Raw genomic sequence first — 144,179 nt, 5'->3', positions numbered from 1 at the left:
CTGCCCAGCCTCAACCCTCACATGCTCTTGTGCATGCTTGGTCTGCCCATCATCAACCCTCACATGCTCTTGTGCATGCTTGGTCTGTCCATCCTCAACCCTCACAGTCTCTTGTGCATGCTTGGTATGTCCAGCCTTAACCCTCACATTCTCTTGTGCATGCGTGGTCTGTCCCAGCCTCAACCCTCACATTCTCTTATGCATGCTTGGTCTGCCCAGCCTCAACACTCAAATTCTCTTAAGCATGCTTGGTCTGCCCAGCCTCAACCCTCACATGCTCTTGTGCATGCTTGGTCTGCCCATCATCAACCCTCACATGCTCTTGTGCATGCTTGGTCTGCCCATCCTCAACCCTCACAGTCTCTTGTGCATGCTTGGTATGTCCAGCCTTAACCCTCACATTCTCTTGTGCATGCTTGGTCTGCCCAGCCTCAACCCTCATTCTCTTGTGCATGCGTGGTCTGTCCCAGCCTAAACCCTCAAATTTTCTTTTGCATCCTTGGTCTGCCCAGCATTAACCCTCACATTCTCTTGTGCATGCTTGGTCTGCCCAGCCTCAACCCTCACATTCTCTTATGCATGCTTGGTCTGCCCAGCCTCAACCCTCACATGCTCTTGTGCATGCTTGGTCTGCCCATCCTCAACCCTCGCATTCTCCTGTGCGTGTGTGGTCTGCCCAGCCTCAACCCTCACATTCTCTTATGCATGCTTGGTCTGCCCAGCCTCAACCCTCAAATTCTCTTAAGCATGCTTGCTCTGCCCATCCTCAACCCTCACATGCTCTTGCGCATGCTTGGTCTGCCCAGCCTCAACCATCACATGCTCTTGTGCATGCTTGGTCTGCCCAGCCTCAACCATCACATGCTCTTGTGCATGCTTGGTATGCCCAGCCTTAACCCTCAAATTATCTTATGCATGCTTGGTCTGCCCAGCCTCAACCTTCACATTCTCTTGTGCATGCTTGGTCTGCCCAACATCAACCCTCACATTTCCTTGTGCATGCTTGATCTGCCCATCCTCAACCCTCACATTCTCTTGTGCATGCTTGGTGTGCCCAGCCTAAACCCTCACATTCTCTTGTGCATGCTTGGTGTGCCCAGCCTAAACCCTCACATTCTCTTGTGCATGCTTGGTCTGCCAGCCTCAACCCTCACTTATTCCTGTGCATGCTTGGTCCGCCCAGCCTCCATCCTCACATTCTCAGGGAGCTGGTGGCAATTAAACTAAAAATAATCTCTTAAATGACCCAGGGGTGGGGGTGAGCTGTCCACTGGCTCTCCCTGATAACGTCAGTGTGATAAGTAGGCACCCCATTCACTTTGTATGTGTAGCACGGCTGAGAGTGCTTAGGAAAATGTAAGGTGGGCAGCAATGCTGAGTTTCCACCCCCTTTTCTCGGACTGGAAGCTGATCCTTGCATTACATCAAGGGTTCCCTTTTAACAGGAGTGTGCTCTGGAGACTACTGCAGAGAAATGCATGGGAGAGAGATAGGAATTGTGACTGTCTCCAGTTTGGTCCTTTAGTCGCAGCACTGTAGGCGAAACTCTTGCTGATGATGGAGAAACACCTGCGGATGGAGGAGAAACTCCTGCTGATGGAGGAGAAACTCCTGCTGATGAAGGAGAAACTCCTGCTGATGAAGGATAAACTCATGCGGATGAAGAAAAAACTCCTGCGGATGGAGGAAAAAACTCCTGCTGATTGAGGAAAAAATTCCTGCTGATGAAGGAGAAACTCCTGCTGATGAAGGAGAAACTCCTGCTGATGAAGGAGAAACTCCTGCTGATGGAGGAGAAACTCCTGCTGATGGAGGACACCTGCCCCCTGCACCCCCCGATGATGGTGTGAGATCAGTACACCTGCCTCCTGCACCCTCTGATGATGGTGAGAGGTCAGTACACCTGCAGGCTGCACCCCTTGATGATGGTGTGAGGTCAGTACACCTGCAGGCCACACCCCCTAATGATGGTGTGAGGTTAGTACACCTGCAGGCTGCACCACCTGATGAGGGTGTGAGGTCAGTACACCTGCACCCCCCCTGATGATGGTGGGAGGTCAGTACACCTGCCCCCTGCACCGCCCTGATGATGGTGTGAGGTCAGTACACATGCCCCCTGCACCCTCCCCGATGATGGTGTGAGGTCAGTACACCTGCCCCCTGCACCCCCCTCTGATGATTGTGTGAGGTCAGTACACACTCAGGCTGCACCGCCAATGATGGTGTGAGGTCAGTACACCTGCCCCCTGCTCCCCCCGATGATGGTGTGGGGTAAGTACACCTGCCCCCTGCCCCCCGATGATGGTGTGAGATCAGTGCACCTGCAGGCTGCACCCTCTGATGATGGTGTGAGGTCAGTACACCTGCCCCCTGCACCCCCCTGATGATGGTGTGAGGTCAGTACACCTGCCCCCTGCACCCTCTGATGATGGGGTGAGGTCAATACACCTGCCCCTGCACTCCTGATGATGGTGTGAGGTCAGTACACCTGCCCCTTGATGATGGTGTGAGGTCAGTACACCTGACCCCTGCACCTCCCCAGATGATGGTGTGAGGTCAGTACACTCCCAGACTGCACCCTCCGATGATGGTGTGAGGTCAGTACACCTGCCCCATGCACCCCCTGATGATGGTGTGAGGTCAGTACACCTGCCCCCTGCACCCCCCCTGATGATGGTGTGAGGTCAGTACACCTGCCCCCTGCACCCCCCCTGATGATGGTGTGAGGTCAGTACACCTGCAGGCTGCACCCAGAGGAGATCAGGGAGGGGGTCACTGTAGGAAAGTAGGCTTTTGTTGCGGTAACACCCACCACTACACACTTTTTGACAGACTACTGATGCACTTTTTCTTTGTGTGCCTTGGGTCCCTGCCAATCAGGTTCCCATGGCCTGTGTTCTTTCCCCAAAACTAACCCAATTGGCATCTCTAGCCACAGGTCTACCCCTGGTAAATGGTACCACAGGTACCCTGGGCACTGTGACCAGGGAAGACCTCTAAGGGCTGCAACACTTATTCCCTCCCCCCCCCCCCTAGAGGCCCTGTACCTTTACATGCATACACTGCCCTTGCAGGCAGGGTGTTTTGGTGCAAAACAAAGTAAAGAGTCGACATGGCACACATCCCTGTCGGCTATGCCTACCACCCACTGCCCTGACATAGATCAGTCACCCCTCTAGCTGGATGCCCTATACCAGTGGTGAGGGTACAGGTGCATGAGCCCTGTTGCTCTACAGTGTCTAAGTCCATTCTTAGACATTGTAAGTGCAGTGCTGCCATTAAGAGTACATGGTGCTGGAAGCGTGTCACAACAAACTCCACTGCACCATAATGGCTACACTGAAAACTGAGAAGTTTGGTATCAAATTTCTCAGCACATTAAACCCGCACTGATGCCAGTGTGGGATTTAATAAATAATGCACACAGAGGGCATCTCAGAAATGCCCTCTGATAAATAACCCACCACTAGTGTCCAGGCTGAGTGGCTGCTTGCAGCTGCCACCACCAGACATGTTTCTGGACCCCTGGGTCAAGGGCCTGCTGCTCTCTGGGGTCTGAAACAATGCATATCCTGGGACGAGGTGCCAAGTCTTCTCACCCAGGATGGGCAGGGTTCACGAAGGGGAAGCTTCAAAGGCATGCCACCTTTGTGAGCCTCCCCAGACCATTTGCTGCTTTCAGTACCTGGTATCCACTGGTTCTACCCCCCACTTTGGGTGGGAGAGCCGGCAGGAAAAACAAGTGAGGGAAAGAGGTGTCCCCTTAAGGATCTTAAGAATGGGGGGACCCACCAACCAGGGACAGGCTCCTGCCCCCCTCCCACTGGAGGGTGGCACGACAAGGGGTGTACTCACCCCAGGGAAGGGACCCATTGGTCCATGCCCTTTACCTACCTGTAACACCCCTAAATCTAGCACTTAGGGGGCATCCTGACCTTGCTTCCTTAGATCCAGCAACAACAACAAGAAAAGAAGAAGAAGGACCGAACAGCCGTGGATACAGCTAAAAAGAGGAAGACGTCCACTGATTTGGCCCCCAGCCCTACCAGCCTGTCCCCCCCTCGAACCTGCTCCTGCGAAATCCCGGTGTGTCCTGCAGCCAGCAACCTCAAAAACTCCGGAGGACCTGCCTGCCTTCATTTCAAAAGACTGCTTCTCCCGTCAACACCAGATTTGTTCAACTGCAACCTCTGGCAGCAGTCAGAGACCACAAATCCAGCCCACTCTGCACCCGCCAAACCCGGCCCGAGCTCGAGTAAAACACTACGAGGAGGTCAACCTGGAAATCCTGACCCGATATCCGGTGACCCCTGACCTCCCTCAAGCCTCCAGATGATGCCTGCAGCCTAAATCCAGAAGGCCCCCCTAACTGCGACCAGGAGCTGGTAAAAAGATTTGACCCCAAAAGGCACCCCTGCACCTTACGCCCCACGGCCTTGTGTGCCCAAAATGACTGTGCCTAACCAACCCTTAACTTCCCAACTTACCTCTCCAATTGGTGGTCGCACTAAGAAGTCCTTCGTCTCCCTGCATGCAGTGCTTTTGCAAACCGGAGGTTCTCCATAGAAAACAACAGGGCGCCCAACGTCGAAACAGCACTCTATACCCTGCCGTCCCAGTACCGCTGAGAGTGCACCTTTTGTGCTACTTTGCTTCCCATTTGCCCTGACCTAAACTCTAGGAGCTTTGCTCCCACAACCCAGTGGCCTGCTTGCCAACAGCCACCAACCGGAGCCCCCCTAACCCCCATTGGATAACATTGGGCCTCAACACTGTACACCCGGCCGCCCTAATGCCACTGAGGGTGCAACAACAGTGCATCACTAACCCTGGGGGACCCCTGAGTCTAACCCCAGAACCTTAACTCCCACAGTCGATTACTTACCTATCAACCGATAACCTGTTGTTCCTCCATAGGATAACATTGACAATTTTCTTCCAAAAAGTTTTTAAGTGTGGAGTTTTGAAATCTAAAAATATTCTTTAAAAATCGCAAAAATAACCAAAACGTATTTACTTACCTGTTTGCAGGAAATGTCCCAGTGCTGAATCTAGGTACCCAGCACTAAGTTAGAAAAGTAACGTAAAAAGTAACTTAACTGTAATTTACTGAAAAAGCCTATTCATTTCAATGTACTGTATTTGCTAAGTATTGCAACCTACTCCATACCCTGTAAATCAAACAAAGTACAATTCCTATTGCATTTTCAAACTATTCTATATTCAGCAACTTATTACTGAAAAGTTTTTAATGCTTACCTGTGCCAGGCTTGCTTGGTTCTAAAAATAAACAGTATTTTTTTATACGAAAACAATTGGCCCAGAGTTCAGTTCTTGAGTGTGTTAATTCCTTTTCTGACTGAGTGTGTACATCAAATGCTCAACAATGTACTCTGATACTGCCTTACTGCTCAACTACTCTACCACAAATAGAGAGAAAGGTTCTATCTAATTTTAACCTCTGCCTACCTCTGGGGTCACCTGGACTCTATACACACAATACCTCATTTTGGTGTAGTATATATAGAGCCAGTTTCCTACAGTCACTCTTCCTCCTGTCCCTCATCAGTGGCTATGAGAAAGCTCATGACAGCCCTGTTGTAGTAAGGCTTTCGGCAGTTTACATGAAGCACCCTGTGAGGAGTACCCAGGTCCACCAGATAGGTGATCACACCTTTCTTCTCCAGAATGGTATGGGGGCCACTCCACTTGTCTTGGAGTGCTCTTGGGGCCACATGCTCGAGGACCCATACTTTCTGTCCCTGCTGGTAAACAGTCAGAACAGCCTTTTGTTCATACCTCAACTTTTTAAGTTGTTGGCTGGCATCCAGGTTTTCGCTGGCCCTGTGGCAACGCAGACCTAGTACATAATCTACTATGTCCTGTTTAGGAGGTTTGAGAGGCTGCTCCCAGCCCCAGGGGCGGTGGATGACACTTGAAAGTGGTGAGGCGCAAACTGATTTGCATACAGCACCCTAGCGAGCGAGCGCAGCGAGCGAGCCCGAACCCCAAAAGGGGTGCTTGGCGGGATCCCCCCCCCCCATGAATTTTTTTTTAAAAAAGAAGAAAAATCGTGCATTTTCAAGCAAATTTGAGAAGGCAGGAAGGTTAATAAAGCAATTGTGAAAGTGCAGTTATTACATTAATAGATGGCATAACATAGGCAGCTGCTTATTTAGTATAACCACAGAGCTTCATACATTCCGTCCTATTATGCTCAGACTGAATCCTGTCACCAGGCAAACTGGCTCACTTTCAAGAACAGGACCGTATTCAAACCACTTACATGGACATACAAATCAGCAAATTACATGGCATTCAACCTTCTCTCTGACACCCTACCATGCTACACACCAACTCGGAACTTTAGATTCACCAATCACAACTTTCAAATCAGCAAATGACATGGCTCCCAGCACCCTCTCTGACACTCTACAATACTACACACCAGATCAGAACCTTAGATCCACCAATCACAACCTTCAAACAACACCAAAGCCACCATGTTTGCCTCCTAGTTCTGGGACTTTTACATCTCTGTCCTTTTACACTGAAACTCCACATCACCCAATATGTGGCCCATCCAATCTCTGCAGGAATTTCAGATTGGCATTGAAAAGACATGTGCTTCAAGGAAAAAGCACAGCGGCATGGCGGATGTCGACAATGGCATTTAAAGAACGTGCAATACAAAATAACGTTATATGGGCAAACATTTTTGTTGTTTTCCCCAAACATTTTTTATTAAGTAAATAGAACACTATGAGCGATCCGTACAGGTGAGCTGCATAATTGTGACCAATTGACTACAATCAACAATCAAGGGGAGAGGATGTAGCCTTACGGCTAGAGCGGTCAGCTTCGAAGCTGGGTAACCTGGTTAGAGTCTCAGCAACAACACTCTACATCCTGTGATTCAGGGCAAATCACTTAATCTCCCCATGCCTACCAATAAAAAAATGAAGGTGTTCATCTATAACGAAACTGGTGCTCATGTAAAGCGCTCTGATACCCGATGTCTCAGGTCTAGTTCACACTATATAAAACTCAAAAAAGAAAAAATCTGAACTTCAAGGTCTGCTTAGCCATACAATATGACTATTCAATGATCAAATTATACAGGTCCTACACACGGTCACTGCGAGGAACCTATGAAGCAATGACTGATGACTCATATGCCTTCCCCATAGGCCTATACACCCCAGAAGCAGCACGTGACTCTTGCTGTAGCTACTCTGCGAGTCACTCTTGTGGAATGCTCAAGAGGAACTGACCCTTTTCTAAGCGGAACAGCTTTGAAAAACCGGAGGGAGAATGAGCTTTACTCTGTAATGCTAGGAGTGTTGTCTTTATATCTTTGGCACCTCACCTGTTCTAGGGCCCTCCGGTACGCATGCTTGAGCCTGGAACTTCCCATTATCAGAATAAGTGAGTGGATGTGGTTGTCTGCTTGTTGGTCTCTGGTGTTTGCGGCTGTGTGCATGTGTGAGTATGGTTTAGTTCACATGTGCTGGTGTTTGTGGCTGTTTGCATGTGTGAGTATGTTTGCGTTTACATGTGCTGCTGTTTTTGGCTGTTTGCATGTGTGAGTATGTTTGAGTTTACATGTGTTTGGGAAAAGAATTACAATCAATGCAATGAACTCGCCACTGTATTTATGTCCTGAGTAATTTGCCACAGCCTCCTGTGCTCTGAGATATCTACACAACAATATTAACCTCCTCCCTGCAGCTAGGCAACATGCAGAAATGCAATTTCATAAAAACTCCTACTTACAAGCCTTGGGGATAGCATTTATACCAGATAAAAACCAGCCACTCTGTCTCTATTAATGTCAGATTTCTGCATCCGTTATCTCTCTAGAGGAACCATGACCAAGGCTGAGAGGTAAAGTGGGCGTAAAATTAGACTTTAAATTTGCTTTTAAGTGAGATGAAATCCAAATATTGGCAAAGCGAATGTGTTTGACTTTTATAGTAAATACAGATACACACCATCCAAGTACATGTTGACTCGACATAGATGATACATGCATGTAAACATCCATGCACTCTCAGACTAACACACCTACAGTACCACATGCATACATACCATCGGGCAGACCCCCATGCCGACAGAACAACAGACCCAAGGCAAACAGAACAAGACACCCCCCCACACACAGAACAACAGACCCCCATGCACACAGAACAACAGACCCCCCCCCAGGCACACAGAACAACAGACCCCCAGGCACACAGAACAACAGACCCCCAGGCACACAGAACAATAGACCGCCCCAGGCACACAGAACAACAGACCCCCAGGCACACAGAACAACAGACCTCCATGCACACAGAACAACAGACCCCCATGAACACAGAACAACAGACCCCCATGCACACAGAACAACAGACCACCCCAGGGACACAGAACAACCGGCCCCCTGGCACACAGAACAACCGGCCCCCTGGCACACAGAACAACAGACCACCCCAGGCACACAGAACAACCAGCCCCCAGGCACACAGAACAGACCGCCCCAGGCACACAGAACAACAGACCGCCCCAGGCACACAGAACAACAGACCGCCCCAGGCACACAGAACAACAGACCGCCCCAGGCACACAGAACAAGAGACCCCCAGGAACACAGAACAAGAGACCCCCAGGAACACAGAACAGACCCCCCACACACAGAACAACAGACCCCCCCCCCACACACACAGAACTCTAAGTGTTTGAAAGAAAAGTTAACCCATTCTGGGTTATCACGCAGTTTGCCCCTCACACTAAAAAACATTAATTACACCCAACCACCGCCACCTTCCCCTTAATGGCGCAAGTACCTTGATTGGCCTAACTGGGCAGATCACAAGGGGCTTGCGGTTTGGAGAAGCGTTGCGGCTAGAAGGGGAGATCATGGCGCATTAAACCTGCCGCTGTGCGTCCAGTACTCGGGTAATCCATCATTAGGCTCCCAGAATGGGGAAAACGAAAGCGCAACTCGCGTCTCCCACAGCAACATGCAGCACTATGACGTAATGGCACTGCTAGAGATGCAGTCAAGTTGTGACTTTGTCCAATGGTGTACCAGAAGTGCTTAATTCTAATCGGTGTGTGTCCCCGTGGTTTAAATAGCTTGATGCTGGGAAAACAATTTTATTTACTTTAGCCTTGGTTCTTTTCGGCCAAAACTGGAAGCATTCAAAAACAGAACGACCTCCAATACTGTGAGAAACAAAACGAGCCAACTAGAAGGATACTTAATAAACAAGCCCAATTATGAGACTAACAAGGACCAAACTATGCGACAGTTACCAAATGATGCAGCAAATAAAGGCAATTTACTCAGCACTACACACTCTGTAGTGCACTATGCGTGAGAAAAAAACTAGAAGGTTCCATTAAAAACAAGCTCAAGGAATTATTATTCGTCAATAAAGGACACAACCGAGTCCGAGATAGTTTTATAGAGCCTGGTGGCGGTGCTAAAGATATGACTGGTACTGCGGACATGTTATGTTTCAATGAGTTAATGGTTGTAACCTGAGATTAATCAATGTGCATGTTTGGACAAGTGCCCGAAGTGGGCTATTTTCAGGCACAAAGGGTTTGTGGTCCCGCCTAATGACACCATATGATACCAGGGGATAGCTGAGATGCCTGTCTGGGCGGGAGGACGCCGTCTGCACATATGCTCAGCTCAGTATCGTAATCCCCTTTCAACCCTTTCTCCACATTTGGTATGAGGCTGCGGTTTGGTATTTTAAGTCCTCATGAAACTATTGTATTCTAGGAGGACGTCTCATTTATTGATCGAGCAAAAAAGAAAAACATATCTTAATCTTCTTCACCGTTAGGGTAAGCTATTGACCCTTGTTCTTTCATTTGACTTGAACGACTTTATTTGGCAACAGCTGTCTTAGACAAAAATCTTTTGTCTTGCAGGGTCACCCATTGGTGTATGGTTGCCCGTTACAGTCCTGATGAAGACTCGCAAGGCCCACGTTTAAATCACCGGGAGGCCAGAAGCCGAGTCGAAACGTTGACGCCCATTTAATATTTACCTGGACCTATATACTGTTACTCCCCCGTGCACCACAATTACCAATATAGGTTTCAGAATTACCTTATAATTAACGTTTGACTTATGGAAGGCCAGGTCCTAGTGTAGGGATAACTATGGATCCTTGTGTATAATATAACAACTGTGTTGTTATGTCACTTATGTTTGCAATTCCTTTCTTTTCTTATCACAGAACTTTATCACTTCTTTCTATTTTTGCACGCTCCGCTTGGGGCAACCAACATGACCCGGATGTATTCTAATAATTATTTACATGATTCAAGAGTGGTAGAAAAATAAATAAATCACCACTGAATACTTGTTTTGCTGTTGCGTTGTCAGATTGTCCAATCTATTGATTAAGAGTAGATTATTATACTCTACCAATGAAGTATGAAATTGTTGACCAATTGTGACACCTTGGAATAATAGTCTTTGGACCATTGTTTTATAATATCAGCACAGAAGCATCACATGTTCTCTGTACATCAACTTATTAAAGGATTAGGTCCGGCGAACGGAAAGCAAAACATAGAGGCTCACAACTATTTTTTACCTATGCTCTATAAGCTTCTTTCAAAGAGGCGCTACAGAACCGCTTCGATCCCTCCCGCTTAGAGCCTTCAATAAACACTGTCGAAAGACGTAAACAGACCCAACCCTGCACCGACCAGACACAAACCTGGCCAGCGAGGAAACCCTGCACCTGCGACGCAGTCAGCACCTAGAGACGCAGTAATGTCTCTGTCTCCACTCCACACGAGTCGACTCCACACACAACCACGAGGCAAGTCGGAGTGAACCGTTACCGGATCCAACATTGGACGACAGCAGCGCCGCGCGCCAATGGCCAATCACTGCATGACTACAAGAAGTGAGATACAGTGATTGGCCATTGTTTGTGCACTGCGGCTGAGCCAGAGCCACCCACGCGCGGCATCCAATATGGATTGCCCCTGCTCTGCGGCGCGGTGACCAGCCAATCCTGGCGCTGCATGCAGCGCCAGGATTGGCTTGGAGGGCACACTAACTGCTCGCCCTGTTGCCCTTTTAACGCCAGGGCTGCCTGCCGCACGAATAAACCTGCACCCCCCCTAGTCACTATAATGGGGCAGCTTAATATGCGCATGCTCGGGCAAGTTTCTGCCCCAAGCTGTATTACGCGTTCTAAAGGAGAGGACTCGTCTCGTTTCGACTCTCGACTCGTCGGCGTCGCCTGTCAATCACACACACCAGACCAGCCCACCCCCTGCGCACTCCCGTTTCAGTCGGGTGCTGCCCGGCGGCGCTCGGAAACGGCGCTCGGAAAAATATCATGAGGAGTCAGGAATCCAGGAACATTTATTTAAATTATTTTACTTGGCAGCCGCGGGTCCATGGGCTGGAGGGGCTACGCCCCTACGCCCCAATGGACGCACCGCGGCTGCCCAGCCCTCCTTCACAAGAGCAAGTGACCCCTAACTGGATACCCAAACAGAAGTTCAAATGGGCTGTAGCCCACTCCCTTCTGTGAATCCTCCCTGTAGGCAAAAAGAAGGCAAGGTAATAGGACATCCCAACTCCTCCTGAGTTTGTCAGATAGTCCCATAATCATACCTTTGAGGGTTTTGTTGAATCTTTCTACCAACCCGTTACCCTATGGATGGTAGAGTGTAGGAACTTATAGTTGGCACCACACTCTTTCCACATGGCTGTCAGGTAGCCAGACATAAGGTTTGCATCTCGGTCTGACACCACCTCCTTAGGAAGTCCCACTCTGGAAAAGATTCCTAAGAGTACCTTGGCCACTGCAGGACGTGTAGTGTCACTAAGGGGAATAGCTTCTGGGTATCTGGTAGCATGGTCCACCATCACCAGGATATAACTGTTCTTGGATGCTGTTGGAGGGTCAAAGGACCAACAATGTTCATCCCTACCCTTTCAAAGGGAACCCCAACCGCTGGTAGTGGGATTAAGTGTTCATTTGTAGTGCCATCTGACTAGCCACTGACTTGGCAGGTGACACAGGAGCGACAAAACTCCTTAGTATCTTCAGACATATGGGGCCATCAACGATCTGTCCCACGCTTGTAGACAAGTGAAGGAAGGTCAGTGTCTGGCAGAATCACCAACAAGCCTTGGCAAATGTAAACACCGGTCCGTGAGAGAGGATGCTGTGTTGCAGACCAGCAAGGTCTGTGGGACTAACCCAGCAAGTGTAAGTCAGTGCTGGCCCTCAGATTGCAGGAGAGCCAGCAGGAATCAATGGAGCCCCCTCGAGGACCCTCTGGCAGCAAACGCAAGGAGTTCCAAGGAAGCCTCAGCAGCACACAGGAGATGAAGGCCCAGGATACAGAGGATGCAGGCTGGACATTGTTCTTGGAGCTGTGCGAGGCTAGGGCTTCTTTGAGCTTGAAGATCTTCCATGAAGGGAGCCATCAACAAGCCTTGGCAACGACAGACAGACAAATCACCACCTGTGTTGCAGAGCTGGGCGAAATCCGTGGGACCATAGGATCAGAAAACCGGTCGTTGTCAAAGAGGTGCCTGCAGATGCAGGGAAGTGACTCCTTCCCTTCAAGGGAGATTCCTTTTAGCTGGGATGCAGGCTAAATCCTTGGTGACTCGGAGGATGCACGGCCACAAAGTTACAGAACATGAAAAAGCGCAGGGGCAAAGATGCAGCAGTAATATTCCCACCGAAGTATTCTTGTCTTGGGTCCAGGCTCGGTAAACAGCAGCGTTCCAGTGTCCACCAACAAGGGAGTCTTTGGGCAGTCTTCAGACAACAGGCAGTTGGATCTAGAAGATGTTGTTGGGATGAATCTAAGGACCCACCTTCAGGGGAGCCTTTAAGTAACCATAAAAAGGGAAGGACCTCTTTCCTGTTGACCCATCTATCACAGGTGGTCAGGGATGCTACTCAGCTGTCCTAGCCAGTCAGAGGCTCCCAGGGGCCAAGATGCAACATGTCAGAATCAAGTGACCACCTGGAGGAGCTCTGGGCACCCAACCACCCAGCAACGGGAGAAGCAGGAGCTGGAGAACCCCTAACCGACCATCGAACCGAAGAGGGCGAAACCAAACTGAACCACAGAAAGCCACAAAACACAGCGAACCAGACACAGTAGCTGACAGGGTGAGAGGGAGAGCATCCAAATCACCAGAGAGCAACCAGGACCAAGGAAGCTCCCTCCCTGCAGAAAAAACATACTGCGACCCGCTTACGCGCCAGGACAGCCAAGGAGGAATTCACAGACACATCCAACAAAAACCGCAGACCCAACAGCCAGGAAGACCTCATGACGAGACATCCGCACATGGGAAACTGGCACACAAGCTCCACTGGCACAGCAAGGCAGACCAGGCAAAAAACCAGAGGCCAACAAAGGACTGATAGGCTGCCACTTACAGGCGAACCAACCGCAACAGAAGGCAATGAGCTCGAGGACAGATCAAGAAGCAGCCAACAGGCGGAACCATAATGGGTCATCCAGGCAGGAAGAACCAACAACAGCACCCCACCAACCAGCATGCAGTGGAAGCCAAAGAAAAAGAGCATTGCCATATCAAAGGGGGAGTAACCGCACAACAGAGAAGCCCCCAGAGCAAGACGCAACAGCCCAAACAAACACAGTTCTGCCAAGTTTCACGCAACTGACGTGACACTAACGCATTTCAGTGCGGTGTTCCGCAACACCGCACTGAAATGCATTGTAATGCATTTCCACTGACTGCACTCTGCTGACAGCGCCAGCACGTCAGGGTGCTAGTGAGTGCCCTGCTGCCTCTGACACCTGTGTGCAGACTTGCCAGCAGACTGGAGTTAACTTGGAAGACTGTGCGCTGTCCTGAGTGCGCAGTATTACCCGGCCGGCGTTGCCGTACCACCGAGGTGGGACTGGGCACTCAGTGCAGCATCGTCCTGCAGCACTGTCTGTCTTATCATAATGGCGGCGCGGCGTCCTGCAGCCCTGTCTGTCTCATCATCATGGCCGCGCGGCATCTGAGGCATCGGGCGCTGCGAGGAGACTGCTGCATTTAGTGCTGTGCGGCCGGTGGAAGCTGCAAGGCGGAGGACTGAATGTGTGCGGGAGCGGAGTCCTCTTTAATATTCACATTCCTGATTTATATGTCATACAACAGAAAGGGGGCTCTGAATGAATTATGAGTGAATAATGTATTGTCTCAATTAAAATCAATACGATTAATCGCAGTAAATCAGAGAAGAGAAAAGAACAGAATTACAACGTGTAACCTGCGAGGCCCCGAAATATTAAGTCTAAATGAAACTCGCCCAAGATAACATAAAAATATGTATTAAATAGCTGTCCAGCCACGATAATAATAATCAGAACGTTCATGTCCTTCTCTGCCTAATGGCTGTAAAATTATTTTGATGAGTTTCCCGAAGCGTGCAAAGTACTGTGGCCGCCGACGACCACGTGCGGCAGCCCCAGTGCTCAGAGAGACAGTAGTGCCTGCCAGTGCCACAGTCACTGCACTGTCCTATGCGCACACGTGCCGCGCATGCTGCCGACTCCTCCCCGGGCTTCACAGTGTCGGAGTGAAGAGCAGCGCGCAGAGCACATGGAACAATCCCCTTGGCTGAACTCAGACTATACTACAATGCAAAAGGTAAAACACACCAAATAATTAAAGACAGGTTGGAACAGTAATTAACTTCTTTTCCATGCTGCTGCCGAAGCCTGTGACCTGTTAAGCAGCAGGTGACCCGAACTTGCATGTCCTTTTATTAACTACTTTCAAAAGCCATGATTTGTCTAACAGTTCATATAATGCCACGACATGAAATGTTCACTATACATTATACTCTTATTTTTTCAATCACGCTGATTAGGCTTTCATTAATATGACTCTATTGGCTGAGATTTAAATACATACAATTTAGGCTTGGAACTTTAGTCACAGTCGTGTAAACATAGTGTCGGAGAAGAATAGTGTAAAAGTCTGTCCCTCTTCCATAGCTCTAGCTGTGGCAAATAGGAGTGTCACAGTTGGCTGTGTCATGTAAACTTTCAATTGATGGGCGCATCAGGCTGTGTATTTTATCTCATTGCATTAAACTGACGTACTCTGCAATGTGGAAAATAACCCACTCTTTAGAACTTATTTTTTATAGAGGAATTTGTAACGCTCACCTTCCATTTGTAAGCACTGCAGATTTCTTCTCAAACTGTCACTCCACACCTCAATTATTCCATCATAAAGTAAATACGTTTCACTGCTTATGAGGTCATTCAAACAAAAATGTTCAGTATGATAAACACTTTGGGTGTGTTGCAGCTGTTTTAAGACTGCTCAAAGACCTCAACAGTGCAAACAAAAAGTCATTTGTGAATTGAACTAGTTACATGGACATGACTGCTTTCTCCACTCATGAAAAAGTTTCACTCTGAGTCTCCGGTTACTGTCATTCCATTTCTGGTGCTTTGCAGCAGGTTTAAGATCTTCTTAGAGTTTCTCCTTGCTCTAATGAGTGTAATTTCTGATATTTATATGTTTCCCTTATCTTCATTCCTTGATTTTTGCTCGAGAGAAAGTGTCACTCATAGTTGTTGAAATGTCACTCATAATTACACCGAAATTATGAAAATGTCACACATAGTAATCTGAAACCTTGGCAGCTATGACACTGATGCACCAAACAGTGTCCCCAGCAGAAGCGCACCTGCCCCAAATGCACCTATCACCACAGCCCCAAGGAACCGAGAACAGGGGAAGCACAGAAACACACGAGAAGGGCAGACGCGAGACACCACCCGGCATTCATCACATGCACCTAGCAGCCCGGGGGACGCCCCCAGAAAATGTAGCACCAGGCCTGCAAGCACCGCACCGCAGACTGAGGCAGAACACAGGAAAACCTACAGTGAATGGGAAAAGGAGAGCTCACAGTTCAGGAAACAACCCAACAACAAAAGATATAGCACAGTTGTACATAAAACAAGCATTGGAAATGCAATAGGTCTCGCATTAGGAAAGTTTGAGCTATTGGTATTGTAAATGACACTTTTTTTATTTATGTGTTGGTTTTGAAAGTAGCAAAATTAATAGCTTTGTCAGTTACAATGTCAATAGTGTTAACTTTTGCAAATGTGACACCTATAGCATTTGTAATGCAATGTGTGTTGTATTTACGTAACTTAGATGTCTTGATATTACAAATAACAATGGCTTTTAATTTTGTAAATAATTAATACTTAAATAAAAGTTATTGTAATTTATAATGGCAATAGCTTAAACTTTTGTAAATAACTTGTGAAGATTATGTTCAGTGTATTTTATTGTGACGAAAATCCAAGAACATTGCATTTGCACCTACACATACACAGAGCCACACACACACACATATAGATGTGGTAGTGGTGGATCTGGGGGATATGGTGGTGGTGGATGTGGTGGTGGTGGTGCTGGTGGATGTGGTGGTGATGGTGGTGGATGTGGTGGTGGAGGTGGTGGTGGTGGTGGAGGTGGTGGATGTGGTGGTGATGTGGTGGATGTGGTGGTTGTGGATGTGGTGGTTGTGGATGTGGTGAAAGTGGTGGTGGATGTGGTGGTGTAAGTGATGGTGGTGGGTGTGGTGGATGTGGTGGTGGTGGATACGGTGGTGGATGTGGTGGTGGATGTGGTGGTGGTGGATGCGGTGGTGGATGTGGTGGTGGTGGTGGATGTGGTGGTGGTGGATGAGGTGGTGGTGGAAGTGGTGGATGTGGTGGTGGGTGCGGTGGTGGTGGAAGTGGTGGATGTGGTGGTGGATGTGGCGGTGGTGGATGTGGTGGTGGTGGTGGTGGTGGATGTGGTGGTGGTGGATGTGGTGGTGGTGGATGTGGTGGTGGATGTGGTGGTGGATGTGGAGGTCATGGTGGATGTGGTGGTGGATGTGGTGGTGATGGTGGATGTGGTGGTGATGGTGAATGTGGTGGTGGATGCGGTGGATATGGTGGATGTGGTGATGGTGGATGCCGTGGTGGTGGTGGTGGATGCGGTGGTGGTGGTAGTGGTGGATGGGGTGGTGGTTGTAGTGGATGTGGTGGTGGATGCGGAGGTGGTGGATGCGGTGGTGGTGGATGCGGTGGCGGTGGATGTGGAGGTGATGGTGGATGTGGTGGTGGTTGTGGTGGTAGTGGTGGTGGATGTATTGGATGTGGTGGTGGATGTGGTGGTGGATGTGGTGGTGGTGGATGTGGTGGTGGTGGATGCGGTGGATGTGGTGGATGTGGTGGTGGATGTGGCGGTGGATGTCATGGTGGATGTGGAGGTGATAGTGGATGTGATGGTGGATGTGGTGGTGGATGTGGTGGTGATGGTAGATGTGGTGGTGGATGCGGTGGATGTGGTGGATTTATTTATTTATTTATTTTCAAAGTTTTATATAGCGCGAACAAGATCTTCACAGATATCAGAGCGCTTTACATAGAGGGGTACATGAGGGAACATAGTCAAACAATAAGTCAAACAATACAGTACAGATGGGTGGCTGCAAAGCCCATCACGTGAGTAATAAGACAACTCATACAAATAAGTAAATGGGTCAAGCATGTAGTACAGATCGGTGCAGGGTGTTAACAGAGTTAGAGATAATAGATCAAGTGTATTTAGCCATGAGGATAGCTTTTACTTCTTTTTTAAAGAGTGTAGTGGAAGAGATAAGCCTGGTTTCGGGAGGGAGTGAGTTCCAAATCCTAGGCGCCAGTCCTGAGAAGGAGCGCTTGTATGTTTTTTCCTTCCTGAATCTTCGAGGTTTCAGCAGAAGATTGTTTGTGCCTCTCGTGTTTCTAATTCCCCCAGAGATTGTCAGTTTCTGAGCGAGGTAGCAGGGTGAGTTTAGGTGTACCGCCTTGTGTGTCATGCAGGCGATTTTCAGATGTATTCTGGCTTCAAAAGGCAGCCAATTCAGGGATTTCAGGTCAGGGGTAATATGGGAGTGCTTTTTTGACCCAGTGATGAGTCTCGCTGCAGCATTCAGAGAAGCTCTTAGTGGTGCGGTAGTAGTTAGGGGGAGTCCGCAGAGGGCGGTGCTGCCGTATTCAATACGTGGGATGACTAGCGCTTGTACTGCTGTTTGGAAGTCTTTGGCTGGGAGGTGGGGTTTAAGTTTCCTCAGAGTATTGATCTGGAAGTTCGCTCCCTTTGTTGCCTTGCTGATATGTTGCTGCATGTTGAGGTTGGTGTCAAGTGTTATGCCTAAGGATTTTGCTGAATCCACTATGGTCGGTTGGACATTGAGTGCTGTTAGGTGCTTAAGCCATGTTTGTGTGGTAGATATTTTCGTGGGAGGTGAGATCAGAAGGAACTCAGTCTTCATAGCGTTGAGTTTGAGGTGGTTGTCAGCCAGCCAAGATTGGGTGCTTCTGATCGTTGAGTTCAGACGCAAGATGTCTTTGGGAGATTGTAACTTGAGATATAGCTGAGTGTCATCGGCGTACATGTGAAAGTTTACGTTGGATGCATGTAGCAAGGAGGTGAGAGGTTCCATGACTTGGTTGAACAAAGTTGGGGATAGAGAGGATCCTTGGGGGACGCCTAGCGTTACAGGTATTGGCGAGGACATCAGGTTGTTGCTCTTGAATTTCTGCGACCTGTTGTGAAGAAAGGAAGTGAACCACTTGAGAACAGTTCCAGATAAACCCATTCTTGTGTTTAGTAGTTCTAGTAGATTCTCATGTTTAACGGTGTAGAATGCTGAAGAGAGATCCAGAAGGATGAGGAGGCAGGTGTCGTTTTGGTCTAGCATTTGAAGTGCGTCGTCAATTATGTGAGTCATAGCAGTTTCTGTGCTGTGTCCTGCTCGGAAGCCTGACTGGTGGGTGTTGAGGAGATCAAATTGCTCAATGTGTTTAGTCAATTGTAGTTGTGCGCATTTTTCCAACAGTTTGGCGAGAGTAGGAATATTGGTGATGGGACGGTAATTGTTGAGATCAGAGGGGTCAGCTGTAGGTTTCTTTAGTAGAGGTGTGACCTGACCAACTTTGAGGGAGTCAGGTATGCTTCCTTGTTGGAGAGAGCTGTTGATAATTTTAGTCCAGAGAGGGAGAAGCAAAGGGGTAAAGTCTTTTACTGCGGAGGCAGGGAGGGGGTCAGTGAGGTGATTGGATGGTTTCAGGGTGCTGAGCAGTTTGCCAATTTCTTCTTCCGAGTATGTGCCGAAGGTTGACCATGTAGCATTGTTTTTTGGTTCAGTGGGTGCTAGGCATTGGGGTTTGGAGTAGAGGCTTGCGTCAATGAGGAGATCGCTTTTTATTTTGTCAGTTTTTTGGATAAAGAAAGCAGCGAAGTCTTCACAGGAGGGTGCCTCATGCCTAGTGTTGAGCGGTTGGGGTTGTTCATTGGATTGTGTTCTGATTAGCTCAAACAGTTTTCTCGGGCCGTTTTTTGCTTGGTCGAGTTGGAGGCTGAAGAAGTCTGATTTTGAGCGTTTTATTTTCCTGAAGTAGGCGTTTCTCTTTTTCTTCAGCTCTAGGTGCATTGCAGAGGGAGCTGATCTCCAGGTACGCTCTGCCATTCGCATGTCTCGTCTATCCTCATTGAGACTCCCGTCGTACCATGGTTTGGAGATTTTAGTAGAGACTCTTTTCAGCTTCATAGGTGCAACCTCATTAATTATAGAGGACATAGCGTTGAGATAGTGGTCAGTCAGAGTTTGGACGTCTGTAGCGCCTGTCGGTGGCAGTAGGAGGTTGCAACTGTTAGGGGGCAAAGAGCCTGGGTTGAGCTTTTTCGAGTCTCTTTTCCAGACTTTGGGCTTGGCGAGTTGAGCCGGGTTAACTTTGACTTTTTCATTGATAAAAAATGTGACAATATGATGATCTGACCAGTCACAGGGTTGGATGGACTCGAGTTGGATAGAATCCTCTTTGGAGATGATCAGGTCGAGGGTAGAGCCTTTCTCGTGGGTCGGGCTGTTGCATATTTGGGTGAGGTTAAGGGCATCGAGGACATTTTTAAGACTATTTACCACTGCGTCGTTGCGATCGTTCCAGTGGAGGTTGAAGTCACCAAGGTATATTTGGGTGAGTTGCCGTCCGGAATTAGTTAAGATCAACTCCATTATTTCTTGGGAAAAGGTGAAGTTGTCCCTGGGTGGGTGGTAAATGCTGTGAAGCGAGCATATCGGTTTGCCCTCACTAATAATGTCAAGGCATATGTATTCCCAGGATGTTGGGGATGGTAGGGAGGTGGAATTGACTTTCTGAACAGAGAGGTTGTTCCTGTAGATGCATGCGATTCCACCACCTATTTTGCCTGTTCTGTCGAGCCTGATAATGTGGTAGTCGGGAGGAACCAAGATGTCCATTATAGGTGTCGAAGATTCAGTTAGCCAGGTTTCAGTCAAGATGATTAGGTCAAGGTCCCGCGATAAGAGGAGGTCAGCAATGGTGGCGGAATGTTTCTTGGCTGATCTGCAGTTGAGAAGAGTGCATTTGAGACGGGGTGTGTTGAGGGTGGTAGATGGTTTTAGAGAGAGAGGGACTTTTCTAAGGTTATTGGGGATGGAGAATCTGCTGTTTAGTGTGGGCGGTCTAAGGGGATTTGAGTGTATCGTGGGAATGTTGAGGTGTGGGGTGGTTGTGTTATTTTGGGGGACTGGGTCATAGGAGCGGAGAAGGGTGAGTGCGTCGAGGTCAGAAAAAGAGTTGTGGGTGCGACGAGGGCGGTTGTTGCGATTACGACCTGGGATTGAGGTCAGATTGGGGGATAGCTGAGTGAGAGAGTTAGTCGGAAGGGTGGGGGACAAGTTGGGCGGGGAGGTGTAGTTGCGTGAGACGTTGCAGGGGTGATGCGGGGGCCGAGGGCAGTTGCTGCGCCTATGAGCAGGGATTGACGCCCGGTGTGGGGCGTGTTGAGTGCGGGAGTCAGCCGGCGGAGTAGGGGACAAGTTGGGAGGGAGGGTTGAGGTGGGTGAGAGGTGTATAGGGTGTGTAGAGAGTAGTTCTTTGATGGTGTGTATGTCTTCTTTGATTTGAGTGAGGGTGGCCATGATGTATTCCATCGTGGGGGAGGTGGTGGGGGTGGAGGTGGCAGTCAGGGGTGATTGGCTGACAAGGGAATTCGTGTGCAGGTGGGAGAGAGGGCTGGTGTACGAGCAGGTCTGCGTTGTGTCGGTGTGCGGGATGGAGTTAGGGAGGCGAGAGGTTTTGGGCGGGAGGGTTGTGGATGAGGTAGGGAGGACGTTGGTGGTATGAATGAGGGCATTGGTGGTAGGCGGGGGGGTCAGGGTGTAGTCTGTGAGACTGATAGCCGCGGTGGGGGTGTAGGGAGGATAGTGGGGGCTGAGAGTAGGAGGGGAAGCGGCATTGGAGATGATCCTGTTGAGGGGAGGGGGAGTTAAATTAAGAGAGGAGGTATGTTCTGCGTAGTTGGTTGGAGGGTAATGGGGACTGAGAATGGGGGGGATAAAGGGGGGGATTTGTCGGGGTGCGTGTTATTCTGGTGCTGGACTAATTTTGGTGTGTTAAGGGTGGGAGCTGTGCTGTCAGCGGTGAGCGGGGTGTTAATGCTCGCTGTAGGTGTGATAGGAGTGTTGAAGGTATGTGTGGAGGTCCGCGAGTTGGTAGAAGGGGCGGTGGTGTGAGTGGTGTATGAGGGGGAGCGATCTGTGTCTGTGCTTGAGAGCTGAATTGGGATAGTGGGGTTGTAGGTGGGGGATGGGAGGTCAGGGGTGGTAGGTGGGCCCCTGATTGAGGAGTGTGAGGCTGTGAGGTCATGGTTGGTGGGACTGGAGGAGATATGAGTGTTGGTCCGTGAATTGGAGAGGTGTTCTTTGAAAGTGGGGAACAAGTTGTCTAGCAGTTCCAGGTTCCTGTCTGTAGCTTGTGCTAGGACAATCCCGTTATTGTAAATAGTGATGGTGGCTCTGCCTGGAAAGACTAGGGATGGTGTGATGGAGAGAGTAAGGCTATGAGAGGATTTTCTGGTGGAGGAGACGGTGAGTAGGATGAGGAACGCTTTTCTCCATTGAGCTCTGCGTGTGGTGTGGAAGATCATATCAGTGTTCAGGGATCCATTGACCGGTGAGAAGTGGGTGTCAACAAAGGGAGTTTCAGGGTGTGACCTAAGGAAGTTGTGTTTAAAGCGTTTGGCGGCTTTTTTGGTGAGTGATGGTGGGTAGTTGATTTTGTATGTGTGTTTGCCGATAGGATCCATGTTGCGGTGATGGATTAGGTGGGTATGGGGGGAATGCGCTAATGCACTATAGTGGTACACATGTGCAGAAAAACAAATGCATACAGTAGGTTACACAGTAGTAAGTTATAAATTACAAAAGTGGCACTAGTGATCAACCAGCATCACCAAGATATAAGAGTGTGCAATAGAGCAAATACATACGGTAAATTGCAAGGTACACGGTGTAAGTGTAGGTATAATACTGATAGTATATAAGGGCAGGATATAAATGCAAACAGCAGTTTACACGAGTCAACAATCACAAATCAATGTGTCATTAATTAGCAACCAAAGTACAAGGTGTAAGTGTAGGTATAATACTGATAGTATATAAGGGCAGGATACAAATGCAAACAGCAATATACATGAATCAAAAATCACAAATCAAAGTGACATTAATTAGCAACCAAGAAATATGAGGTAGCAATCTGTGCAATACCAATGTTCAAAATACAGGTAGGAGTCAAAGTGACATTAATTAGCAACCAAGAAATATGAGGTAGCAATCTGTGCAATACCAATGTTCAAAATACAGGTAGGAGTGACACTAGCGAGCAGTCAAAATATATGAGGTAGCAATCTGTGTGTTACAAATGTTCAAAATAGAGGTAGACGTGGCCCTAGAGAGCAGCCAGACATATATGAGGTAGCAATCGGTGCATTACAGGAGAGAAGAGTGAGAATGGATGCAGGTTGCAGAACTGCGTAGAATATTGCGGAATACAGAAGAAGTATGCGATATATGAGATGGCAATCGGTGCATAACAGGAGAGGAAAGCGGGGATGGGTGCAGGATGCGGAAATGTACAGAATAGGGACGACTAAAAGAGCAGGACACAGATGAAGACAGTAGTGTACATGAATCAAGAATCAAAAATCAGAAATGGCATTAGTTAGAAACCAAGGTATCTGAGGTAGTAGTCTGTGCATTACCAGTGTTTAAAATACAATATAATAAAATACAATATAATACTGCAATAATAGGCAGACATTCTTTCATATATGAGGTAGCAATCTGTGCATTACAAATGTTCAGACTACAGGTAGAAGTATAATATTGCAATAAGCGGCAGACATTATTTCACAAGAACGTGTAGATACATAACTGAGCAACGTACTCAGTAGCTGGGATAGGTGTAAAATGAAAGATTCTTAGTGCATGTTCAGGTAATGATGAAAATGAAAATGAAAAATGACTAGTCCAGGATGGCCCCCAAGAGAGAGCCTAGTCAAAAAAATGGCCGCCAGATAGGTGAGATAGAGACAGTAGTCCTCTGTTTGTTGCTTGGATAGCAGGGTGGAGTAGCTTCCCTTCCCACTCATGCAAGGGGATACAGAGATAATAGTCCTCTGTCTGCCGCTATTACTTTGAGCATAAGGGAAGGAATTTCACTTTCTATTTGAGCGAGCAGTGCTCAAAGCTAGCTGGGAGGAATTCTTATCTCTGTGTGGGGGAGTTAGACTGAGGAGCCTCGTGGACATCAGAGATACAGGAGGAGATTTATTGGTACAGTTTTATGGCCCCAGCCATTTTGAACAAAGGAGGCAGTTTAAAAAAGTTTAAACGGTTTAAAAAGTGAGCAGGCGGGTGGGAGAAATAAGTACCTTAAGAATCTGTGTGCCTGTTCATGCGGTGGTGATGGTGGATGCAGTGGTGGTGGATGGGGTGGTGGTGGTGGTGGTGGATGGGATGGTGGATGTAGTGGTGGTGGGTGTGGTGGATGTGGTGGTGGTGGGTGTGGTTAAAGTGTTGGTGGATGTGGTGGTGGATGTGGTGGTGTATGTGGTGGTGGTGGATGCGGTGGTGGATGTGGTGGTGGTGGTGGATGTGGTGTTGGTGGATGCAGTGGTGGATGTGGTGGTGGTGCATGCAGTGGATGTGGTGGTGGATGTCATGGTGGATGTGGAGGTGATGGTGGATGTGATGGTGGATGTGGTGGTGATGGTGGATGTGGTGGTGGATGCGGTGGATGTGGTGGTGGTGGATGCGGTGGATGTGGTGGTGGATGCAGTGGTGGTGGATGGGGTGGTGTTGGTGGTGGATGGGGTGGTGGATGTAGTGGTGGTGGGTGTGGTGGATGTGGTGGTGGTGGGTGTGGTTAAAGTGTTGGTGGATGTGGTGGTGGATGTGGTGGTGTATGTGGTGGTGGTGGATGCGGTGGTGGTGGATGTGGTGTTGGTGGATGCGGTGGATGTGGTGGTGGAAGTGGTGGTGGACGTGTTAGATGTGGTGGTGGATGTGGTGAAAGTGGTGGTGGATGTGGTGGTGGATGTGGTGGTGGTGGATGCGGTGGATGTGGATGTGGTGGATGTGGCGGTGGATGTCATGGTGGATGTGGAGGTGATGGTGGATGTGGTGGTGGATGTGGTAGTGGTGGTGGATGCAGTGGATGTGGTGGTGGTGGATGCGGTGGTGGTGGTGGATGCAGTGGTGGTGGTGGATGGGGTGTTGGTGGTGGTGGATGCAGTGGTGGTGGTGGATGGGGTGGTGGTGGTGGATGGGGTGGTGGATGTAGTGGTGGTGGGTGTGGTGGATGTGGTGGTGGTGGTGGGTGTGGTGAAAGTGGTGGTGGATGTGGTGGTGGAAGTGGTGGTGGATGTGGTGGTGGAAGTGGTGGTGTATGTGGTGGTGGTGGATGCGGTGGTGGATGTGGTGGTGGTGGTGGATGTGGTGTTGGTGGATGCGGTGGTGGATGCGGTGGTGGTGGTGGATGTGGTGGTGGATGTGGTGGTGGTGGGTGTGGTGATGGATGTGGTGGTGGATGTGGTGGTGGTGGTGGATGCGGTGGATGTGGATGTGGTGGATGTGGTGGATGTGGATGCGGTGGATGCGGATGTGGTGGATGCGGTGGATGTCATGGTGGATGTGGCGGTGGATGTCATGGTGGATGTGGAGGTGATAGTGGATGTGATGGTGGATGTGGTGGTGATGGTGGATGTGGATGCGGTGGATGCGGTGGTGGATGCAGTGGTGGTGGTGGATGCAGTGGTGGTGGTGGATGGGGTGGTGGTGGTGGATGGGGTGGTGGATGTAGTGGTGGTGGGTGTGGTGGATGTGGTGGTGGTGGGTGTGGTGGATGTGGTGGTGGATGTGGCTGTGGATGTGGCGGTGGATGTGGCGGTGGATGTGGCGGTGGATGTGATGGTGGATGTGATGGTGGATGTGGTGGTGGATGTGGAGTTGATGGTGGATGTGGTGATGGTGGATGCGGTGGTGGTGGTGGTGGATGCGGTGGTGGTGGTGGATGGGGTGGTGGTGGATGGGGTGGTGGATGTGGTGGATGTGGTGGTGGTGGGTGTGTTGGTGGATGTGGCGGTGGATGTGGATGTGGTGGTGGATGTGGATGTGGATGTGGTGGTGGATGTGGTGGTGGATGTGGATGTGGATGTGGATGTGGTGGTGGATGTGATGGTGGATGTGATGGTGGATGTGATGGTGGATGTGGTGTTGGATGTGGTGTTGGATTACATTGAACCCGCATGCATCAAGTGCGGATTATACAATATAAAATAATGATTTATTTTGCGCTGACTCGCAACCTTAACCAGCCATGATCATTTAGAAATAAATAAGACTCCACGTAGCTGTGTGAATACAGCACATTCTACAGCCGATTAATAAAAAGTCGCCAACACAACTAAATAAAGAGCATGAAAAGACAAATAAGAAAGCTGGTGAAAAAGAAATCACATTGCCCAAAAAATAGTGCTTCTGCAAACTGCATATATTGTGCAAAAAGAAACGGAGCATTACTGACAAAGACCAATAACTTACTTAACAATTCTTTTAAGCTAAAGAAATCCATTGCAGCGCACGTTCAGTGACTAAAAATTGAAATCAAAGCAACCACATTCATCCATCGAAAGAACAGCTCAAGAAGGCTGTATGGTGGGCATCGTAAATAAAAAGTGCACTTTACAAGGCCGGCCGGCCGGCCGTGAAACTGAAAGCACGGCCGGCCGGCCGTGAAAGCCTTTGATGACGCAGGGGGTGGAGCGGCACCAAGCTGGGCAACAGATGGCTGAAGTGGTCACATGTGTACGACCAAATTTAACAAAAATATTTGATGGTGACAATTGTGTGCTTTGTCGTGAAACAGATAATATTATGAAGATGGCCTAATTTCACACTGCTGCGTAGATCACGGGTGGAGTCGTAGGTGACGCCATCCCCAACCTCTGCGAATATCCGGAAGCCACGTGTGCTTGGCTCATGAACTTCGTGTGCGGCTCCACCGCAAATGCAAATATCTTGTTAGTGAATCGGGTCAAGTACATGTATGGGCATGTTGACGCAAAGGAGCTCAAACAGATGTTGATGTCAATAGCATCCTACTGGCAAAGAACTAGGTGTACCTTCTGCTTCAAGCAGGCAGTGAGGTTGTATCAAATAATCAGGCACAAAGTGTGCTATCCGTTTCCAAAATTACTTTTCAGCCAGGGATAGTTCATTGTAAGTCACTACTACAGAGACTCTTTGTGTGATGCACATTCACACAGTCTTGAGTATACTTAGGAGGGCATTGCTGTGGGGAGGGGGGAGGAGAAATGCGACATGGCGGGCAGGGGAGGGGGCGGAGCGGGGAGAGGGTGTTAAGCAGCAGGGGCCTTTGAAGTGAAGCTAAGCTTCACTTCAAAGGTGTGGGAGGAGTGCGGCTGAGGGAACAGACGGCGATTTGGTGATGTGCACGCGCGTTTTAGGTCAATGCGCAAGCGCATTGACCTAAAAGCCACGGGCACAGCACCAAATCGCCAAGTTGGGTAAAGTCTGTTTAAGCCCCTATAGAGCTTCGCCAGCTATGCGCATGCGCACAGCAGGCGAGCCCTAAAAAAGGGTTAACCCAGAGGGACTGAGTTACCAACGGGAAGGAGTACCGCATCCCCTTCCGACAGACCCCCACCACAGAGGTCGAGAGGCCCAGCACCCCCACAACAAGTGAAACAGAAGGGCCAAAAAGCCAGCAACACCCGCACTGAGGTGCCTATTTAGTCACAGTGACAGCCAGAGCACTGCTCCGAAGTGCAGCGACAAGCCCAGGGACAGCCATAAGCTAAGGAGGCCACAAAACACAGGAAACACTACACAGCCGAACTTTCACTTCAAACAGAGCATCGCCAGAAATGGGCAGACAGGACCACCAGGATGCAGGGAAGCCTCCGCAGCCTAGGCCAGGTGACAAACACCCACAAGAATGGAAGGCGCTGAAACCCTGAAGAAAGGGCCAGGCAGACACAGAAATGACACAAAGACGATCTGGCAAGACCCAAGGCCAAAAGCAGCAAAGCAAACGCATCCGGAGCCAGCGTTTTTATCGTACAGTACCAGGTACTCCTGGGGGTTTCCCATTTGGGTACTAACCACCCACCCCTCACCCCCCCACGTGGGCCACAGGAGGCACAAGACAGCACCCCAGGCCATAGGAAAATTGAGGACAGGCACAACCTCCACTGACAGGGAACCAGCAGGCTTGGGGACGCCAAATCCATATGTCCGACCCCCACAGCAGTGCCAAAAGTGAACAGAGAGGTGCCACAGATCAACAAGCGCACACTCGGTGCTCAAGAAAACTGCACCTTGGCCGTAGGCCCTGCAAAGACGCCACTGATGCATGTGCAGCGGCAGAGCACCCAAAGGCCCACCCTGCAGCCTTCACACAGTCAGATACACACCCCGGCCAGAGAAAGGCACAGCAACCCTCCGGCCGGTGGAAATCAGCCCAGACTACAGACCACACTCACCGGGACCGGAGGTGGGCACCACCGACCTCTGGTCAAGGCGAAAATATGCGGGCAACCAAAGCGTGGGAGAATGCCTCAAAGCACCAGCAACACCTCCCAGCAGAGAGGAGGAGACAAACTCCCCAGGACTGGTACTTGCCCACGGGCTGGCGGAGGCAAGCAGCCCAGGCCTCTGGCCCGGCAAGAAATGAAACAAGGGAAGATCCCCGATCCACTACCCTTAGGCAGACCCACTCCCCCCTTACCTGAAATGACATGGTCACCAGCAACCCAGAGGACAACGCGGAAGCCAGACCCAGGGGCGTAGGATACACTAAAATTCTGGGGGGGACAGGGACAACCTTGTGGAATTTCCAGTGACCCTATACAAATCACCACCCATTACCACCTACAGGTGGTCCAGAACACGGCTGCCCGTCTGGTCTTAAACGCACCCCCCCGTTCACCTTCCAAACCCCTTCTAGAAAAGCTTCATTGGCTGCCTATCAGACAAAGGGCTAAATTCAAGGTAGGCTGTACCATACACAAGAGTCTCAACGGTATGGGTCCGGCATACCTGGCCACCAAATTTGTTCCTTACAAACCCCCACGCCCACTTCGTTCTAGCGAACAAGGCCTTCTAGTAGTGCCCAGAGCAAGAAAGGCAAGGCAGGGCAGCAAAGCTCTCTCTATAGCTGGACCGTCTCTTTGGAATAGCCTTCCCATCACCCTAAGGCTGTGTACAGAATATCTTCCATTCAGGAAAATGCTAAAGACCTTTCTTTTCAGCCAATAGACAGCATACGTGCTCCCTTTCCAAATGTGGCGGATGTCAAAAGCGCGGAGATGCTCCCTAGGGAGTCGAGACCAGCGCTATACAAGCCAGTAAAATAAAATAAATAAAATAAATTAAACAAATACAATCGCATACTTTCGAAGTGAAATATTGAGAAAAGCATGCATGTTGTCACAGTTTGCATGTATGCTTTATTGTTATTTACATTCATATAGTAATCAGACCAAATGTTAAAAAATGTATATGAATCTTGCATCTTCATGCACTAAGCAAACAAAGGTCGCTGACTTAGGTTGGGACGTCATGTTTGCAAGTGCCTTATTTTTATTTATTTTTTGCAGAGTTTTATATAGCGCGAACTAGACCCGAACTGCATCAGGTATCAGAGCGCTTTACATAGTACCAGTTACTTTACATGAGGACACACATTAATTTCAGGCACGGGCGATTAAGTGATTTGCCCAGAATCACAGGAGGTTTTGGCGTCGTTACCGAGACTCGAACCCAGATCCCCAGGTCCGAGGTCGAGCACCCTAGCCGTTAGGCCAACTCCTCTCCACTTATGGTTTGAAAAGTACCTGCTTCTGTATTCTTGGACTCCAGCAATTTTAAGGCAACAATACAAATGTGAAGATACCTTTGGTGATTAATGTTCTTTATTGAAAGAGATCGGAGGTTTGTTTAGTGGTAGTTTTGACTCTTGGTGAGTTAGCCACAGTGGGGTAACATGCCTGCCGCAAAGAATGTGTACCACGCAGATCACAAAATGCATATCATATAAATAGGTCAGTGAGTTACTGCTTTTGTCTGAGAGATTCTTTTGGTATTTGCAGTTTATAATTTTAAATCCTAACATTGAACAGTGAGCTATTAAACATCATCAAAGAGCTGCATGAAAACTTCAAGGTATAGATTAAAACGTTATGATTTTCCCCCAGTATTTCATTATCCTAATGTTGGAAAATGGGTTCATTAGGATATAAATCAATTCTGATTATTAAAGAGAACCCCCCAACCATGGTGTTATGTTTTAAATTCTGAGTGTGTGCTTCTTTAGTGTTTGTAGGAGAGTAGGGTCTGCAATCCTATGATCACCCAGATTTTTGCTTTTTGCTGCACTGGTTTACGACTTTCCCTGGCTGTGGGCCTGCTAATCAGACCCACAGCCTAGCTGTTCTCTCTATCCAAATTGTACTCAGGTACTGAATTGGCACTGGGCCCTCTCCAAGTCCCTGTACCCAGGGCTGAGGTGCACCCAGAAGTCTCCCAGGGGCTGAAGCATGTATTATGCCACCCCTGGATTGACTAACTAAAACTGACACAACTGGCTGCACGACAGCTGGGGCAAGGTGGTGTACTCACCCTTTGCTTTAGATATAGTATCCCTATATCTAACCCTAAAATGGACACACAGATCTCCTATCAGTCACTCCTATGGCAGGCCTTAACAATCCTGAAGGCAGAGTGCTTGGAATCGTGTGAGATGGTGCTCTGGCATGAGCTGAGCCTGTCTGCGGATTTCGGGATCCATCCCTTAGCCGTTTCCATGATATCGCATACCATATACTCTTAAGTGCATTATAATCCTCGCGGTTATATGCCAACTCTGGTATCGCTTTATCAAAACATGTCGAGTAAGGTGTCATACGAATTGGAATACTAACCCCTCGCCAATTCTGGCGACGGGGTTAGCATTCCACCCTTCTAGAGGGACACGACATGCATGTAACCTATAACCCGGTTAAAAGTCAGACAGAGCCTTAGCATCCACAAAATGGATGCTGCCACCGAGACACAAGTCTGCCCTCCTGCTGCTGGGAGTCCTCCCAGAGCAGGAGATAAGGACAAAGGGTTTCCTGCCAGGGGCGGTGCCAGCACCGTCCCAGACAGGGTTTTGTGTATTGTAGGTAGGCAGGGCTTTAGAGGAAGGTGACTGCACGTGGCACCCCGGTGCTCACTGTGCATAGGCTGGCTGGAACCAGTCCCAGGGTCACTCCAGACCCTGTGCTGGGGAAAAGCCCGCCAAGGAAGTGGGTGTAACCACCCCCCTCCTAGTCCCACCCATAGGGCAGGACTTAGTCGCGTGCCAGCCCCTTTTTACAGGATAAAGGTAGGAACTGGCCCCCTTCCAAAACAGATCATCTTTGAATCCTGAAACTACTTTCCACGAAAGGAACTCAAGACTTCTTCCTAAGATTTCTCCCTTGTGACTAAGGAGTAGTCACCCTGCATCCGCAGGCACCATCTTAAGAACACTGCGGTCTGCTGCAAGTCTCTCCTCCGGATCAAGACTGCCCAGCTCGACGAGAACCGGCTTCCCTGGCACCTCTGACCTCTACCCACCTCTACAGCCCAGCTGAGAACCGTGGGTGCGACGAGACCTCAAGGGACCGGCCATCTGCAAGACTGCACGACTTCTTTCTAGCAAGCCCGCCGAGTGAATTCCTGGTGAGTGCTTTGGGGTCCGAGAAGCCCCGACCCTGAGCAGCTCCAGCACCGAAGTGCAGCCCCCCAGCATCTCCACGATCTGCGTGGGGCCCTTCTGCTTTTGGCTGCTCACCGCGTTGTTTGGCTACTAGCCCGCTGGCTTGTGGCCTTCCCGACGACGCCCGACGACATTTCTGCTGCTAGTCTGGTTGCTCCAGACTGGCCCTTGCTTCCCTCCATCGGAGAAGTACCCTGGACCCTCCTGGTCCGCCCAAGACGCCATTTTAGGTCCACCGCGTGGGCCTTGCATTTGCCAAGACTTGTTGCCCAATCCTGGGTCCAGCGACGTCGACAGCAAGAACCTTCGTGGGACAGCTCGCACCTCCATCCTGGTCGCCGACAACGCCTCCTGGTCCGAGAGACTGCAGAGCCCAGCAGCGCCCACTCACCTGACTGCGGTGACTTCGCCCGGTGCCATCCTGGTGCCCACTTAATCACTGGCTAGTGATTCAAGAACTTGGTCCCCTCTGCTTTCAGGTTTTCTTCTTCCTTGATCCAGGCTTGGATCCATCGAACTTTTCTTCACTGGTCGCCTGCCAGCAACTTCTTCCTTCCAGGCTCCTGGTCCGGCAACGAGATCCCCGACGTCTTTTCAGACCTATGCAGCTGCAGCCCCTGGGCTAGGTAACTTCGGCACTTCGGTGTCCCAGCATAGCCTCACTATCCTAGGGTCAGGATCCACTGTCGTTTTCTTCCTACCAGGTCGGGTTCGCCCGTGAACACTAACTTTGCCTTTACTAGCTTCCATAGACTTTGTCCCGCATCCCGCGTGAGAGTGCACACTCTGCACCCGAGTCCCCTAGGTCTCCTAGAAGTAATCTAACGATTCCCTAGTCAAGTCCTAGCGATTCCAAAGCCTATTAGTACTGTACTTACCTGCTAGTAATTTCGCATTCCACTTTTTAAGTATATGGTTTTTCGTGCCCCTCGGGCATTTGTGTATAACGTGCTAACTTAAGTATTTTCATAAGAGTTTTGTTGTGTGCTTAGCACCCTGTCCTCATAAAGAGTACAGGGTTGTTGTGATTCTAATAAATACATTGTTTATTTTCATAACACTTGTGTGGTGTCCTTTCACTGGGTGTTCAAGGGGTAATGTGATGGTAAAACAGCTGGCTTAACACGCCCTCTAGAGTCTTAGCCTTAGACTGCTCGTATCCATGCTACTAGGATAGCTGGTCTATAAGGTTGACTTACAACCAATCATCAATAAGGGTTGTTTGGACTGATATATAGTGATCACTAGAATAGTGAACACTGCACATCAGGCCAACTTCTCACATTGGTGAGCAGCGGTTGGGATTTGAGCTTGCTGTTGTTTTACCACACATGCCCTAAGAATATCTTGTGAAAGATCACATAAGTACTAAAGGTACATATAACTTAGCTTAGAATACTCTGAGTTCTACTGAACCAGCTGTTGTAGCTCCTAGGGCTTAGCACACCCTAAACTACAACTCTAGCAAGGGATCAGTAGGCAAACATATAGTGTAGGTAAGTGCACCACTTACACCTCACTAGAAAAGCATGTCTACCCAGGGAGATTCTACTGAGACTCCCCTGGTCAGTGTTGACCCTCCACAGGTCACTTCAAGATATGCAGCTCTCAGTTTCCAGGAGATGAGACAGATCTGTGTCTCCAGAAAACTGAAGCAGGGGTCTAACCCCACCATTCCCTTTCTGATAGGTCTCTTAGAGACATATGATGCCAGAAAGCTTTCTCAGTTACATGAGAACATGCCAGCCTTAGAGGGAACCTCTGGGGATCCAGATCTCCCCAACATTGCTACTGCAGTTGAGGAGGAGGATCAAGAGGAACTCTCTGGGGATGAGGTAGACAAAGGTCTTGAGGTAGTCAGAAGGCTAACCAGGGCCAACTTAGACTTACTTGGGCTAGGATCTGGGGGACCCCCAGTACTAACCCGAAGTGGGCCTAACCTTGGAGTTAGGAGAGATAGATCTCTTTCTAGGGACTCCAATAGATCTCTGCACTCTAATGCCTCTTCTCAGGGGAGAAGGAATCCTCCACAGAGGAGATTTACTTCCCCTCAGAGAAAAGAGCATGAAGCTAGAATGAGACAAGCTGAACTGAGGATTGAAAGGGAAGAACTTGCCCTGGCCAAAGAGAAGCTTGCCTTTGCTAGAGAGCAGCAGATGAGTGGGCTAGCTCCCACTGGTGGCAGCAATCTCCCAAGAGATAGAGAGAAGGGTTTAGATACTAAACACCTGACTAAAATAGTGCCCCCCTTTAAGCAAGGGGATGATATCCAGAAATGGATGGCTGCTCTGGAGAGGGCCTGCACTGTGCAGTGCATTCCCCAGAGTCAGTGGGCAGCTATACTGTGGCTCTCCTTTGATGGTAAAGGTAGAGATAAGCTCCTCACTACAAGAGTAGAGGATGCTAACAATTACCAGGTCCTGAAGAATACACTGGTTGATGGGTTTGGTTTAACCACTGAGCAGTACAGGTTGCTGTTCAGAGACACCCAGAAAACTCAGTCTCAGGACTGGTCTGACTTTGTGGATTGTGCCACTAAGGCTTTGGAGGGCTGGTTGCTGGGTAGCAAGGTTACAGATTACACAGGATTGTATAATCTAATGATGAGAGAACAAATTTTAAACAATTGTCAGAACCAGTTGCTGCACCAGCACCTTGTTGATTCAGATCTGACCTCTCCCCAAGAATTGGGAAAGAAGGCAGACAAATGGGTCAGGACAAGGATCAAGCAGAACCAGAACCAGAACCAGGGTGGTCAGAAGAAAGCAGACCAGAAGGGTAATGCAAAGAGTGAACAAAATGACCAGAAGTCTTCACCAGGTCCCCAACAAACCAAAGAGGGTGGGGGTCAGGCTTCCCAGAAGAAGAAGACTCAAGAAGGCCAGTCAAAAAGGTGGTGCCAGTACTGTAAAAGTAAATCTCACTGGTTTAGTGAGTGCACCAAAAGAGGAGGACAAACTCCTGCCACTACAGCCCCTAAGGCAACTGCACCCCCTAGTACAGTCAGTAGTGGTAGTGTACCTCCCAAGGCATTAGTTGGGTTAACCTTGGGTACTGAGGGGTCTGACAACTTAGTTGGCACACTCACTCAGGCTGTCCTTGTCTGTACAGGGGATATGGATATGTCCCCTGAGATAAGTCCCAATACTTTGGGCAAATACAGGCAGACACCTTTGATAAATGGCAAAATGGCTCAGGCCTATAGGGACACTTGTGCCAGTGTCACCATGGTGACACCTAACTTTGTGGACCCTGGACAGATCATGCCAGGTACTGATTTCCTGGTGACCAATGCCAGCAATGTCACTACTAGTCATAGTGTGGCAATTGTGGCTTTCTCCTGGGGTGGAGTGAAGGGACAAAAGAAAGTTGTAGTCAGTTCAGACCTCCCAGTTGATTGTTTGTTGGGCAATGATTTGGAGTCATCACAGTGGTCAGAAGTGGAGCAGAGGACTCACATGGAAATGTTAGGCTTGCCAGCACATGTGCTTGCTGTGACTAGGTCACAGGCCAGAAAATGCCCCACTGAACAGGTGCTGGATCCTGAAATTATGGACCAGACACCTTCCAAGAAGAAGAGCAGTAAGGGTAAGGCTTTGCCTTCCCCCTTGCCCCAGGTTGAGGATCAAGTCTCTGAGGAGGCTGATCTGGAAGAGCTGAGGGAAGCTGAGCCTAAAGAGCTTGAACTTGATCAAGTTGAGTTTCTGGGCTCAGGGGGACCCTCCAGAGCAGACCTGGGGAAGGAACAGTTGAGCTGCCCTTCCCTTGAACCCCTCAGACAGCAGGCTGCTGCTGAGGCTGCAGGGAATGCCATAGGTGCCCACAGGGTATACTGGGAAGATGGACTCCTGTACTCTGAGTCAAGAGACCCCAAGCCTGGTGCAACCAGGAGGCTGGTCATCCCCTTGTCTCTGAGAGGTTTCCTTCTCACCTTGGCCCATGAGATTCCCCTTGCAGGTCACTTAGGTCAGACAAAGACTTGGGACAGGCTTGTCTCACACTTTCACTGGCCCCATATGAATGAGAATACCAAGGAGTTTTGTCGCTCCTGTGTCACTTGCCAAGCCAGTGGTAAGTCAGGTGGCACAACAAAGGCCCCCCTCATACCACTACCTGTGGTGGGGGTCCCCTTTGAAAGAGTGGGGATTGACATTGTTGGTCCAATGGAACCCCAGACAGCATCAGGGCACAAGTTTATACTGGTGGTGGTGGACCATGCCACCAGGTATCCTGAAGCTATTCCCCTGAGGACCACCACAGCCCCTGTGGTGGCAAGAGCCCTAGTTGGAGTGTTCTCCAGAGTGGGTTTTCCAAAGGAGGTCGTTTCTGACAGAGGTACAAACTTCATGTCAGGATATCTGACTGCAATGTGGAAAGAGTGTGGTGTGAACTACAAGTTCACCACACCCTATCATCCACAATGCAATGGGCTTGTTGAGAGATTCAACAGGACCCTCAAAGGGATGATTCATGGACTACCTGAAACTCTTAGGAGAAGATGGGATGTCCTGATCCCCTGCCTCTTGTTTGCTTACAGAGAGGTCCCACAGAAGGGGGTTGGCTACAGCCCTTTTGAGCTTCTGTATGGGCATCCTGTAAGAGGACCCCTGTGTTTGGTGAAGGAAGGATGGGAGAGACCTCTCAAAAAGCCTGCAACCAACATAGTGGACTATGTACTGGGTCTCCGCTCCAGGATGGCTGAGTATATGGAAAAGGCATCTAAAAACCTTGAGGCCAGCCAAGAACTTCAAAAAGCTTGGCATGACCAAAAGGCTGTTCTGACTGTGTACCAGCCAGGACAGAAGGTGTGGGTGCTGGAGCCAGTGGCCCCAGCAGCTCTGAAAGACAAATGGTCTGGGCCCCACACCATCATTGAGCAAAAGGGAGAGGTTACCTACTTGGTGGACCTTGGAACTCCCAGGAGCCCTCTCAGAGTGCTCCATGTTAACAGGCTCAAGGCATATGTTGACAGGAAGGACATGAGCTTGCTCATGGCCACAGATGAGGGACAGGAGGAAGAGAGTGACCCTCTCCCAGACCTGCTCACTCAGAATCCTGATGATGGATCAGTTGATGGTGTTGTCTTTTGTGGCAGCCTCTCTGAACATCAGCAACAGGATTGCAGGCAAGTTCTGCAATCCTTCAGACATATGTTCTCTCTGACACCCAGCCAAACTGATTGGTGTACCCATGATGTTGACACTGGAGACAGTCTGCCTGTCAAGAGTAAAATCTACAGACAGCCTGATCATGTTAGAGACTGCATCAAAACTGAAGTGCAGAAAATGTTGGAGTTGGGAGTCATTGAGCCCTCAGATAGCCCTTGGGCTAGCCCAGTAGTTCTAGTGCCAAAGCCTCACACCCAGGGTGGTAAGAGAGAGATGAGGTTTTGCGTAGACTACAGAGGCCTCAATGCAGTCACTAAGACTGATGCCCACCCAATACCAAGAGCAGATGAACTTATAGATAAATTGGCTTCTGCCAACTTCTTAAGTACATTTGATTTGACAGCTGGGTATTGGCAAATCAGGTTAGCTGAGGAGGCCAAACCCAAGACAGCATTTTCTACCCCTGGAGGGCATTATCAATTTGTGGTAATGCCCTTTGGACTGAAAAATGCACCTGCCACCTTCAAACGGTTGGTGAATCAAGTCCTCACTGGGCTGGATGACTTCTGTGCAGCATATCTAGACGATATTGCTGTCTTTAGCTCCACCTGGGAGGATCACCTGGTCCACCTGAGGAAAGTGTTAGAGGCCCTGCAAAAGGCAGGCCTCACTATCAAGGCCACAAAGTGCCAGATAGGGCAGACACAGGTTGTATACCTGGGCCACCTTGTAGGTGGAGGCCAGGTTCAGCCACTGGAGAGTAAGATACAGGCCATCAAGGACTGGACTCCTCCAATCACTCAGACTCAGGTTCGAGCTTTCTTGGGCCTGACTGGGTACTATAGGAAGTTTGTCAGAAATTATGGGTCCATAGTGACCCCTCTTAATGACCTGACAAGCAAAAAGATGCCAAAGAAAGTTCAGTGGACAGCAAGCTGTCAGAAAGCATTCAATGACCTAAAGCAGGCCATGTGCACAGCACCTATCCTAAAGAGTCCAGATTACTCCAAGCCATTCATTGTCCAAACAGATGCTTCTGAGTTGGGTGTGGGGGCTGTTCTGTCTCAACTGAATTTTGATGGTAATGATCAGCCTATTGCTTTCATTAGTAGGAGGTTGACACCCAGAGAGAAAAATTGGTCAGCTATTGAGAGGGAGGCCTTTGCTGTGGTCTGGGCCCTGAAGAAGCTGAGGGCCTACTTGTTTGGCACTCACTTCACCATTCAGACAGACCATAAGCCCCTCTTGTGGCTAAATCAGATGAAGGGTGAAAACCCCAAACTGCTTAGGTGGTCCATTTCCCTACAGGGGATGGATTTTACAGTGGAGCATAGACCTGGTACTGATCACAGCAATGCTGATGGGCTCTCCAGGTATTTCCACTTAGAGCAAGAAGACTCACCTGGTCAAGGTTAGTTTATTGTCCCAAAGTTTGGGGGGGGGTCATGTAGGAGAGTAGGGTCTGCAATCCTATGATCACCCAGATTTTTGCTTTTTGCTGCACTGGTTTACGACTTTCCCTGGCTGTGGGCCTGCTAATCAGACCCACAGCCTAGCTGTTCTCTCTATCCAAATTGTACTCAGGTACTGAATTGGCACTGGGCCCTCTCCAAGTCCCTGTACCCAGGGCTGAGGTGCACCCAGAAGTCTCCCAGGGGCTGAAGCATGTATTATGCCACCCCTGGATTGACTAACTAAAACTGACACAACTGGCTGCACGACAGCTGGGGCAAGGTGGTGTACTCACCCTTTGCTTTAGATATAGTATCCCTATATCTAACCCTAAAATGGACACACAGATCTCCTATCAGTCACTCCTATGGCAGGCCTTAACAATCCTGAAGGCAGAGTGCTTGGAATCGTGTGAGATGGTGCTCTGGCATGAGCTGAGCCTGTCTGCGGATTTCGGGATCCATCCCTTAGCCGTTTCCATGATATCGCATACCATATACTCTTAAGTGCATTATAATCCTCGCGGTTATATGCCAACTCTGGTATCGCTTTATCAAAACATGTCGAGTAAGGTGTCATACGAATTGGAATACTAACCCCTCGCCAATTCTGGCGACGGGGTTAGCATTCCACCCTTCTAGAGGGACACGACATGAATGTAACCTATAACCCGGTTAAAAGTCAGACAGAGCCTTAGCATCCACAAAATGGATGCTGCCACCGAGACACAAGTCTGCCCTCCTGCTGCTGGGAGTCCTCCCAGAGCAGGAGATAAGGACAAAGGGTTTCCTGCCAGGGGCGGTGCCAGCACCGTCCCAGACAGGGTTTTGTGTATTGTAGGTAGGCAGGGCTTTAGAGGAAGGTGACTGCACGTGGCACCCCGGTGCTCACTGTGCATAGGCTGGCTGGAACCAGTTCCAGGGTCACTCCAGACCCTGTGCTGGGGAAAAGCCCGCCAAGGAAGTGGGTGTAACCACCCCCCTCCTAGTCCCACCCATAGGGCAGGACTTAGTCGCGTGCCAGCCCCTTTTTACAGGATAAAGGTAGGAACTGGCCCCCTTCCAAAACAGATCATCTTTGAATCCTGAAACTACTTTCCACGAAAGGAACTCAAGACTTCTTCCTAAGATTTCTCCCTTGTGACTAAGGAGTAGTCACCCTGCATCCGCAGGCACCATCTTAAGAACACTGCGGTCTGCTGCAAGTCTCTCCTCCGGATCAAGACTGCCCAGCTCGACGAGAACCGGCTTCCCTGGCACCTCTGACCTCTACCCACCTCTACAGCCCAGCTGAGAACCGTGGGTGCGACGAGACCTCAAGGGACCGGCCATCTGCAAGACTGCACGACTTCTTTCTAGCAAGCCCGCCGAGTGAATTCCTGGTGAGTGCTTTGGGGTCCGAGAAGCCCCGACCCTGAGCAGCTCCAGCACCGAAGTGCAGCCCCCCAGCATCTCCACGATCTGCGTGGGGCCCTTCTGCTTTTGGCTGCTCACCGCGTTGTTTGGCTACTAGCCCGCTGGCTTGTGGCCTTCCCGACGACGCCCGACGACATTTCTGCTGCTAGTCTGGTTGCTCCAGACTGGCCCTTGCTTCCCTCCATCGGAGAAGTATCCTGGACCCTCCTGGTCCGCCCAAGACACCATTTTAGGTCCACCGCGTGGGCCTTGCATTTGCCAAGACTTGTTGCCCAATCCTGGGTCCAGCGACGTCGACAGCAAGAACCTTCGTGGGACAGCTCGCACCTCCATCCTGGTCGCCGACAACGCCTCCTGGTCCGAGAGACTGCAGAGCCCAGCAGCGCCCACTCACCTGACTGCGGTGACTTCGCCCGGTGCCATCCTGGTGCCCACTTAATCACTGGCTAGTGATTCAAGAACTTGGTCCCCTCTGCTTTCAGGTTTTCTTCTTCCTTGATCCAGGCTTGGATCCATCGAACTTTTCTTCACTGGTCGCCTGCCAGCAACTTCTTCCTTCCAGGCTCCTGGTCCGGCAACGAGATCCCCGACGTCTTTTCAGACCTATGCAGCTGCAGCCCCTGGGCTAGGTAACTTCGGCACTTCGGTGTCCCAGCATAGCCTCACTATCCTAGGGTCAGGATCCACTGTCGTTTTCTTCCTACCAGGTCGGGTTCGCCCGTGAACACTAACTTTGCCTTTACTAGCTTCCATAGACTTTGTCCCGCATCCCGCGTGAGAGTGCACACTCTGCACCCGAGTCCCCTAGGTCTCCTAGAAGTAATCTAACGATTCCCTAGTCAAGTCCTAGCGATTCCAAAGCCTATTAGTACTGTACTTACCTGCTAGTAATTTCGCATTCAACTTTTTAAGTATATGGTTTTTCGTGCCCCTCGGGCATTTGTGTATAACGTGCTAACTTAAGTATTTTCATAAGAGTTTTGTTGTGTGCTTAGCACCCTGTCCTCATAAAGAGTACAGGGTTGTTGTGATTCTAATAAATACATTGTTTATTTTCATAACACTTGTGTGGTGTCCTTTCACTGGGTGTTCAAGGGGTAATGTGATGGTAAAACAGCTGGCTTAACACGCCCTCTAGAGTCTTAGCCTTAGACTGCTCGTATCCATGCTACTAGGATAGCTGGTCTATAAGGTTGACTTACAACCAATCATCAATAAGGGTTGTTTGGACTGATATATAGTGATCACTAGAATAGTGAACACTGCACATCAGGCCAACTTCTCACAGTGTTGCAAAGCCATCTGTGCCCTGGGCACTCCCCAACGTTTTGCTGACTGGTACTGGTGGTACCTGACTCTGACTGACCCTGGCCTCTGCCTGAACAGGCACATGGCCAGTGCTATTCTGAAAGAGACACTTAAAGATACTGTGAAAACACCCTACATACACTTGGGTGCACTATGGTCAGGGTACCCCTATGATTGACATGACCTCTCCTATAAGGCCCTAGTACATAATAGGGCAGGGGGATTAGAACTACCTTTAAGTCCCTAGAATATAATAGGGCATGGCAGTTTAGAGGCCAGCAGCCCTTTCTGCGTTTGCATGTGTGCACTGCTGAAGCCTGAGGTCAGTTTAAAAGTAGCCCTGTGTTGTAGGACTGCTTTTAAAATGCAGATGGTGCCCAAACTCGGCTTTTGGGTTTGGGGAACTTATAAATTGATCAACTACAATGCTGGGGCAAAATTAAGTTAAGTGGAAAAAAGTTTTCCACGTAACTATGGCTGTATCATATTTGCCACATAATACATCATCTGCTGCATAATCTAACGATTTGACCCAAAACAATTTTGTAGCTCAAACAGATCAAAAATGACTGAAAGAAATGTGATTTATGTTGCTGTGAAGTGTAGGGCCCTTTACAAAGGTTGCCTGGTCACCTTTCCCACTGCTACATTTGTATGTTACACATGTACTAATGAGGCAAAAGCTTTGCAGAGGCTGTTAGTATGTATAAGTATGTCAAAATAATAAAGTATCATAAAATGCACTGCATTACGCTGCAGCCTTTTTATTGTTGCATCATTTAGTTAACACTGCAACATAATTTTGGCCTCCATTGCTGCATAAGTCCAGTGGTCCGAAAGCAGGCTGCAAGTGTTTGTGCATGAAGCAGAGACCATGAAGTTGCAAACTTAGGGGCTGATTACGATGGCAGGTGGACTTCAGTCCGTCTGCTATCGAATCAGGGAATGGGACTGCTGGCCTCAAAGGTGGCGGCTCCACGATAGGCATTACAATGTGACAGCCACTATGACATGCGCAGTGCCTATCTTTTACACTGCAGCAGGTGTTGCTGGCTGCATCATATGCCGCAATGTAAAAACTGACATGTTACATATATCATTGCACTACGTGGCAGGCACAATGCGGTGCCTGCCACATGGTGCAGTGATAAGTAGAGGGGCTTCTTAGATGCCCCCCAGGTCCCATGTCTGGGGGCTGGGGGGAAAGGGGCCTGCTACAGCCTCCAATGTCCCTTTCTGCCAATTTTTCCATGGCGGGTGAACCGCCATGGATAGGCTGGGGGGTAAGGGGTATCGTAATCCCTACTGTAGTGCCTGGTAGGCACCACCAGCATTGTAGGAACCACAAGCCCCTCCGCCGCACTGGCGAGCTCAAGGAGCCATTCGAGTGCGTGGCGGTTGGTCTTTCCGACCGCCAGGGACCACCCGCCATTGTAATATGGTTGGTGGTGATGCAGTCACCGATGGAGGTAAGACCACCACTGACGGGGTGACGTGGCGGTCCCACCTCCATTATAATCACCCCCTAAGTTTGGTGTGCATGCAAATACTACATTGCCAACCCCTGGTAAGTTGCACCACTACTGCTGAAAAGGGCCAATGGAGGTACCAATGGGTGCGGTGGACTGGCCTCAAGGATCTTGTGACCTCAGTGTCACTGTCGATCTAGGGTGTGCTTCTTCGTATGCCTGCTCGCAAGACTGGAGGTGAACTGCAGTATGGATTGTGGTGGACAGGCCTTCAAGGTTAACTCACACTTGCCACCCTTAGGGTCCACCTGCCAGTGCTAAGACATGAGGGCTTCCAAGGTCTATCGGGCCTTCTAAGGTGTAGCATCGGAATGAGCTCTGTCAGGAGTGCGGTCTGGTGGACTAGTCATGAAGGCTGAAAATGGTGCTCCAGTTGCAAATTCAGAAGCTCTGGCCAGAGTGCCACATCCTCTCCCACACTGAACACCATACTGCCCCACTGAGAGAAACGTGCACTGCCTTCAGCTACAACTCAATTGTGCTGCGACTAAATTCAAATTATGCACTAGACAACAGTAAAATGCTGCCTGAAAAAAATTATTAACACCCTAGAAAAAGCAGACACTCATAAGGAATGCAAGAATAAGCAAATCATGTGAAATGTATTCAGGAGCAACATGGTTACCTTAACAGTTTAAAACTCATTATTCAGAAATCAGTAAGTGATTTTGCCTGAAAAATTCAGGACATGGCTACAGGACCAGGAAGGGGCCTGTTTCAATGTCCATTTGTTATATCCTTTGAAAATGTAAACAGTTTGGTTTAAAAAAGACCACATCCCCGGACACAGAGCCGCAGTACACATTTTATAAGCTAAAATAATTAAAACAGTTGAAAATGATCATATTAAACATTTCCACTTAATCCATCAACCAGGTATTTCAGTCCCTTTAGGAATGGTTCCCCACCCTGCGAAAACAATGTTGTTCAAAGAAAGAAGAAAGAAAGAAAGTAGCATTTTCACTGGCAAACTCTGTAAAGTACCGCTAATGTGTGTGGCTGTAAATAACAATCTGGCCTGTCTGCTGACCACTCTTTATTGCTTTATTTCGGTATTTCAAAAGGAGAGGCAAGAGAGAGTACGTAAGAGCTCTTAAAATCAGAACTTAAGGAGGCGCGAGACAGAAAGAGATGGAGGAATAAAGAGACAGAGGGGAGGGCAGCTGCCAGAGGCAGGACAGGAGAAGTTGACACTGTCCTGGCCTTCTCCCGGCTTATGAAGGAAAAGAGACAGAGTTTGTTTCCCCTTCTCTGCCCTTCCCAGAACGCTGAGCCTTCCTGCAGCATAACAAAGGGCAGAGGGCAGGTGGCCTCTTTGACTTGCAGGCAGGTCAAGTACAGGGCCATTAGGTAGCGCTTTTGCGAGCTAATGGCCCTGCGAATGACAGAAGGCAGAGGGGAAATTCTTTTGTTCCCTCGCCCCCCCACCCTTGTCCCCCGTGTCCCCCCCAATCCAAAATCTGGGGGGGGATATGTCCCCCGCGTCCCCCACACTTCCTACGCCCATGGCCAGACCCCATGACCGCCGGCACCGCGGGGTCCAGAAACAGAGTCATCACGAACACCGGAGCGCGTGTACAGTGGGCGCCCCGACCCAGAACACACACCACTGTCGGAACCAACACGCCGCACCGCGCAGCGAAAAGGCAGCCTATGACACCGCCAACCAAATCAAACAAGCATTGGCATTGCCAATAGGTCTCGCTTGGGGACCTTATAAGTATTTAGTTTTGCAGCACAATATCCGATTATGCAACAAGGATATTGTGCTGCAAAACTAAATACTTATAAGGTCCCACAAGCGAGACCTATTGGCAATGCCAATGCTTGTTTCTTCTTCTTTTGAAAGAGGTAACACACTGAGATGAAAGCTAAGCTGCGATGACACCTGGGCGCCGGTTTTCTTGGAAGAAGCGAGTCATAAATGTCAGTCACTCCCACCCCCGCCTACCAGCTCACCGTGTTTGGGAATTTTCTGTTTCCTCACTGGAGGGGCGGTGAGCCGGAAGCACACGCGTGTGAACCAATCATGACTTAGGAATGTGCAACTGTGCAAAAACACTCGTGTGCACGTCACGAGAGCCGAGCGGCCGGAGGTGGAACACAACGGACCGGTTTCACGCTCAAAGGAGTAACGGATCAAAGCGGTGACTCGGGCACGGAAACGCATCACTGATTAACTAAATATCAAGTTTAGTTAGGACATGGATTGCAGTCGTTCGTAAAATCATTTGTAGTTAGCAAAAGTGAATTGCGCAAAATGCCCTATTTCACCACATAAAATTGGCGGCAGCTGGAAAACATCCCTCGGCGCATAGGCGATAATGCCGTCAAACAAAATGACACCGCCAGTTAAAACGATGTACCTTTCCGAAATGCCACAGAATGAGAACACAAAGCCCACATACACTAACCTTGGCATAAAGTGCTTTGCTGCCTCGTCAGGGGTAGTAAGCACTACATCAGTGTTCAATTTGAGCAGGAGGTTATAGGTGGGGCTTACGGCGATCATTTCTGAGGGCTGGAACGTAACTATTTGTTATTTTATCGGACTGTGATAAAGTGCTTTGCTGCCTCGTCAGGGGTAGTAAGCACTACATCAGTGTTCAATTTGAGCAGGAGGTTATAGGTGGGGCTTACGGCGATCATTTCTGAGGGCTGGAACGTAACTATTTGTTATTTTATCGGACTGTGACCCAGAGCAAGAGAGAAGGCGGCAGAAAAGGGAGAAGAGAGAATGGAAGGAGGCGGACAGCAGTGCAGAGTGAATAAGGAGGGATGAAAAACAAACTGGAAGAGTGAGATAAAGCGTCAGAGAGAGTAGGGAGGGGATGACAGACGCACAAGGTGGAATAAAAAACTAACATGGTAACTAACTAGCAATCTCTGACACTCGGCAGCAGGTGGTAGACTTCTTAGGCCTGGCACGTATACTTTTAGAACTTAAGAACTGCCTAGATGAATGGAATTAAAATACAAGTAAATGAAAAAGCCTGTGGTTCACTTCCATCCAAGTGATTATCTCAAAAACACGGCAAGTTGCAAGGGATGAGGGAACACGGCCTGGGGGAAGCTGGCTGGGGAGAGAATGCAGAGCGCACGCTGGGCGAAGCCCTTTGATGTGCTGTGAGCGGCAGGGAATGAATGATTAGGGGAGGAGAAGCGGGAAACAAAGTACGGCCGGCCTGCGGCCGGCCATGAATAATAAGGGGAGGAGAAGCCCTGGCCGTGAATGCGCGTGCATGTTGCTCACGTGGTTCACATGAACTGCATGAAAACGCCATGAAAACGCCAGCAAAAAGCTGGTGGTTTCATGATGTTTTCGCCGCTTGAATTCTCGCTCCGCTCGATGCGCATGCGCGCATCGATTGGTCGCGAGACCTAAAAACCTACCCTGAAGCGAGCGTGCTGCACCAAACCACTGTGTCTACAGATACAAAAGAACAGGTGTTGTCTTTTTATTTTGGTAGGGGGTGCGTCTACGAGGCACAGGGGCCTCATTGCGTAATGGAGATAAGCAAGAGGGCCTGGAGGTAATGTCCTCTAAGGCTGACTTTGAAAACTGACAGATTTATTAAGTGCGATGCAAAGTTCGATAATTTTCTCGGCACTTTGGCTCTCACTTCTAATATTTGTCTTTATATAGGGAAATGTCACTTTTTAGTTTCTCGTTTTTCCTGTAGTATACTCTCAATTGTTTAAACAGTTAATAAAAAGATCAATTTAATAAATGCATGTTTTTTTAATTTTTTAGATTTTTTAACAGTATTTATTGCATGAGGACATCCAAACACAGCCATGTTGGCTAGGATAAGATACACAGCTATATACCGACATCTCGGAGGTACGGCAGCGAATACTAATCAATAATAGCTACAACTTTATAAGCCGTTAGCCGAACCAGGAGAGGATAGATAATGCAAACAACGGCCAATGTCCGCGCTACATCATAGAACTCAGGAAAAGTTTCCACATACCCACCCCCCACCCTTTTTTTTTGTAATCTTTTTATTGACAGGATAATTTTAACAGTCATGACATGTTAGCGTTTTGTAAATTACTCTTTTCATACACACATATAATCGTCATGTCATTTAGGATGGAACCATTTTCATTTTATGGCATTTATAAACACCCCCCTCCCTTGCCCTCCCTTCCTCGGCACGTACATATTTCACATTGTGATCACTCATGGTTCCTAGCCCCCTCTACATATGTACATTACTTATTGTGGACCTGCTGTAACCTTACAAGGACTATACATAATACCTTCCATGTATTGTATTTATCTCGTGCACCCAGAGGTGTTTATAACGTTCGTGTCCTGGTTGGGCCAAGTCCAGTAAAGGCCCCTTTATTCCATATGAATACTATCACACCTGTTGTCCCAGGTCTACAGCATGGTCATACTCTACATCCTCACCTGCCTCAAATGACCCCAGCAACGTGTTCCAATCCAATGATATGGGGGTTTTCCTGAGTCCCCTGCGCTCCTCGCGCTGCAATGTCGTGCTTTCAGCCTTACCCCAGCGTATCACCTCTGCCCTCCATGTCTCAGGATCTGGTGGCCTAGGCGATTTCCACTTCATGGTTATGGTGTGTTTCGCGAGGATCAGGGCTAGATCAGTGAAGCGTGTGCCTACGCTCTTTTTTCGTTCTGTAGGGCCCAGCCCTAGTATGGTGTACTCCAGTGTGGTATATGGTTTGGCGGGGACTAGTCTGGCCAAGTCCTCTTGTACCGTGGTCCAGAAGTGCCCTAATTTTGGGCACGTCCATAATATGTGTACTAGACGTGCATCCTCCACACCGCATTGGGGACATGTATCTGTCGTGTTGGGGAACATCGTGTCTAGGTGGTGGGGTGTCAGGTATGACCTATGTAGGATCATTAGCTGTATGAATTTGAATTTCGGGTTTCTTGACACTTTCTTAGGGTGTTTGAGAATCCGATCCCACTCCTTGTCCCTGATTGGCCTCCCAATATCATGTTCCCATTTGTCTCGTAAAGGTTGCAATGAGGTAGCCCTGCCCTCTCGTATACCATGTGTTATCCATCTAGTCAAGTGGCTTCCTGATCCCATCAGGTACTGCATCGTGTGTAGTGGGTTCGTGGGTGGCTCTACCCCATCCGGTGACCATACCTGAGTGACATAGCGTTTTACCCCTGCGTGCTGTAGGAATAATCTTCCCGACGTGTGGTGTGCATTTCGGAAGTCTTCGAACGCCATAATCCTGCCATCTGCAAACAGATCCCCAATCTGTAATACACCCGAATCGTGCCACTCCGTAAGCAGTGGGTGCGATAGTGTTCCCAATCCAACTGGGAGTCCTAATAGCGGTATCGTGGGGGCATAGGAGGACGTGCTGGACGTGTATCTCACCGCCCTTTTCCAGTAATCAATCGCTAGTCGGAGCAGGGGGGGTAACGATCTCGGGACTTCCGCTCTCGGAAGTAGCAGGGTATGTACACTTCCCCTGTTCCACTCCGTCTCTGACATGCCAATTTCGTGCAGGTTGCGCCCCGCCAGCCAATAAGCCAACCATTGCAGTTGGCAGGCGAAGTTATATGCCCGGAGATCCGGAACTCCCATGCCTCCTGCCTCTGTGGGGAGCTGCAATTTATTTAAGCGAATACATCGCCTCCTAGAGCCCCAAATCAGCTCTGTCAGCAGTGTGTTTAGCGTTTTGAACGTGGATGCAGGTACCAACAGTGGCAAGCCTGTGAAGTAGTATAAAAGGCGGGGCAGAACCACCATCTTAGTAATGGTCACCCTGCCCGCCACAGAAAGCGGCAGTGCGGTCCAAAATTGCACTTGTGACCTCAGCGCCGTTATTGCCCTCCCCAGATTGCCATCTAATAGATTCCTTGCCTCTCTATATATCTGTATTCCGAGGTAGCGGAAGGTGGTCTCCGCCACTTGGAAAGTGTGTGGTGCATAGGGCAAATGGGCATCCGCTCCAGTAGCCGAGAAGAAAAACCCGTACGACTTGGGTTCACTGATAGTGAGTCCCGATAGTGTGCGGAAGTTGTTAAATATGGCAGGGACAGGGTCCAACCCCCCCCAGGTCTCCGAAGTATAGGATGATGTCATCTGCATACGCCGACACCACATGGGTCACCCCATCTCTCCGAATGCCCCTGTGTTGCGCAGACCCGCGAAGTTTGCTTAACAACGGCTCCAGTGCCAATATAAATAATAGCGGGGATAATGGGCACCCCTGCCTTGTACCTTTCTCTATGTCCAAGTGCGTAGAGATGCATCTATTCGTGCGGACCCGTGCCGTTGGGCGGGTGTAAAGCGGTCGGACCCAGTTGATATACTCTGGTGGTATTCCAAAGTATTCCACCCACCCCACCCCCCCACTCCTTTCCCAAACTACACACATCTGCCTGAATTAACCAGAATTGTACATTATCACATCGACCGTTACACCCGCCGTGCATATATCGCATACTAATACCCATGTCAAGAAGGTGGTTGTGCAGAACAGTAATGACACCCCAATTAACAGATTACTCTTCCCCACCCCACATCCCATTCCCATTCATCCAGAGAATATATGTTTCAATCATTCATGTCTGTTCCTTGGTCCACGCCCCCCGCGGCCATCCAGGTCACATAGGGCTCCCATATATCCACCGGTCTGGACCGACTTGGTTGAAGTTCCCAATAAATGCATGTTTTAGAGGGGCAAAGAAGTGAAGGAGAGGCAAGCTATGAAAAGTGGGGCCAAAGAAATAGGAACAGGGGTTAAAACTTATAAATTTGCACTAGGATTATTCAGTCTATTTTTACAAACAGCAGAAGGTGCGAACAGTCTCCTGCCCGTGAAGACATTTCCAGTCTTTCTCCCTCGCATTACTACTGCTGGGATGCCTATGGGTCGCCATGGGCTCTACAAATCCCATCGCATACGTAGCAATACACCCGATTCAGGCAGGAGAATCCAGATTTTTAAAGCCAAAAGTGGCTTTTTTTTTAGCTGTCTCACACCTGAAATTGCCTCTGCTTCAATAAACGTCAAGAGAGGTTAATACATTCTCCTGATTTCTTTTTTAAATCTGGAACTTAAATTCCTGTTCTGAAATGTTGGCATTTATGCTCTCCTCCTGGGCCTGACTGGGGAGAGCAGTATCTGAGGTAAGTGAGGGTCTAAAAATGAAGATAAGTGCACAGACCCTCAGGGGTCCCTCCCCCCTGCAGGGGGCACAGACCCTCAGGAGCCCCTCTCCTCTGCAGGAGGCACAGATCCTCAGGGGCCCCTCTCCCCACTGCAGGAGGCACAGACCCTCAGGGGGCCCTCTCTCCCCTGCAGGAGGCTGGGACTGGACAGGACTCACTGTTGGTGCTGACTCTGCTGGAACTGACCCAGACACTATTCCACTTACAGGAGGAGAGGAGTAGATTGGGGTAGTTTTGGTCAGGCAAAGGCATGCTTTTGCAAGGTACAGGAGACTTTGTGTGTTTGTGCTTGCTGCAGGCAATGTTTGTGGTCATGCGAGCAGTCCCCATTAGGGTAAAAGAGCTTCAAACCCCCCGTGAGGGCTATTTTAGCCAGGACAGCTGCAGCTTCCAAAGTCAATGTCTCTGGCCCTAATGCCACATCCTCTCCCATCAGTTAAGAGAGTGGCACCACAACTTAACTTACTGACTGGCCTTCTTACTGTAACATAACCAGTGAAGGGTGGACCCACAGCCACACCGCTCATGTGAAATGCCCTGCCTGAAGCCATACACGCCAATAGACCCGATGCAGGCGGGAGACTACCGATTTTTCAAGCCAAAAATGGCTGTATTTCAGCTGTCTCCCACCGAAATTGCATTTTCTACAATAGAAGTCAATGGGGTATTTTCACTCTCCCGATTTTTTTATTTTAAATCTCCCACGTCCCTGTCCTAAAATGTTGGCATGAATGCTGAAGCAGCAGCAGAACAATGTAATGTAATGTAAAATGTAATGTAATGTAATTGGGCACTTATAAAGCGCAACTGCCACTCCAAAGGAGCATCATGGCTCTAAGCGGCAACATAGAGAACCTGGCTGATGAACCCATACCTGATGCATAGGGGATGTGAAAGAGTAGGTATTAGATTAGAGTTCTACATACGGCGTCGGAGGTTGTGAAGATCCAAGTTTTCAGTGCTTTCCTAAAGAGTGTCTCGGATTGAATTTGACGGAGCTTGAATGGAAGTATGTTCCAGGCCTTCGACCCTATTACTGCAAGTGATTTCCCTCCTTTTGAAATGAGTCTAAATGCTGGAACCTTCAGCAAATTGGCATTGGATGACCTAAGGTTATGAGTGGGTACAAAATGCCTTAATTTGGTTCGGAGATTGAGGGGACCTGTGGCATGAACTGTCCTGAAAGTGATTAATAGGACCTTGAAAAGGACTCGTTTATGAATTGGCAGCCAATGGAGTTTTTCTAGGGCTGCTGATGCAGAAGTCTTCAGAGTCCATTTCAACACTAGACGTGCGGCTGCATGTTGGACCATCTGAAGCCTGAGGAAAACTGACTTATTTGTGCCTGCATACAGGCTGTTGCAGTAATCAAGTCTTGATGTTATTAGGGCCAAAGCAACTATCTGTTGGGCAGCAGTGGGAAGCAAGTCAAAGAAATTTTTTAAGCGTTTTTATAATGTGAAAACATTTCCAGCAACTGCCAGTGATTGTTGTTTAAAGGAGAGAGTGGCATCAAATGTAATTCCTAACTTTCTAATCGAATTCACAGTGTTGGGTTGTGGGGGGTGGCATCAGCTGGCCACCAGGTCTTGGGAAAGAAAACATTCCCTTTTCCTAACGGTAGTATTTCTGTTTTTTCAGAATTACATTTCAGATGGTTAGCCTTCATCCAGTTGAAGGTAGCCATAAGACATTGACGTAGATTTTCTTCTGCCCGAGCGTTTTTATTCTCTAAGACCAGAATTAGCTGCAATCACGATTCCTCCCGCCTCTCCAATATTCCTGCCTGCACCTAAATTCAAAACGAAATTGAAAAATGGAAACAACAAAGAATGAATGAATGAATGATTACGCATTTATATAGCGCATCCCAGCGCATTAAGTACCTAGTCAATTACTCCAGATCAAGGAAACAGATAGGTTTTAAGCTGTTTCCTAAAACTAAGATGGTTAGGTTCCAGTCGAATAACATCAGGCAGCTGGTTCCAGAATTTTGCAGCCTGTAGGGAGAAGCGTCGGCCACCCAGCTTTCACCTAGTTTAAATACAGAAAGGCAGACCCTTGATCCCAAGATGGTAAGTGGAAGAAGCCACTTGTACAACAGCGTAGGAAAAAAGAAATACCAGTAACATTAAATACAGAAGCTCTTTACCTCAAGAACATATACAAGCACCTAAAAGTGATTGAATTTGGCAAATTCCTCATTTACTCAAGCATGTCCCTAAATTGCAGATTTGTAAAGTATGATTTATCACCCCTAAGGGTATCCAGGTGCTGGGGCAGTTGGGAAATTATGTGAGCTGTTGCCCAGGGTCACATGATGCTGAACTGCGGCCAATGCTGGGGTTCGAGCAGTGAGTCCTGTGCTCCAGAGTCAGCTACTCTGGCCGCTGTGCCACACCTGCCCCTAAAGAAGAAAACTACCAACCTGATACTGCAATACTAAGGCTGACTTGGGAAATTGACAGATTTATTAAGTGTGATGGAAAGTTGGATACCTTTCTTACAACTTTGGCTGTCACTCCATATATTTACATTTATAAATGCTGCCAAGGTTTCAGATTGCTTATGTGTGACATTTTCTTAATATCAGTGTAATTATGAGTGACAATTTAACGACTATGAGTGACACATTATCGCAAGTGAAATCAAGCAATGAAGATGAGGGAAACATATCAATATCAGAAATGACACCCATTTGAGCAAAAATAAACTCTAAGAAGATCTTAAAACTGCTGCATAGCACCTGAAATGGAAGACCGCTAACCGAAGACAGACTGCGTGACTGCATTTCGTAGTAACACAGGGCAGGAAGGCACTACAGTGTTCACCAGATAATCTCGTTGATCTGATCATTCATGACCACATGCTAGCCTAAAAAGCTGATTTTATAGCATAGCTGCCAAATTTTCAGATTGCTTATGTGTGATATTTCCATGGTTTTAGTGTACTTGTGAGTGACATTCTACTGCCCAATGTGAGGCAAAATAATTGGCTCTTTCTCACCAGTAGAAAAAAGCAATGAAGTCCATATTGAGAGTTAAATATCGCAAATTACTTCCTTTTGGGCAATGAGGAGCACTAGCCAGACAGTGTTGTCCATTTTAACACTATTAGCAGCCAATCAGAAGTAGCCTGGCCCACTCAGTGCATCCTAACTCCATTGATCGGATTGGAAACAGCCAGGGCCAGCCCAGTGTGTTGGAACCCTGAACCCTGCACACTTTCAGCAAATCTACCCCTGCACTCTTACCCCCTTACCTCCATCAGTGCCAACTCAGCCAGCTGAATTTCATTCTAGCTCCATTCGTATCCACCAGAACTAGTGTGACCCTGCCCAGTCCCTTCTAAACCGTTTAACCCTCAACAGAACCATCCTGGCCCTGCCCAGTCCCATCTAGTAGCCTTTTCCCAGTATGATTCAGTCAGCCCTGCCTGGTGCATTCAAACAACATATCTATGCACGCAGTCAGTCCAAGCCAATCTGGTCCCAGATACAACAACCAGGACAAGCCTTTAGAGTTGCAACCTGGCTGTTTTTTATTCTGGCTGATTACTATTTTAATGTCTCAGCACAAAAATCGCAGAAAGCTGGCATTTTTTCCCTTATCAGTGTACATTTAAAACAGCAAACATACAAAAAAAAGCACTTTAAAAAAGTGTGAAGGTGCTACTTTCATGGTCCGTGACCAATAACGTAATAAAAGTCCTGTTTATCATGTCTAGACTTTTAGAGAATCTTCAAACATTAGAAAGTGTTTGTATTATTCCCAGGGAAAGGTGGCAGCCGTACAGGCCTATCCCTCACCACCTTATCCCATTCACAGCACAACTCACCTGTGACAGGTGCCTCAGTGCCTACCAGCCAGGATGAGTGCCAGCGTGTCTTCATTGAGCTAGGAGCGACCGGACGGTGCTCTTCTGTGCTGAATATTGCACAGAGAGTAAGTCCAGGCTTCGTGCTTTAGAGTCTACAGGGATCAGACCGTTGCTGCTAAAACAAGGCTGCCACCCACCACGTTAGACCTCACACTGTGTGTGAGACCTGGGACCAATCACCAACCGCCTCGTCCCAGAATGTGACTGCCGGTGTTCTAACTAGCTGATCTTCCCCATCGGTTTGATCTTCCCCCTACGTCAGAGGGGAGATTAGAAATACAGCACGGAGCTACCTAGCTGATCTTCCCCATCGGTTTGATCTCCCCCTACGTCAGAGGGGAGATTAGAAATACAGCACGGAGCTAACTAGCTGAAGCTTCCCCGTCGGTTTGATCTTCCCTTGCTATAATGTGCTTTGCTGTATTTGCGCTCCTCCTACGGGGCTTATTAATTCAGTTAAAACCTGGTTTATTTGTTGCCAGGCTTTTGTCTATGCCTCCCGTAAAGCGCTGCTGCTATTTGTACGAGTGCCTTATTTATTTATTTATTTTATTTTATTTATGGTATTTTATATAGCGCGAACTTTACCCGAGGGTGTCAGAGCGCTTTACATAAGAACCAGTTGAAAAACATAAGGACTTAGTATTACATGCGTTACATAAAGGATACAAACATAAAAAAATTGCAAATATACAAGATGTAAAGACACACAAGGAGGAGATACAAATGGATATACTCTAAGAGTCACATAGGAATGTTAAATAGCACAAATGTCTTCTGCATATACTAGTGATTAGAGTTATCTCTATATACATAGGGAAGGGATACGAATGGATATACTCTAAGAGTCACATAGGAATGGTAGAGAGTACAAAGGTTTACTGCATATACTAGTGATTAGAGTTATTTCTATATACATAGGGAAGGGATACACATGGATATACTCTAAGAGTCACATAGGAATGGTAGAGAGTACAAAGGTCTACTGCACATAGTAGTGGATAGTTATCTCTATATACATAGGGAAGGGATACACATGGATATACTCTAAGAGTCACATAGGAATGGTAGAGAGCACAGTGGACTACTGCATATACTAGTGATTAGAATTATCTCTAAATACATAGGGAAGGGATACGAATGGATATACTCTAAGAGTCACGTAGGAATGGTAGAGAGTACAAAGGTCTACTGCATATACTAGTGATTAGAGTTATCTCTATATATATAGGGAAGGGATATGACTGGATATACTCTAAGAGTCACATAGGAAAGGTAGAGAGCACAACGGTCTACTGCATATACTAGTGATTAGAGTTATCTCTATATACAGAAAAGCAGAGTTTCATTAAGTGTGGTTGGAGGGGGAATGCAGTCGGAGGGGGGATGCAGTCACAGCACCAGGGGAGGGACAGTGAAGTGCAGGAAAGTGAGACAAACGAGAGAGGGAAGCAGTTAGTAACGATTAAGACAGCGAGGAGTGTGTCAGAGGCAACAGGATAGACAATAGAAAGGTCTCTAGGGCAGAGAGGGGAGAAGTCAGAGAACGCTAAAATGGCGGAGGAGAGAGGTAGCAGAAGAAGCGAGTCATGAAAAGAAAGGAAAATGGCGGGGAGTGCAAAGGTCCAAGTCCGAAAGTCCAGGAAGAGGGCTGCCATAGCCAGGAAGTCCGGAGGTAGAAAGGCAGTCCGCAGCAAAGTCACAGCCTCATCGTCCATGAGGAGCTGGGGCTGAGGATTTCGATTTGGAGACCAGGGATCAGGGAAGGAAGACCTCAGGCGCCAAGGCAGCTGATCGCAGAACGGGAGGCAACAAAGTCAGAAAAAGAAAGTTAAACAAGGGGGACGACCCCGTGCTCACTCTTGTTTTTCGGCACCTTTCTTCCCTTGTTTTGTAACATCAGACGGGCCTGGTGATCACCGGGGTAGAATGGCATTTTTCTACAGCGCTCTCTACAGCGCAGCCAGGGCTCACCTTTCTCTGCAGGGGCTGCATGGTGACCCCCTTTAATGTTGCCTCCATACTGAGCACGGTAGGAGCCGTCACCTCTGCACCCGTCTCTGATGTGCTCACTGTCCACGAGCGCATCCGTGGGGGGGGGGGGGCACTGCCTCTCCTGCCGCTGGCTGTTCATGGTGCTCTGTCTCCGAAGCGCTTGCCGCGCGGGATCGCAGTGCAGCCCGCACCAGCACCCGCTCTGCCCCTCCGGTGTGATTGCTGGGGGGGGGTTCTCTGGGCTTATTTCAGGGCTTGCGGTTGGCAAAGGAAGCGGGGACACCCACCGCTTTGATCTGTCCCGGCTCCGTCCCGGCCATCATCCCAGCCGTGTTGCTCCACCCTGGGTGCCGCCATCTTTGCTCACCTCGCGGCTGTGATCGGCTCCCCGAACTTTGCCGATTTCAGCCTCTCATCCGGGATTTCTAAGTCTGCGTGGTACAGCACTACCTTGTGCAGTTGCGAGGGTGCACTGTAGAATCCCCGGATTTGCTCAGGGCGTCCGGATGACCTCGGGTGGCGGCCGACCGACCGGAGCTCGTGAGCTTGCTGCTGTAATTCATGCGAGTAGGGCGAGCCGGGGCCGCGTCCATCATCCCCCACTCCTCCCCGAGTCTTCCTAATTCTGCGTTAAACCAGCAGCCGTGCTCGGCGTCTCTGTCCCGAGTGGATCCCGCCGGATCGATGCGCTCCGCCATGGAGGGCACGTCAAGGTTTGACCGAGCGAGGAGCTCGGCCTCGACTGACAGAAACTCTTCTGGCCTGTGTAAACTTTGCAAATATTTACAGTTTTAATCATTAATTGTTAATCTATTTTCGTATATAAGCATATGGATACAGTAAAGGGAAAAAAAATGTCACCAAGTTTTTTGTTTCTAAATCATTTTTTTATTTTTACAAAAGAAGTATTTTTTGTTGTAATAATGCCACAATATTTTATATAAACGATTAATATATTTATACCTGCAAATATATTTCTAAATATTGATCCATATTACTTTACTTATAACAATGCGAAAGATGAATCCAGCAAATTATAATCAATATGGTTTTTGTTCTTTAATCGAGTACTTCTAGGTTTGTGCCGACTGCCTTAAACCTATGCGCTCCAACAACTAAGGAGGCGCTTTAAAAATGTGCAACTGGATGTCTTAATCATGGTAGCATCTTCTGTTTTTTTTACTTTAACGCTCCCTTACATTTTCTCCAGAAGCCATTATATTTAAAAAGGTGCTTCAGTCCATCTTGTGAGGCATATGGTCTCTGTTTTAATTTTTTACTTTTTTACTTCCCCATGTATTCAAGTGCTTGCTTGTTCTGTTAAATATGTGAGATTCCTTGACAGTCTGCTTTTAACCTCTCTTGTCCGCACCCTATCAGCCCACCACCCAAATGAACTCATCACCAACTTTATTTGCACTTTTCCATAGCGTCTCTGTATTAAATTATTTTATTTTGGGTTTGTTTACCAGTCTCAAGATTACAAAAGTAACTACAATACTGCCTTGTTACTAATATGTTTATGAATTAAAATATTGTTTTTTTCCTCTGTATATGCTTTTTAACAGTGTAACAGCGCTATGATTGCATGTTATTGCACTAGTTTTAATTAACTGCGCTAATGTAATAAATTGGAGTGCCATTAATTTGATTAATTGATTTTTTTTAAAGCACTTTATAAGTCTATTGGGAAGCACTATGTAAATATTGTAGCAGTTGTATTTAACCCCTTTTTCTGCTAGGGCTATCCCCCTCCCCCCCCACTATTTCCACCCCCTTTTCTCATCCTTATTTTGTTTATTTGTGGTAGTTTGTATTTTGGCCATTGTAAGTTTTTGTCCACCTATGTTTTAATGTAAACTTTCTGCCCTTATTCCCAACACACGGATGATTTTAAAGGTACCCAGTGGTATTGTTTTCACCTTCAAAATACCCATAAATATTTAAAAATACTTTTATAAAAATTCCTTTTTCTACAAATATTTGCTCTAAATTGCTTCAGTGGCGTCTTGTTTATTCTTGTAAACTGCATCAGTATTTGTGGTGATTAAATTACCATCATCTCACAGTTCTTGTGCAACTTGACTTTTGACAGTAAAACAAATATTTCTTTCAAATTTTTATTTTTCACTGTGACATAGTATTATGTTTCTGTTTTTTTTATTTCAACCTCCTTCCATGTTTTGGTAGTAATTGGTTTGATAACAAAATTCGATTCCAGTAAACTATACATTTCTGAAAACTAGACAAACATTTTAAGTCATTAATGTGTGCAAATTTCTAAATCCGCGAATGTATATTTGACAATAGTAAATATTTCACTAAATTATTTAAAAAATAGCCATTTGTGTTAATGTTTCAACTGGAATTTTTGTAATTTTTCCAAATAATGTAAGATTGAATCGTCATTATCCTTCTCTTTTTGGGATATATAGGACTTATAGGTTCTCCAATAACCCAAGCAATCCAGATTGAAAAACTGTCCAGCGTCTTGCACTTGTTTATCATTGTTTACTGTGTTTCTTGCAATTCATTTGGTAAATATAAACAGAGTAAAAGAGGAGGATATAGAAATGTATCAATTGAAATCGTGCATTTCTCGTGCTCTTCCTTGCTCGCTTTAGTAGTTGCGCCCAAGTAGTGTCAGGAATCTAAAAAAAAAAAATAATATCCACATTTGTAAAGCGCACAATCAACCGTTAGGGTCTCTAGGCGCTGGGGGCCGTCGGGAAGATTAAGCAAGCTATTGCCCAGAGTCACATGGTGCTGGGCTAATCTGCCGCCGGTGCCGGGGATCGAACCGCGATCCCCAGATTCCGGAGTCAGTCGCCCTGGCCGCGGCACCACACCTCTTCCCCACTTGGCCTTCAGTGTTATTAGTGGTTTTAACGTTTCTCGTAGCATTCGAGAGTAAAGGCAGGTCACTGCCTTATAGGTGCCAGCTGCCATCATCGTGTACTGGCAGGCCATGGATGTAGCGGGTTCCTGCAACCCATCCCCCCAGTGCGCCTGCATGGCTCTAGTCACAGCAGCATGCATCAGATAGTCTCCTCTCGGCACATCGAAGCGTTCCTGCAGGGTCTGGTATGGGAGTAATACCCCGTCCTCGTATAGATCACCTAGCATTTGTAGCCCCGCATCTTCCCACCCCTGTAGTCGCGACCAGTCGCCACCGTGGGGGAGTGCTGTCACCATTCCCAACGGTATCTCCGGTGCGTACATCCGGCGTACCCCTGCTCTCCGCCGCGCTCGATTCCAACATAGTCGAAATGTCTGCTCCTCCAGGGAGAGGTCTCCGATGAGGAGCCTCTGCTGCAGGGTGATGTAAGCAAGCACATGCCGGGGAGTGCCCCCGTCTCTTTCTAGTTACGGGCCTCGATACACCCTCGCTACCTCCTGTGTGAAGATCTGCAACTGAGCCGCCAGGTAGTAGTACTCAAAATCTGGCACTGCCATGCCCCCCTCATCTTTGGGTCAAAGCAACGTGTCGAACGCTATTCTGCGTCTGCCTGTTCCCCATAGAAAGGATATCAGCATTGATCTCAGCTGTCGAAAAATAGAGCTCGGTATCCACACCGGCAATGTGCGGAAGTAGTAAAGGAGACGCGGTAGTGCTATCATTTTCAGTAAGGAGATACGGCCTGTCACCGAGAGCGGAAGAGTGGCCCAGAAGGTCATGCTTCCCTTCAATGCACTGATACAACGGCCCACATTGCCCTCTAACATATCTGCCGCCGAATGGTATACATGTACTCCCAGGTATTATAAACAACTAGGCTCCCATTTGAGTATCTGGAGATTAGCAGGTCGCTCCTCCCCCCGTCGTAGCGGAAATAAACAGGATTTGGCCCAGTTAACCTTTAAGCCTGATAGCTTTCCAAAAAGTTCGAGAAGTCTTTTTGCTCCCTCCAGTTCCTCATCCGCTTTTTCCAAAAATAGCAAAAGGTCATCCGCATACAGTGAGAAAGCCTGCGGTATCCCCCTGTAAACTAAGCCCTTGTAATAACGCCCCGTCCGTGCTTCCGCCGCAAAAGGCTCCATCGCCAATGCAAACAGCAGAGGAGACAGCGAGCCCCCCTGCCTAGTTCCACGGCCCACGTGATATTGGCTCGAAATCAGGGAGCCTATCCGGACCCGTGCCTTCGCCGCCGTGTACAACACTTTGGTCCAACCGATATAATTATCTCCCAGGCCGAAACGCTCCATTACCCTATAAAGATATTCCCACTCCAAGCAATCAAACGCCTTCTCGATGTCAATTGATAATACCAAAGGCATGCTCGTCTCTGACATCGGGTCTCCAAGTAGCCGTATCAGTCGGCGTATATTGTTGGTGGTGTTCCGCGCGGGAATGAATCCTGATTGGTCCCTGTGGATCAGCTCCGTCATATGGCCCAACAGTCTATTGGCCAGTATTTTGCTCAGGATTTTATAGTCTGTCGTCAACATGGTCAGCGGACGATGGGAGGAGAGTTTACTACTCTCCCTCCCCGGCTTCAGCAACGGGATCATTAGAGCTTCGCACATGGACTGAGGCAGCCTCCCTCTCGACTTAGCTTCGTTGTATACCGCTTGTTGTTGCGGAGCTAGGAACACCAGGTATCTACTGTAAAACTCTACGGGCAAGCCATCCAGTCCCGGTGTTTTGTTTCGAGCCATCTGCTTCACTGCACTCCCTATTTCCCCCAGTGTAATGGCCCTACCCAGATCGTCTGACTGTTCTTGTTCTAGCCGCGGCAATTGCAGTCCCTCCAAAAAGGTGTCAATCTCAGACTCTTGGCCATCTGTATCCGCTCTCGTATAGCCTTGCATAATATGCTCGGAACCTGTCCAAAATCTCTGCTTGGGTATTGTAGGTGTTTCCTCCGTCTTCCTCAATGGCCAGGATCGGATGGCTGCGCCTAGTTGGGTAAGCCAGCCAGGCAAGCATCGTTCCCGCCTTGTCTCCCTCAGCGTGTGCCCTCGTCAGGTAGACCTTATGATCAAAGCTTCGTAACCGTTCCATTTCCACCGCCACTGCCTCCTTGGCCTTGCTAACTGCTTCCTGGAGCTCAGGGTGATTAGGGCGCTCCAACTCGACTTTCCGCAGCTCTCTCTCAGCCCTATCAAAGTCGTCCAAGAGTGTCTTACGGGCTCCCGCATATGCCCCTATACAATTACCTCGGATGATAACCTTGAAGGCATCCCACTCCATCGCCCTGGAGGTCGTGGTGCCACTATTTTCCTCAAAATATCGAGTGAGTCTCTCGCCTAGTGCTTCCCTGAACAGCAAGTCGTCTAGAGTATCTGGTCGCAGTTGCCAGGTCGGGACTCGCGAGATCTCGGTCATCCAGTTTAGTGTCAGCAATAGGGGATTGTGGTCAGATAACGTGCGGGTCAAGTACTCTGCGTTTGCCACAGTAGAAATTACGAGCGAGGAGCACAGAAACACATCCAGCCGGACGTGAAGATCGTGTAGACTAGAGTGATATGAATAATCTCTCACGGTAGGGTGCAGTGGCCTCCAAGCGTCTATCAGTTCCCATCTCTCCTGCCATTCTAGCCTGTGCTTCGCTAGCCTATGCACTGGTGATGCTCTTAATGGTGGGTGAGATCTGTCTAATGTAGTGTCTGCCACAGAATTAAAATCCCCTCCCTCTCGCCGCTCGCAGTGAGGTTTCCTGTCAGTCACTCTGTTTTCCACATCGCTACAGGAGTAGCTTGTTGCTTGACCATCGTTCCAGCCCTTGAAGGAGAGGAGGAATAACATCTGCGTGGCCGCAGAGGAGGCGCGAGGCGCGGCTCCGGGACTGCGAGGCTCAGCCTTCAGCTACATCAGCTGTTGCCTCTTCCCGTGCGAGCCGCGCCCCCTCCCAGTGCCCGCCCCCACCAGACTGCCCTTAACCTTTTGCGGCCCCCGCTACGCGGGTGCCGCTCGCAGTGAGGTTTCCTGTCAGTCACTCTGTTTTCCACGTCGCTACAGGAGTAGCTTGTTGCTTGACCATCGTTCCAGCCCTTGAAGGAGAGGAGGAATAACATCTGCGTGGCCGCAGAGGAGGCGCGAGGCGCGGCTCCGGGACTGCGAGGCTCAGCCTTCAGCTACATCAGCTGTTGCCTCTTCCCGTGCGAGCCGCGCCCCCTCCCAGTGCCCGCCCCCACCAGACTGCCCTTAACCTCTCGCGGCCCCCGCTACGCGGGTGCCGCTCGCAGTGAGGTTTCCTGTCAGTCACTCTGTTTTCCACGTCGCTACAGGAGTAGCTTGTTGCTTGACCATCGTTCCAGCCCTTGAAGGAGAGGAGGAATAACATCTGCGTGGCCGCAGAGGAGGCGCGAGGCGTGGCTCCGGGACTGCGAGGCTCAGCCTTCAGCTACATCAGCTGTTGCCTCTTCCCGTGCGAGCCGCGCCCCCTCCCAGTGCCCCGCCCCCTCTCATCGGATATCCTTTTAACTCAGAACACAAACGCGCATCGCGGGACGCGCGCGGGTCGGAGCACGGGGCGAAGCCCGGGCCAAGGGCGGGCCCGTTGTTGCCCGATAGAGTCCGGTCCGGGCCACCCCTCTTTTATTAACGACACAGGAGTTAAGCCAATATGCCAGCGAAAACAAGAAGTACCTCAAAACCAAAATCCAAACACGCTCAGGAGGTAGCACAGGTGACAGGCCCCATCGACCTTTTCATAACGCGGGTAAACGAGACTATAAATCAAAGCATAGCTCTCATGGAGAAGAGAGTATCCTTGGACCTTATGAGTGCAAACGCTAAGCGATCCTCACTAGGTGCCATAGCTAATGCAGCCTCCCCAATCAATCTTAACACCCAGAATATATCCCTTCCAGCGACTCTAATAGTTCCAGATCTAAATACCGTACCATCAGTAGTTGACCTATCGGTTACGCATTCTGAGACGGATCTTTCCATAACATCGGACGACCTGGAAGCAACTCCCGACTTAGCTGGCTGTCAAACCCAGGGAGAGTCCGAAACCATCGACAACCTGCCCCAGCTAGGTGAGAGAGAAGGAGCTGTACCGAAAACCCGATTTACAAACAGTGGAGATACACACAGCTTAGTCTGTCAAGACCATCCAACGTCCCATTCAAACTCTTCAACACTTAATAGCATTTTATATATCCCTGAAACAACCCTCCCACACAAGGCAATTTTAAGTGATAACTTCCCTAATCAATGTAAGACCTGCAGTATCACTTCACAAGTACTTACCACAACTAAAGACTTACTGTATCAATATTTAAAACCAATTCAGTTAAGTATCAGAAACCTTGAAGCCCAGCTAACAGTAATTTCGGCCACTCTTTTAGATTCAAATACCCGGATAGACATAAAAGGGCAGCGTAACATCTCACACCCACCAAAAAAGCAAAATCAACTACAGATGCAGACAAAAGTTCTCCACTCAAACCAAGCATCATTAGCGCAAAAGAACTCAAAGCAATCTGCCACAATACCTGCACCCAACGTGAATACTTCCCACCCTCAGAAGGAGATACCACCTAATAAAACAGCACAGCAAACAGTGCCAACAGACACAACCATAGCAAGCACTCCATGCCCAGCAGCAATTATAGACTCTAGCAGAACTTGCCCAGAGAAATCTGAAGCCCACACATCAAAGCCCCTGCCTCCCCAAAATATACCCAAAAACACACCAAAAAAATCCTTTACAGCTAGACGTCCTGCCCACCTGCCCCCGGAAGCCACTCCACATACAATAGTACTAACAGGAGTACCCGAGTTAGCAGACGATATATCGGAAACTGCATGGTCACTTAAAAATAAAACCATGCAGTGGCTTAGCATTAACAGACCCCTCGAATCTCATCTCTCGGGAGGGATCACCGCAGCCCGAAGGGTAGCCTGGGTAGGCAAAACGAAAAAACAATACGCGGTGATTGTATCATCGTGACCTGTAGAGACCCTGCTACTGTAGATTACATTTGCGCTTGGCCTCAACTTGACAAGAAAGGGGGAATAGATGCCCGTCATCTTTCCTACTTCTACCCCCCAGTGAAGCAACATCGCAACCCCCCTCCGTGGGTATGGCACCACCAACCCAAAGATCCTCGAAATCAGGATCCATGGTACCAAGAACCGTGGAACCAGGTGGAATACCCGTATGATTATCCAGTTAGGGGTGGACCTAGAGAAAGGTATGCAGAACGCCAAATTTCTTACCATCAAGATAGGCCATACCAACCATATGAAGGATGGCAGGGCTTCCCTACTCAAAACCGTTTCGATTGTCTCGAAACGGTCGACTGACCATTTTGGGACAGACTTAGTCACCATAAAGCTGACACCATACAATATTCCCTGCCAGACAAACAACACATAGTACAAACAGAGATGACCCCTATAACTGAGACTCCATTTTTCCATCCAATTGACCCTTGGATTGGTATTCCCACAGCAGAAGCTGATATCAGTCAAAGATCAAACACCGAGTTAGTTATAGCCAGGGAAGTCAATACTAACAATTCAATAACAGCCATCAATGTGAACGACAAAGATCTCATGAGCGTAGATATAGCCTACTGGAATATTGCGGGCCTAACCGCAAAAATAACATGCCCCATATGGCTGAACACCGCAAGGTCTTATCAAATCTTATGCCTTCAAGAGACCTGGCGTATTACCCCTCTTCATCTAGTAGGCTACAAGACCTTCTTTACTAAAGCAACGCCTAGCGCCATGGGAAGACCAAAAGGCGGTCTTATAATTTACGTCTCTAACACTGTCCCACTCACAGTGAAATTATTAAAGGAAACACTTTTCTTCCAAATCATTCAAATTACTCAACTGGTGGCAGAAGCGAAAGAAACGGAAAATTCATTCATACTTATAAACTATTATAACAATGCAGGCACATTAGAACGCTGCTCTCACTTAGACGGAATGATGGAATTTATAATATCATTTCAAAGCGCAAATCCCAACATAATGTTTAACCTCATATGGGGAGGTGACTTTAATCAAACACTATGTTCAAACTACGAAAGTGGGATCTGTGGACTACAGAACGAATTTGAAACACCCATTCCCCACTTTGCTCATACCCCTGGCGGAAGTAAGCTCAATGAAATTCTCTTCACGTTGGACCTAGACTTTGTTAATAAACTAGTCGACCCGGAACAAGAATTTCTACCCACCTTCCACGGGCGAGGCTGTATGACAACCATTGATTTTATCTTAACATCAAACACCTGTAAAGGCTCGCTAAAAAACTACAAAGTAGGATCCAGTCCAATTAGTGACCACTATCCCCTGAGTGTGGAACTCCTCATGGGAAAAGTGGGTTCATATTCAGTAAAAGCCTCTTCTCTTGACCAACAATCATTAGTCATAAAGAAGAAGAACGGTTACACCATTAAGTGGTCAAAGATCGATCCAGAAGAGACTACCCAAAAGATACTCGCAAAAACGCAGATATGGCTAACGGACTGCCTGTCCGCAGAAGCATCTCCTGAATCAATTATTACCTCTTTTAATAACATCCAAGGAGCAATAAGGGAAGAGCTACACAAAAACACATCAAACAAATTAAAACCCCCCAACGACGAGATGGTTTGATTCCAATTGCCGAAAGGCCCTTACATCTCTCAAAGCAGCTCTTCGCCAAAAACCCAAAGATGTCCAACTCATCTCACTCCGGCGGAAACAGTACAACAACGCTCGGAATACGCGTAGGCGACAGATAAAGCAAGACCTATGGCGCCAATTACACGAGAGCGCATTAAAAAAAGATAGCATTTCCTTCTGGCAGACAGTAAGATCACCTTTCCTGGATAACCTCACTGATCCTCACCACTTAGATGTGGCAATAACTGAGAACGACTGGGTCAGTCACTTTAAAAAAATCTTTGGCTCAATAACGGACTCGCCACAATCAGAATGCCAGGAACAAGTAACAAACAACGTCTATCCCATTAACCTACGTTTTACAGTTACTGAGATAAGTAAAGCCATAAAAGCCTCAAAAACCGGTAAGGCCCCGGGCCCAGATGGGGTACCTATGGATTTGTTTTTACATAAAAGCGACTATTGGTCATTAATAATAACCAGGGTAATGTCCGCAGTTACCGAAATTGGACTCCTTCCATCATGGTCAACATCTACCCTTTTGCCAATATTTAAGAAAGGGGACCGCAACGACCCTGCGTGCTACCGACCAATTTCCCTTCTGGATTCCACGGGCAAGATTGCAGGTCGACTACTCCTGGACCGACTACAATCTTGGGCCCAGGAAAACAGCATCATCACAGACCTGCAATATGGCTTCCAGAAGGGGTTGGGGACGGTGGAACAGGCCCTAAACTTAACCCTCTTGGCCGGGAAATACACACGCGCGAAGGGAGGTAACATCTACTTGGTCTACGTAGACCTGAGCGCGGCCTTCGACTGTGTTCAGCATGCAAAGTTGTGGCAGACCATGGCAGGCCTTGGAGTGGATCCACCGATACTAGCCTTCCTTAGGGAACTATACACCAATGCGGTGGGCCGAGTTCGTTATGGCACTGGTGGCGAACTATCACGCCCTTTCAAAATATCACAAGGAGTACGGCAAGGGTGTGTACTGGCTCCCTTCCTGTTCAATCTATACACCAACGGGATTGAACAGGCTATGTTGGAAGGGAGCCAGGACCTTCCACAGATTGCACACCGCCCGATACCCATTCTTTTGTACGCCGATGACTCGGTCATCCTGGCTCGGACACCCAACCAACTCCAACGACAGCTGAGCAAATACGTGGCTTACATGGACTCTTTGGGCCTAAAAGTGAATACCAAAAAAACCTTCACAATGACCATTGGTCCAAAACGGGGAGCATTTAAATCCATATTTATCAACAATAACAGACTGGATAAAACTTCGGTATACCCATATCTGGGTATACTTGTGGATGAGAAAATGGCCTGGCACAAAGCAATCGAAGCCAGGAACCTCAACTTCCGTCGAGCAGTATCAGCACTAAGTGCTTTTTCCAGGAAACTTGGTAAACCCGCACCAGCGGAACTGCTGACGATCTATTATGCAAAATGCCATAGTGTGGCCACGTACGGAGCAGGCATTTGGGGTCATAGCCACATTGATCACCTTCAGGTAACGGAGAACGCTTTTATTAAATATATCCTAGCCCTTCCTCAAAGCTCCCCGACTCTATCTATACATCGGGAGCTGGGCATGGAATATATAACAGACACCATACGATGCCAGCCACTCATACTATGGCACCGGATATGGTGTAACCCTGCAAGCCACATAACACGTTCCCTTATCACCGAATGCCTTGGCCTAGCACACTGGGAAAAAATACCATGGCTTAACTATATCCATAAATTTTTCCAAGATCTAGATCGAGAGCAATATTTCCTCGAACCACCCTCAATAGAAGACATCTCAAAGAAACAACTTAAAGAGCTCTGCATGGGCCATTTAAGAGAGCTTCGCAATCAAGCCGAGATTGTCAAAATACAAAATGAAAGAATCTGCATATTACAGCCAGAGAAATTGATGCAGCCCTATCTGAGGTTTTTTCTTTCAAACTATGAAAAATTCCTATTGACAAGATTACGGTTCGACCTTTTCTTTCGCATAGTTTCATTCCCCGAATTGAACAACTGGTCACGGAACATGACATGTTGTCCTTGTGACGGAGTCTCTAAACAATCAACGGTCCATGTCATTTTGTTCTGCAAATACTATAGCCCAGTAAGGAAAAAATGGATTTTGCCCCTTCTCCGACTAAGTGGACTCAGATACACATATCCTGCACTTGCTTATCTCCAGACACCGAAAACCCCTCACGAGGCAAAAATGATGGCGAACTTTTTAAAATCAGTAATAATAACTCGTCGTGAAATCGTTTCTTAATATATAAATGTCTATGTAAATGACCCTTCTTTTTAATTGTGCAAACCTGTGTTTTTTTATATATAAATGTACTTTTTATGATTATACAAATTTATAATCGAATAAAAGTTTATGAAACTGAAAAAAAAAATCCCCTCCCATGACTATAGGACCTGCTAAGTAGCTCGCCAGCGTGCCTGATAGCTTCGTCAAAAAGGCAGACTGATCAATATTGGGCGCGTACACACTGCATAGTATTATGTCCCGACCTCTAAGTTTCCCCTCTACGGCCACAAATCTGCCCTCTGGGTCAATCATTTCCTTAGTCACTTGCAAGGGAACCCCCGCCCGAATCCATATCAGTGCACCCCTTGCGAATGCAGAGTATGTAGTGTTGAACAGCTGCCCTCTCCATCGTCGCTGTAGCGCTATGCCCTCTTGTTTTGTCAGGTGTGTCTCCTGTAATAGTGCAATCTGAACTCCTCTACGGACTAGATAAGCATGCACCTTGTGCCTTCTCGCCATAGTATGCAGACCCCGCACGTTCCAGGTCACACATTTCAGTGCTCCAGAGCTAGCCATTGTCCCTTGCAAACCAGTTCACAGTATCAACAGTCAGCTCCCAGGCGCATATGGCGGCTTCCCCCGATCCCTCCTCCCCCACTGTGCAACGGTTCCCCAGATCCCACACCCCTCGCCTCGAGCCCCCCCCAACTACTCTTGGCACCCTCCCCCCCAGAACAGGACCCACCTTTACTAAAGCAGCTCCCATCCAAACTTTAACAAAAGGGTCAACTACCCCAATCGCTATCCCTGTATTCTGCAGTCTCCACTACGGTGACCTTAGGGGCCAGCAGGGCGTGACGCGGCTCCGAGGGTGGCTATCACACTCCCGTCCCCCCGCCCCAGAATACCCCCATAATCACTCACGAGTTTCCGTTCTTCTACACCACAGTCTTTTGCATCGAAGGGTCTCGGTCCCCCCAGGTTCATTGTATAAAACAGCACTTTATACTTTCCCTCTCAAGCTTCTATGATTTCTTCCGACGTTTGTGGCGTCACAACTGGCCCCTTGGCACCACCAAGATCGTAGAGTTCCGTTTCCGAGCCTGTGGCCTGGCCTTCAGAGTCCGAACCCATGCATGATTGTATGTGCACCGTTCCCGACAAGTCCACCACCGCTTGAAGTGCCGCCTTCCTCTCCTCTTCCGTTTGCGATGCCGTTGGCTTCTTAGTCCTTTGTCGGTGCTTCCGAAGTCGCTGTGATTTTCTGGTCGGTTGTCTCAGCTCTTCCTCCTCAGCTCTAACTCGAGCTCCGTCCTTTCCAACCTTATAAGTATCCCACCACGCCCAGGCATCCGCTGATGTGGGGAAGAAGAGTGTTTTGTCATCCACCACGACTCTGAGCTTTGCCTGGAAGAAGAGAGAATACTTTATGCCCTCTACACGCAGCTCCCGTTTGATCGACAAGAAGGAGGCCCGCAGTTTCTGTGTTTCAAATGTGAAGTCTGGGAACATTGTCACATTGTTATTGTCCACCTGAAAGGGGCCCGCTTCTCTGGCCCTTTACAACAGCCAGTCCCTGTCCTTATAATGCAGCAGTTTGATCACCACCGGACGGGCGGCTGGCCCGAGGCAGGCGGCCTGGCTGTGACCCTGTGCGCCCGCTCCAGCGTGAAGAAAGGTGAAAGCCCTTCTGGCGCCACTTCAGTCCGCAACCAGTTATCAAGAAATACCACCATGTCGTCCCCCTCATTTTTCTCTGGAAGTCCGACCAAGCGTACGTTATTGCACCTACTGCGATTTTCCGCGTCCTCCGCTTGCCGTTCCAATGCTAGTATTCGGTCTAGGGCATCCCTCAACCGTCCTTCCATAGATTTATGCTCCGGGACCATCTCTTGCAGGGTGACCTCCGTGCTCTTGACCCTGTCCTTTAATTTATCGTGGTCTGCGTGTAGGAGCCCCAATCCTGTTGCTACTTGAGCGATATCGGGTTGTAGAGCTTCTTTCATGGCCGTGATAGCTTCCAATATACGATCTTGCATTTGTTGTAGTTCCGTATGGCCCTGCTCCGTTCCTTCTGTCGTCTCAGAGCTAATAGCTCCGTCCCCTTTCTCTTTTGGTTTCCCCATCTCGATTTGTTCGCCCGACGGCGGTTTCTCTGCTTGGAATCCCAAAAATTAGGGGTGGGGGTCCTCTCACTGCTTCGGGGCGAAGGTTTGACCGCCCTTACGTGGACCTCCTGTGGCTCCACCGGCTCCAGGCAGCAAGTTTTCGGCCAGCTCTTGGTGTCTCCTCTTCCGGCCAGCTCCCTTTACGCCTGAGTAACGAGTTCAAGGGTGGTCTCTCGCTACAGCGCGCTGTCCGTCTCGGGCTAGTCAGCCAAGGTGTCTCAGGTCTCCCTTCAGCCGCTGCAAGGCCTATGCTCCACTAGGGAATAGGGGTCCCCCTATCTCTACCAGTGCGCTGCCCTGCTTCTCTCCAGCGCTCGTTGAAGCCTCGGATTAGATATGGCCGTTCCTGTCGTCGTCCGCTGCACAGCCCTCCTGGCCTGCCAACTCCACCGGCGCTGTCGCAGCCAAGCTCTAATGGTCGTCTCCAAGGAAGCTCCCCTTCTCAGGTCGGGGGTCCCCCACGTATCCCCAGCCGCCACCAAGTTCTCTCTCAGGGTGCGTGGGTCTGCTCGTAGGCTTAGTTCCACTCGTGCCTCCCCCGGGTCAAGCCCCCGCCGTCTGTGTCTTCCACTGTGCCGCGGGAGTACCGGTCTTTCTCCGATCTTCGCCCAAGGCTCCGTATGCCCCCAGCCCTATTAGAGCGTTTACCTTATTCAGGTCTCTGCAGTTAGACGCGCGTGGTGCCGCTTCCCCTGGGTCTGGGCTTCTCGCGATCGTCGTCACCCTTCCGGATCTGGGCTGCGTTCTGGCTGTAAGGCTCTGGGCAGGTCGCTCCTCTTTGTAATCAGGGGGAACCCTTCCCTCGCCAGCGGGCTCCGTACAGCGTGATCCCCGTTCCCCGTCTCCTCAGCCCCTTCACTTTGCAGGGTCTTCAGCCCTCGTCTCCTGGGACCGCCGCCATCTTGAGTGTGCCACGGGGGGAGTCCGATAGTCGCCGACCGCCGTCTCTTCGTGGGTGGTAGGAGATGTTATTTACGATTCTCACTGTTGCGGTCGCACAGTAGATTCTCCGGCGGCGCCCCTTATTTATCCGGTGTCTCTGGAGAGGAGATCGCTGACCTCCTTCGGCTTGCAGTTACCCCGGCTCAATCCTCAATCCGCCATCTTGGGTCGAAGCGTCTCGCTCCCCGAGCGGTTCGCCGAGTCGGGTTTCTGTGCCAATTAGCGGCAATTAGCTTCAGCCTTGGGGCTCCGTCGCCCCACCGATGCCTTCTGCCAACAGGACGGTCTTTATCTGCCGGATTTCGTGCAGTTTAACAGGATTTTAGCCGGGATCGGGCGCGGAGCTCCGGGCTCACGCTGCCTAACTCCTCGGCATTCAAGCCACGCCATGATATGATATGATGATAAAGACATTTGTACAGCGCACGTTCACCAACGGCTTCATGGCGCTTTGGACAGGCAAAGAGAAAAGACTACAGGCAGGGAAAGTCAATCAAACGGAGATCAGTCAAAAGCTTGGGTAAACAACCAGGTCTTCAAGGCCCTTCTGAATGAGTGATAAGAAGGGATAAGACGAAGATCGGGAGGCAGGGAATTCCAAAGGTGGGGAGCTTGGAAGGCGAATCTTAGTCCTCCAAGCCTTTTCCGTTTGAACGAACAAACGGACAGCAAATTGGAGCTGGAAGAACGGAGAGCTCGGACGGGAGTATAGCGATGAAGGCGAGAGGAAATGAAGGACGGACCTTGATGAGTCAAGGCCTGGTAAGTCAAGCAGCCCACCTTGAGGAGGCTGTGCTGGACCACAGGGAGCCAATGCAGGCTCCTCAGAAGAGGTTTGGCAGAACTGGTCCTGGGCTGACGAAAGACCAGTCTAGCCGCTTGATTTTGAATGAACTGAAGTTGATGAGACTGGTAGAGGGGAATTCCGATGTACAGTGAGTTCCCATAGTCAATACGGGAGATAACCAAACCCAGCATAACTTGAACTAGGGCCTCATGCGTGAGGAATCTGCTAATCTTTCTAATGCGGCGAAGATGAAAAAAGCATGTCGACATCACAGATTTAATTTGGGATTTCATGGTCAGATCCTCACTGATGGTAATTCCAAGGCTCTTGACCGAGCTCACCGGGCAGGGGGCACTTCTGAGGGAATGTGGCCAGAAGCTGGAAATCCAGGGGTTACCAGGAGGTCCAGTGAGTACGAGCTCGGTCTTTCCAGGATTGAGTTTGAGCTGGTTTGTACTCATCCAGTTGCTAATGAATGACATAGTTGACTGGAAATTCTCAACTGAGGCAGGGGAGGAATCGATGTTAAAAATAAGTTGGAGGACATCCTACTCGACCCCCACGTTATAGTTGACTGGTTACTGGTGTGCAGCTGTATTTGATGTGGATTAAAATATTTCTTATTAAATAATTATTATTTGTTGTTTATTAATATTAATTGGAGAATTACGTTTATTGTGTAATACTTAAAGTTATTTCTGCTGAGTTAGCGATTTCGATTTTAAAAACATGTCAATTGCTGTCTTTTTAAAACTTAAATAGAATGTTAATCTATAATACATAATGAAATATTAAACATTAAAGCTTGATATGTACTGCAGATAATGTGTGTTTGATATCATTAGCGTGACTTTTGTTATATATAAATATGAACACATGAAAGTAAGATAATTTTCCACATTGTAAGTTATATACTTTATTAATTTTACATATTTTTCAATTTACATATTTTAAAATATCACAGATTATTATTTTAATCATATATATATATTAATATTTGGTATCATTTCTTATTCTATTTCTTTTTTATATGTATTTCAATAATTACAAATAGAATGTTAAATTATTATTTTGGTATTCACTTCTTATTTATATTCATTTATAAAACATGTACTAATTATCTTATGTTAATACTTTAGTAAAGGTATTTGTACTCGAATATCTGTTACGAAAGCGTATTCATTTTTTGATGTAATAATACATTTATTAATAGTCTTTTTAACTTTTCCAAGTTTCTTATGTTATGGTAAAGACTTTTTTCCTTTTTTTTTTTTTTTTTAATGTAACTAACATTAGCACGGATAACATTATTTAGGATAATGATTGCATTTCGAAGACTGTTTTAACGCCATTGCTGCAAGAATGTGATCGACTCACAATTAGTCAGTACTCCCACCCACCTATTTTGTGAACCGACTGCCTTTGAGTCATGTGTAAACCTCTCTATTTTATAAACACTTGTGCTGCAGCCTGGAAAAGGTCTGCATCACAAGCTTTAATCTGAACAGGTTTGTTTTAAAACATCCCTACAGCCCATGCTAGTCACAGCATGGAAGTATGTCCATGTGGTACACCAATTGAGGATTCCACCATTGAGTATGTATATGTTTGTTAGAAACTCTGATCATGACCCGAACAAACAAAATTACTACCAGCTTTATAAATGTAGAAAAAGCTGTATGAAATGCATGGCTGAACGTTGCATCGTAATCCATTGTGGTTGAATGCAAAACGATCTGCAACCATGGTCCTTACGCATATTGAAATCTGTTGCTCGTTTGATGCTTTTTGCTATCCCATCTCACCAAATGCAGCCTGATGTGGATCTGTCTGACTGCTTCGACACATCTCTGTACTAAATACACCCACGGTACTATAGATATTTCTATTGGCCCCATTGTATTCAAAGTTAAAAAAAATGATGTCAATGCTGGTTTTTAAATTTTATTATTTCTGATATTATCACTTTCAATATTTTTTCTTCACACTATATTTTAATTATTTAGTCTCAATGTATGTATTTATAAACACATTTTTAGTGATATTTAGAATTTTTTAAGTGTTTTATTTTCTTTAAATTATAATCCAATGTTTGTAATGTTCCACTTAATGTAATATTAAGCAATAAACGTTAACCTTATGCAAAACAATTATTTCACTGTTCTTGCACTTATTACTGTTGCAACACTACATTTTACCTCTACATCAAATAACACTTTTTATAATGTTCACGCTGCTTGGAATTGGAAAACTTAATTTCACCCATCCACAATCCTACTTTCCCACTAACGTACTATTGTCTGTATGGTTTATCCTACAATTTACATGTTTCAGTTTTCAAATTTTGCTCTCAATAATATTGTATTCATCCCGATTATACCATGTAAAATTAAAAATGTTTATACTATATAATCGAAATCCTTTTAGGTATATGATTATGTTTCTTATTACAGACAACTTGCAAATATAGAAGTTTTTAAATATGTTTTTTTTTTATAAAAAAAATTCTTAGCATGTTTTGTAGGATTTAATAAAAAATTTTAATAACAAAAAAAACATCTTTCATTTTTATAATTTTTTAGAATATTGGAGATGTATGTGGGACAGTCGGAGCATGTCAATGGATAACATTTTCCCCATTGTATTTACCTAAATAACTATATTTCTGCTTTGCTTTCTCTAACTAAATAACTAAATATAAGTATATAAATATATATATAGACATTCATGTATATCTCTCTCTCTATATATATATGGATCCCCGTCCTCACCTATACATAAACCAAGCTGCTGTTCGCGTGCTACTCAAAGGTGGACACCTTCGAGCTTTGATTTATACGCGGCCGTCCAGCCGCGGAGTATGCACCACCCCGGTACCCTGGGGGTCACGAAAGTGAAGCAGCAGTCGTACTTGGAATCGAGGACGGGCCCACTTGTGGAGTCCATACAGGACTTGATTGTGTGCTTCCCGGACCACACTTCCCAGAATGCACAGTCTCATTTGAGCCTCCCATCAGTGGGTGTGTTGCATATAAAATGGAGAAGTGGATCGGTGGTTGCGCACACCGCTTCCGTTAAAGCCCCTGAAGAGAAGCATATGGAGCTTCGAAACGCGTCGGGCAGATCCCGTACGGAGCGGCGTCTACGAGTGGATCCCCGTCCTCACCTATACATAAACCAAGCTGCTGTTCGCGTGCTACTCAAAGGTGGACACCTTCGAGCTTTGATTTATACGCGGCCGTCCAGCCGCGGAGTATGCACCACCCCGGTACCCTGGGGGTCACGAAAGTGAAGCAGCAGTCGTACTTGGAATCGAGGACGGGCCCACTTGTGGAGTCCATACAGGACTTGATTGTGTGCTTCCCGGACCACACTTCCCAGAATGCACAGTCTCATTTGAGCCTCCCATCAGTGGGTGTGTTGCATATAAAATGGAGAAGTGGATCGGTGGTTGCGCACACCGCTTCCGTTAAAGCCCCTGAAGAGAAGCATATGGAGCTTCGAAACGCGTCGGGCAGATCCCGTACGGAGCGGCGTCTACGAGTGGATCCCCGTCCTCACCTATACATAAACCAAGCTGCTGTTCGCGTGCTACTCAAAGGTGGACACCTTCGAGCTTTGATATATATATATATATACATATATAGGTACATTTATATGAAGCCAAATTTGCTTTATTCGAGGTAAAAACTCATAAAAGCATAATACATTTAAAAACCATTTTGGTCCATAATAAAATGGATTTACAGAAAAAAGAAAGTCATTTACACAAAAAAGTTTTAAAAGAATAAAGCGTCATGGCTTCACAAATATTAAAATCAGTAATAAAAACATACAGTGTTATAATTATAAAACCAGTAAATACCTAGAGTAGGTGGTCAAAGCATTCCACTTGGCTAGGGGGGAAGATGCCTAGCTTGATCTCAGCAGACCTACATTTACAATAGGAATTTCTTTCTGATGGACCATGACCACCCCAAGAATTTGGCAACCGCCACAGAAATAACAGGCAAAGTGCTGGTGCAGATTATTCTTAAAGCCACCTTGCTCTCTCTCGTACCAAGCTGTTTGCACATCGCCCTTAGACAAACGCATCGAGGGATTGAATAGGCCCCACAAACAAAAAGAAGATGGGCAATAGACTCGATTTCACTATTACAAGCTGAGCAAACATTGGAATTAGCTTCTGCCCATCTTCCCGTCAGCTATCTAATTGGGAGCGACCCCACTCTAAGCTGGAAATAAAGTTTCCTGTCCTAAGGCTTAGTTATTATGTCCCAATAGGGCTCCAGGGACAGGGAAACTTTTAATTCCAAGAAACGGCCTTCCATGGAGGAGGGGTCTGCATCATTCCAATTCCGGTGGGCTACCATTTCCCAGTACTTTGCTTTTAGAATGTCTTTTGACGGGAACTGGGCTAGCTCTGGGTTCTCCCACAACCCCTTCATGTCCATTTTCTCCAGTGTTCTGGACAATTCCTTTAGCCAGCCTATCATATGGAATTTATCAGTTTTAACTACATCCAAAAAAACCCGCGCATAATGAGAAAGTTCAGGAGTGACCCAAATACGACGCCAATATAAAATTGGTCGTAGTCTAACCATGTCTGATATGGCTTTCCTACCTAGTTCATAGCGCAATGGCTTCATGGGTGTGCTTTTAGGGAGGCCAGTAAGATTACGCAGGAATTTGTTTTCAGCAAGTGTTAACGGGGCTAAATTGTCATAATCCCAAAGCTCGGCACCGTAAAGTGCCGAGCTGAGTGCTTTAGCCTCGTACACTTGAAGTGCTGGCAGGATCGGTTTAGTCAAAGATTTTTTATGCTCAGCACTTATAGCACCTGCATTTTGACGGAGTTTGAGGGCCGCCATTTCTGTGTGCTTCCCCCACTTTACGCCCTTTGCTATGTGGATACCCAGGTAGACGAAGTCTGAGACCATTTCCACCTTTTCGCCATCCATATAAAAATTCCCTTTGAAGCTGGCATGTGGGTTAAATACCATAAGCTTTGTTTTGGTTACGTTGACTTCTAGCCCACGATCAACACAAAAGCCCTCAAAAATCCTCAGGGCATGCTGTAGTCCACTAGGGGTTTTGGACATAATGAGCGTGTCGTCTGCAAATAATAGAATTGGCGTTTTCACTCCATCCAAAGTGGGAGCATCTACGGCTCCAGACAACATAAGCTCCACTACACCGTTAATATATAATGAGAAGAGCGTGGGGGCCATGGCACAGCCTTGGCGTACCACCCGCTGTACCGGAAACTCAGCGGTGACTTGCCCATGCCTCCCCCACTGAATTTTTGCAGTTTGACTCATGCAGTCTCATCGCAAATGACAGAATTTCCAGCGGCATACCCATCTCGGCTAACACTTTCCACAGCTGTGACCGAGGAACTATGTTGTAGGCTGCTCGAAGGTCGATAAAAGCAGCATAGAGGCTACCCTTCCCTAGCTGCACTGTCTTCCAGTGGAGTAGCGTGAACCTGAATATTTGTTATATGGTGCTAGTAAGCTTACGAAAGCCTGCTTGGTAGGATGACAAAACATTGTTTTCTTCTGCCCAAATCATAATTTTTGCTAGGGTCATTTTACCTATCACCTTTTGTACCGTATCTATTAGGATAATAGGCCTGTAATTCACAGGGAGTGTTTTGTCTCCTTTCTTATACACAGGGATTATTACAGCCCCTTGCCAAGACTTTGGTACTGGTGCCCCAAGCACCTCCGCATTGGCTAGCTCCAATATGTACCTGCCCCATCGCGTTTTATCATACAGAAAAACATCAGCAGGAACCCCATCAGGTCCGGGAGCCTTCCCCCTTGGGACTGAATCCAGAGCTACTGCTACATCTGTGTTATTGAAAGGAGGGACTAAAAATATAGCAGTGTCTACAATTTCCCTAGTCTTATCCTCAGGGCGGCATGAATATTGGGGTCCAAAGTATTCTAACCAACTGCTCTGCGAAACATGATTAGTCGGTGGTTTGGGGAGACCTCCTTTCCCCCATTTAACGATACTCCAAAATAATCTGGAGTCCTTGGCAATGCTGGCAGCTTTGAGGTCTTGCCAGCGCTGGTCGTCCCATTGCTTCTTGGCCATATGTATGCTGGCCTTGTACTTCTGTCTTGCTTCCCTAATGACCATTGGGTCTCTATTTTTAATTGCTGTTCCCAGAGAAGATCTTGCCATCCTACAAGCCTCGTTATACCACCCTGTTATTTTTGGGCGATTATTCTTGCCTTAAGAATGGGGGACTACCTTATAAAAATGTCCCTTTCTAGATAAAAAAAAAGTCACAGTGCAGATCAATATTTTTTCCAGTTCATTTCCACTCTCAGTTCCTATCCTCAATATGGTTTCCATAGCAGAAGTAGTTTTATCCAGGTCTTCACTAATGCTCTTTAGCACCTCGCTCTTCGTCATAATTTGGGGCCACTTAACCCGCCTCATGTCATTCGTTGGAACGATCTCTGCTAGAACCTCTTCGGCGATTCCTTGTCCCTCCAGGTACCCCCCCCCTTATGAGGTGAGTAATACACAAGGGGTTGTGATCACTCTCCTGTCTACTAACCACCTTCATGTCGCTCATCAGGTGCCAAATTGGCAGGTTGCAAATAGCATAATCAATCCTGCTTTGCGAGCGGCCGTTGTCGAAGGTGTTCTTACCCTGGCCGTTCTTCCATTCAGTGCTCTGAGCCCCCTTTCGCTACATATAGCGTTCATCTGGATTATGCTTTATGTCCATCTGCCTACCGGTTTTAAGTCCAGTTTGGGGATCCCCCACTCGGAATCCACATCTTCCCCAGAGTACCTGTCACCTACTGAGAGGAGTTCAAAGGTCATATTCAAGTCCCCTGCAATTAGTATGTTGCTCTCACTTGGTTGAGCGCCAATCAGATGGTCTAGGGCTGCCAAAACCTGGGATTTCCCACCACCCGACCCTCTTACGTACAAATTGTAGATGTCTAATGTATACCCCAAAGCCATGTTTAGCCTGATCAACTGGATGTCATTATTCACAGTAGGGAGCTCTATTACTCTATCAAAGAGTGCCTGTCGGGCCCAGATGGTTAAACCCCCTTTCGGCCGGCCCTTGGGGCCCTTTAGCGCTGGCACGAATAAGGTAAAAAAAAAAAAAAAAAAAGGAGCAAGGGCTCGCAGGCCCACGTGTCTTGAAAAATGCAAACATCGAAACCATTTATAAAGGAAACCCATTCGGGTGAATGCATTCTAGAGCCCAATACCGCTATATTCCAGGATACTATTTTGCCCCCAGCCCTACTAGATTCGCACCACAGCGCTGGGGGGGCTAGAGTCTGGACACTTGGGCCATGTACACTTAGGGAATTCTGACCTCCGGCTGCCCCTGGGCTAGAGACACCATGTCCCATCCCTCCAACATCACTGGGTACTTCAATCTTTGCTGCAGTAGATCCTGACAAACCCACATAATCAGTCTCTTTTACTATAATTCAATTTGCTTGGTGCTCCCTATCTCTGTGCCCCTGGTGTTCTTTGGTCATTTCGTCCGTCCCCCTTTTGGGTAGTCAATAATGGAATTGAGCCTAGATCTATTAGACCCATGCCTATTATCCTTGACTAAGGGAGGCAAGAATGGAAAAGGGAGCATCTTCTCAGCTGTATACTCGAATGTATAGGGGGGGCTTGATCCGAATTCTAGCATGAACAGATTCTCAGCTAGGTTATCGGAAGACAAGGCCCCAGGATGGCTGAATCTCCTAGCTTTGACTAGGTCGTCCCTAATAACCGATCGACACCCTCTGACATTCCGCAGCCAGTGAATGGCCTTGTTAGTCAGGGAGTCTACCCCTTCCCTTGGGCAATCAGGTCTCTCTTTGCCTTGCCCCCCATTGGAGCCCCTCTGTGTCCTCTGGACGCTGGCGCTAGGCTTATTTACTGCCTTGGTTTGGATCGTGGAGTGGTCTGCCCTATTGTTGGTAGGAATAGGGGTATTACATATACTTGTCACTTCCCCCTCTGCATAATCAGCCCTATGCATTTTGCTACTTGTGGGAACGCTTTTCCCTACTAATGGGAGGGAACCTTGAGAAAGTTTAGTTGGATAGGCAGTAGCTGTCTTATGAGAAACCCCGGGTTGAAACCTAGGGTCACCTAGATTGTTTTTTGTAGTTACAGCTAAATTAATTATTAATTTTTTCATGCCCTCAATCTCGTCCCTAAGTAGTGAGACTAGATTAACTAAATCACTAATAGTTCCTAGGCTGTCTCTTGGGGTTATGTGGCCACAAGCATCATTTATGACTACTATAGGGGAGGTGTTCTTTCCACTACTAGGGGTATCTTTTTCTATCTCCTGTTGAATCTCTGCCAGTACCGTGAACCTGTTTGAGCATTGAGTTGGAATAATATCGATCACAGGTAAAACCTGGAAATTTTCCTCGCTTTCACCAGTAGGGATAACCTTTACCCTTTCCCCCTTTGTGTAACCTTTTTACCCTTGTTGTTTCAGAGCAGTCATACTCGATTTAGCACTGGCTCTGAACATTTCAGGGATAGTAATAGTAGGGCCTTCAACCTCTGATGGATTAGGCTTTGGACACCCTGAATCCTTAGCCGGCTCTACGACCTCTAGGAATCCTAAATCAGAAGATAGGATTTCCTGGCAATCATCAATAATATTGTCCATAATGCAGTTCATTGCAGCATGCTTAGGTGTTCCTTTTACTTTCTTCTTTTTGCTCCGTTTCTGACGTTTGGCTGCCTCTATAGCACCCCCCCTCCTTCCATGGATTTCCCCTTAGCCATCCTCAGTCACAGTGGAGTATAAATCCCACACCCCTGGACGGATATAGGTTACAGTACGCTCTATACCTTTTGCGTACCTATGACTTGCCCAGTTACCTTGAGGAAGAAGGCTCGTAGAGGGCGTTAGAGGTGTGGCCCGGCCCGTCCTCTGTCGTCCCCGGACGGCCCGCCCTTTGTCCGGGCTTCGTCCTGCGCTGCGGAAAACGGATACTGATGTAAATGACGGTGGGCGTGCCTCCGCACAGGTGGGATCACACACGGGCTCCTGGACAATGGAGTCCCGTGCGGCGTGCAGGATGAGCCCTCCTCAGCAGTTTGGCAGGCACTGGATACTGGATGCAGAGCCCCTCCGGGGGCGGAGGCAGTTTAAGTGCTGCTGATACTTTCCACACGAAGCTACTAGATATTTAGAAGGATTTGTGTGTGTTTTAATTTTTGGAAGAAATGATAATTTTTTGAAATCTAAAAAAACATTTTGCAATTGGCTGTGTTACTACAATTGTGTTATCATTTGACTTATTTAAATGTTACTGTTGCTAATTTTCATTTTACAACATTTTTGAATACTTTTGGTAAAAACATAAAATTTGACTTCAAACATTCCTTAATGTATATCACTAGTATATCATTATTAAGTTTAACATATTCTTTCATAATATTGCAAAATGACGATATTTTGCGGTTTAACATTTCTTATGTAAACTCTACCTTACAAAGCTGTCTCGCTGACACCCAAAAGTAGTCAATGTGGAAATGTGTGCCATGGATCCATAAGGTCAAAGTGTACTCATTGGTCCCATTTAGGATGCCGGGCGGGCTTTGCCCGCCCCACACCCTTACGGAAGACGGGACAGCCCGCCTTAAGGGTGGGTGTCCCGAAGTCTGCATTAGGATGCGCCCACCACAGTGGCGGGCGCATCCCCCATTTTTAACATTGTGGTGAGCGGTGCTCACTTCACCGCCCGCCACAATGTTAAAACTGAGTGCACGCATTTGCATAAACAAAGTGGCATGCACCGCGCGGTGCCTGTAGCTTTGTTTAGGCAAATGCTGGGGGGTACCACAGGTACCCCGTGTGCACACCCCACCCCTCACTCACTCACTCTGGTGGCCTACAGGCGGCCCCCCCGAGTGAACACCACATGCCTTTCCGTGCCGGCAACGCCGCCACGGAAAGGCATCAATTTTTGCACATTGCAATAAGGCAAGGCGACCGGGGCAGAAAAGCGGCGGACGGTTTTTCCATCCGCCGCAGTCCCCCCCCAACCCCGCCATACTAATATGGCGAGGGTGGATTTGGGAATGGCTGTTGAAAGGATTACCTTCACCAGACCAGCGGCGGCTACCGCCAGCTTGGCGGAGGCAATACGCCCGACATCGTAATGGGCCCCAAAGTTTTTCGTATGCGATCCATACAGATCTGCAGATACATTTTACAACTCATCCATTCAGATTTTGTATTCTGACATCCTTACTTACTTGGTATGTCCCCCACCTAAAAATGTTTTTTGACACTTCATGGGCTCTGTTAAGTCCACTCTACATGTTGTCATTTTGTCAAAAGTGAGATTTACCCACTATAGGCATTTGTGGTGTTGTTGTTGCAAACACAGGCTCCCATCATACTGAATGACATTCCTCCTGAACATTTTTTGGAAGCATAGTATTCAGGCAGATTCAACTGTCGAACTCTAGTTTGTAAAATACCAAATAAAATATGTTTTGGGCCGCAATATTGCTGAATGATATTTTAATGATCTCATTGTTGTTTTGGCTAATAGGTCTTTAGAGAAAAAAAAATTAAAATACATTTTGATTTAAAGATGTCAAAATACTTAGGGTGGCGGGCGGACAAAGTCTGCCCGCCATTCTAATGAGGCCCTATCGGTATGCTGGACCGCCCGCCCTAAGGGCGGGGGGTTCTGTTGGGGGAATTAGGATATGCCCGCCACAGTGGCGGGCACATCCTTCATTGTTAGAATTGTGGCGGGCGGTGCACTCTGCACCGCCCGCCACAATGCTAAAAATGCTTTCTCACATTTGCATATACAAGCGGCAGGCACCGCGCGGTGCCTGCTGCTTTGTACATGCAAATAAAGGGGGGTACCTTAGGTACCCCCCTGTGCACCCCCACTTCTGCCTTCACCAGGGAGGCCCGCAGGGGCCCCCCAAAGCAAAGACCGCCTGCCTTTCCGTGGTGGCATCGCCGCCGCGGAAAGGCACCTATTCACACAAATCCAAATATGGCTGGCGGTGTCTGATAGACACCGCCACCATATGAACCCTTTTCCACCCCGGACGCAAGGCGACCGGGGCGGAAAAGTGGCGGGCGGTGTTTGCCTCCGCTGCGGTCCCCCCCACCATCGTAACGTGTCGGGGGGAAAAGGGGTGTCGGGCGGATCGCCACCATGGCGTTGGCGATCCGCCCGACATCGTAATGGACCCCTTAGTGTCCATTTTTTAAAATTTCTTTTATTATTTATGGAACATAGATATAAATAATACATTTTTGATATTCTAATTTAGACATTGCAAACAACTTAAATTGAACAATTAGTGTTTTTTTCAAATGTTTAACAAAACATGTTTAAAAAAACTCGCTTTCCATCAGGCTTACCATGTCAGAAAGACTATGGGAAACCAAGCATCCTAATCCTAAAGGTGGAAACACCTTCCTATGGGACTACAGGCCGGTCTCTGAATGGCTTATGGGCTCCTGGAGCCAGTCGCAATCCAGCTGTAATGACAGGCCAGTTCAATTCTGACCGGCTGTATGGTAATCAGCTGGTCAGAAATGAAATGGGCTACCTCAGTTGTAAAGCCTCTGACCTAAGGTCGGAGGGTTTACAATAGAGATTGTCATAGGCCCCTTGGTCTCTAAATACATTTTATTTTAGCATTAAATTTCAATAATGTTTAATAGCACTTCTAGATTCACCTTTAGTGACAGGATATAGGGGTAATGGGCGGGGTATTATATTAATACCCAGTTAATACTTAATTTTTACCTACTAACTGAAATGTATTTTAGAGGGAAAAATGAATACAACAGTGAAATTTCAAGACATTTAATTTTTAAAACCACAATAATTATGAATAAATATTAATTACAGCGATACACTTTATTTTAGAGTCAGTAACAGGAAACAAAAAAAACCACTTTTTAATTTTTTTATTTGCAATTACTTGACAAATTGGCAGTTTGCAAAAATAGATATTTGTACAAGCCTTTATTACAATAAATAATATATATATTGTTTTAAATGGTAGTAGTTTCCCATGCGTTTAAATGGTGATAATGGTCCTTTTTTCCGTTGGTACGCAAAGTCAGACTCTCGCTCAGTGACGACTGGGAAACTGACCTTGTTGTTGCATATACAGATTGATACACCCAAGACAGTATAACGGAAAACCACAAATCACTTTTCAAATGTTTACTGTAAACTTTCCACTTATGGAAACAAAGGGGGCTACAATTGGTAGATAAATATGAAATAAAACTTTTACTTATGAAACCAGAACAACGAGCAACGCAGATATTTATATTATTGTAAACACATTAAGATTCTACCTCCTACATATCACGATTTCGTATTCGGTACTCTGAGAGCATAATGGGGTTATACCTCTGCATTTAATACTCAAAAGATTATTAATAACTACATTGGAACCCTTACAGCTTTAGTAAGGTTGCCTCTTCTGTTTGACAGCATTGTAAAGGTATCCATCTGAAGAATTAAACACATAGTACCTATTGGAAAAGGAAACGCATCAAACAAAAATTAATAAGTTAGTCAGTTTGCATATTATTCAGACCAAAACTTTTAACTTTGCTAACTTAAGGGCATAATTACGAGTATGGAGGTGGGAGGGGTGAGGGGGTTCCGCTGTACTGCAGATTACAACTAACAAAGTTTTATCTGTGCCAGTGGAACACCAGCTGCACAAGGGAACAGTGGTACCCTGTCAGTGGTGCAGGAGCCCCACAACACAATATACTGAGCAGGGACTGGCAAAGTCCCGAGCAGCATACTTGGAGTTCTTCCACCACCAGCAATTTCATGGCAGAGACCCACCATGAATAAGCTGGCGCTGCAAGAACTACAGGGCCCCCATGCCCTGGGAATACATTCAGGGGGCACAACATGCCCCCCCCCCCGAATATATTTCCCCCAGTTAAAGCACAGCATGGAAGTCACAGTCCATGCCATGCTGGAACTTTTTGCCAGTTCCCACTGCAGTGCACCACCATGGGAATGGCCAAAGAACTGCCAACCATATTACAAGCTGCACATTTCCAACTCGTAATACAGTCGGCGGTGCTTGCGCAGCAAAGGCTGCATTGTGCCGTTGTTGCAGCGCTAAAGTCGTAATCAGGCCCTTAGTCATGTTTAGGAGGTTTTTATAAAATGCTTGTATGAAAGTGCCCCTTTTGTACATAGTTAGCCCCATGATTTGCCTGATAGCTGATGCAACTTTGAAGAGCACTGGGTTCCTGCTAACCAGGTTGCCAGTATTATTTCACAAAAATTATGTAAATGCCTAATTGTTCCACAATTGGCACCGCTGTAAGTCCCTAGTAAGGGGTACTTTTGGTATGTAGGGCATGGGTCCTGAGGAGGGCCCCTTAGAGATGCAGCATGTATTGTCCTGCTATAAGGTTACTAGGTCTCTGAATGTACGCATTAAATTACTTGCTAAACTCACGCATGTGCACAGCACAGCAGTCAGCATTCCAGTCCACTGTACAGAACGGCTCTCCATAGCGGCTGCTGGTACTGCATACTGAATTACATGCCTAGATGCGCTTGTGTACCGGATAGTAGTTAGCATTCTAGTCACTGGCTGCTTTCCAGGGTTTCTGGACTAGACTGTCAATACAAACCACTTCCAGGTTACTTGACCAGCACATCACACTCGAACTAAAGAGACACTTTGGCGGGAACTTATGCCCGACTGAGTTTCTCATCAAGTACGCTTTTCCTCCCTTCTCCGCCCCTGTCCCCGCAAAGCCCAGATATGTATTGCATGGATACCTTTTTTCAACATTTTTTTTTGCCATTTATTTTAATATACATCCATAATAATATAGTTCAGCAATTAGAGATAGATCACAATACAGCACTTCTTTGGCATATATAAAATTGTCCTGTACTAACTTTAGTTACAATTCGAAGAATACCATAGAGAAGGTTATCCATAAAAGTACTTACACATAAAATCAGTCTCATACGTTCAAGTCTTATTTCACCTGTAAGTTTTAGGAAAAGGTTATTTTGGTAAATGTATACAGTCACATATTATTTGTCAGTCTGTAAATATCAGACAGTTAATAAAAGAAAGCAATACAACTGGTGAATCATACTATGTAATTATCTAACAGCAGTGGAGCTAAGGGTTTTGAATTTGCTAATACGTTAAGCAGGCTGTGTGGGGCGTGTGCATGAGATACGTGGGGCCGGGTGGGCGCTAGACAACCAGTGGGTCATTATACACACATCTGGCCGTAGGTTCGCAGTGTCCCCAAGTTTTATGTTTGAGCTGGGCAGTTTGTGCATTCCCTATCTGGCCATTGTCGTGTGGTACATCAGGGTCTGTTTGCAGTAGCGTTTTTATGAAGGTCAACTCAGTGTTTTTATTTAGGCGTCATATCTTTTGTCATCTTCGCCGCTTGTTTTTGTTCCCCCTTCACTCGCCCCCTCGGTCGCTCCTGTCTCGGTCTGTGTTTTCACATGCCTCCAGTATATGTTACTGGAGGTCAGCAAGGGTGCATTGCCTCAATCCAAGCGCCAAGGAGGGGATTTGAGGTGTAGGGTTCAAAAGTGGGGAAAGGTGGAGGTTGATAGCGGGAGTTGGTGAGTCAGAGGCGAAGGGAGAGTTGTCTTTGTTGGAGTTGCAAGAAGGAAGGGAATTAAGGACAAATTTAGGGGGAGCTCGGTACAGATCAGGGCGGTATGGTAGAAGGAGAGGGGAGGATTGTGTGGAGTCCTGGGAATGTAGGAGGTTAGAGAGGAAAAGAGGGGTGGTGGTTGAGGAGGTCCTGTCGTCGAGAGGAGGTGGCTGTAGGGGAACGGGCATCTGGCAGAGTGAGGGGGGTTGGGAGAAAGAGAAATTGAAGAAAGGAAGTGGTTCTGCTGTGCCCGAGGGAGGGAAATGGAAGGGGTACCAAGGGGGTAGCACAGCATAGTTGGAGGAGAGGGTGGAAGGAGAGAGATGCAATGGGTTGGAGGACAAATCAGGGAGAAAAACGAGGGGAGGAGGGGGTAGAGGAGAGGGGTGATGGAGGAATAAGGGGGAGCGTAGTGAGGGTTAACCTCGGGAGAGGGTTGGAGGAGAGGTGGACTCAAAAGGGGGGTGGCATGTAGGAATATGGGTGAGGAAGATATTGGGGAACCGTGATGGTGCAGATTGGACGAGGAGCGTATTAGTTAGAGGTAAGGCTGAAGTGATGAATGGGAGGGCAAACTGTGAAGGGTGAGGAATAGGAGAGGAGGGCACAGGGGAGGGAAGAGGGCCTGCCTGTGCTTCTCGAGGGTGCACCCTAATGGTATGTAGGGGAGTCAGGGGAGGAGAAAGTGAGTAGGGGGTGGAGCTAGGTGAGGAGTTAGGGGATAACCCAGTCGCAGAGGAGGGGAGTAGGGAGGGGAAGAGGTGGTCAAACAGCGAGAGACAGGAGTCTTTGCCTTGGATCATGACAGTACCGTTATTATAGAGTGAGATAGTGAGGTAGCCATTGAAACGCGCAGAGTGGGACATTTTTAGTTGTCTGCCATGAGGGATAGAGGAGGAGGAGGTGACGTTAAGGAAATTATATAAGCTGGTGGACCAAGAGGGGGTGTCGTGAGTGAAGAAGAAGAAATCTTTTGAGCCTCCCAAGACGACCATTGTAAAATTGATTAACAAAAAGGGAATCAGGGAAACGTTCAATAGTATTATATTTCAATCGTTTTACTGAAGCTTTCTTCTGGTTGGGAGGATAAATGATTTTGTAGCAATTAATTCCAGTCTTAACTCGAGTGGTAGCCATGTTGGGAAAATTAGCCGGAGGGAGGTGGGGGGGGGGGGGGGGGGGGGGATATGAGAAAGGTGTTACTAGGAAGGCTGTGGTGATGAGAGGTAAGAGGCCAAAAAGGAGGCACATATTCCAGATGTTGGGTGAAGAAATCAGAACTAATGTGTCGTCCGGGAAGTGGGGTGGGTATTTGTGGGGCCCTTCATCTAAGTATGCATGGTGTCACTTGGCACTAGATAAACAAAGGAATAGTTTACATATGAAAGGACCAACTTGACCATTTTCAAAACCATCACAAAGCAAATTTGGTCAAAGTAGAACAGATTATCATGAACACCCAGTGACCACTGGTGATCACTGACTTTAGCATCAGCCTGTAACAGAGGCACATTCGGCACCAAACGTGTTGCATGCCGATAATCTCAACAGACTACTATTGAACCCTAATCTCCTGATTAACATTAACATTAGGGGGAAAGAGCATGGGGTGGAACAAGATCTGACTAACAAGGTTTAAGAATGCACAACAACATCGTCATCATAAAACCATCTCTAGAGGTACTCAGAACAGGGTGCGTAACTCGTACTAAATGGAAAACATTTCCTAGCACCACATGTCCGTATAAGGGCCTGGCGCCCTAAATACCTTGGAGACTCCCAGGCCAACTCGTCAGGGGGCACAGATGCCCTGAATCCATAATGTCAAGGCTGCTGCCAAGGCAGTGGGAGTCCTAACTCAAACAAAACTGTCTTCACTGATAAAGTTGTTTAAAAGATGCAGCTGGCACTACTTGCTGCACAGCTGTAGAAGCCCTAAACGGTGCAACTAGCACTACTTGCTGCGCAGCTATAAAAGGCCTAAACTGTGCAGCTGGCACTACTTGTTGCACAGCTGTAGAAGAGGCAACAGCATCCTCATGATGGTCATGTGGCCTCCTTCACGGCCAGCCTGACGGTCCGCGCTGTGCGGCAAGGTTGGAAAGTTGGACCCAGTTATACAGGGTTGCTTGAGCCACAGATTAAGAAAAGCGGCCACACGCTTGCCTCTGCCACCGGCCCAGCGGATTGCAATTATTTAATCCAGCGTTCAGGCCCCAGCTGTATTCAGCCCAGAAAACTATTTTCCCCAGACCGTCTGTGCAAATTCAACCCCTATCGGGCCAATAGTCCTCCTGCTACAGTGGTCCTCAACTCCTTCACACACACTTAAAATGTCTTTCACCCACAGGACCTCAGGGCAATACAGTCCGGCAATGATATTAAGTTTGTCCATTATTCCTACCCATCGCCGAGTCTTCAGCACACTCTCTGTCTCAGGGAATCGGATAGCACAGCTCCGGACTGGCGGGGGGGGGGGGGTTAGGCCTCACCACTCACAAGCTATTCACTTTATTCAGTGCCCTGGCTATCTGAGCATTGCTGGTACTGGGCATTGGCACTGATTAGTACTGGCACTGAGCCTCACTGGCACTGATCTCCAATGTTGATCACTGTGGGGCCTGGGTTACAGTCACAGAGCATGGCCGAGCATGGCCGAGCATGGTGGTGTGTATTACAATGTCCCAAATCCGCCATCTTAAGGTCAGGCGGCATGGGCTGGTCGTGTTCGCTCAGGCAGGCTGCAGGCAGCGTTTTAGCAGAACGCATATGAGAGTCCAGTTGAGAATGTGCTTAGAGAGTGGTAAACTCGCTGCAATGGAGCGCAGAGGGCAAAATCGGAACAAATAAGGCAGCGCTTCTTCGCCGCCACGCCATTTTGCGGTCAGGTGCCTCAAGATCGCAATCGGGACACCCCTCTCATCGCGCAAAAGTCAGGGAATCTAAGGTAGGTGCCGCTTCTCCTTGGATTGCAATGCGCTCACTTCGCTGGCTTCATGGGGTGTATCCGGATCAGAAGGGAGGGTTGTGGACCGTCTTGAGGTGGATCGGAGTATGGACATAAAACGGCGGTCGGCATTGCGTCTCCTGGTCCAGCAAAAAGACAGCGGGCAGCCCGTTCCCTCGGGTGAAAAGTGGCGCCGAGCGGCTCATTTGCTGTACCAAGTGTTGCGGTCACCGAATTCACAGGTTTGGCATGATTTCGCGCTCTGCCCCACATTATATTCAGCGCGATTCGGGCTCGGGCCCCTTGCAGAGAGCCAGTCCCAAACTGGTCCGCTTGTCTGGGGGGGGGCTCTGCCCGCCTGCTCGGAACCCCCCGACCCCCCCCCCCCCCCGCAGAAACTGCACGGGAGGCAGAGACCGCAGCGAGAAGTGTTGGAGGGGCCGGGCCCAAGCCCCAGAGCCACCCCCTCCACCCAGGGCTGTTTGTCTTTTCAGAGCAGGGGCAAGAAGGCGAGGGGTGACAGGATCACCTAAAGCACTCTATGGCACGATCCCCAGCTTCCGGGTGGATAAATTCAGAGCCTACTGTCCAAATCGCCATATTAGATCGGAAGGGTAAAGGCTGTTAGTAATTAGCCGGTTTAAGAAACTTAGAACAGGCGGCAAAACTGTTGTCCATCTGGCCTCAAAATTATGGAACACCCTACAGGTGGACTTGCGTAATTGCTCCAATCTTATCTTTAGGAAACTCTTGAAAACTGCACTAGGAGTATAATTTCTATCTGCACGTGTTCGCCTGACTTTCCTGTTAAGTTAGCACAGAGATACCCCTTCGGGGTTGATTTCTGCGCGTTATAAAACCTATACATACTGGGGGTACTTGGTCTTCCGGGATCTGCGCTTGCTGGCGCAGAACAAGAAAGAACTGAAGTCAGCGCACATGGGTGCATCTAAGCAGCTCCTGCGCAGTCATCTCAGTGACAAAGACGCCAACGACACCTACCGACACGCAGGGGTACTGCTGATGAAAACTTTCCGGATCCAGTCAGATGCCTGGGGTTAATTCTAAGGTAAGGAATCTATCAGTATGTGTTTCTTTCAGATTCTAATATTTAGGTGGCTCACCCAGACCCTGAAACTAGTTTCTGTAATCTAATGACAAGAAGGACAAAGAAGATGCTGTGCAGATAAGACTCAACGCCCACCAACTTGGCTCCAGCCCTACTGGCCTGTTTCCAGCCCTTGAAGAAATGACAACTGGCCTGCCGTCAGCGACCTCCACCAGCCAGGGAAAGACTGCCTGCCTTTGAAGGAGGCCAGAACTCCAGAGGACAGCCACTCAGTACATAAGAAAGAACTGCAAAGGACTCTGGTGCAGTCCGGATCCGCAATTAATGACCACTTTGCACCTGATGCCTGTGTCCAGGTGGCCAACCGATCCAGAAAAGGTCACCCAGCAATCCTGATTTCAAGTCCAGTGATGGCTCACCCCTCCTGGACTCCACGACGAGGCCTGCAGTGTGAATCCAAATGCTCACCTCGACGCCGACCAACTCTGGTAAGAGAAACTTGACGTCAATGGAAAAACCTATACCCAAAGCCCCTTGGCCTTGAGGAGCTCGTCCAACGGTTTATCTATGACCTACAACATCCCAACTTACCTATCCTGTCACTGGTTTTATCTGTGCAGACTCCAGTCGTCAACTGCAGCCTGCTTTCCAGTGTTTCCATTAAATTGCATTGTGCACACGACTGGGTGTTTTCTCCCTTCACCCGGCCAAGTCCGGGCCGCTGGTGGTGTAATATTTGTGCTGCCTTGGGTCCCCCATGCTTGCATAAAAACTCCAAAGCTTGAGCCCTGCTGACGCTTTACTTACCTGCAAGCAGTGTGTCTTCAAATACCCCACAGTCTCCATTGGTTAACATTGGGCCTGATCTTCAAATTTGACCCCTGCACCCGGCTGCCGCTGTGCAGCTGGTGGTGCAGTGTTTGTCCTTAGATGAACCTTGCCCTCTGCTCACCCAGCATCCCAAAGACTGGATTTGGTGACTGTTAGATTTGGGGGTCTCTGGTTGGCACAGGTAAGAACTTGTGACAAGCAGGAACCCTCTCCTCTAGTCAGGGCATGGGACTTACTCATTCAAATAACCCCTGCTCACCCTCTAGGTTGCGTGGCGCGAGCAGACAAGGCTAATCTCGGAGTGTTATTGGTTAAGCATTTGTAATCACACACAGTAGCTCCGTGACAACACCACACCAGGGTTTGTATGAAAAATAGGTGTTATATCAGCAAGACTTAGTACAAGACCCAGATAACGTTTCTAAATCAGCCCACAAGATTATTTAGGCAAAAAGAGTTTTTAGTAAGGCGTAATTTCAGAGTCTGTGCGCAGCGTACTTCTAAACTCGGCCCGACGGTGAAGCCAACAGAGTCTGGGGCGCACGGAGGACGTTTCGGTCCTGTGCGCTTTGAATACAGCGTACGATGCGGGCACAGTACCTTTTGCTTGGGGGGAGTTAGTCACGGACGATGCGTTGCTGCGCCAAGCGGCTCACGCAGCGGTGCCCTCCTTGTCGTGTTGAGAGTCACGGCTCGTAGGCTCTAGGTCGCGTTACTAGGAGGGGGGGATGCTTTGTGGATTCGGGGCACTTCGTTGAGGCGTCCGCGCCATACCTGGAGTGGGGGCGCTGGAGGCTCGGTGTGGAGCGGCAGTACGCTTCGTAGGTACGGGTCGTACCCAGCCGCTCAACGCGCAGTAGCCTATGGAAAGCAGCAGGAGGTGCATCGATCAGACCGATGCAAAGGGGGGAGAACAAAGCCCAAAAAGCGGAGTCCGGGCCGTACGTTGTGAGCTACGGCTGAAAGTGCGACAGTCTCGTTGCTCGGAGTGCGGCAGTCGCGTTGCTTGGGCCCAGCCGGTCCAGACGTTGCGAGCTACAGCTCAAAGTGATGCAGAAGTCTCGTTAGTCGGGCCGGGCAGGTCCATTCGTTGCGAGCTATGGCTCGAAAAGGGTGCAGAAGTCGCATTGCTCGGGCCGGACATGTGGGCACAGGGTTCTCAGAGTGTGCAGTAGTTTGGCATGAGGCGCGCACACAGTTCTCTCCTTTAGCGCTGCGGGATAAGGCAGCGCCCTCAGCAGTTCTTCTCCAGGTTGTTAGAGTCCACTGGTCCTGGGACTCTGTTCAGGGGGCAAGCTCACACACAAGCCCTTGGAGAGCTTTGAAACACAAGTCTTTAAAAGTAAATAGTCTTTGCAGGTTCTTCCTTTCCTTCAGCAGCAAGGCAACCACTGCAGGCCAATCTCCCAGAACAGAGACAGTAGTCCTCCTTCAACTTTCTTGGTTCCTTCTACTTAGGCAGAGGTTTCGTCTTGGTTCAAGCAGGATCGGATTTCTTAGGAGAAGAGGCTCCTATCTTTATACCCAAAATCCTTTGTTCTTTCAGGCCAGGGGGGCCTTTGCCTAATCCAGTCCGTACCTTGAGCACTTTGTTTTGCAGACTCTGGCTTCTTCTTTCAGTGTGCAGGGCAGGGAGATCAGAGACTCCCCAGGAGGGGGAGCCAGCATTGTGGATGACAAGTACAGTCCAGGAGTACTCTGTTGACAGTCTCCCCTCTCTCCTTACAAGGTGCAGGGCAGAGACATCAGACGCTACACAGGAGGTGGAGCCAGCATTGTGGTGGCAGAGCACAGCCCTATTCAGAGCCCAGGGACACTCCTCCCACCTATCCTGGTGTAATCTCTCTATTCACCACCTGGCAGCCCCAGCCGGTCTCTTGGAATCCCCCAGCCCTGTCACACACAGAAACCAGACAGCAGATACATATCAGAGCAGAGGCAGGCTGAAATGGTTAGGCAAGCAAATATCAGCTTTCTAAAAGTGATATTTGCAAACACAGGATATTAAAATAAACTTTACTAAAAGATGTATTTTATTATTCTGAGTTCAGTCATACTAAACTTTACTTTCTACCATGTTCCCTGAGTCGGTTAGGAATGTAGGATGTAACAATTCCAACAGCCCATTCTGGCCTATGAGAACAGGTAGCCTTGCAATAGTGAAAAACGAAAATGGCTGTAATTCACCATTAGGACATGCCACACACATCAGGGCTTGTTATACCTTATGCTTACAATGCACCGTGCCCTTGGGCCTACCATAGAGGTGACTAATATGAAGTTCAGGGAAGGTTTAGGGACTGGCAAGTGGGTGCACTTGTGCAGTCACCATGACAGTACCAGACTGCACACAGGTTCTGCAATGGCAGACCCTAGACACATTTTACAAGGCTGCTTCTGTGGGTGGCACAACCAGGAATGCAAGCCCACTAGCAGCATTTGGATTCACAAGCCCTGGCACTCCTGGTGCACTTTACTAGGGCCTGACAGTAAATCAAATAAGCCAATCATGGAAACCAATCAACATAGATACTTTCTATAGGGAGCACTTGCACTGTGATACTGATTGGCAGTGGCATAGTGCTCCGAGCAGCTAACACCAACAAAACACATGAGGCACAGTAACAAAAATGGAAGGGAGACACATGCCAATGGTGTCAGGTCTAACATTTACTTACCTGCGAAACCCAATTAATTTTCTTCCATAAGTTAACATAGCAAATACTGAAAATTGCAAGAGTGTCCATTTGAAACTGTACATAATTCCTATTTAAAAACACTTAACTTTTCGCAAAGATCTTTGTTTTACAATAAATCTTGAAAGAAGCTTATACAAAATTGGCTTTGGATTCCCTTTGAGTCGTGTTTTAATTTATTGGTCATTGTATGCACAACAAATATCTTATACTCTATGTTAGGCCTATGGTTGCTCGCCCACACTACCGCAAGAAAACAAGTTACTTACCTGTAACTTTAGTTATCCAGTTTTGGAAGCTTTCATAGATTCACATGCCTGAATCATTCCCAGTCGTCAACACGGGAGTCTCCGGTACAAAAAAATAGCAATGCTTAGTAGTATAGCAAACTGAAAAGAGACCTAGGCCCATTTCCCTTTTGCAACCCATAACCTTCGTTATGTAAAAGAGACCAAACTTGTCCCTGAACCAAACACTCCTGAGAACCTTTTGCCCCTCAGATTTTCATGCACTTGTGCCATTAACACCTTTTGTGCTTAATCCGAGGTGAGCCTCTCAAGGGGAGGAGGGTGGCATGTGAATCTATGAAAGCTTCCAATACTGGAGAACTACAGTTGCAGGTAAGCAACTTGTGTTCTTACTCCTGTATTGGAGCTTTCATAGATTCACATGCCTGGATCAGAATAGCGATCAGTAGAATAAGGGACTTTTCTTTTATTTTTAGACTCCATGCAGACCTGGTATAGCTATGCAAGACATCATTTATCTATACAAATTGATTATGGAATTCTGCATATTAGAAATGTAACCACTCACTAAACATAATAAAAACTGTGCATTTGTATCCAAGAAACCAGGACGGAGGGATGAAAAGAGGGCTCACCGTTACTGGATAAGGTTTCTCAGCACCGCTTCTCCCACCACCACATCTCTTCCTGTGGCTGCATCCAAGCAGTAATGCCTGGTGAAGTTGTGTGTACTCTTCAAGGTCGCTGACCTGCAGATATCCTGGATCGGTACTCCCGCAAACAAAGCAGTGGAGGTGGACACTGCTCTTGTCGAATGGGCACGAACTTGTGCATTTAAAGGCTTTCCAGCTGTCTGATGACAATACTCTATCGCACTGGAAATCCCTCTGACAATTCCTTTTTTTGATAAGGGAAGCCCTTCCTGGGTGTGCTGAAGGCAACAAACAGTTGTGAAGATTTGCGGAAGGGTTTTGTCTTTTGTAAATAGAATTTGAGAGAGCGTTGGACATCCAGCAAGTGGAGAGCTCTTTCCGCTGCGGTTGTTGGTTGAGGAAAGAACCGTTTGAGCATTAGTGGCTCATTTAAATGAAAGTCAATTGGAACTTTTGGAATACATTTTGGATTAGTCCCGAGTATCATTCTATCCTCTTGAAATTGTAAGAAAGGGTCTTGAATCGTGAGAGCCTGTAATTCCCCCACTCTCCTGGCTATAGTGAGCGCTATGAGAAGCAGAACTTTCCATGATAGAAATTTAGGATCTGCCCTGTGTATTGGCTTGAAGGGCTGTTTCATTACTTGAGAAAGAATAATGTTCAACTGCCAGAGAGGTGGTGGAGGCTTTACTGGAGGAAAAACCCGGAATAATCCTTTCATGAATTGTTGGATGACTCTTGCAGACCACATAGTTGGTCCTGAGGAAGTCCTCCTGTAGAGTGATATTGCAGCTAAATGTACCTTTATCGATGCATGAGCCAAAAGTAAAATGTATGGAATAATCTCATGCGCTGCCAAATTCAGAGGATGAATGTTACATCTTTGGCACCACAGACGGAATCTTTCCCATTTCATTCTGTGGGTCTTGTCCGTACTCTCCGCTCTGGCTTTTGATAGGATGTCTTTGCATTCCTCTGAGATCTTTAGATGGTGAAACTTACAGTGCTCAGGAGCCAGGCCGCTAAGTGCAATAATTTCAGATCTGGATGTAGCACTTGTCCCTGGGACAAAGTCAGAAGCCCCTGTATTGGCCAGAGGCGAATCGGATGGACCTCCGACAGTAGAGGAAGCTCTGTGAACCAGTGCTGCCTGGGCCACCATGGGGATATCAGGATCACCCGGCACGGCTCCTTCTTGAGCTTCATAAGAACTCGTGGCAGGAGGGGAATTGTAAGAAAGGCGTAAGCAAAGACGCCTGACCATGCCATCAAAAACGCATTCCCGCAGGATCCCCGTTGGGGAAGCCAGCTTGCGAAGAACCAGCATTTCCCGTTCTCTGCTGTTGCGAAGAGGTCTACTGTTGGTTCTCCCCCATCTTTGGACGATGTTGTCTAGAACCCCTTGGTCAATCTCACATTCGTGGCAGGTAGATTTGAGCCTGCGGAGTGTATCTGCTTGGAAGTTCTGGTACCCTGGGAGATGTTCCGCTGTTCTGGATATCTTGTGTTGCAGTGCCCATTCCCATATTCTATGGGCCTTTTGCGGCAGGGAGAGTGATCTTGTTCCTCCTTGTTTGTTAAAGTAATGCATAGCTGTTGTGTCGTCCGTTCTTACTAACACAGTTGATATTATTTTTGGTAGGAACGCCAGCAATGCCAAGCGGACGGCTCTGAGTTCCAATAAGTTTATATGCATCTTCTGCTCGTGCAACTTCCAGCGGCTGCTGACTTTAAGGTCCTGAAGGAAGGCTCCCCATCCTTCTAGGGACGCATGTGTAGTAATTATCAGTGGGGCTGGCTCTGTGAGGAATGAAAGGCCCCGCGAGATGTTCCGCTCTTGGGGCCACCATTTCACCGCTTGAACCATGTTCGGCGTTACCTTGACTATGTCTTTGAAGGATCCCTATGCTCGAAGCCATTGTATATCTAGCTGCTCTCGCAACAGACGCATCCTTAACCTGCAGCAAGGTACGAGGGGAATGCAAGATGACATCGTTCCCAGCAATGACTTGTACTTGCATACTGAAAGGCACTTTCTTTTTGTGAAGTCTTTGAAAAGAGATGTAATTCTCATTTGCCTTCCTTTGGAGGGGAAATGCCTTGTGTCCAGTATCGCTCCCAAGAAGGTGATGTTTCTTGTCGGTTGAAGGGATGATTTTTCCTCGTTTAAAGTCAGACCTAACCTGGCAAACAAATCCACGCAAGCCGCTGTTGGCGATCGGGCGGATGCTGCTGATGGTGCCTTAACCAACAAGTCAGCGTGGTAAGGAAATACTTAGTGTCGGTTTCCTTAGAACAACCGCCATTGGAGCCAGGCATTTCATGAATATTCTTGGGGCTGATTTCAGTCCGAACTGCAGTACCTTGAATTGGTAATGTTCTCCGGCAACCATGAACCAAAGGTACTGCCTGTGGGAAGGATGGATGGGGATGTGAAAGTACGCATCCTGTAGGTCTGTGGTTATATGATCTCCTGAGTCTAAAAGTAGAAAGATGTCCTGAAGAGAAACCATTGGGAAAGATTGCTTTTAGAGATAGGTGTTTAGGGATCGGAGGTCTCGAATAGGACGCCATTGGAGAGTGTTTTTCTTGACTAGGAAAAATCGTGAGTAAACCCCTCCCCCTCTGGGAGTTCGGCACCGGTTCTATTGCTCCCTTTCGGAGCATTGTCCGAATCTCCCGATGCATCTTAAGTAAGTGCCTGACCACCTTGGTGGTGTACAAGGGGGCGTTTGTGGAAGTTCTAGAGTGTGTCTTAATTGAATTATGTTGAGGACCCACTGGTCCGTAGTTCTTTGCTGCCAATTTTGGAGATAATAAGCAATCTTTCCACCCAAGGGAACATGTGACGTAAGAGAGATAGGTGTAGCCGGATCCTGAAGGCTGTCTTTATATATAAAAATCTTTATTTGGATAAAAGAAAAATATCCTTAAAAGCGTAACAAATTGAATCCACAAATAGGTACATTGTAATTAAAAAAGCTTCAAAACATTTTTTCACAGTTAAACAGTAAAAATCTATCGACACCTGTTACTCGATTTATATTACACCTTAAAAATTAAAACAATTAAGTATTAGACAGTGATAACACTTAGCAAAAGAGCAGGGGGATTTGATATACTGGCATATAGCAGCTAAGACTCATTTTTTTTTTTTTTGCTTAAAGCTAAAGGCTAAGATGCAGCTTGGATTGGGTCACTGGACGGGACAGCGCGGGGGAATGCTGCTCCTTCCGCCTTAGCTGTAAAGATGCGATAAGCTTCCCATATATATGTTGTAAAGGCGATATTCAGAGCTATGTTTTCTGGGCACAGAGAGGTGATAATTGCCTGTCTACAGGTCCGAACACCCAACCTGTTCCACTCTGCTCCGAGTTTACGTCTACGTTGGGACGTAAGTGCGGGGCATAAGCAAACCACGTGCTCTAGCGTTTCAGTTGTCATGCCGCACCCTTTGCAAGTTAGATCTTCCGTGGTACGCTGCCATATGGGCAGATCTTTTTAAAAACGCCAAACCCCCAATCTGATGGCCAGAAAACTCCGCTTTAAGTGCAATGAATAAGAACAGGAGAGGTAAGTAGCCGGGGATATGCGCCCATAAGAGTTCATGACTGACCATGCATGACTGCGTCTGCGGAGTAGCGCTTTGTCCATAATGAGCGAGCACATTCTGACGCTCTTTTTGATACATGTTTTAAATGCTGTCATGCTGGGATTGAGGGCCCATAGATCACCCGCAGCCATTTCGCGGATAGAGTCTGTAAACAGGCGGCCATACGAGCCCCCAGGGTTCTTCTGACTAATCTCCAACCAAACTAGAGACTCTAAAGTACCTATAGCTGCTTTTCTAAGTTTGTGACAAAGGTTTAGATATGTGCCGGTGTTGAAAGCCTCATGATTTAAAAGCCCAGTTCTCGCCTGATCTGGGCAGCAGAGGCAGATTTGGGCGAATGTAGCACTTTTTTCTAAATCTTGGTCACAAGTTGGTTCAGAGTTGTGTTTAGCTTACCCCTAAATATTTCATTACCATACGTACGGATGGGTGCGATTTTTGCTCTCAAAATTTCCAGTAGGAATGAGAGGGTTGGACCGGACAGCTCTTTAGCAAGCTTAGATAAATTAACCTGTAGGATTGTGGCTTTTACTGCAATTTCATCACGCTGTTTGAAGAAGTTACCCCTGGAATCAAAGTGGACCCCTAGGTATTTATATGAGCGTCCTGTTAGATTATTATTATTGTTATATGACCACACACCGCCACCTTTGCGTTTCCTTCCAAAGGACACAACTTGGGTTTTCTTTAAGTTTACCTCAAGTTGATTCTTAATTGTGTAACTGTGTAGCCTGTCCAAAAGCCTTTGAAGCCCGACCCGAGTAAGGCTAAAAAGAACCAGATCGTCGGCATAAAGAAGCTTGCTTATTGCTACGCCTCCAACCTCAGGGGGGTGACTGTTTATTTCATCAAGTGTGACCGGCAGGTCTGCAATGAACAGGTTAAAAAGGAGGGGGGCCAGCACGCACCCCCGTTTGACTCCTCTGGTTGTCATGATTTTCCGTGAGAGGTGCGTGCCGGACCCTAGCTTCACCTGAACCCAGGTGTGTGAGTGAAGTTGGATTATCACATCCAGAGGTTTTTCAGGGATCCCCATTTTTTCAGTTTACCCCATAGAGCTGCCCTTGGGACCCCATCAAACGCGGCTATGAAAATCAACAAAACAACAGTGCACAGATCTTGATGATAAAAGCGTTTGTCGATGATTATAGACAATGTAAGCAAGTTAGTCTCGGTCCCTGAATTGGCAGTAAAGCCTGTTTGGTTCATTGGTAACAAATCACGCTGTTCTGCCCATCCCTTCAGCTCCTTCTGAAGAATGCCTGCGTAATGCTTTGCCTCGATGTCAAGGACTGCAATTAATCTATAGTTGCTTGGAGTGGCACGGGAGCCTGATTTATGGATTGGGTGAATTATAGCCCCGCGCCAGGAATCTGGAACAGTTGAAGTCCTAAGCACAAAGTTAAACAAGGTGGTTAAGTGCCCCGACCAAAGAGCTTTGTTGGATTTGAACAGTCTCCGAGGCAAAGCGTTTGGGCCCGGAGCCCCGTCTGATCTTGCTTTTGACACAGCGTTGGCGACCATTTCTACGTTGATCTTAATGTCATCTGTACAATAGCCTGCACAGTTTGTGTTCTTGCGCCTGCAGATGCTTTAGGGTGCTTCTACCGCTTTAGGGGAGCTGCTTCCTGTTGTCACTGTGCTTTACGGGGACCTGAAGTGGTCGGTCAGGAAGGCAGCCCAGTCTGATTCCTGCATGTTTGCCGATCCATCTTTTGATGACCCCGAGTTGGAGCGGTTGATCAAGGCCCAAAATGTTCTCACATTGCGGTTTTTGCTTTCCCAAAGGAGCTTGGCCCATAGCTGGTTTTGATATAGACGTTTGTCTTTGTGTGGCCATCCTGAATAATTTTTGCGCTAATTTGTACACATGACTGAGATCATTATTTCCTGGGGATTTTGTAAGTGTCCGCAAGGCGTTGTTCCGGGCTTTCTTCAGCGTCCTCGACTGGGTTGTGAGTGAGAACTGCCGGATTGTGCTGGCATTGTGTTGGTGCGGTTTAACAGGAAAAAGCGTGACCAGTTGTACGCAGAGAGTCGTCCATACGGCAATCGGGGAAGCTGTCTGATCTGTGACCCCATTGATGAGAGCCAAACATGTCTTCATGATGTTAGGGCTTATATCATCGCTCCATTTTAAGCACCTCAGATTCTCGGTGTAGATCCCAGTACAAGTACTTTAGGCAGACGAATGGTACTCCGGCTTTATTAAGAATGATGACCTGTGGACGGTGATCACTTTCCCGTCGTGGTTGGATACTAAAGCTGGCCAGATGATGGAACAGGTCTGAGTTGCAAATAGAGAAGTCCAGGAAGGTTTTCTTGTGCCCGTTTGTCCAGGTCCAGTTTGGGGGGGGATGCGGAAGGGGGGGTCCAGTGTCCTTCCGTTCATTACCAGGTATCCAGCGCTGTAGAGTTGTAACACGAGGAGCTCCCCCAGGGCACAATGGGCTTGATTTGGAGCATTAGATTGGTCTGGCACCTCCAGTTGAGTAAATGGAGAAGGTCCGTCAAGATCTGTAGGTTTGCCCTGGAAGAGATTTGTGTTGGAAGTCCCCCGTCGCTATGCAGTCCGAATCGGGGTGGTCAGTGGCCAAATCGCTCATGATTGTGGATAAGCGTGCCAGATGTCCTTTTTTTGTCCGCGTGCTTGGGTTGATATACACATTGAGGAGAAGGAGTGAGCGTTGCTTGGACCATGATTTAATTTTAACCCCAATTAGCCAGTCTTCCTCAAAGTTTAGCGGAACAATCAGGCCTTTTAGGGTATTTGAAACATAGATTGACAGACCCCCTTTTGGGTGGCCATAGCGGCAGACTGATTCCTGGCTTCCATACTTCAATAAACCCTGTGACTGGTGAGCTTTGGGTGGCCCATGTTTCTTGCAGGGCAATTAGTGCATGCCCGTATATGAAGGAGTGTGTCTCTAGATTGGTTAATTTGTGCTGGAGGCCACTGATGTTCCATGAACACAATGTGAAAACGGAGTCGGTCTTTGTCACAGATTTTTGGAGGTATGGTAGTACCGGTGCTTTGTGTTTTTGATCCACTGAAAGCACATCCTGCGGTCAGACTGTTTTCCCGCATGACAGGACAGCCGGAAGCCATCCCCATCCCTGGATGTTGTCGGGGTCGTGTTCCCCAGTAGAGGGGGGGTGTCTGTGTCTGTGATCCCCAGCGCGTTTTTTAGGATTGAGTAAGGCTTAGTTTTGTTGCCAGCTGGGAGACTTTCTGCTTTTGTTCCTGCTCCTGGCCGATTTAAAAACACTGAGGGGTAGCCAGGGGTGGAGTAAGGGTAAATTCTGATGCCCCAATCCCGGAAAGTGGCTTTATGGTCTATAAACACTCCTGCCCAGTAAGGTGATCTAAAGAACACCAGGGTTGCCTCAGAAGGTTGGTAGCCCCTTGGGGGCAGGAATTCAATTGAGTCTATATCATCCGATAATAGTGCTTCAAACCCCGGGATGTCGTTTACTAGTTTTAATATATTTGACCTGTTAAGGGTATCATACCTCCCCCTTGATTTATATTCGGGGACTAATAGGATCGAAGTATGTTTTAGGTCACTTTTGATCCCTGTGTGGCCTTGGAATTTGGTTGAGCCGGGGACTTTTTCAGGGGGGACCCCTACATCTACTCTTTGATGGGTGTTAGAAGCGGCTGTCTCTAGTTGGCAGAGGTATACACTTCTGACAAATAGGGACACACCTTTTCTAGTCAGGGCAAGGGGATAACACACTTAGATATCCCCTGCTCACCCCCTTGGTAGCTTGGCAAAGCAGACAGGCTTATCTCAGAGGCAGTGCGTTAAGCATTTATGACCACATACAGTAATAAAGTGAATACACTACAAATGGACACAACACAGTAGTATTATAAAAAATAAGGATTTTTATATAAGGCTTAGCACAAGACCAAATAACGACAAAAATATACCACAGTCTTAATAAATACTCTTGGAAGGAAAAATAATAGTTCAAGCACGGTTTCTTCTTAGCACAAAGTCTTTAGTATCAAAAGCAACTCTTCTTCTTTAAAACACAGTTCTTGGCAACAATGTAACCCACACGGGAGTCACACGACGTCGAGGCAAAGTTAATCCAAAGGTTCGGCGTCGACAGCGAGGAGCGCTACGTCGAGCCCGGAGTCGCACAGCCCCCAACAACACAGTACCTTGGAAAAGTGAAGCACTCGATCAGCGGCGTCGAGATGTCCGGTGTCGCGTCTTCGACGTCGATCGGGCCTCGGAGTCGGGGCGATCTGCAGCGGCGTCGACCGAAGTCAGGCAGGAGCAGCGCTCACGAGGTGAAGCAGGATACGGCGTCGTCGATGTTGCAAGAGTGAGCAGCGCTCACGGCGTCGAGAGGGCTCGATGTTGATGCGATCAGCGACGGTGTTGACACAGGGTCACTTGGAGCTGGAGCCGAACTCGCTACTCACTGGCGTCGCTACTGGCGTCGATCGGGCCCGGCGGCCGGCGTCGAAGGTGCGGGACACTGGAGCCGTTACTCACGATGTCGAGCTGAATTCGGCGTCGTCGAGATTGCTGGATTCTTCAGAGGTGTTGGGTTTTCAGTTCCAGCAACAAGCACTTTCAGCAAATAAATGAAGTCCTTGGCCCAGGAGACTCAATCAATCAATCAGGTCATTTGTAGAGCGCACTACTCACCCGTAGGGTCTCAAGGCGCTGGGAGGGGGGGGGGGTGCCGCTACTGCTCGAACAGCCAGGTCTTGAGCTTCTTCCTGAAGGAGAGGTGGTCTTGGGTCAGGCGCAGATTGGTCGGAAGTGAGTTCCAGGTCTTGGCTGCCAGGTAGGAGAAGGATCTTCCTCCTGTTGTCGCTCTTCGGATGCGGGGGACGGCGGCGAGGGCGAGGTTGGTTGATCTGAGGAGGCGCTTGGGAGTGTAGAAGCTGATCCGGTTGTTGAGGTAGCTCGGGCCTTGGTCGTGTAGGGCTTTGTGCGCGTGGGTGAGGAGCCGGAAGGTGATTCTCTTGTTGACCGGGAGCCAGTGCAGATCTCTCAGGTGTCCGGTGATGTGGCTGCGTCGGGGGATGTCGAGGATGAGTCTCGCCGAGGCGTTCTGGATCCGCTGGAGTCTCTTCTGGAGTTTGGCCGTGGTTCCGGCGTAGAGGGCGTTGCCGTAGTCCAGTCGGCTGGTGACGAGGGCTTGGGTGACCGTCTTCCTCGTCTCGGTGGGGATCCACCGGAAGATCTTACGTAGCATGCGCAGGATGTTGAAGCATGACGAGGAGACGGCGTTGACTTGTCTGGTCATGGAGAGGGAGGAGTCCAGGATGAAGCCCAGGTTCCGTGCGTGGTCTGTCGGTTTGGGTGCGGTGCCCAGGGCGGGGGGCCACCAGGAGTCGTCCCAGGCGGAGGGCGTGGAGCCCAGGATGAGGACCTCCGTCTTGTCTGAGTTCAGTTTCAGGCGGCTGGTCGTCATCCATTCGGCTACGTCTCTCATCCCTTCGTGCAGGTTGGCTCTGGCGGTGGCGGGGTCGTTGGTCAGGGAGAGGATCAGCTGGGTGTCGTCGGCGTAGGAGATGATGTTCAGGTTGTGTTGGCGTGCGATGGCCGCGAGGGGGCTCATGTAGACGTTGAAGAGGGTTGGGCTCAGCGAGGATCCTTGGGGTACGCCGCAGATGACTTTGGTGGCCTCTGACTTGTACGGTGGTAGGCGGACTCTTTGTGTTCTTCCGTCGAGGAAGGAGGTGATCCATTCCAGTGCCTTCTCCTGGATTCCGATGTTGCTGAGGCGCTGTACTAGGGTGCGGTGGCAGACAGTGTCGAAAGCCGCGGAGAGGTCCAGGAGGATGAGGGCCGCTGTTTCTCCGTTGTCCATCAGAGTTCGAAGGTCGTCGGTGGCGGCGATGAGGGCGGTCTCCGTGCTGTGGTTCGCTCGGAAGCCGGACTGTGAGGGGTCGAGGGATCCATTCGTCTCGAGGAAGGCGGCCAGCTGTTTGTTGACGGTCTTCTCGATGACTTTGGCCGGGAACGGGAGGAGCGAGATGGGACGGTAGTTCTTGAGGTCGGTGGGGTCTGCTGTGGGTTTCTTGAGGAGAGCGCTGATTTCGGCGTGCTTCCAGCTCTCAGGGAAGGTGGCGGCGTCGAAGGAGGTGTTGATGATGTCCCGCAGGTGGGGTGCGAGGACAGCGTCGGCCTTGTTGAAGACGTGGTGAGGGCAGGGGTCAGTCGGAGATCCGGAATGGATGGAGTTCATGGTGCGGATGGTGTCTTCGGTGCTGATCGGGGTCCAGGTGCGGAGGGTGGTGGATGGTGGAGTCGTTGCGGTTGTGGCTTGCGTTGGTTGGTTGTTGAAGCTGTTGTGTATGTCCGTGATTTTGTTGTGGAAGTAGGACGCGAGGGAGTTGCAGAGGTCTTGCGACGGGGTGATGTCGTTGTTTCCGGCGTTGGGGTTGGAGAGCTCTTTCACGATGTTGAAGAGTTCCTTGCAGTTGTGTGCGTTGTTGTCCAGCCGGTCCTTGTATGCATTTTTCTTGGTGGCGCGGATCAGTTGGTGGTGTTTCCGGGTGGCGAGTTTGAGGGTGGCCATGTTGTCCGTCGTTGGTTCCCTTCTCCAGGCTTTCTCGAGGGCTCGACAGTTCTTCTTGGAGCACTTGAGTTCGTCGGTGAACCATGGTGTTTTTCTGCTGCAGGATCTGCTGGGCGGGGTCCTCAGAGGGGCGAGTTCGTCCGCGCAGTTGCTGATCCACTTCGTGAGGTTGTCGGCGGCCTGGCTGGGGTTCGCTGAGTTGTCGGGAGGGTGCTGGCTCAGGGAGGCGGTGAGCTGGTCGGCTGTGATCTTGTTCCAGCTTCTTCGAGCAACCTGTTGCTGGAGGTGGTGGATCGTCGTTCTTCTGAAGGTGAAGTGGACGCAGCTGTGGTCCGTCCAGTGGAGTCCTGTTGCGTGGCTGAAGGTGACGTCTTTGCTGGAAGAGAAGACGGCGTCGAGTGTGTGTCCGGCGAGGTGGGTGGGGGTGGTCACCAGTTGCTTGAGTCCGAGGTTGTCGAGGTTGTCGAGCAGGGTGGTGGTGTTGCGGTCGTTGTTGTTCTCAAGGTGGAAGTTGAGGTCCCCCAGGAGGATGTAGTCGGCGGAGGGGAGAGCGTGCGGGCTGACGAAGTCGGCGATGTCCTCGCTGAATCGTGTGCGTGGTCCCGGGGGTCGGTAGATCAGGGTGCCTCTGAGGGTGGTCTTCGGGTTGGTGTGGATCTGGAAGTGCAGGTGTTCAGCGGTGGTGAGGGTGTCGTCGGTGTTGGTCGTGATGCGGATGGTGTCTCTGTGGATGATGGCGATGCCTCCTCCGGTCTGGTTGTCGCGGTCCCTCCGGGTGATCTTGTAGCCCTCTGGGATGGCGATGGCGATGTCTGGGGCTGAGGAGGCGTTCATCCAGGTCTCGGTGATGAAGGCAACGTCGGGGGCGGTGGTGTCGAGCAGGTTCCAGAGTTCTACGGCGTGTCTGTGGACGGAGCGGGTGTTGAGCAGGATGCACTTGAGGTGGGTGCTGCTGGAGTTCGGCTTGGCGGGTGCAGGGAAGGTCCGGATGCAGGTGAACTTGCAGGCGAGGCAGCTGAAGGGTCCGTGGGTGTGCTTCGGGGCGGCTCGGTGACATCCTGGGATGTGGCCGGTGTTGAGTGCGACGAGGTCGGAGGCGCTGTAGGTTCGTCGGGTCGGCTTCCGTCGGTGGGGGCCAGGGGTCCTGGCGCTGGGCGCGGTCCAGGCGCGGACGGGCGCAGACGGGCTTACCTTTGGCGCGCCTTCGGCGCACAATCGGCGCGCCCGCTGCGCGTCAACGCTGCGCGTTCGCACGGTCGCCATTTAAGGCCAAGTGCGCGGGTGGGCGGAGCAGCTGGGAGGCGGGAGCGGGGAGGGAAACAGAAGAAAAAAGGGGCGGGGCTAAGGCGGTGGCGGGAAGCGGGAGCGGGGGGCGGCGAGATGGGCAGATGCACAGACAGGCACAAATGCAGGAAAATACGGGCAAAAAGTCAGACAAACACGAAGGAAACAAGCACAATTTTAGGCAAAATACGGGCAAAAAGTCAGGCAAACACGAAGGAAACAAGCACAATTTTAGGCAAAATACGGGCAAAAAGTCAGGCAAACACGAAGGAAACAAGCACAATTTTAGGCAAAATACGGGCAAAAAGTCAGACAAACACGAAGGAAACAAGCACAATTTTAGGCAAAAAGCGGGGAAAACCAAGGAGAGCGCTCAGGGCGGCAGCGAGGCCGGCGCTGAGACAGAGGCAGGCACTGGGGGCACACGCAGCAGCTGGTGGCCGTGCGGCGCGGGGGTGTCCCACAAGTGGGTCACACTCACCTGTGTCGCACGGTCGCCATTTAAGGCCAAGTGCGCGGGTGGGCGGAGCAGCTGGGAGGCGGGAGCGGGGAGGGAAACAGAAGAAAAAAGGGGCGGGGCTAAGGCGGTGGCACTTCTTCCAGCCCTTGGAGATTTTCTTTAGCAAAGCTTGAGAGTACACACTCAGTTCCTCTCTCCTGGTTCCTTGGCAAAAATAAAGAAGCAACTGCAGGATTCCCCCTACAAACAGCACTCTGGCAGAAGGGGTAGGCAGTCCTTGGCTCAGCAGGCTTCTTGTCCTTGGTTCAGGTTTCCTTGTCAGAAGTGATCTGAATTCTTGGTTCAGGGGTCCTTCTCTTATACCCCTTTTTGGCTTTGATCCCTTTGCCCATGCAGGGGAATTTCCCCCCATCTCGGGTTTGTTGTGGGTGTTGCCAGGCCGAGGCACCTGGCCTATTCACTGTGCAGGGCAGAGTCTTCAGCCGCCCAGCAGGAGCGGAGCCAGCATTGTCACTGGCAGGGGCAGGGCCATCAGTCGCCCGGTAGGAGGTGGGGCCAGGAAAGTCCCTGGCAGGCACAGAGTCATCAGTCGCCTGGCAGGGGGGCTGAGCCAGCATTGTATCAGGCAGGGCAGGCTATCAGGAGCTACTCTTCCCCTACTCTCAATGCAAATGCCCCACTCATCCCACACTGACTCATTCAGACCTCTGGAGCCACCCAGCTCCTGTCACACGCACACCAGAACCAGCAGAGACCGGTAGACAGTTAGACAAGAAAATAGCTACTTCCTAAAAGTGCTATTTTCAAACAGAGTCCAAAAACCATCCACCCAAACGGATGCGTTATCAAACCCTGAGTTCAGGGATACCAAACTCGACATTGCACCATGCTCCCCGAGCCCGCTAGGATTATAGCATTAATAATCCCGGCAGCCCATTCTAACTGATGGAGAGCAGGTAACCTTACAATAGTGAAAAACGAATATGGCTGAAATTCACTATTAGGACATGCCAACCTTGTCAGGCTTGTCCTACCTTATGCTTACAATGCACCCTGCCCTTGGGCCTACCATAGGGGTGACTAACATGAAGTTAAGGGAAGGTTTAGGGACTGGCAAGTAGGTGTACTTGCGCAGTCCTCGTGACAGTCAGACTGCACGTGGTCTAGGAATGGTAGACCTTCAGACATACTTTTACTAGGCCGCTCTTGTGGGTGGCACAACACGTGCTGCAAGCCCACGAGCAGCATTTGTATTTACAAGCCCTGGCACTCTTGGTGCACTCTACTAGGGACTAATAGTAAACCAAATAAGCCAAACATGGAATTCAATCAATACAGCAATTTCACATAGGGAGCACTTGCACTGTGGCACTGATCAGCAGTGGCACAGTGCCCAAAGCAGTATACCAGCAAAAACATCGTAAACAGAGGAGGCAAACAGAAAAAACTGGAGGAGAGACTCATGCCAATGATGCCAGTTCTAACAATGGGGAAGAGGCTGATGTTGAGATCCTGGCCACGTTACCTGCCTGGTTTGCAGATTTGTTGATTTGTGAATGAAGATTGTTTTTAAAGGAGTGGTATCAGTATTGAATTTTTCTTGCTCTGCCAAAGGAGGTTGAAGGGCTGGTTGGGGAGGTAAAATCGATGCCTATGTGCCTCAAGGTGGGAGAATCCTTGAGTGGTGCCCTTGGCTTTCCTGTATCGAGCTGTGGATCAGGTCCCTCTGTTTGTGCAGGAGCCCCCGAGGGACCCAATGGGGTACTTGGGGCACGACCGCATGAGGAGGGATTTTGACCGGGACTTGGGGATAGGCCCCCTAGTGGATCATTGCGCGCTGTATTTATAGGGGTTGGAGGTGTTGATGAAATGTTTACACCTGCCTTCTTAAAAGTCGTGAAGACGGGAAATAATTTCTGGGGGGCAGATGTTTCTTTGACTTTAAGTTTATTTCTATGTTTGCGTTGGTGTTTGCGCTCTCTCTTGGAAAGAGGAGGCATAGGAGCGGACTGTATTTCTAAGTTGAGGGATTCAGAGGTCACCAGGCTACCTTGGTGCTCTCCCCCGTTAGGGCAGGTGTAGTTTACTAGCCCGATTGGGACCGGAGCTGGGGTCCTTAAGGGCAATTGGTGTAGAGGTGGTGTTTGGTTATTGTATTAAACAAGTGGGAGGTTCCCCTGTAATTTTTAGCAGGGAGGGGGATCTTGACCGCAGAAAAAGTAAGGTGTCCCTGACTCTTTTAGATTGGCGGATTTGAGATAGTCAACTAAATATTTATGGACATGGTCTAGCTTTACAGAAATAAATCTCTATATCTTCATATGCATTGCGGCAATATAACACTAGGCGGAGTTGAATTGCTGGGCTACAACTCGATTCAATTAAACAACTGAATATAGCACTCAAACAATTTAGTCATGTTAAAAAAACATAGAATTTATTATTACCCTCCCAATTGGGTTACAATCTAAAAACATCCATAACATCCATATAGTTAAAAACACCACCTGACGTGGTCATACAATGCAAGTATTAAAAAACAGTCAAAGTTACAACAACAGTCGACGCAGCGTTTCGGTGCTTTGTTTTCTTTTTGACACCTTCTTCAGGACCTTAAAAACATTTGACTCCAGTATCTCTGTGTACTTTACGGTAGATTCGTTTCAGATGATTGCTACACGTACTATGAGTTGCTCAGGTCTTTCATATATCCTCGAGCTCTCATTAACGAGATATAGTCTTCTAGTTGCACGAAGGAGCCACCGTTGGTGGGGAAGGAACTTCTTATAGTCTTATTTTCTGTTTCTGAATCTGGCCAATTCGTGAATGGACACTGTTCATGTTAGTCTGGTTGCTTCTTACCATTTGTCCAGAAGCCGTTCTCCTTATTAGGATTTATCACTCTCGCATTTAGAATTCGGCCTCCCTGCTCCTCCGTGCTGTCGTCTTCCTGGAAATTCGAATGTTATATTGCCGCAATCCATATGAAGATATAGAGATTTATTTCTGTAAAGCTAGACCATGTCCAAAAATATTTAGTTGACTATCTCAAATCCGCCAATCTAAAAGAGTCAGGGACACCTTACTTTTTCTGTTTGGTTATTGCCATCGCCTATTTGAGGATCTTGATCCCCACTTGTCTGGGGAGCAGATACAAGGGATGACTGGATGTTATCAGTTTCTAAACACGAGTTTGTAGTGGTTTGCTGTTTCTTGTGTAGGTTTTTTTGCGAGCCGCCTTCTTTCAGCTGCTTAACCTAGTCTATAACGATGGAGAGGATGGCTGGCAAAGAGGAGAGTGAGTCAATAATTGGTGAGCAGCAGCAAACCGACTGTACTAGTTTTGAGGATGATTGTGCGTCGATGATTAAATTATTCAGTTTGTCTAGTTTATTGACGATCCCTGCTGTAAATACTGCTAGCGTGTTCAATAAGTCAACCTGCGTGTCCAGTTTATCTGAATGGTAGTTTAATGCAATAACTGTCGATTGGAATGTTTGAAGTAGTTGGGGCCAAAGACTGTGTAGTAAGTACTTCTTGCTGTTTGATTATTTTTGGGCTTGGAGTAGAAGGGGTTTGCGAATTTTTCAGAAAAAGGGACAAGTCCGCTAGGTTGTGATCGTTTATATCAGGTTTAAAGGGAGATTTAGGTGTAGTTATTTTTGCTGTTAGTGGTGAAAGCAGGCATTGTTGTTGATTGGGCAGGACCGGACTTTCCTTTGGAGGACTATTGGTGTCCAGCTGGGGGGGGGGGTTATCAATAACATTGTTAGATGCCTGGTTGGAGAACGTGTGAATTTGTGGAAAAAGTAATTGGCGGTGAGAAGCTGAAATAACCTCCTCTGGGATGTTAAAATGGTGAGATAACTGAGATGGTGAGGTCACTAGCTGGCTTGCTTGGGGGAGTGCGTCGGTGGTTGGCGGCCCAGCGGGCGGTGAGGTGCAACCTGCCTCTTGCTTGTTGGAGGCAAGTGGTGGATGGGGCTGTATCAATGGAGGCTGGTTGCCTGATGGCAAATCTTCCACCGTCCTCCCGCCACCCTCTAGGGCTAGTCTCAGGTCGTTAAATACAGACCCGAAGATGAATACTTCTTGGTCGGGCCGACGTTTTAGTAGTTGTTGAAAACAGCATTTGCGGTGAGAGCGTGTTTAACTTTACAGATTTTGCCAAATATCCTGTATGTCCGATGCTGCCGGAGTTCGTAGCCTCCCCCAGTTGAGGGGGAGAAGTAGCCATTGGTGAACCCGGCACTTTTTTAAAGCAGTCCAGTAGCGACCGGGGTTTTGGCCCGCTCAAGGCTTGTGCCTGGCCAAGGATCTTGTTGTTCTTGCTGAGGTGTTGCTTCCCAGATGCGGGCAAAGTTTGGAGCTTCGGTGAATTACGAGGGCTCGTAATAGTGGTTTCTAGGACCGCCTCCGGTTTAGCCTTCTTTTTTGGCGCTGTAGTGGTTGTTTTTCTAACTCTCCCCGATCTCATTGCTTCTGTTAGGAGGCCAGATCGCAAGGGAAGGGACCGCTGGTGGTGGAACCAATAAAATGGTGACTTCATCTAGAGTTTCCGGTCTTCCCTTGGGAGGTTCTACTAGCTGCTGGCTCCTAAATTGAACGTAAAGACGTGGGGAGCAATGGGAGGCAGGATCACCTTTTGCCTCTCTGGCAGGATTTCCAAGTTTTACTTGTCTATCTTGTGTCGGAGGGGTCAAACTGCCAAGGAGTCTGCTGTTACTGCTGTTGTTGCTGTTTGTTACAGGGGACGTTATAGGGGACGCACGCGAGGCTGCCCCCCCGACTACCCCTGCTCGCACCTCTCCCCCTCCGTGACTACCTCCCCTACCCTCTAGGTGTAGATTTTGTGTAGCCTCTTGACTGACGGTGCGTATACTACATACGGTAAGGCTGCGATGATGTAGAGTAGGATGAATACATTCCCTGCTGGTATCCTCCTCTGAAAGAGGATTGGCCTCTACCTTTAGAGCCTTGAAAAGGAACTTCCTATATTGTAGTGTTCCTAATGATTGCGCTGTATCAGTATCTTTTTTGATACCTTGCAGTACCTAGCCTATGTGATTTCCGAAAAAATCCTCTCCATTGAAAGGAAGGTCCAAGATCTTATTTTGGACTTCCGGCCTGAACGCTGTCACTCTCAGCCATCCTTGTCTGCACAGGACCGCCGCTCCTCCCAACGATCTGAAGGCTGTGGTTGCGATGTCCATGTCCATAGCACAATCTATGACTTCAGCCGAAGTCCTTTCTCCCTCTTGCAGAATCTTGGTCTGTCAGCCTCTGGAATGCAGGAGGCGAGAGGTCACACCACATCTGCCTATCGTACCTGCCTAGAATGGCCAGGGCATTCAAAGCTTTAACTAACAGGGCAGACAGAGGAAAACCTCTTTCCCGCATTGTCCAATCTCCTACGCTCTCTGTCCGGAGGTGTCGTAATAGGAGCGGACTGATTCCTGGTCTTCTGCTGAGCCGCCTGGGTTATGACGGAGTCCAGCTTGGGGTGGCCTAGAAGACAAGCTGGAGCATCCGAAGGTGCCTTATATTTTTTGTCCAGTCTGGGAAGTACTGGAGTCACCATTGCCGGTGTCTCCAGGACTTTCAGGCCCTCTTTCCATAGATGATCGACAATCGGTAGGGACCGAAATGTACTACGATAAGTTTCCTTGAAGTCGTAAAAGAAACATTCTGCTTTGTCTGTGGACATGGTGAGTGTGAATCTGTTTGTGGCTCTCTCCATTAAATTATGAAAACCACTGATGTACTCACGTGGTGAATCAACAGGTTTCGGTGAAGGGGAAGAAAGCGACTAAATGAGATAATCATCCCACTCCCTGCTAGGGTCCATTATCTCTCCCTCCTCCTCATCATCATCCGTGGTCACTGGCTCTAGTTGAGATCTTGCTGGTGGAGATCTAGGCAAGGGCTCTGGTAAAATTTATCACCTACGCACTGGCGTACCTGGTAGAGCGTGGTTGAGGCGTAGTCACCTGAAATTCTATAGAGGTATGAGGAACAGGATGTCTTATAATCCTCCAGCATGAACTGCAAATCCTTTAGCAATGAAGATAGAACACTCATCCTCTCCTCCTGGCGGTATTATTGCTGGGGACGACATTAAAACCCCTCATATTCGTCCTCTGAGTCACCCTCTTGGTACTTTATTTGCAACTGCGACGGGCTACTAGCATAGCCAAAAGGACCGCCATCATCCTCCACTTCTTCTGACTCCCCCCCAACAGGTGAGATGTTACCAAAGGGGTCACCTTACTTGGTGATGGGTTCTTCCTGGCAAGAACCCATTTTCTGGGGTTTTTCCCTCTCATCGACAAATTCGGCATCGCAACCACCGACGTTATCGTTGTCAACGCTACCATCGACTATGCCGTTACTGTTGTCATTGCAGTCAACGGCGCAATTGTTACCTGTAGTCATTGTAGTCGATGCAGTCGTCACCACAGATCTCGGCATCGACACTGCCGCCGACGGTGATAAAGTCTTAGACATAAGTTTTACCTCCGATTACATAGACGCCGCCATCTTCTTCGTCGACGCTCCCGTCGACAGTGTAGATTTCTCCAATATCCCCTCAGAAGGTGTGGAGGCCGGCTTCTTGACTGAATGTTTGACTTTAGTGGGTGATTGTGGACTGTGAGCTTTTCCTCTTGTTATGTTAAGTTATATTAAATGTATACAGCGCACAGCTACTGAAAGTGTCCCGGCGCTAACTCCAGAAAGAATTAAAAATTATCCATACTCCGATGTCAATCTAAAACAGCAGCGTTTTTAGTTTTTTTTTTTAAAAGCAATGGGTCATGGATACTCCTTAGAGCCATCGGTAGTAGGTTCCAAGCCAGGGCGGCTTTGCGAACAAATGAGTTGCCGCCAAGCCTCTGGCGGATGAACCGAGGATTTTTCATTAGTAGCTGATCCGATGATCGCAGGTGCCATGAAGGTTTATAAAATCGCTTCTGCAAATAGCTAGGGCCAAGACCATGCAGAGCACGGTGAGCCATGGAAACTCCACCGGGAGCCAATGCAGAGTATGTAAATTAATGCGGCCTCTCTGTCTACGAGGCAATCCCAGTAGCAGTCTGGCGGGCGCATTTTAGACTACTTGAAGTTTCCTGGTCAAGTAAGACAGACTGCCAGCCAGCAAGGCGTTAGTGTAATCTAGGTGAGACAGAATCATTGCTCTGACCACCGTCTCCTTAGCGCTCACTGGCAGCAAAGGAAGGAATATCATTATGATTTTAAGGGTCCCCAAACATGTCCCTGTCAGCTTTTTTATCTGAGAAGAAAAGTTCAAGTCTTCATCGAACCAAACCCCTAGGTTTTTGGCCAGGCCCTTGCTCACAGTAGGGCATGGAAAGTCAGGGGGCCAGAGCCTAGCCCTGAAGTCCTTGGTATGTTTTACCCCTGAAGCATGACCCATGCTCTCCTTTTCTTTGCTTGGGGGTAGGTTTAGAGGGACTGCAGCCAGAAGACCCTAGACAGAACTTCCTTCCTGGCTTTAAGCTTTTGAAGACAAAGTAATAGCCTTCCTTCACGAGCCCTCAAAGTTTTATTTGAAAAGGTACGACATACCTTACAATCCTTTGCTTGATGATCTGGATAAAGGTAGTAGATGCAATCCTTTAAGGGTCGTCTGCATAGTGCCTTTTCTTTGAACAGGTGGCACAGGCTCTAAATAAAACCTTTTTTCTCCTTGTCAGCCATTGTAACAGTTGGAGAAATAGTAGGTAGTAAGTAAATCTGAAGAAGAAAACTCAAATCCAATCGAGATGGAGTAGAAATTGAAGAGTTTGAACAGAGCTCAAAGGAGACGCCCTAGCAAAACGTGCGTTTGAAAATCTGAGGGGCAAAAGGTTCTCTCAGAAATGTGTTCTAGAGGGTGAGGAGTTGCTTATTGGTTCAGGGACAAGTTCGGTCTATTTTACATAACGAAGGTTATAGGTTGCAAAAGGGAAATGGGCCTGGGCCTCTTTTCAGTTTGCTATACTATTGGGCATTGTTTTTTTATGTAACGGAGACTCCAGTCTCGACGACGGAGAATGAATCAGGCATGTGAAACTATGAAAGCTCCAATAGTGGAGTAAATAGAGCACTTTGGGTTTCATTGAGCCCTGAACACTTCTGGGGGAATCTCTGGACTCTGTGCATGGTATAAACTCCAAGTGGTATACCATATACAGAGCCAGCTTCCTACAACATCCAACTATTTAAACAGGGCCACACTCTGCTCTGGATCCTTTCGAAATATACACTATCGAAAAGCGAAAAAGTTGCTGTTCAGTTTTATATTGTTATGGAATCCCTAGGTCGTTTGAACAGGTCGTATTCTTCCTCCTTAAACCTCTTTAGCTTCCAGCTCACTATGCAACAGTGAAAACATTCCGACATATAATTCCTGCCATTTTTTTTTCTCTGTGGTGTGCACCCAGTGGCTTTGTCACATGTATGACAACTTTTTTCAACTCCTTTCTTTGAAATGCCCTATTTTGACCGTGCATTTCTACCTCTCATCACAATCTGTTCCACAGCATCAGTTCTCATGTTCTAAGCCATGTCCCCTTGTTGTTCTCGTGCTTACTTACCGGTTTGTGTACAAGATGCTCCGTCCCTTTGTGCAGACACTTTTTGTGTACCCTTTTGTAGCGGACCCGTTTTCCTCCGTGCCCAACAGTGTCCTTAACTTAACAGTACATCTGCAGACATGTAGTTTACTCCTTTCCATTCCCAGCCTCCACCACAATTGAAAACATAACCGGGGCAGACAAAGTCACCCTTACATCCTTACCTGGCATTAAAGTCAGTGCCCGCTCCGTAGTCTGCTGGCTTGCTTCTGCTGCCTTAACAGTAGAAATCACCTGCCCGTCGACCTGGTGTCAGTGGATTTGTGTCTTAAGCCTGTAAAACACTAAGTGGACACTGATTAACAAACCCACCCACCACCACCCATGGACCCTCCGGCCCCTTTTTGCCACCTCCCCTGCTACGCCTTATCAATCACCTCACTGCCCAAAACCTAGTCCTTCCCTCTACTGGGAGCATGTGGAACATTCTAAGAACAAAACAAAAAAAAAGACACGTCTGAAGTACCACAAAAACCTGTCCTGGAGGGTGGGTACTAGGGTAAGAAGTGGGATTTCAAAAAGACTTTATGTTTCAATTGTAAGGCAAATGGACACCTAATTGGGGGCTTTCCTGGTTCCAAAAAGGCTTCTACTAGTACACCCGCAGTTACAACTGAAGTGGTGAGTTTACAGATGGGATTCTACCGTAATCTAAAAAGTGTGGGGTTGAAGCAACTGCTCTGGCTGTCTGGCTCCGTAACCTGGACAGCCACACATCAATGGGGTTAGAGTAGAAGCACAGAGATATAGGTGCAAGTGTAACCATGGCGACTAAAAAAAAGTGGTATCCCTAGAGCAGTATTGCGCTGGACAAACTTAACTAGTCACCAATGGTGAGAACTATACTAAAGTTCATCTCATGGCTACCGTGCCCTTAAAGTGGGGAGGGGTTACTGGACAAAATTAAAAAGGTGGTTGGGTGCTTTGCCATCCCATTACAGTGTCATCTAGGGAATGATCTGGAGCCCTTAGCACGGGCCGAGGTAGAGATAATAATTCCACGCAACCATGCTGGGAATACCCGATTAGGCTGGTGTAAAAACAAGGAACACAAAGCAAAGCCCAGGGCAGAAAAGAAAAGGGGTATTGGGGCTGGAATAATGCTCCAACACTGCAAGAGAAAAGGTAAGAAGTCTGGGAAAAAAACTTCAGAGCAGCCACAAGTTTAGGTCTCCTCTCCTCTGGGAGAACACTGGTCAGACCTGGAGGAAACTGAGCCCTGGGTATCTGGGCACTCCTTTGTGGAAGACCTGTGCAACAGACAAAGATCCCGAGACCGCAAGCTGCCTCACATGAAAATGGATATTATTTTATTTTATAGTTTCATAGAGTGCAAACCAGACCCGTGAGGGTATTCCAGAGCTTTACAGGATTACGGGTGGTATACAAAGCGTACAGTAGGGAGGGACCGCTTGGGTAAAATAGGTGGATACATTATAAAAGAAAAAGGGAAAAAAAAGAGAAAAAACACGCAGTCTGAGGCCACGGGTACTTCTGGGATAAAAATTAAAACAAGTAGATACATTATAAAAGAAGGAATGCAGTCTCAACTCTTGGGTGGGATGCCCAGGAGTGCAGGAATTGGTATCATCCGTAGGAGCAGTGGATAATGCAGAGCTGGAGGGTGGAACATGTCGCTGAGGTAATAGAAATGTTATCGTTAGATGATGTATTTGCCCATTAAGAAGGATTTGGTCTCCTTTTTAAAGTGCGCCAAGGACGGAAGTTCTTGGGTAGCCCTGTGAGAGTAGAGCATCCATATTCAAGTCTGGAAATGACTAGTGCCTGGATTGCAGTTTGAAAGTAGAAACATCGAGGAAGGGTTTTAGGTTTCTGAGGTAACTCAGGTGGAATCTGGCAGTTTTGGCCAAAGAGTTCATATGGCCACGCATGTTCAGGGTGCCGTCCAGGGTTAATCCAAGGGATTTCACAGAGTCAACAATGGTAGAAGGGCAGTTTAGTGCTGTGTTGGTCTGGATTCATTCCTGGATATCTGAATTGGTTGTGGGTGGGGAGATTAGAATAAATGCAGTTTTATTCGCGTTTAAGCTGGTTGACGGTGAGCCAATGGACTGTCGGCTTCAGGGCCTCATTCTGGGAGAAAATGTCCCCAGGGGAAGAGATTTTGATGTAGATCTGTGTATCGTCGGCGTACATAAGGTAGGCGATATTGGCAGCACCTCAGTGAGTGGTTCAAGGTAAAGGTTGACGAGGGTAGGGTAGAGGGTTGATCCTTGGGGGACTCTAACCGGAGAGGGAGCGAATAGATTACCGTTGATGAGGACTCTGAGCGATTTTGGAGGAAGGATCTAAACCATTCAAGGACTGTGCCATCCAAACCCATCCTGAGTTGGAGGCGTTCAAGGAGAAATTCGTGGTTAACCGTAACAAAGGCAGAAGATAGGTCTAGGGGGATTAGCAAACCGGTTTTGGCTTGGGGGGAGGGGGAAGTCATCCACAATGTGGGTAGGATGGTTTCCATGCTGTGTCCAGGGCTGAACCCGGATTAGAAGTAATCTAGAAGGTGGGAGTGGTTGATGTGCAGGCTCAGCTGCTGTTACACACATTTTTCCAGAACTTTGGCGGCAGCTAGGCACTTAGAAGGGGAGGATCATTTAAGTGATTGTTCAGGTTTAAAGAGGCAAGATTTCGAGAGGAGTGTTAGTCATCAAATAATCAATACAATTGTAAAGCGCACTAATTACCCATGAGGGTCTCAAGGCGCTGAAGTGTGTGTGGGGGGGGGGGGAATATGCTGCTACTACTCAAAAAGACAGGTCTTGAGGAGTCTTCCGAAGGTTAGGAGGTCCTGGATCTGCCAAAAGAGGGGGGGGGGGGGGGATGGGGAGGGTGTTCCATGGTCTTGGTCTTGAAGGCGAGGTGGGAGAAAGATCTGCCGCTGGAGGTTGCTCTTCGGATGTGGGGGACTGTGGCAAGGGCAAGGTCTGCGGAGCTGGCAATTGGGGGTGTAGAAGCCGAGTCATCTGTTGAGGTATGCTGGTCCAATGTGTAGTGCTTTGTGTGCATGGGTGAGGAGCTTGAAGGTGATCCTCTTGTTGATGGGGAGCCAGAGCAGGTCTCTCAGGTGGTCTGTGATGTGGCTGCGGCGAGGGATGTCTAGGATCAGGTGTGCGGTGGAGTTTTGAATGCGTTGGAGTCCTTTCTGGAGTTTGGCCGAGGCTCCTGCGTAGAGGGCGTTTCCGTAGTCCAACCTGCTGCTGACGAGGGCCTGTGTGACCGTTCTTCTAGTTTCTGTGGGGATCCACCTGTAGATCTTGGAGCATGCAGAGGGTGTTGAAGCAGGAGGATGAGACGGCGTTGACCTGTTTTGTCATGGGGAGACTAGAGTATGAACCATAGGTTGAGTGCATGGTCGGTGGGTGTTGGAGCTGTTCCCAGTGCGGTCAGCCACCAGGAGTCGTCCCAGGCCTAGGGGGTGGAGCAGAGGATGAGGATTTCCGTCTTGTCCGAGTTTAGCTTCAGTCTGCTGTTCTTCATCCACTTGGCAACGGCTTTCATTCCTTCGTAGAGGTTGATTTTGGCAGTGAGGGGGTCCTTGGTGAGGGAGAGGATCAGCAGGGTGTCGTCGGCATTGGAGATGATGTTGAGGTAGTGCAGTCTGGTGATGTGGGCAAGCGGCGCCATGTAGATGTTGAACAATGTTGGGCTGAGGGATGAGCCCTGGGGTACGCCACAGATATCGGTGGCTCTCGGTTCTGCCGGAAAGGAAAGATGTAGTCCAGTCCAGAGCCTTGCCTTGGATTCCAGCGTCATGAGGCGTGCGTAGGGTGCGGTGGCAGACTGTCGAAGGCGGCTGACAGGTCCAGGAGGATGAGGGCCGCGGTTTCTCCATAATCCAGCAGGGATCTGATGTCATTGGTGGCTGCGATGAGGGCAGTTTCGGTGCAGTGGTTGCTGCGGAACCCGGACTGGGACGGGTCCAGGATGCTGTTCTCCTCGAGGTAGCGGGTCAGTTGTCTGTTGACAGTCTTAATTGATGACCTTTGCTGGGAGCAGGGCGATGGGGCGGAAGTTCTTGGGGTCAGCCTTTGATTTTTGAGCAAGGCATTGATCTTGGCGTGCTTCCAGCTCTTCGGGAAGGTTGCTGTCTCGAAGGAGATGTTGATAGCCTTCCGGAGATGGGGTGCGATGGTGGTGCTGGCTTTGTGGAAGATGTGGTGTGGGCATGGGTCTGACGGAGATCCGGAGGGGATGGTGTTCATGATTTTGATGGTGTCATTGTAGTTTGTTGGTCCAGGAGCGCAGGGGGTCGGTGCGGATGGTGGACGTGCGGACGGAGGTCTCAGTGGTTGTCGTGGCGGTTAGACCTTGAAGCGGTCGTGGATGTCTGCGTTCTTGCGATGGAAGGTGGCAAGGGAGTTGCACAGGTTTATTGTTTTTATTGAGTTTTCTATAACACTGGCCAGACCCGATGGCATTGGAACGCTTCACAACCAGATTGGTTGGTCAATATAGCGAATACAATACACAGAAGGCTAAGCGATCAACAAGTCCAACACGTACAAGTCATATAATGATTCGAAAGCGCACAGAGTGAGCATACAGCAGGACCACAAATAGAATACGCATACCAATAAGAGATTCAACTGGCCCTGAGGCAGTGAGGACAAAGTCATATCCGTAGCGAGGCCGACCCCAGGAAAAGGGGAGGGAGAGGTTAGTTGCAGGAACGTGCGATCTGAAGGCAACAAAAGTTCGGATTAGAGGGTTATGTAATTGGATTCGGGAAGGCACGTTTGTGGTAGCGGTCTTTTTGTTGGGGTTTAAACTTTAGAAAGGAGGAAACAGTTCAGATGTCGACCAGGATGGCGCTCCAGATTTTCGGAGCATTCCCAGCAAAGGAGCGGTTAGCAATTTTCTGTTTCCGAATTCCTAGGGGGATGAGCAGGAGGAAGTTTGAGCTTCTGAGTGTTCTTGCTTGACAGCCTTTCTTGAGTTTCGTGGCAAGGTATTCTGGTTTCCCTGTGTGCAAGGCTTTGTGAGTCAGGCAGGCTGTTCTAAAGCTGGCCCGCATTGCTACTGGGAGCCATTTTAGATCTCTGAGTGCGGGAGAAATGTGGTCAAATTTTTTCACTCCCGAGACCATTCTGGCCGATGCATTGAAGGTGGTTTTTAGAGGAGCTAGGTGGGAGGGGGGGGTACCAGAGAGGGTTGCGTTCCCGTAGTCCAGTCTGGATAACTCAAGAGATTGGGTGGCTTGTTTGAGATCCGCAGGTGGAATGTAGGGTTGGACTTCGTTGAGCAGTTTCAAATTGAAGAAGGAGCTCTTGGCAGTTTTTAATGTGGTTCGCCATAGATAATTTGTGGTCTAGGAGGATTCCTAGTGATTTTACAGAATTATTCAGAGCATCACGTTGAGAGTGTCAATAGCTTTTAGCCACTCGGAAACTTGCGGGTTTTCTTCCTTGTTGGAGATCAGTAGGATTCCTGTTTTAACTTGATTGAGTTTCAGGTGGTTTGAGGATAGCCATTCTTGGACTTCTTTGAGAGTATTATTGAGCCTTAGGATGTCATTGATGGAGGAGGATTCCAGGTAAATCTGGGTGTCATCTGCATATAAGTGGAAGGGGATGTTGGCTTTATTCAGAATGGAAGCGAGGGGTAACGAATAGTTTCTTACCTGCCGGTGTAGTTTTGCAGCTTGAAGATCTTTCTGGATTCACTATGCTGTGCATATTCCGCAATCTGGTGGTTGGGTCCGGAATCGTAGTCTTTTTTTCCGTAGCCCAGGTGGGCGTAGACGTCCCATCATTTGGTGTACCTTCGGTGACGTCGGCGTGCTTCCGGCGGAAGCTCCCACCCTTGGGCGCCATCTTCGGATTCTTTTTTCTTTTCTGTGCTTGCAGTGAATCCATGGCTATGTTTGTTAATCCTTTTTTAAACGGAATTCTTTTCACGTATCTTGTAAGCTTCAACTTGCTTTCTTTTCTATGTGTTTCCACCTTCTTCTCCAGCCTCATCTGTCTGGCGGAGGCGGGTGGGTTCGCTAGTGAATCCAGAAAGATCTTCAAGCTGCAAAACTACACAGACAGGTAAGAAACTATTCGTTTTGCAGCGTGAATCTTTCTGGATTCACTATGCTGTGCATAGATTTTGTAGCAGTTTTGTTAATTTTGTGGCGGCTGGGTGGAAGATGAGCGTTGGTTGTTGAATATATGTTGAAGCACTCTTTGTCCTGCTTGTTCATATGTACATCCACGCAATAGTGCTTAGTGAATGTGTGCACTGAAGCCCATGTTGCTGCCAGGCATATGTCCTGAATTGGTGTGTTGGCCAGAAAGGCAATTGTTGCTCCTTTCTTCCTGGTCCAGTGGGCCTGTGCCCCTCCTATTAGCTCCTGCCTGCTTGCTTGTGGCAGAATTGTATCGTTTGTGCGATCCATCGAGCTATAGTGTTCTTAGTCACTGGTCTACCCATGTAACTGTTTGCGAAGGACACGAAGAACTGTTTTGTCTTCCTGTGATCCTTCGTCCTTTCAATGTAGTGCATCACTGCCTTTCTTGCGTCTAGAGTGTGGAGCGCCCTCTCAGCGCTTGTCGTGGGGTTCTGGAAGAAGCTATGAATCTGAATACTCCGATTCATGTGGAACCTTGACACCACCTTTGGCATGAAGTGCGGGTCTGTTCTCGTCACGACCCTGTCACTGTGTATCTGGATGTAGGGTTCCTGCAGTGTTCGTGCCTGTAGTTCGCTCACCCTATGTAGCGAATGATTGCTACCTGAAAGGCCGCTTTCATTGTCAGCATTTGCAGTGATGCCTTGTGGATGGGTTCCAAAGGTGCTTTCATGAGCTCGGTCAGTACCACATTCAGGTTCCAAGCCAGCGGCGGCATCCTTTTTGGTGGCGCTATTCTCTTAGCCCCTACCAGGAATCTTTTTACTACTTGAGATGTAAAGAAGCGAGGATGAGCTTAGCTTGGCTCTTATTAGGTGCGAGAGGTATCTTAGCACAGTGGATTCCTTGGTTAGCTTTCTCTGGAGTTTTTTCTTGCAGCACCATTGAGTGAATCCTTTCTATTTTCCCCCATAGCACTTGCGTGTGCTGGGCCTCCTTGCCTCTCGCAGCACCCGTAGGGTGCTCTCTGGTAGTTTCAGATGTGCAAACTCCAAGTCCTCAGGAGCCAAGCTGATAGGCTGAGGCCCTTCGGCTCTGGGTGTAGAACTTCTCCCTTTTCCATGGAGAGTAGGTCTTTTCTTTTTGGGAACTTGTGGGGTGGACCCTGTGCCAGGTCTGCCTGGCCCATTGTGGTGCCACCAGGATGAGCGTCATGTTGCTAGTCATGCATTTTTTGAGAACCCTGGGAATCAATGGTATCGGGGGGAAAAGCGTAGGCAAATGTTTTTGACCAGCTTATCCATAGGGCATTCCCTTGGGATAGTGCCTCTGGTTGTCTGGATGCAAAGTACTGGAATTTTGCATTCTGGCGTGTTGCAAACAGGTCTATTGTCGGAGTGCCCCACCTCCTGAATAGTGTCTCTGTTTCCTGTATGGGGAGTTGCCACTCGTCGGATGCTGAAGTTTACCTGCTGAGCTAATCTGCTTCTACATTGTCCTTCCCTGGCAGGTGTATGGCTAGCAGGTCTATTTTGAGTGGTATTGCCCATCTCCAGATCTCCTGTGCCGAGCTTGACAGAGGGAATGATTGTGTTCCCCCCTGCTAGTTGATGTAAAACATTGTTGTGGTGTTGTCTGTCTGTATCAGCACCTTCTGGTTGTACAGTTGTTTCTAAAAGGCCTTGAGGGCAAGCACTGTTTTCAGCTCCAGGAAATTGATGTGTTTGACCGCATCCCATCGGCTCCATAGACCCCTCACTCTGAGCTTGTTCATGTGTGAGCCTCATCCCTTCTGGGATGCGTCTGTGGTGATGGTCACTGTTGGGTCCGGTGGCGTTAGAGGCTTTCCTATTGTTATCCTTTCCTTGGTCCACCACTTTATTTCTTCCTGCACTTTGTGCATTACAACCACTAGATCCTCCCAACTTCCTGTAGCTTGTGACAGTTGCTGTTGCAGCCACTCTTGGAGTGGTCTCATCTGCAGGCATACATTGGGGACCAGGTGTATGCATGACGCCACCATTGCCAAGATCTTGCTCACTGTCCTCGCTGTCAGAGCTCGCCCCTTCTGGTAGTGACATTTCTCCCTCAGTAGGCTGAGTGTCTCTTCTCGCTGGTTAACACCCTGCATTGGACGGTGCTGATTTGAGCTCCCAGGAAGATCTTCACTTGCTCCGGTTCCATCGAGCATTTTCCCCAGTGTATGGAGAATCCCAGGCTTGCTAGCGTTCTTGTGACCTGTTCTGCAGGATCTTTGCATGTCTTGTAAGAGCTTGCCTTTACGAGCCAGTCGTCGAGGTAGGGGTACACGTGTATCCCCTTTCTTCGCAGATGTGCGGCCACTGCTACGAGGCATTTGGTGAATACCCTTGGTGCGGACTTTAGACCGAATGCCAGGGTTCTGAATTGGTAGTGATCCTAATTTACTGTGAATCAAAGCATGTGCTTGTGCTTCCTGTTCATGGGGATGTGAAGGTACGCATCTTTGAGGTCTATGGTGGATAAGAAGTCCCCGACCTTTATCTGTGGGATGACCTCTTGTAGGGACGTCATCTTGAATTTTTTAGTCTTTACATATTTGTTTAGAAACCGTAGATCCAGGATGGGTCTTAGGCTTTCGTCCACTTTTGGCACCAGGAAGTAGTTTGAGTACACTCCCCTGTTCAGTTCTTTGAATGGGACCGGTTCAAAGGCCTCTTTGAGGAGGAGTTCTTGAGCTTCCTCTTGGAGCAAATGCAGCTCCCTTCCTGAGTGCTCTCTTTTCTTTGGCTTTCTGTTTGGTGGTCTCTTTTCCAACTCTATGCCATATCCGAACTGTATGATGTGGAGTATACACTTGTCTGTGGTTATTTTCCTCCACTCGGAGGTACAATCTCAGCCTGCCTCCTACTGGTGTTACATGTTCTTTTGTGTCTTGTCCGTGTAGCCCTCTCCTCTTTGCTTTTCCGTGCTCTTCCCTCGGAGGGTTTGAGTGGGTGGGCACCTTTTCCTGTGTGAAGTCACTTAGAGGGTGGTTGTTCACAGCCTCTCCTTCTCTGGCCCGCCCGTTTCCTCTGCCGCGAAAGTACTGGCCCCTGTTCTGGTAGTTCCAGTTTTGCTTCTGCTGGCCCTGGTTGTCACTTTGTTGACCCTGGTGGAACGCCTGGTGTGGTTGTCCTTGCTGGTTTCCACCCCTTTTGTTCGGCCTCCGCGTAGGAGTGCCTCTTCTCATCCCCCTGAGTTGCAGGACCCCCATGGACCTTGCCGTCTTGTGGTCTTTCTTCAGTTGTGTGAGTTCCTCATCAAATGGGGCTCCGAACAGTATTTCTCTATTGAAAGGGGTGTTCAGGATGTTGTTTTGAACCTCAGTCTTGAAGCCTGAGATCCTGAGCCAGGCTTGCCTTCTCTCTGATTCCTATAGCCATCAGCCTGCTGGATATTTCTGCCCCGTCCAAGGCGGTCTTCAGGCACGAGTTTGCGTTGCTTTTCCCCTCTTCCACGAGGTGAGCGGCTCTCTGCTGGTGTTCCTCTAGGATGTGTTTGAGCAATTGGTTCATCTCGTCCCAATGCTGGTACTGGTGCCTGTTGAGAAGGGCGTTGGAGTTTGCCATCCTCCAGTGCATTGCTGCGTTTCTCTCAATTTTTCTGCCTGTTAGGTCCATTCGCCTGCTTTCCTTGTCAGATGGTGGCCCAGATGTTGTTGGGACGTTGGCCCTTCTTCTGGCCGTTGCGGCTATAATTGAGTCTGCTGAAACTGACCCCTGGATGTAAGGGGGATCCTGGGAGGAGAACTTGTACTTCTTCTCAGTCCTTGGCGAGACGGACCTGCAGGTAGCTGGTTCTCTGAACGCCTCTTTGCCCTGTGCCAGAATACTCTTGAGCATGGGCAGGAAGTGGCTTTTTGTCTGTGCGGGGAGCAGGAAATCTGCCTTAGCCTTCTCCTCCTCCAATTTGGCTTCATAAGCTGCTGCAGCATTCTTGACGACCTCATAGTGGGCCCCAATGTCATCTGGCGGCGATGGCCTCGAGGGGTATGTCTCCACAGCCTCCTCCGGGTTTTCGGCCTCAATGTCCTGCCAATCCTGGTCCTAAGCCGTCAAGGATCCAGAGTCGTAGCTCGAACGCGGGTCCCCATAATCACCCTCTGTGTAATAGAGGTCCTCCTCTTCTCCCTGCTCCGAGGGCTCCGGAGTTTTCTGCAGCTCTTCGGCGTCGAACTCCTCGTGTTCTTCTATCTCTTTGAGGACAGTCGTGGGCTTCGAGGGGAACCTGAAGCTTTTAATTTTGTCTTCGAAGTCCTTCTTCCTCTGGATGATGTTGTGAATCTCTGCCTTGAGCCTTCTTTCTCTCCATCTGTGCGGCCTGCTCGGCGTCGAGCGTTTCGGTCGCCCTCTTAGGCGGCCCCGTCGACGTCGGAGCGGCTCTTTCGAGGTCGAGGGTCCCTTTTCGGGAGCTTGCTTTGACAACCCTTGTTTTTCGCTGGTCTTTGCCGCCTGGGAGTCCTTCTCGAAGTATCCGCTGGGCTGTTTTTCGGGGACCGCAGCTTCGGTCGAAGATTGACGCCGGTGCTCCCTTCGAGGCTCTAGACTCTGATTTTCAAGAGTCAACCTCAGGTTTTCGAGGCCCTGTCGAGGGTTTCGGAGTCGTAGACTCTCCTACCTTGTCTGACGATTTCTTATCGGTCTCTGCGATCGTGGAGACATCTGGACCTTCGGCGATGTTGTCCTAGTCGTCGGAGAGGCCCAGGTCGTACAGCGATGGGGCCTTGCCCTTGCCCTGCATCGTGTGGTGAGCGGTTTTTCCCGAATCCTCAGCTTCTTCGGCGTGAAGACTGAGCAGGCGTTGCAGTCCTTGCTCCCGTGGTCGATAGGCAGACAGAGGTTGCAGACCGGGTGCTGGTCTCTCTGCACGTACTTGTGGTGGCAATTACGGCAGGTTTTAAATGGTGTGTTGTCCATTACTGCGCTCAGGGGGTCCCCTGTGTGTGCATTCTCCGTCCCGGCTCTGATGATCTCCTCCTGGTCTTCGAGTTTTTTCCTGAAGAAATTCACTTATTTTTCTCCTCCAAAACTTCTGGAGCTTCACGCGACGATCCAGACCTAACGGCGGAAAAAAGAATCTGAAGATGGGGCCCAAGGGTGGGAGCTTCCACCGGAAGCATTCCGACGTCACCGAACGTACACCAAATGGTGGGACGTCGACGCCCACCTGGGCTACGAAAAAAAAGAAGAAAAAAAAAAAAGACTACGATTCCGGACCCAACCACCAGATTGCAGAATATGCACAGCATAGTGAATCCAGAAAGATTCACACTGCAAAACATGTAGATATTGAACAGTTGCAGAGAGAACAGAGCTTTGGGGGACGCCTCTGTTCACAGGGAGAAGGTCGGAGGTGTATGACTTGATTTTGACTCTCTGGGAACGATTCTGGAAGAAGGATGAGAACCATTGTAGAACCTGGTCTTCAGCCCCAACTCTCTCCTTGAGGGCCTTGATGAGAAGATTATGATCCACTGTGTCGAATGCTGCTGACAGACCGAGGAGGATGAGTAGACAGCGGTGGTCTGAGTCAAGGGAGTGACTGATGTTGTCGACAATGTTAAGGATTGCAGTTTTGGTGCTATAGCCTTTTCTGAAACATGATGGATGTTGATCTAGAAGGTTGATGATGTCATTCTGTTTATTCAGTTGGTGGAGCACGCATTTTTCCAGAAATTTTGGCCAATAAGGGGAGATTGGAGACCGGTCTAAAGTTGTTCAAGTCTTTTTAGTCAAGGCCTGTTTTTTTTTTAGGAGAGGGGTAACTTGTCCGATCTTGAGGCATTCTGGTATGATACCGTTTTTCAAGGAACTGTTTATGTTTTCGCACCAGATAGGAGCGAGGGCGAATTTCAGATCTTTGACCAATTGGGAGGGTAGAGGGTCCATATTGTGGGATGAGGCCTTCGATGAGGCGATTAAGTTGAGAATCTCAGTTTCCGAGACGGGATCGAAGGCGGAACAGGTGCGTGCAGGAAGCCTACTGGAGGAGGATTAGATAGTTATAAGGCTGTTGCCTGGAGGAGGTAGGTTAATGTCAAGGGAAAGTTCGATCTTGTCGATTGTCGTTGAAAAAGTTGATGAAGTTGTCGCATAAGGCTTTAGAGGGATGGACGAGGGAATTAGACGGTTTGGAGGTTTGCTTTTTAACTATGTCAAATAGTTCTCTTGGTCTGTTTTTTAAACTTGTCGAGCGCATTGAAAAAGAAGTAGTTTTTTCCTTTAGTGATGTGGTTTTTGTACTCTTCTTGCTAATTTGAGCTTTTCACAGTGGGTGGAGGAGGCGTTCTTTCTCCAGAGCCGTTTCTTAGGCTCAGAGTTTCCTTCTTTCATCTTTAATGTCCTTGTTAAACCATGTTCTTGAAGGGATGTTCCTGTTTTTTTTATTTCACGGGGCGAGTTGATCTAAGATGGAGGGCACTGTTGTGTTGTAATGTGCTGTGAGTTCAGCGGTAGAGAGGTCTGGGGAGATGGGAAGGAGGGAGACTTTCTTCTAGATAAGTAGTGCAGATCTGCAACAGATTCCTGGACCACTTGCAGTGGGGGGGGAGGGGGTCTCTAATGGGGAGCTGGTGAGCGAGCGAAGGTGGGATGTCGTTATTGTTGGAGCTGGGGTTGGAGAGTTCCGTCACGATGCTGAAGAGCTCTTTGCTGTTGTGTGCGTTGTTGTCTAGGCGGTCTTTGAAGGAGGCTCTTTTGGCGGATCTGATGAGGTGATGGGTGTCTGCAGGTGGCGTTCTTGTGGGCTGTGTTGCTGTCCGGGGTCTGTTCAGGGAGCAATTTCTTCTCTTAGTTTCGGAAGGTTTGCTTGGAGGCCTTGAGGGAACCAGCTGGCTTTATTGTTGGTGTGTTTGTTGGAGGGTTTCTTGATCGGGGAGAGGGTGTTGACGCAGTCGATCCACTGTCTAAGGTTGCGGGCGGTGGTGTCAGGGCGGGTCGGTGGGCTCCGGGCGAGGGTGGTGGTTAGCTAGTCTTTGGTGACTTTTATCCAGCAGCAGCGGGGGATCTGTGGGGTGCGGTGGGTTTCCGGAAGGTGAAGTGGATGCTGCGATGGTCGGTCCAGTGGAGTTCAGTCGTGTGGTTGAAGGAGAAGTGGGCACTTGCGGAGAAGATGGGGTCAAGCGTGTGGCCAGCGGACCGGGTAGGTGTTGTGACGAGTTGTTAGAGTCCGAGGTTGTCGATCACGGTGGTGGAATTGCAGTCGTCGTTGTTCGAGGTGGAAGTTCAGGTACCCGAGAAGGATTTAGTCTGGAGGCGAGAGTGTGTGTACTGACTAGGTTAGCAATGGAGTCGCTGAACTGTGGTCGAGGTCCGAGGGCTCTGTAGACTAGGGTTCCTCTGAGGGTGTTGGGAATCGGTGTGGATCTGGAAGTACAGGTGTTCGGCAGTGCTGAGGGTGTCGTCTGTGTTGATCAAGAGAGTGTTCCTGTGGACGATGGCGATTCCTCCTCCTGCTCCGTTGGTGCAGTCCCTGCGGGTTATCTTGTAGCCGTCCGGGATGGCTATGGCGATGTTGGGTGCCGAGGCGGGGTTCAGCCAGGTCTCCGTCAGGAAGGCGACATATGGGGAGGTTGAGTCAAGTAGCCCCCAGAGTTGAACAGAGTGTTTGCTGGTGTTGAGGAGATTGCATCTGAGGTAGTGGAGTTCTTTCCTGGTGGGTGGATTAGCGGATCGAATGCTATTGAAGCTGCAGTTCTGGCAGGAGAAGGTTATTTGGTGCGCTTCGGGCGTCTAGGAAGCAGGTGTGTGATCGTCTGATGTTGAGTGTGTGGAGGGGTACTGCTATCGTAGCAGCATCTGGTGTCGTGGCGTTCGTGGGGGCCAGGGATTCTGTAGCTGGGTGCGGTCCAGGCGCAGACGGGCTTGCCTTAGGCACGCCTTTGGCGCGATCGCCATAAGAGGGGGGAGGTGGGTGGGAGGAGCAGCTGGGAGCAGACAAATGAGAGCGGGCGGGAAACTGGAGTGAGAAACAAGGAGGGGTACAGAAAGCAAAAGAGGTCACAGGGCACAGAATAGCGCAAGAGGGGAAAAAGGAGGAATGAAACGAAGACAAAATAAACAATGACAACAAAAAGCAATAAAGTAACAGTGAGCAACCAAGGGCCTACCACTAGCCACTAGGGATGAGGCACAGGTTGTAGCCTGCAGGTGGAGGAGGGCCTCCAACTTCCTCCAGCAGCAGCAGCAGCTGGGCTAAGGCAACAGGCGGTTAGATTTTAAAGTTGGACCAGTGCGCTTGGTTTTTGTGTGAGGTATGGGAAGACATCGCGGAGATAAGAGGTAGAGCCGGCAGATTTTGATGGTTAGCTAGGGATTTAAGTTCATTTCACAGGGCAGAGATTTTGTTGCCGAAGAAGGATGAAAATTCCTCGCTTGATATTAGGGGTTTAGGTGTTTGTTTGGAGCTTTTCCCTAGTGTGTTGGATTGGTGTTTGACCAAGTTAAACAGCTTGCGAGGTCGATTTTTGGCGGCAAGCTCTGTTCAGAAGAATTCTTATTTTATAGTTGAGGATTTTGTTTATTGTCGGAATTCCTGGTCTGGCGGAGAAGTTTTAGATGGGTTGCTGATGGGTGTTTCCAGTTTTGTTCAGTCTGGCGAAGGTATCTCCTCTCCTTGTTGAGGGATCCGTTGAACCAGGTCATCAGGAATATCAGATATAGTGGAGGAAGTCTCACAATGTGCTGCCACTTTCCCGTGATCAAGGTTCTTGGTGTCTCTAACCCATCGTTTGGTAATCACAGGTTGTGCTGTTCATGTCTCGTGGGTGCTAGGCAGGGGGATGGTGATGGCGTGGTGGTCAAACCAATCACAAGGGTCAATAGAGATAAGTTTGACCTAAGCAATGATATGTCAGAGGCTCCAACAAAACATTGGGAGGAGGGATGGCGCCTCAGCAATACAGAGTTCTCACTCTCATTGGCCCATTACATCCCCTTAGCTGGGCATCTTGGCCAGGCAAAGACTTGGAGTAGGAAAGTTGTCCACTTCTACTGTCCAAACATGTACCAGAAAGTGAAGGAGTTTTGCAACAACTGTGTTACCTGTCAAGCCAATGGCAAAACGGGTACCAACCCTAAGCCCTATTTTGTTACATCCAAGTTAAGATTTTGGCATTTCACAAACATAATTCTAAAAGAATACATAAAAACGCATTAGAGATATAGACATAGTAGATACATTATCATCCATATAGTTACACATTCAGCTCATGATGCATCTGCCACCAGCTGCACATCTTATACTTTCGGTGGCCTAACTGGACCTCATCGATCGGTTTCTCATGGCTGGCTCACCAGTCCACCCCCCACCACCCTTACAATAAGGCGTGATTCCGGCAACTTCCAGTTACGGACGATATCTTGTTTGCCCAACAATGTGGCCATCCCAATAACGTTTCTCTCCAGTCTCAGTCATCTAACTTCCTCCAAGAGGCACAACAGGGCTGTCCTCAGGCAGCCCCATTCTGTCTCTTGGAGGAAGATCACAATGACATACAAAAAGTGTGAGATGCACATCCTCTTAAATAAGGCTACCCGTCCTATAGCGATTAGAGGCAGGAGGCCCCATTTCCACAGGACCTAGTCAGGGTGATCATAAGGGGCTGAAAACTAAGAGTCCAGGCCAGGGCTTGGCAGTGAAGAATATCTAGAGATCTAAATATTTGAAGGAGACAACATATCGAGATCGCAGGGTGCCAAGAATGTCCTCTTGTGTTTTCAACTAGTACCAATAGCGACCTGTTCATGTTTTTCTGCAGACCACATGCTTCACAATATGGGTTGAGGCGTCTGGTGCTGAAAGACTGCAGGTCAGCCAGAAATAATAGGATGTTATCCGCTTACAGAGCTTTGCGCTTTTCAGGATCCTCCTCTTAAAGCCAACCCAAATGTGGGTGTTGCATCTGATAATACGTGCAAAGAGTTAGATTACTAGGGTAAGTAATGGAGACAGATGACAGCCCTGGTTGGAGCCCCAGACTACTGAAAAGGGCGAGGGATAGGGCTCAGTTTACCTGAACTTGGGATGCAAGGGAATTGTATGGTAGGCTGATGAGTCTGAGGAAGTAGGTTCCAAAACATGCATGCTTCAGCACAGCTTCCAAGGTCCACGCCCCAGTGTAAAGGGCCTTTTCAAAGTCAATTTGGACGAAGACCAGGGAGCTGCTCAAACGGGACAGCTGGGACAGGGAGAGTTGTACCCTCCGTGCACAACAGCAGGGGATCCTGCCAGGCATGAGCCAACATTTGTTCTGGGTGGACTAGGTAACTCAGTTTCTGACTTAATGTAATCACTCGGACTTCCGCAAACACTTTGATGTTTCTTTTTTTGAGAGGGATGGGCATATACGAGGCGCAATATTCTGCCGGTTGGTTGGCCTTGAAAAATAACAATGGCAGTGCCCAGGTTTGGGGGTGAAAGATCCATGCTCTGCCACCTCAGTTTAGAGGGCCAGTAGGTGAGGGAACAAACGGGCCAGGTTGCTTTAAAGGAATTTCACGGAGAACCAGTCTGTGCCAGGGGTCTCGCCTGAATTGAGATCTGAAATAGCTATGTTTATGTCCACAGTTGTGAGCGGTTGGTCAAGTTCTCGGGCCAGAGACAGCAGGGAATCAAGTGTAGGGGGAATGTCCTTTAGCAGTGGAAATGCAGCTCCTGTGGGGGTAGAGGGGTTGCCACTTAGAAGTCTTGATACACCGCGAGGACCTGAGCTACCTCAGGCATACTTTCATGAAGCGTTCCATGAGAATTTCGAATGGCCGGTACGGTTCTAGTCAAGGCCGCATAAGCTGCCGGACAATATAAGAGCTTGCTAGATTGGTCTCTATGTTCGGAGACCAGCTGGGTCAACGCTCTCCCGCACTGCCTAGCATCCTCTATGAAGATCTGCTTCAGGGTGGCCAGAACAGATTATCTCTATGGACTGGTGGTCCTGCAACTGTCGCTCAATGTCACAGAGGCCCAGCCACAAGTCCACCACTCCAGATAGGATCTGGGCTTCAAAATCCCTTACCTGTAGCAGTTGGCGTATCTCCTTTCCACTTACATGTCCCTTGGTCAGACCCCCTTGAGGTGGGTTTGCTGGACACCCATAGGGGTTCCAGCAGAGGGCTCAGTATTACAGTTTAGCTTAAATGAGATCTGGAGTTCCTCCGCTATAAAGTCAATACAGTCGTGGTCTACTAGATGCCAGGCGTTGAAGCGCCACATAGCTCGTAAGTAGACTGAAGAGTTTCCATTACAGAGATGAAGGGTGTGTGATGTGAGATGCCTCAGGGCAGGAAGTCAATGGATGGGAGCCAAATCTGACTGATTCAATCAGGATTTGTAGAACACAGCAGCTTCACCAGTGAGGGTCTCTAGGTCTGGAACCCATTTTATGCTCTGCTGACACGTAAGTGTACAAGCGTGAGGGGTTCCATAATCTCCAAGCATCGCTTAGGACATTTGAGTAGGTCTACAATGTAAGTTGGGATGAGAGTGTAATTAGGCACAGCCAAAGGGCCTCGGAAATATCCAGAAAGGGGTCGGAGAAAGCGTTAAAAAAACACCACATCTACCAATCAGATAGTCCAAGTAGCGGGGGCACCACAAGGTCATGGGGTGCCTGCAGTGTCCAGTGCAACATATGTTGGGGAACGTAGGCAGATAAGAAGTTCTGGTGTCTAGTCTCTAGAGTGCCCTCCGTTTCTATGTACCTCCCCTGCAGGTCAATGTAGGAGGAGGACAATGACATTGGGAAGGCCTTGTGCAGCAAGATCGCAACCCCTCATGAACCTCTGAAGAAACAAGCATGAAAAACTCAAGTCACAGCCAAACCGGATGAGCAAGGGACAGTGGGACCCTAAAAGATGTGTTTCGTGGAGCATGACCACATCCTAGCGAAACCGCTTTATATAACAAAGTACAGGCAATCCCTTATCGATAAAGAACATAGTTTACATTCCAGGAAATTACCATTACCATGTGTGGCAGGGCTGCAAAGTGGTGTACTGGCCACTCTCCTCATGAGAGGCCTCCCGGTCCAAATAGGGATAGACTCAGTGGAGCCATAGAGCATGTTGTATGTGAGTGGACCCAGTGGAGGAAATTTGTTGTTGGTGCCTGCAAAAGAAAGTCAGAACAATAAAGGAAAACAGAACATTAACCCATCCCACCACACCGCCCCCCTCAACACATACTCCTAACTATGAAGCATCTGTCGCCAAACATTCAAATATAAAGAAACTAGTAGGGTGTCAGGATTAAATCCTAGGCTCCCTGTTGCCCAATAGAAGGATCATGGTAGCTGACAGCAATTTCTGATTATCACAATAAAACAACAAAAGAACGTAAGAACACAGGATAACACTCCCTCCAACCCATAACCAAAAAGACGACATGTAATACAGCAATAGAGTAGTTCACAGCTTATGTAGCAATGGTTGGCCATCCATGAAAGGGTTATTCTGCACCTCTCCATCTGCGGGGGTCAAGTGAGTGGCTCATGTTCGCCATCTCGAGTCTGAAAGATTGTGGGGGTGCCAGAGAGCGACACCTTTGGGTCAAGAGCTTCTGATTCACTCCCAGTAGGAGATGAGCTCACAGGGCTCGAAAAATCTGAATAATTGTATTAGTCCTGTAGGTCTAATACCTTGAAAAATCACCTTGACCTAACTGCAACCTACTTGACCTCTACAAGTGTGCTCTCGCTACTACAACAGAAAATCACATGCAGTACAATGACTGAAAATATATAAGAAAACAGAAGCAGAATCTTTAGTATGTTCTTGAAACAGCAAGAAGATGATTTATTCTCTCCAGACTCAAGAGATGTGATGAAAAGCCGACACGTGTTTCGTCGTGTACAGTTGAGTCAACACGACTCTTCAGGGCTTGAGAAATAATATTTTCCTTGGCGCTTGGTGATGGGTCTGGGCTAATGTCCGAGTATTGGACGTTACTTGCCGGAGAGAGACACGAGTCTAGATGTGACTGAAAAGAAACGGTCCGTCCCTTTATACTAGTCACGTGGACGGTACTGCTTTGTTTGACATTAAGTATTCATGTATGGCCAAAATCTTCGTGTTTGATCACTCTGTCTGACTCCTGGTGTGTCAGGAGATAAGCCGGGAGGGGATCCGTCTGTAACTGGACTAAGCTCGAGACGAGTGTGTCTCTCAACAGGGCGATGCGCTCTGTGGTTGAATCCCTCCTCCTGTAGTTCCCGGTTGCCGTCTCTCTGTACGGAGAGACGGCAACCGGGAACTACAGGAGGAGGGATTCAACCACAGAGCGCATCGCCCTGTTGAGAGACACACTCGTCTCGAGCTTAGTCCAGTTACAGACGGATCCCCTCCCGGCTTATCTCCTGACACACCAGGAGTCAGACAGAGTGATCAAACACGAAGATTTTGGCCATACATGAATACTTAATGTCAAACAAAGCAGTACCGTCCACGTGACTAGTATAAAGGGACGGACCGTTTCTTTTCAGTCACATCTAGACTCGTGTCTCTCTCCGGCAAGTAACGTCCAATACTCGGACATTAGCCCAGACCCATCACCAAGCGCCAAGGAAAATATTATTTCTCAAGCCCTGAAGAGTCGTGTTGACTCAACTGTACACGACGAAACACGTGTCGGCTTTTCATCACATCTCTTGAGTCTGGAGAGAATAAATCATCTTCTTGCTGTTTCAAGAACATACTAAAGATTCTGCTTCTGTTTTCTTATATATTTTCAGTCATTGTACTGCATGTGATTTTCTGTTGTAGTAGCGAGAGCACACTTGTATATACCTTGTTTAGTCCCTTGACTTTTTAGACGGTTAAGGGTGTTTTTCCGCCTGCTCTGCACGCACTACATTTCTGATTGTCTATCAATACCCTGTAACGTTTATCCTAGGCAGTGCGCCAGAATAATCTGATTTTCTAAAAACCCCACTGAAGTGTTTCTTGAACCTACTTGACCTCAGTCTCTGAAAGCGGAGCAAATGTGACAAGATTTAAAGGCATCTTTATTGCTCATTAGCTTGGTGAGCAATAAAAATGCCTTCAAATCTCATCTTGTCACATTTGCTACGTTTTCAAAGACAGAGAACAAAAGTTTGTTAGTTTTCCTATTCGCCAGAAAGGGTGAGTAGGACCTAAAATTAGCTCTTCCTTAATTCTACCTCGCAAATGCGAGCGGGCGAGTGGATTGGTCAAGCCCTAGCCAGTAACCCTTGTCTCCTGTGCTGGTTCGGTCGGCCCCTGCTTGAGTGGGTTGTCTTTCCCCCATGGTACTCGAGAGAGCTCTAGGAGACCCAGCTGTCCTAGAGTTTGTGCATCTTCAATTCTGGTGGATCGGAGTAACCGTTGCCCCATTGCCCACTTCCATGCTTGTTGGGGAATGTCAAAGAAATAGGTGGAAGAGTTGAAAATTACTTTCAGACGGACCAAGAATAGGAGCATATATTGGATATGATGGGCCAGGAGTTTGTTGAACACCCTCAAACAAGCATCTGTGCGGCAGGACCGCCCGGGTGTAGTCTGAAGACCATGAGCTTCGTGTTGAAGCGCAGATCTTGATCCTCCTTGAAGATGACATTCCGATAGTGGTGGTTGAAGATGCAGCCTATCATGGGGCGAGAAACCATTACAGGCGGCCTGTTAGCCATGACCCGATACTCCCTCTCATCCAAAAAACAAAGAGACAGCTTATCCAATGGGACGCAAGAACAGAACCATTGCTCCAGAAAGCAGTCTGTCCCGGAGGTCTCTACCCCCTCTGGGAACCCAATGAGGCACAGGTTGTTTCTCAGGAATTGCTTTCGGCACCCTCTTTTCGTTCTTCCAGTGTATCCATTGTGGAGAGCAACTAGAGACCTGCAGTTTAAGGGTTGTCACTTCATCTTCAACCACGGAGACCCAGGCTTTAGCCACCCTACCTACTATTTTGTGAGTATCTTAGTGCAGGAAGATACATCCACCCAGAACTTATCCACTTTTGTCTGTACTGCTTCCCTGGAGCCTTGAATTGCTTTGAGGATGATGGGCATGGCAGTTTATTGTTATTGATGGGAGAGTTGGTTTGCGGTCTACCCGGTATGTGCAGTAGGTGCAATATAGTAGTATTTTTGTGGCCAGTCTCCAACTGCAGAGACACATTCGCCATGGGAGGGTATAGGCACAACCCAAGTGGCCCACTTACTACAGGGCAGCGCGAGCAGCCAGAAAAGGCAGACACGAGGTGGATCTTTGAGAATCATCGTTGCAGTGCAATACCCCAATTAGATACAGTGCAGGATTCAGACTTCGGCAGTTCCCCACACTTATCCAAGCACCACAGAGCCATTGAGGCAGTCTATGACCTCTTAATCAAGAAATGATATATAAAGCATGGCATATCACCTGTGAGTGTCTCAAGGCACTGGAGCTGCTCAACTGCTTTGTGGTGATTTGTTGATTCGAACAGCCAGGACTTGAGCAATTTCCTGAATTGCCGGGGTGATTGGGTTAGTCAGGGGGTGCAGTGGAAGGCCGTTCCAAGCTTTGGGCACCAGGTGTGAGGAGCGCCATCGGCCATTAACTTGGCAGATCCGAGAAGTTGTGTGCGAGAAAGAGGGAAGAAGATGGCAGGTGTCGGGTCGGTTAGTGGAAAGTTATGCTTTTGTTGATTTATGTTGGTCCTTCAATGTGCAGGACTTTGTATGAGTAGATCAGCATCTTTAACTGGAATCTCTTCTGTATCTGGAGCCAGTGGAGCTTCTGGAGGTGGGGTGTGATGCTGGTCTGTCTGGGGCGATCGAGGAAGAGTTTTGCAGCTGAGTTTTGTATTGACTGTAGACTCTTCAGGAGATGTGCGGTGAGTCCTATGTAGAGAGTGTTCACACCGTCCAGCCAGCTGGTGACAAGGGCCTGCATAACAGTCCTTCCAGTGTTGAGTGGGAGCCAACTGAAGACCTTGCCAAGCATGTGTAGGGTGTGGAAGCAGGCAGATGAGAATGAGTTTACCTGCTTATTCAGAGATAGCTTGCTGTTCCAGATGACGCAGAGGTTGCATACGGGGTCTGTCAGGAGGGGGAATCGGCCAAGTTAAGCAGGCCATCGTGCATTGCTCCATGATGAGATGTTGTTCCCAAAGATCAAGACTTCCGTCTTGTCAGGGCCGAGCTTGGGATAGTTGTCCTTCCAGTCAGCAGCATATATCATACATCTGTGGAAGTTGCCTCTGGTGGTGGAGGGGTCTTCGGACAGCGAGAGGATGATGTGGGTGTCAAGTGAATAGGAGATGATGTTGAGTCTGTGCGATCTGACGGTGTTGGCCACGGGATCATATGCATGTCAAAGATTGAGGGGCTGATGGATGATCCATGTGGGATGATCCATGTGGGATGTAGATCTGCTCAGGTTCTTAAGTGAATGGTGGGAGAAGGATTCTCAGAGTTCTTCCGTGTGAGGTGATCCATTTGAGAGGGTCTCACTGGATTCTCATGTGGTGAAGTCTGTTGATGAAGAGGTGAAGGGAGACTGTTGAAGAAAGCTGATAGGTCCAGGAGGAGGAGGAGGGCTGCCATTTTGAAGTAGTCCAGGAGGGCCCGGATGTCGTTGGTGGCTTTGATGAAGGCTGTCTTGGTGCTGTGATTGGTTCAGCATCCAGATTCAAAGTAGTCCAGGAGACTGTTGTGCTCTAGTTGTTTGGCGAGTTGCTGGTTGAATGTCTGAGACCATCTGGTGGGAATGGGCCGTTAGATCTTCAGTTCCGCTGGGTCAGCAGATGATTTCTTTATGAAGGGCTGCAATTCAGCATGTTTCAAGTCTTCAGGGAAGGATGCAGAGGTAATGAAGGTGTTCAAGACTTTGAGCTCATCGTCAATAGTCCTGCTCCTGAGGTTGAAGGTGGGGTGGTGACAGTGGTCTGTGTGTGAACCTGAGTACACAAAGTTCATAATGGTGATTGTGGCTTAACTTGTGAGGGTCCCAATTGGTGATCAGGTGTTGAGGGTGCAGTTTACGAATGTGAGCAGGCTGATGCGGTCGGCGATATGGGGTTACGGTTTTGAAGTGTTCATAGTTGACAGATCTGGTCATGGAAGAAGTTAGTCAGGGTGTCACATTTCTAGGGAGGGGATGGTGTGGTTCTTAGTGGCTGCGGGGTTGGAGATCTCATTCATGATGATGAACAGCTCCTTGCTGCGGTTTGTGCTGGCTTCTATGCGGTCTGCTTAAGCGTACGTTTTTTCTTTCAGGGTGGGGTGGAAATGATTTAGAGATGTCTTGAAGCTGCTATGGTTGCCTGTCTCTTTGCTAGTGTGCCACTTCCTTTCAACTTGCCTGCAGTTGCATTAGGTGGATTTCAACTCAGCAATGAACCAGCTGGCTCTTCTGAAAAGTCATGTGGATCTGGCTGGCTTGGCAGTGGTAATTAGGTCAACTCATTCTATGATCCACTGGGAGTAGTTCTTAGCAGCCGTTTCTGGGTCTGGGAGGTGAGCGTTTAATATTGTCCCACTGTTTTCCGGATATATTTTTGCAGTTTCTGCGCATGGAGTTGGGGGCATGGTGCCAGTGTTGGTAAGTCTTGAGATGGTGAAGTGGATGCGGTAGTGGTTGGCCCAGGTGAGCTGTTAGACCAGGTTGAGCTTGACTAGGTCTTTTAGATGTGAAAATGGGGTCTAGCGTTGTAGGTAGGGTAAGTGACAAGTTGTTTGAGGCTAATTCGGGAGTGGATGAGGGTGTGGACGGGGGGGGGGGGGGAAGAAAGCACAATGAGGGAACACAATGTAGCAGATTTTTAACAATCATAGTCTAACAATACGGAGTGGAGCGACCACATCATAATGAAGTCGACAACAGTATCATCGTCGGGTCAGTAGGGAGAACACAGCACACTAGGAGGAGATCTAATAAATCAGGCAAGAAAGAAAACAGCACACTTGAGAGATAGTAGTATAGCAAACAGGCAGAGGAGAGAGTGAGGCACCCAAACAAGTCATGCCAGGTATAGGCATATGACTTCTTGGCTGTCAATAGTGGCCTTCCACCAGTAGAACCAGAATGCGAGCCTTGCCAAAGTGCAAAAGGCTACTTGGGCTCCATGCCCAGTGCTCAACTGAGAGGCTGCATACACCTGGTGATATTGCTATATGGCAATTAATGAGGGATTCTTTAAGTGCATTATTCACCCATGAGGGTTTCAAGGCGCGGGGGCAGCTCCAGTCAGTCAAAGAGCCAGGTCTTGAGGTTCTTCCTGAAGATGTGCAGGGTGGGGCATGTCTGGTGTCAATCAGGAGCTAGTTCCAGGTCTTGGCTGTGATATAGAAGGCTCTCCTACCCATTCTTGCTCTGCAGATGCACATGTGGTTCGGCGAGGGCAAGGACGGCGGTTCCTCTTGGGTACATGGAAGGAGATTCTGTCGTTGAGATATTGGGGTCCGGTGTTGGAGACATTCGTGGCCATGGGTGACTATCTTGAAAGTTAGTCTCTTCTCAACGCGGAGCCAGTGGAGCTCAAGCAGGTGTTATGTGATGTGTCCATGTTGAGGGACGGCGAGGACAAGTCTGGTTTCCGGTGTTCTGTGTGGTCAGAGACTTGTTGATAGTGGTGTGGAGGGCGTTTCTTTAGGACAGTCTGATGGTTATGAGAGCTTGGGTGACAGGGGGTGGGGTCAGGGGAAAGAGTCCATTTGAAGGTCTTTCGTAGGATGCAGAGGCTGTTGAAACAGGTGGAGGCGACAGCGTGGACTTGTTGGGTCTTGGAAAAGGAGGAGTAGAGTACGATGCAGAGATTCCGGACGTGGTCAGTGGGGGATTGGGAGCAGCCGAAGGCAGTCAGCCACTAGATGTTGTACCAAGCCAAGGGGGGTGGGAAGAGTCAGAGGACCTATGTCTTCTCTGAGTTGAGCTTCAGGCAGCTGCTGCTCATCCGGGATGCAACGTCCTTCATGCCTTCCTTCCTGAAAGTGGAGTCTGCTGGTGAAGGGAGAGGATGAGCTGGGCGTCAGTGGCGTAGGATACTATGCGGAGTCCGTGCTGTCCAATGATGGCAGCAAGGGGGGCCATGTAGATGTTGAAGAGCGAGTGGCTTAGTGACGATCCTTGGGGTACTCTGCAGTTGATTTCTGTGGATTCGGAGAGGAAGGGTTGTAGTCTGATTGTTTGGGTTCTGCCAGTGAGGAAGGAGCGGAGCTGGTTGAGGGCCATTCCCTGTATGCCGTTGTTGTGGAGTCTGGCGGTGAGTGTGTGGTGGGAAACAGTGTCGAAGGCTGCTGAGAGGTCGAGTAGGATCAAGGCTTCAGTGGGTCCTTGGTCGAGGAGAGTGCGGATGTCGTCTGTGGATGCGAGGAGAGCGGTCTTGATGCTGTTGCTGTGGAATCCGGATTGAGGGGGGGGGGCGGAAGAATTGAGTTCTCTGCAATTAATTTTGTTAGTTGGACATTACCGGTCTTCTCAGTGACCTTAGCCGTAAAAGGGAGGAGTGAGAGGTGTCTTAGTTCTTGAGGTCCGTGGGGTCTGCTGAGTGTTTCTTTAATAGGGGTCTGACTTCTGAGCTTTTCCAGTCCTCAGGGAAGATGCTGGTTTTGAAGGTGGCTTGGATGGTGCATCGTAGTTCGGGAGTGATGGTGACTGTGGAAGATGCTGGGGGTCCGGGGTGGCTCCGGAGTGAATGCTTTTCAGGTTTGATGCAGTGTCTTTGGTGGTGACAGGGGTCCAGAAGGAGATGGTGGGCTGGCTGGCGCTGCTGGAGGAGGGGGTTGTTTCGGAGTCAGGCATCCGGTCGTTGAAGTTTTCGTAGAGTCCCTTGATTTTCAGATGAAAGTAGGAGCCAAGCATGTTGCAGAGGTCCTGGGAGGTGCTGATGTCCGTGGTTTCGCTGATGAATTCCTGGAGGACGCTGAAGAGTTCCTTGGGAGTTGCTGTAGTTGGCGAGGATCTCGTTCTGGATGAAGGTCCTCTTGGCGGATGTGATGTGTTGATGGTATTCCGTCATGGCGTTCTTGAAGGTGGTAGTCTTCCGCAGATTTGCTGTTTCTCCAGTTCTTCTCGAGACGTCTGCAGGCGAGTCTGGCATCTTGGAGGTTGATGGTGATCCATGTGGCCTTACTGGGGCGCGGTCTATCGGGAATACATAGGGGTGGAAGCTCGTCTGCACAGTTGGTGGTCAATTTGAGGAGTTATTTTGCTCAGAGGTTGGGTTGGTCCTGGTGGTGGGGGCATCGCGGTTGAGGCTGCAGTTGAGCTGCTCCTCTGTGACCATGCTCCAGTTTCTTGGGTTTATTGATAAGGAAGTGTACACAGTGGTGGTCCATCCATGGCGGTTGTGTGGTGTGGCCGAAACAGATGTTCCCACCTGTCAAGATGGGGGTTGAGGCTGTGTCATGCCTTGTGGGTAGGTGTGGTGACAAGCTGTTTCAGTTCGATGTTGGCGAGGTTTTCCAGGAGAATAGTGGATTGGGAGGGGTGAGGGGGCGCTTGTGTTGTCGAAGTGGAAGATCAGGTCTGTGATGAGTATGTAGTCCGTGGAGGAGATGCCGTGGGGTGCAATGAGGTCAGTGATGGTGGCGAATGAAGTCTGGAGTCCAGGAGGGTGCCAGGAGACGTGGTTCTAGTGCTGGTCTGGATGGCACTTTACTCATGCATGCCCAAGCAGGGGGAGGGGACAAAAACATCCCAGAAGGAGAGTGCTATTAGTGATGGGTGAATAGAGGCAGAATGCTAGGTTTCTGCCGCCAGACAGCCTCCCTTCAATAGAGGCATGAAAGAGGGTTCATCACACCACTATGAAAGTGCCACCATAAGCAACTAAAAAGGACACCGCATTGGGAGGCAGTCGCAGGTAGATCGCCGCAAGCGTCATATATGTGGCAACCATTCAAAACAGCCATCAGCGCGAACCCGGATAGAAGTTTTGCAGTCTTGGTGCCGGAAATGCCAGCCGACAGAGGGTTAACAAGGTGCTCAAATCAGTGTCTCGCCTCAATCTCGGTCTCAAGGTCTATCCTCATGCAGCGCCAGGGGGGAAAATCAAAGGGTGCAGCAGCCATTGTGCAGCTGCTTCGTTCACTGGTGTGAAGGCGGCAGCCATATTGTATTCGGTCCTTCCCTGTCAATGATTGGGTTAGCAGGAAATTATATTGCCGTGTCTACAACAATTATGCAGCTTAAAAAGCTATAGATGCCCTGACCTAAAGGGAAATCATACGGTATACTGGCAGGACGCAAATCTGGGGAAAAGTCGGTCACACAATAACAAATAACATCAAATGTAAATGTAATAGCACAAGACCCTTCTAGGAAACCCATTTGACTGCAGGCTACCAGGCATTTAAAACTTACTCCATCAACAATTCTGTTGTTGCTTCCACATGAATAAAAGATCACCTGTCTCTCGCCTAGTTGTCCTTGGATCCTAAAACTAATAATCAAACTTAAGCAGATGTGACACAGAAAAGTAAAAAATGGTGAGAATGCCAACAATGTGTGATAGTGATTGAATAGTGAACATTATTTGGCATACATGGAATTCAGAGAAATCGAATGAGGAGGGGGGAGCGGGGGGGTTGGGGGTTATGGAGAAGTAACCTAGGCCTTAAGGCAAACAATAGAAGTAGGTCACCATGCACTGGGTGGATAGCAATAGACTTTATTTGGTACAATGGGCTACATAGTACTCATGGTCCACAGTGCCATTCCAACAGCTGCCCTCTGCATGCCACGCTCGGACCTCACACTATAAGAAACAAAGCAGCAACACAATGTAAAACAGGCGAGAGACTAATCATCAACTCAATGTATAATGGACAAGAGAAAATGTGCCGTAAGAAGTTGAACAACCATGTTTAAGAAATCAAGGTGGATGATTTTTAAAGATACATCATCTGTCATGTGGATTCTGCCCATCACGCTCAACTCTAAAAAAGGTACAACCGTTAATATATAACGGGTGGGGGGCGGGGGATCAAAGGAGAGCAAAATCTGTCACATGTTAAAGAAATGCGGAGAGAAATACCAAAACACAAAATTTGCCAGACTCGCTGTGGACACAAAGCAGCAAGAAATGTGGTTATGTAAATTTTGAAAATACTTCACCTGCTTAGCGTGGCTTCTGCCTGCCACACTCAAACTTCACAAAGCAGAACACTAAGTGTTTACCTGGAGGAGGGTAAACCTGATGTCCAAAGGTAAATATAATAGACATTTCAACCGCATGTTTTAGTAAACATTAACGCTTAAATACATGTTTAAAGCTCAAAGCCGCATCCTTCAATGTGAAACCTGGGTACTGGACTGAGACCAACTCTAAGGCTGCTAGAAAGGATGGCCTCCAAAACATCAAGTGGCAAATGGGGCTATGGAAAAAGATCTGAAGTCTTTGTGGGCCCAACATCAAGGGGACATCTCATACTAAATTGATATTTTGGAAGACACTGCAAGAGCCTTCTTCTCATCCCTCTAAAGACCTGACAGTGAGGAATGTGTTGCTTATGGGTTAGGGGTGCCCGTCTGTGAGAGGTGGAGAAAAGTGGCCTCTGGCCGAGTTCGAGCCCCACATCAACCTAAAAAAGTGAAGGGCCAATAAATCAATCAGAGCTGGTAAAGCGCAACTACTCACTGGAAGGGTATCAATGCGATTTTGGGTGGGGGCATAATTTGAAGAGCCAGGTCATGAACTAGTTCATGAACCATGGAGAGTGTTTGCGTCTGTTGGAGGTTGAGGGAGGATGTTCCATGCCCTGGCAGCGAGGAAGAAGGAAATGTCTTCTGTTCTTCTTCATGCGTGACACTATCAAGGGGAAGCTGAGCAATCTTTGGGGTACGTGGAACAAGAGTCGGTGGTTCAGGTAGGTAGGCCTGGAGTTGGAGGCTTATGTGGGTGAGAAGCATGAAGGAGATTCTCTTCTCAATGGGGAGACAATGTAGTGTCCGCAGGTGTTGGGTGACGTGGCAGTCTCGAGGTAGGTGTTGGACTAGTCTGGTGGAGGTGTTGTGGACGTTCAAGTTTGTGGGTGAGGTTTTTGTTGATCAAGTCGTAGAGTGTGTTGCTGTAGTCGTGTCTGCTGTTGGTGAGGGCATGGGTGACTGTTTCCTGTGCTAGAGAGGAATCCAGTTGAAAGACTTTAATTGAGTTTGGGGGGTCCCAAGAGCAGGAGGCCACCATGTGTCATTCCAGGTGTATGGGTCCATGATGAGTACTTCAGTTTTGTCCATTGAGTTGTAGGCAGCGGTTCATCAACCTGGCGACAGCTGCCATTCATTCTTGGAAGTTGTTTGGAGATATAGGGTTCGTTGGATAGTGAGAGGATGAGTTAGGTGTTGTCTGCATAGGATACAATGTTGAGTTTGTGGGATCTGAAAATGGGTGCAAGCATGCCATGCAGACGTTAAACAGGGCAGGGTTGATGGAGGATCCTTGGGGGAACTCCGCAGGCAGTCAGTGTGAGATCCAAGAGGAATAGTGGGAGTGTGAACTGCTTCGTTCTGCAGGATAGGAATAAGCAGATCCAGTCAAGGACCTTGTTCCGAATTCCTGCGTCTTGTAGTCTGTGGGCCAGGGTGCGGTGAGATACAGTGTCAAAGGCTGCGGAGAGGTCCAGGAGGATGAGGGCCACA

The 144,179-nt window shown here is 48.5% G+C and overlaps 1 long non-coding RNA gene across 2 annotated transcripts; it reads right to left on the bottom strand.

The window, feature by feature from the left end:
• Positions 1–82,793: 82,793 nt before the first annotated feature.
• LOC144807876 (uncharacterized) lies at positions 82,794–132,708 on the bottom strand. 2 transcript variants are annotated; one of them, XR_013606491.1, is made up of 3 exons: positions 132,571–132,708; positions 84,844–84,881; positions 82,794–83,381 (listed from the first exon to the last, which is right to left on the bottom strand). It is a non-coding gene; the product is annotated as an uncharacterized LOC144807876 (long non-coding RNA). The 2 variants fall into 2 exon arrangements; XR_013606490.1 differs by lacking the exon at positions 132,571–132,708 and adding an exon at positions 114,677–114,807.
• Positions 132,709–144,179: the final 11,471 nt, after the last annotated feature.

The sequence above is a fragment of the Lissotriton helveticus genome, chromosome 1_2 (genome assembly GCF_964261635.1).
Source record: "Lissotriton helveticus chromosome 1_2, aLisHel1.1, whole genome shotgun sequence".
NCBI classification, from domain to species: domain Eukaryota; kingdom Metazoa; phylum Chordata; class Amphibia; order Caudata; family Salamandridae; genus Lissotriton; species Lissotriton helveticus.
The sequence above is the reverse complement of the archived record's forward strand: the minus strand, read 5'-3'. Positions and strand labels throughout refer to the sequence as shown.